The 135266-nt window shown below is 41.4% G+C and overlaps 3 protein-coding genes, 1 long non-coding RNA gene and 3 other non-coding genes across 14 annotated transcripts in view; 5 read left to right on the top strand and 2 right to left on the bottom strand.

Annotated features, from left to right (window-relative positions):
• Positions 1–17620: 17620 nt before the first annotated feature.
• Positions 17621–92238, top strand: itpr3 (inositol 1,4,5-trisphosphate receptor, type 3). Of its 2 annotated transcripts, XM_026154034.1 has the most exons (63): positions 17621–17844; positions 19866–20054; positions 20135–20474; positions 40161–40231; positions 46772–46893; positions 47173–47259; positions 50531–50689; positions 50857–50955; positions 51897–51980; positions 52505–52651; positions 52740–52835; positions 53099–53143; positions 53504–53646; positions 54374–54473; positions 54920–55080; positions 55166–55307; positions 55478–55642; positions 55912–56084; positions 56443–56562; positions 56851–56932; positions 57814–57929; positions 58058–58309; positions 62349–62493; positions 62585–62729; positions 63598–63812; positions 64069–64189; positions 65774–65800; positions 66775–66829; positions 66916–67081; positions 67519–67686; positions 69850–69924; positions 72183–72302; positions 72714–72836; positions 75492–75692; positions 75787–75902; positions 76843–76978; positions 77064–77189; positions 78596–78721; positions 78804–78924; positions 79032–79213; positions 79308–79456; positions 79538–79646; positions 80111–80204; positions 80978–81153; positions 81550–81706; positions 82757–82971; positions 83230–83430; positions 84068–84178; positions 84541–84636; positions 84730–84837; positions 84934–85017; positions 85096–85206; positions 85719–85911; positions 86045–86164; positions 86310–86479; positions 87018–87182; positions 87270–87459; positions 87533–87625; positions 89301–89419; positions 89700–89865; positions 89957–90117; positions 90200–90361; positions 91007–92238. In XM_026154034.1, the coding sequence occupies exons 3-63, from the start codon at positions 20383–20385 to the stop codon at positions 91121–91123; spliced, it is 8091 nt and encodes a 2696-aa protein (XP_026009819.1). In that variant the 5' UTR covers positions 17621–17844; positions 19866–20054; positions 20135–20382; the 3' UTR covers positions 91124–92238. The 2 variants fall into 2 exon arrangements, with proteins under 2 accessions (XP_026009819.1, XP_026009820.1); XM_026154035.1 differs by lacking the exon at positions 65774–65800.
• Positions 59834–59906, top strand: trnak-uuu (transfer RNA lysine (anticodon UUU)). Its single transcript has one exon. It is a non-coding gene; the product is annotated as a tRNA-Lys (tRNA).
• Positions 60593–60665, top strand: trnak-uuu (transfer RNA lysine (anticodon UUU)). Its single transcript has one exon. It is a non-coding gene; the product is annotated as a tRNA-Lys (tRNA).
• On the top strand, positions 61321–61393 carry trnak-uuu (transfer RNA lysine (anticodon UUU)). Its single transcript has one exon. It is a non-coding gene; the product is annotated as a tRNA-Lys (tRNA).
• On the bottom strand, positions 87399–106323 carry LOC113013272 (uncharacterized). The gene is made up of 3 exons (XR_003270808.1): positions 106261–106323; positions 106109–106135; positions 87399–87453 (listed from the first exon to the last, which is right to left on the bottom strand). It is a non-coding gene; the product is annotated as an uncharacterized LOC113013272 (long non-coding RNA).
• On the top strand, positions 101091–127020 carry LOC113013271 (myosin-7B-like). 2 transcript variants are annotated; one of them, XM_026154036.1, is made up of 46 exons: positions 101091–101119; positions 103125–103224; positions 105649–105752; positions 106025–106168; positions 106255–106411; positions 106670–106697; positions 108025–108118; positions 108225–108317; positions 108424–108487; positions 108691–108789; positions 109469–109572; positions 109650–109788; positions 110302–110420; positions 110523–110672; positions 110989–111159; positions 111252–111431; positions 112206–112338; positions 112450–112526; positions 112771–112858; positions 113279–113396; positions 113475–113598; positions 113679–113815; positions 114085–114255; positions 114356–114440; positions 114892–115134; positions 115223–115399; positions 116402–116547; positions 116675–116765; positions 116846–117003; positions 117356–117587; positions 117997–118123; positions 119234–119352; positions 119463–119659; positions 119823–120006; positions 120104–120269; positions 120495–120619; positions 120690–120805; positions 121515–121701; positions 121910–122119; positions 122207–122332; positions 122583–122673; positions 122948–123027; positions 124212–124316; positions 124409–124504; positions 125759–125902; positions 125985–127020. In XM_026154036.1, the coding sequence occupies exons 2-46, from the start codon at positions 103125–103127 to the stop codon at positions 125994–125996; spliced, it is 5811 nt and encodes a 1936-aa protein (XP_026009821.1). In that variant the 5' UTR covers positions 101091–101119; the 3' UTR covers positions 125997–127020. The 2 variants fall into 2 exon arrangements, with proteins under 2 accessions (XP_026009821.1, XP_026009823.1); XM_026154038.1 differs by lacking the exons at positions 101091–101119; positions 103125–103224; positions 105649–105752; ... (5 more) ...; positions 108424–108487; positions 108691–108789 and adding an exon at positions 109160–109225.
• Positions 127021–131969: 4949 nt separating this feature from the next.
• sulf2b (sulfatase 2b) overlaps positions 131970–135266 on the bottom strand; it is a 120323-nt gene continuing 117026 nt past the window's right edge. For 3 of the 6 annotated variants that reach the window (XM_026155034.1, XM_026155035.1, XM_026155037.1), the window contains 4 exons: positions 135020–135143; positions 133576–133612; positions 133361–133417; positions 131970–132287 (listed from right to left, as the gene is read on the bottom strand). In XM_026155034.1, coding sequence (XP_026010819.1) covers positions 132257–132287; positions 133361–133417; positions 133576–133612; positions 135020–135143 — 249 coding nt within the window. In that variant the 3' untranslated portion in view covers positions 131970–132256. The remainder of the gene's footprint in view (positions 132288–133360; positions 133418–133575; positions 133613–135019; positions 135144–135266) is intronic. The other 3 variants (XM_026155038.1, XM_026155039.1, XM_026155040.1) reach the window with 3 other exon arrangements.

Raw genomic sequence — 135266 nt, 5'->3', positions numbered from 1 at the left:
AGGGACAGCAGAAATCGATATTTTGTTACAAAAAAAGTTTTTGTGGACTGGAACATGCTCTGGCTTCAGAGCATGTTGATCATCTCCTTTTTCTGAGCAAGAATCCTGACATTCCTTCACTGTCCAAATGTGTTTAACTTTGTCATGTTCATTGCTGCCATACAAAGTTTACTTATTTTCATTTAAGACATGTTGTATTTTAATTAAGTTTAAAACTTTTTTATTTAATGTAAAATTATATTTTGTTTTAATTTACTTTCAAATTCTTCAGTTGCTGAAGGGGCTGCATAGTTTTCACAAATTTCATAGTTCAGAATAGCTATAATTGTACCAGATGGTAAGTTGGACAAGACTGTAATACAAACCGTTCAGTTTGTCAACAATAAAACTGACTGAGATGAGAGAAAGACTGAGTGTGAGACTTTGTTATTAGATAAAATGAATATTGATAAAGTTTACCTTTATGTACAGAATCTGAATATCGCAAAATATTTTTAAAAATTGCAATAATATCGTATCGTGCGTTAAGTATTGTGATAATATCGTATCGTGGGATGTATGGTGATTCCCACCTCTATTAAATACTGTGAACTTGATAAAGCAGCCAAAGAGACATAATACAGAGATCAGAACTCTAAGGAACACTTAGACAGTGTTGAGGTTTACTTCTTCTTGACCTCACCGATCCATTTGATATCCCAGCTGGAGAAGAAGGGTCAGATGAGGCTGGAGTATTTTTCATCAAAGCTTTATTACCAGTGCGCATTGGGAGATCCCACTATATGCAGCAAGCATCAAGTGGATCTGAAGAGCTTTCCTCATACACACACCTATATAAGTAAGTGGGGGAGGGCTGCCCTGCGTCACCCCTCTCAGTAGTTTTCCACTAATTCTATTGTTATTCTTATTCCTCATTTTATGACAGGTAGACCCCCACTGTCAATAAATTCCTCACACTATACAGTTACACACCAAAGTTTATAGCTAAACAAACTCATTTGGCAGTCAGAGATTGAGAGTTTTAAGGTCACATGAAATGCTTTGCGAATAAAAGTCCACAATTGTCCTTTAAACAAGGGGTAATCCTAACAAAACACATACTTACGAATCATTTCCTGTTCTTCTGATCTGCAGCCGCCCCCTATTATCGAAGGAAACCTGAGCACAGTGTATTCTAATCGTTGGTTTATTCTACTCACAACAGATAACAGAATGCACCATATATGAACCTCTTAAATGTGTCTTACAAGACAGTGAAACAGAGCATATAACAAGGATATGCATAAAGGGTGGCTGTAGCTCAGGTGGCAGAGCAGGTCAACCACTAATCAGAAGGTCGGTGGTTCGATCCCAGGCTGCCTCCTGGCTGCATGCCAAATATCCTTGGGAGAGAGATAATCCCATACAGCTTATGACAAAATTTGATCCGAAGTGATTGATGGCCCTAATCACGACCTTTTGACCTCCCGCCCCTCCCCCCCCGGAAGCGTGTAATGAGCGTGACGAATCGCATCCGGAGAAGGGGGGTGGAAACCCCCGCGTGTCGAATTGCATCCTGAGAAGGGGGGGGGGGAAACCTCCGGAAGCGCGTCATCTGTTGTTGGGAAAAAAAAGTTTTTAGAGGGAGGGGGAAACCTCCGGAAGCGCGCCATCTGTTGGAGGAGAATAAAAAAGCAGAGAGGTGGAGTCCGTCACAATTTCTAAGGCACAGACACAAGATGGATTTCCTTCTGCAGCCCAGCAGCGTTCCTGTGTCCGATGAGATCTGCTCTCCCAAAGAAGAAGGCTTTGAATATGACATATTCAAATACAGCATATTTACTATGGAAGGCCTCGATCCGGACCTTATGACCCTACCGGAAATACTCCGGAAGTGTCTAGTCATTTTCAGACCTGATGCGTCATGTTCCCTAAGCACAGCGGTGATGCAGCAGATGATTCTGTGATGTATAGAGAGACAGAGCGGATGTAATTTTACTTTCTTAAGCTGCACCGGCGTTTGTAATGGAAATAAAGAGTGACTTCCTGTAGAGATTTCAATAGTATTTTATTTTCCTATAATACAGACGCTGTAAAAAACCTTTAAGATGCACCATAGCTTGTGATGAAAAGAAGAACTTTCTATCCGCTTGTAACCTACAGGCTGCCTATGTGTAAAAAACGAATAAATATCCCTTAGTGAATACTACTTTTCCTTTTGAGAGACTGAAAAACAAACCATAATTGCAGCGACAGGCGATCTTGTTTCACACACACACACACACACACACACTGGCGTTACGTTTGGGCACCAGCCCTTTTATTAGTAGCAACACAAACTGCGGTTTTGTTGGCCTTCCAGCTCAGGATGCAGACACTCCTTTATATTGTAAGGCAGACCCTACAATAATAACACAGAGAAAAACCCAACAATCATGACCCCCTATGAGCAGCACTTTGGCGACAGTGGGAAGGAAAAACTCCCTTTTAACAGGAAGAAACCTCCAGCAGAACCAGGCTCAGGGAGGGGCGGGGCCATCTGCTGTGATTGGTTGGGGTGAGAGAAGGAAGACAGGATAAAGACATGCTGTGGAAGAGAGACAGAGATTAATAACAGATATGATTCAGTGCAGAGAGGTCTGTTAATACATAGTGAGTGTCCAAATTCATGGGCTGCATCCTCCTGAGGCCGCATTTGTCACAGCGACGCGCCGAAGGCTGTCCAAATTCGTAGACTCCTCCGAATGCAGCCGACAAATGCGTCCTCCTTTTCCCCGAATTTGAAGGATGGGTCGGGTGTGTCCTTCGTGGCCTACCATATCCCAGAATTCATAGCGCGGCCCAGCCAAACTCCAGTTTCCAACAATGGCGGCCGCTACTAAGTTTTAAAATTACTCATACTAATCTTTCTGGGTCACAAAATAGACTTTTAACATATTTTCAGGCGAGAATGTAGCTGTGTAAACATCAAATATCTGCTCGGTTTATCAAGATATCGCATATTTGCACAAGTGCTTCGACGTTTTCGGAGGCTTCTGCTACCCACCAGCTCGATAGCTAGCCGGGAGCTCGAGGGTTACTGATGCGGCCGAGAACGGCACAACTCCCGGCACATCATTTTCAGATCCCGCGGACTTTCGCTGCTCGGGTTAAACGTAATATATAAGTCCTTAGACAACCTAAAAATGTTATTGTTGGGCTTTTTTCAGTGTTTTGTTTGTTCGTGAGTAAATCGGTTTGGCTGAGATTAAAGTTATTAGATTAGATAAAATAAAACTTTATTAATCCCCCGGGTGGGTTCCTCCTTGGTTTTCACACAGCTGACTAAACGTCAAACAGAAAACTTATTAAACAGAAGTATGAGACAGTCGAGAATTTACGCCAGTGTCCCGTTATATTTTAGATAGCAAGAAGCAGACGGCCGAGTTTATTAAACTCCACCGAGACAGCGGTGACGCTAATCTGAAGGCTGGACCGTCCAATTTCACGGCCGTTTACTTCCGGCCTACCTGACCTTCTGAGGACCCGGCCCACGTAGACCGCGAAGGCCGGGTCCTCAGGAGGATGCAGCCCATGAATTTGGACACGACCATAGTGAGTGAGAAAGGTGACTGGAAAGGAAAAACGAGTCAATCAACCTGGCCACACCTGTTCCCACCACGCCTGCCCCTGTGAGCTCACTGTGTCATCCTCCTCTGCAGCAGGCCAGAGACCACAACTCTACCAAAAGTGGGAAAAGAAAATGTGTCATGTTTGCAGTTTTGTCTTGTTATACAATATTTGAAATTTAAAAAATTAATCACTATTTTTTGCTTGTTTTGTATTCCTTGAACACAACAGTGGCCTTCACATGAGATGAGAGTGCCGGCAGTGGAGGGGAGGAGACACATAGAGATATCACTGCAACCTCTTTAAAACATGGAGAGAGGCTGAAACCACTTCTCTGATGAGTCTAGTGAAGGAAAGAGATTTGTTGGGTCTTCGAATGTTGCTGCGTTGCAACAGCGTTTTTGCAGATGTGTTCTCCTTCCTGCCCAGAGCATCATTTTGAATCATGCCCAGGAATGACAGTGTGATCACAGGCCTACAAATGACCTGAGCATAACAGCCAAATTGTTCACAAGGATTTGGCTGAGATGCTGAAAACTGGAGTAATAGAAGAGTTTCACAGTGTTGACGAGCTCCTGGTCCGGGTAGGCATTGCTCGCTGTGTAACGTCACTGGATTCTCCGCTCCGATTGCATTGTACCAATTCATCACACTTACTTTCAGCTTGTTCAGAGCATCCGCCCCTTTTCTGTGCCTCATGGACCGGGTGCTGCATCCGCATGCTACTGCAACACAGCACCCATCATCCATAGTGACACCTGGGTGGAGCATGTGCACCAGCTGGCCATGGTCCTACAGTCTCTGAGGCGAGTGGAGCTTATTGTCAACTGGAAGAAGTGTGCGGTTAGCTGGAGGGGGAGGTACAGTATCTGGGGAACCACATGGGAGGCAGGCAGGTGCGCCCTCGGATGGAGAAAATGGCTGCTGTCACATCCTGCCCGTGTCCCAAGACCAGCCGGGACTGATTGTGTGATCATGTACTCACATGTCAGTAGAAAGCTGGGACCCAAGAGGAGAACTGCCACGGGAACAAGTCCACTGAAAGAACACTGTATATAAATGTCACCAACCCAACGGTGTCTACTCATTGGGTCCTTTGTGTCACATGCACAACATGGTGCTTGCAGGAGGATGACAAAATTACCAGGTGGAGCACTGTTGAGTGAACCCAGCTGGGTAATCTGAGCTGTGCATAAGCGCAAACAAGGACTCGATCCTTGATCTGAACGCACAGGAAAACAACCCTCTCATTCACCGGTGAAAACCCAATGTACTGGCAGATACAAGAATACCTAACCTGCCTGCCGCTCACCAAGGGCAACTCCAGACCCAGACAGACTTTTAATTCATTTGAAAGCCTGATGCTGAGCCTCGTCCACCCCAGCTGTGAAACTCAGAAACCAGTCTTACTTGTTATCATCTATCGTCCACCTGGGCCTTACACAGAGCTTCTGTCTGATTTCTCAGACTTTATATCTGATTTAGTTCTGAGCTCAGATAAAATAATTATTGTGGGTGATTTTAACATCCATGTAGATGCTAAAAATGACAGCCTCAACATGGCATTTAATCTGTTATTAGACTCAATTGGTTTCTCTCAAAATGTAAAAGAACCCACCCACCACTTTAATCACACTCTAGATCTTGTTTTAACATATGGCATAGAAACTGAACATTTAACAGTGTTTCCTGAAAACCCTCTCCTGTCTGATCATTTCCTGATAACATTTACTTTTACAATAATTGATTACACAGCGGTGGAGAGTAGACTTTATCACAGTAGATGTCTTTCTGAAAGCACTGTAACTAAGTTTAAGAATATAATCCACCCACTGTTATCATCTTCAGTGCCCTGTACCAACACAGAGCAGAGCAGCTATCTGAACGCTACCCCAACAGAGGTCGATTATCTTGTTAATAATTTCACCTCCTCACTACGTACGACTCTGGATACTGTAGCTCCTGTGAAAACTAAGGTCTCTAATCAGAAGTACCTGACTCCGTGGTATAATTCTCTAACACGTACCCTAAAGCAGATGACTCGTAAGTTGGAGGCGACTGTTGTTGTGATTTGGCGCTGTGTAAATAAAATTGAAAAAATCCATAATGAACAAATAAAATTCATTTTAAAAGTATTTTCTTTTACTAACATAATGTTGAAGTGAAGAAGCCTCTTGGATGAGAAGTGAAATGTCCTTATAAAACTTTCCAAGCTCGTTAGACAATAATCTTGAATGAATTGAATAAATATGGCTGCTATCGCTCCATCAGTTCATCCACCTTATGTTTTGTTTTTATCATTTTAAATTTAAATTAAACTCAGTGGATACACAAAATACTACATCTGGAAAATGTTTTTAAAAACTCACAAGTGCAGTTAAATGTTGTGTAAATGTATACAATCACATAACTGCTCAAAATTTGCAGAGCTGTTGGAATCTTTTGTAAAGCTGTCAAATCTATAGCTCTGGTTCTGAGCACCTGGTCCTCATAGTCATAATCTGACTGTGCCTGGCTGTCATGATGTGTTTGTCCCAAATGGAATCAAACAGCAGAGTCTGTCAGCTGTTATTACTGAAACATAGACTAATTGAATTCTTTCAGAGCTGGCTCCTTATGCTCTTATTCACTGGCAGAGTCTGTGGACTCCAAAGTCACTTTTAGTCTCTTGAACCCTGATTTCTTTTTAATAAATTATGTTAGAACTGTGTTGTCCATGGTGTATACAACATATTATGCTTGTTCGTGGAGTTGGTTTCATTATTTTGATGAGTATCCTGTTGTGTCACAGCCCATAGTCCTAAATGTTGAGTCCATTGTCACCTCATATTCCCTGACACATATGCATGTGGGGTGGCCTCAAACAGTTAAGTGGGACACAGCAAGAAACTGCACGTGGGCCATTACACAATCAGCTGCATCACCATCTGATAATCATGGGGACCAGCAAGGAAAAGATTCACTGTTTTCTTTGGAGCAGCGTCTTTAAAAGAGAGCTCAGAGATCAACAGTTGACAGAAGCTTTTGAGTTTAAAGCACTGAGGAGACAGTTTTCACATAATGGGCAAAAGAACTAACAGCAGGCTTTGAAAATCCTCAGATAAATAAAGATACAAATGATACTTAAGCCATTTTGTATCAAGCTGCAAGTATGGTTTTTAATTTTGCAGAGTTGGAAATTTTTAACATGGGTGTCTATAGGGACCGACCTCCCTCTGAAACCAGCTTCAAGCGGCACTTATGGATCTGCAGTTTTTGATACTTCCTCGCTGGCCTCATTTGCCATCTACAGAGGTTGTCACTTGGGGAGCATTTTCAAACGTTTTCCATCCACTCACAAATTGAAACGAGGCCCCAAACTTGTTCAGCCTTTAGTTTACAAAAGTTCAAACAGCAGAAAAGATACTTTTCTATGCAATTGTCACTTTTATCAGTTATTTTTCAGCTTCATTTGGGTAATACATTTCAATTGTGTTAGCAAACAAAAGAGCAGCTATAGCAAACATGCGAGTGTAAGACTAAGGATGTCCTATTGGGGTAACTCGGAAAGTTACATTCAGATTAAAAGGTTTTCACTGACATGCTTAATTTCTATTTTATGTCTGCTTATCTTTCTTTTAATTTAAAAATGTCTGAAAACTCTCACAGCCGTGGTATCTGCCGACTGTTCCTGGGAAACAGACTCTTTCTGTATCTTCATAGCTGTTCTTTGCTGAAAATAGTAACACTTTCCTTGTATCTATTAGTCTTCACATCAGCTGACTGTGTACCTGTATTGTCTGGCATCCTGAAGGTATTCACTCCACATCACCATTTTCACATGTTGTTGTGTTACAGCCTTATTCCAAAACATTAAATGAATTTTTCACCTCAAAATTCTGCAGAATACTAAATGAAGAAAAGTTTGCTTCACATTCTTACAAATGTATTAGTATTTGTACAGAATGTTACATGTGTTTACAGGCTTTGCTCAGTGGCACAATGATTAGCACTGTTGCCTCACAACAAGAAGGTCCTGAGTTCAGGTCCACTCCGTGGGTGGTCCTTCTTGTGTGGAGTTTGCATGTTCTCCCTGTGTTTGCGTGGGTTCTCTCCGGGTACTCCGGCTTCCTCCGGCTAACGATTTACAAAAGCCTTGATAGAAATATGGTTTTCTAAACCCCATGCCCCCCTTTAGATTCATCACTGTGATAGAAAGTGGAAGGCTACCTTCAGTTAGCTGCCTGATTTAAAAATCATGTCAAACTAAGTTAACAGCTCATCTGTAGATTTTAATATAAATTCAGTAACTTTACTACAAAGCATCCATCCTGAGCTCTTGTTCTGTGCTGTGTGTGTGTCATCAGGTTGGTTGGTTGTGGTCTAACTAGTAACAGAACTAATAACTCAGGGGAATATGAAGACAATACAACTAAAAATCAGTCAGTGGGGGTCACTTTGGCTGTGACAATGAGTTTTCTGTCCACTGCACTAAAATGGGGAAATCCCCCAGTTAGCCATAATGTTCGGGGTCTGTAAAGCACTTTATAAATGAGGACTGTGTGGAGGAGCCTGTATGAGTCAGGTGGTCCACCAGACTGACAAGCTGCAGCCAGAAACTGATTGTCCATGTCTGGCCGAGTGTACTCAGCAGTGCAATCAGCTGAAATTTGTCATTTTTTTCTGTTCATTTCATAACAGGATCCAGAGTCCACATTATTATCAACATTCACCCTGCAGAGGGAGAGCATCAGGACCAAGCCGGGTATCTTGGGTCTTGGTTTTGGAGAAATGTCCTCCCTTTCTTTCATCACAGCTGTCCCATGGCAGACGTTCTGTTGACTCACTGAGAGAGACTTCAGGTCAGAAACCCCAGAAAGACTGAAACTCATTGAAGGAGTCACAGTCTTTAGTAATAACTCCCTCAGTCCTGTAGAAACGTATATAATTATGTACACAGTTGGTTTTAGCACATTGGGCTTTGCTATTTTAATCTGGTTTCTTTTATTGTGTGGACAGCAGCTGCGTTAGTAACAAACTGAGATATTAGAAACTACAGGCAGTCAGTGAGTGAAGAATACTGTGAGAACATCTTCATTCCTCAATGATTCATCTTCAGTTAAAAGTTTGTTAATGAGGAGATATTGAGTGCAAGAATTTTTGTAATTTGGTGTTACTGTCCTTACGGTCGTCAGGAGAGACAGAAACATGCTGCTGTCTGCACATATTCAACAATCAGCTCTGCACAGGAGCTGAAGGAGAGCCCAAAATCACACTAATGTCTGCATTTTGATTTTGTTACATCCGAACACAATGATGGCAGAAGTGCTGCCACGTGTGTGGCCACACAGAGCACCAGTGTGTTTATTTGGTAGTTCAATGAAAGGCTTCAGTTAGTTGAAGTGAGAAAAAAGCGTGCTCACATTGGCAGCTTTGTCTTGTTAAACAATATTTGAAATTTTAAAAAACACACAAAATGCTACATTTTTGGAGATATTTGTGGGAGTTTTCTTGCTTGTTTTTTGTACCCCTTGAACACTAAAGTGGCCCTCCAATGAGATGACAGCGCCAGCAGTGGCCCACAGCTCATTCAAGTTTGAGACCCTGCCATCTGCCTGTTTCATCCTTTTTAGTCACACCAGCCCTCTGCATGTGCTCCTTAACTACATCCATGAACCTCCTCTGAGGTCTTTTCCCGCCTTCCTACCTGGCATCGCTGTCATTCTTTGTTCACTCCATCCACTCTGCGTTCTCTGCACATGTCCGAACCATTTCAACCATAACTCTCTAATATTGCCTCCAAATCACTCAACCTGAGCTAATGTTCTCATTTGTAGCCCACTCTGGTCACTCCGAGTGAAAATCTTCCAATCCACCACTTCCAGCTCTGCCTCCTACTTTTTTGTTGGTTAGTTGGTTGGTTGTTAGCGCCACCATCTACAATCCAGCATCTTGTAGACCTGCTAACCAGTCATAAATCACCCCTGACACTCAGTTCCACTCTGCCTGCACTCTCTTCTTCACCTCTCTTGGCCTCTGTCAGTTGTTTTGAATGGTTGACCCCAGGTCTGGTTTCACTAGCTGTACTTGCAGCTTTGCTGTTGCACCTCTCTCCCTCTCATTCACACACATTTATTCAGTCTTGTGCTTCTTAAGGACTTTTTCTTTGCCCCTGTCTCTGTGTGTCGCCCTCTTTCTGCGGTATGTATGTATCAAATAAAAGAAACATCCACCTGGGTTATTTTCCATGCCTCACCCCCTTTACTAACACTTTGAATAACAGAAGCTTTTGGCTCCGCCTTCGCTACAGTCGCAGAGGGCTTATAAACCAGGCTCAGGCTGAGCACAGCTTCACCCACGCAGCGGACACTAATTATTTTGCGGGCTCACTGAGGCTACACACAGGACCGAGTCATGGAAAAAGATGGAAGACCCAACTGGGACAGCCCCATGCAATTTGTGCTGGCCTGTGTATCATATGCAGTCGGACTGGGAAACGTGTGGCGGTTTCCATACCTCTGTCAATTACACGGCGGAGGTAAGTCCGTGTGACCCTCTTTCACTAAATCATGAGCAGCACTTTCTTGTGCCTTTAAGTAGAGGGAGGTTACCAGGTTTATGATCATGTTTGATGAGCACAGAGTGTATTTGATTTGAAATGACAAATCTCAATACACTCTGTCTTCAAAGATTCAGTGGAAAGCAGTGATGTTGTACATAACGGAATTTACTCACCTCAGCTGGTAAACGAGTTACTACAGCCATGTGTCATGTAAACGTCCCTTTATAATTTCTCAATACCATTAATTGAATTGTAAGTAACTTAATATTCTTTAATTGGTGTGAAGAGTTGTTGATTAAGATTTTATCAAAGGGGGCGGGGCGTTCCGTGGTAAATTTCCTATGGAATCCTTACCTGACTATGGTCAGCTGTCTCGATGCTGAAAACAATAATAAAAGTAGATGACGGTCATTAAGCGTTCGGAGCGAAAAGCAAATAATAATAATCAGAAGCGGTTTCGAAGTAGGCTTGTTTAAACAGACTCCGTTTAAGTGTGAGAGTGCGCAATTTAAAGACGAACTAAAATAAAGGCAGCGCAAGCATTCAGACATTTAAAGAAGAAAAAATGTTTTCGGCTCTTCCCTGGAAATGTTTCCAACATATGGCACTTTGTGCCGGGGTGTTTGTCCCGATGTTTCTCTCTGACTGCCAGAATCTGACTCTGTGCGTCACCCTTCATTTACTGTGTGGATGTGGAATTTTTCAGCGTCCTACTACGTACGACAGTACTGTGCTAGTGACCGACACCATAACACTTTTTGTCTTGACAACAAATCACCTTTGTGAGTGTAATTAGAAACTCAGCACACTGTGCGTTGCAGAAGGAACAACGTGAAAAGATGTTTCACACATACAAGGTTGACCATAGCCAAGCACAGATAGATGGTCTTCTGCCAAGTAGGGAGACTGGTGCCAGTTGGGTCAGGGGTTTGTTGGCACACTGTAATTCTCCAGACTGCTCAGAAGGGTACCACCATAAAAATGTTAGTTAGAAATGCTTGTCCTCAGCCACTTACGCAAAACACCTGAAGGTCACAAGAGTATCAGGTGAGGACACAGACAGGGGAAAAGAGTGGAAACCAAGTTTATAGCAAAATGCATTGATTTTATTTGGGGTCATTTTTGACCCCACCTGTGGAAGAGTGTAGGTAGGTATTGGTAGATTGTGCATCCAAGGGTTAATATGGCTCCTATCAGCTTAGAAAGTGTGCTTCTGGTTTACACTCATGGGATTCTTAAAATGCTATGGTTGCATATTTTTTATAATTATTAGTGTGAATGCTTGAAAAGCATTCACAGTATTGTTCTTCTAATCTTTAATTGTGTGGATGCTTTAAGCATCCACACTATTGAGTTCCTGTTTCTCTTTATTCTTTATTGTGTGGATGCTTTAAGCATCCACACTATTGAGTTCCTGTTTCTCTTTATTCTTTATTGTGTGGATGCTTTAAGCATCCACACTATTGAGTTCCTGTTTCTCTTTATTCTTTATTGTGTGGATGCTTTAAGCATCCACACTATTGAGTTCCTGTTTCTCTTTATTCTTTATTGTGTGGATGCTTTAAGCATCCACACTATTGAGTTCCTGTTTCTCTTTATTCTTTATTATTGTGTGGATGCTTTAAGCATCCACACTATTGAGTTCCTGTTTCTTTTTATTGTGTGGATGCTTTCAGCATCCACACTCTTGGAGTTTCCTCTTTATGGACTTCCCGTACACTTTTTGGGCACTTAACTACTTCCACAATTTTCAGCGATTTTCACCGTTCAATTTTAAACTATTCTGCTATTTCTGCTAATGATCGCTATGACTTTTGCTATTTTTTGCTATTATACTTTTTAAAATATTCCACTTTTTTCCTTTAATTTGTCCCATTGAAATGAATGGGAAACTTTCCAAAATTCTGCTAAATTTTGCTTGTTTTTGAAACTTAACTACTTCCTCATACTTTCACTAGAACAACCATTCAACTTTAAAATGTTCACAAATTATTGGGCTTATTCATGTATGATTCAGCTTTTTCAAATCTTTTACCATTTTACTTTTATGCCTCTTTAAAGTTTTGAGTTGCACAATTGTGATTTTTCACAAAATACATGCGTTTGTTATGGTTGCTATGCTCTTGGCTTCCAGTGTGTCACTGAAGGTTTTTGCAATTTTCACTTCATGTCCGAACAACTTCTTGCTACTTGCTCAATTTTCACTCAACTTCCACAAATTATACATCAAAACGTAGGTATTTTTGCTGGCTTTCAGAAAATGTCACTATCATTGTTGTGGGATTTATAGAATTTTGGCAAATCTCCTCAGACCAACACAAGGTCAGAAAACTCTCCATACAAAGTCAATGGAGAGTTTGTTCAAAATCATCGCTGGATTTCTGTAATGAGAGGCATATTCGAATCGTCATATCTCCTTAATGAAGCAAAGTTAAGACATGGGCTTGTCCCCGAATATCTTCAGACACCCCTGACGCTCACAATTCAAGAATTTCTTTCTTACCTATTACCGTTCTGAAATGAGTTGGACTTGTTTGAGGGTAGGAAATTCGTCCGTTGCTCAGATTTCTTCAGATTTCAAACTGTGGAAATGAACCACTTTTTTCTCTCCGTCATAACTTTTTGTTGGATTTCCCACAGAGACCTGAAAATTTCCATGATTGTTCACCAAAGCCTGCTGTCTCTTACGGGTGAAAGAATGATATCGATACTCCAAATAGATTTCAAGTCACAAAAGCGTTGTTTGAGGGCAAGTCAAGGCAGTTTTGCTTCGCTCTACTCAGTTATGGTGCATTAGAAGTCAAATATCTTTAATAATTCATATTTTAATGATGAATTGGTAAACACTGGAAGATTCCCCCATCTCTTCTGAACAAAACGGTGTAAGAATGACCGCTCTAGCCCCTACGGTTTGGAAATTATGGTCATTTGTTTGAGGGGAGTCCTCACTATGAGAAATAGGCTGCAATAATCCTGTGCCTCTCTGTGCTGCGTGTGTAAAAAGAGGCACATGTTTTGGCGGGGAAAAAGTACACAGGCTCTCTGATTGGTGGATTCAAATTCAGCAGCTCCCAGGCTGACCTAGAAACTTACTTCTCTCTCCCTGTGCATTTTTTTGCTGATTTTTTCATTTAACAAGTATATTTGAGGGACCCTCAGCATGTTCAGCATTTTTTCAGCTGTCCATTTTGCTTTTCCAATTTTTCTGTTTAACTTATTACTATTGTGCTAAATCATACTGTTTCTGCTATTTTATAAGATTTGTGCTTAATATAGTATTTCTGCTTTTTATAGGATTTGTGCTTAATATAGTATTTCTGCTTTTTATAGAATTTGTGCTTAATATAGTATTTCTGCTTTTTATAGAATTTGTGCTTAATATGGTATTTCTGCTTTTTATAGGATTTGTGCTTAATATAGTATTTCTGCTAAATTATAGTATTTCTGCTTTTTATAGTATTTGTGCTAAAACATAGTATTTCTACTAAATGTAGTATTTATGCTTAATCATAGTATTTCTATATATTTCTGCCAGGTCCCCAGGCAGCCAATCCTCTGTGAGGACTGAGAAATTCAAATTTTCAAATCAGGGCCTGCACGGCTTCCCAGCCAATCATATATGTGTCCTGAGGCATTCAAATTTGCATATTGGGGCCTTCATGGCTTCTAAGCCAGCCAATCATATCTGAGGGCTGAGGAATTCAAATCCACAAATCAGGACCTGCACAGCTTCCCAGCCAGCCAATCATGTATGTGGGCTCCAGGTATTCAAATTTGCATATTGGGGAATTCGTGGCTTCTAAGTCAACAAGTCATCCATGTCATATATCTCTAAAAATTCATATTTTAATGATAAATTGTCAACACTTGAAGATTCCCCCATCTCTTCTGAACAAAACGGTGTAAGAATGACCGCTCTAGCCCCTATGGTTAGGAAATTATGGTCATTTGTTTGAGGGGAATCCTCACTATGTGAAATAAACTGAAAGAAGCAGGTCTATGTCTCTGTGCTGCGTGTGTAAAACAGATGCACCTGTTTTGGCGGGAAAACGAAAACAGCCTCTCTGATTGGTGGATTCAAATTCAGCAGCTCCCAGGCTGACCTAGAAACTTAGTCCTCTCTCCCTGTGTGTGTGTGTGTGTGTGTGTGTGTGTGTGTGTGTGTGTGTGTGTGTGTGTGTGTGTGTTTAGTGGGAGAGAGAGGACCCTGCCCTTATTTGACAGCATGTCATTGTAGGATTTAAATTGAACATAGTTAGACTGGTTGACTGGATTAGAGCCTGTGTTTGTGTGTCCCTCTGTGCATTTGTGTTTCAATAAGTTATTACTATTCTGCTAAATCATAGTGTTTCTGGTACTTTTCGGTACTTGTGCTAAATACAGTATTTCTGCTAAATCATAGTATTTCTGGTACTTTTCGGTACTTGTGCTAAATACAGTATTTCTGCTTTTCATAGGATTTATGCCTAATATAGTATTTCTGCTAAATTATAGTATTTCTGCTTTTTATAGGATTTGTGCCTAACATAGTATTTCTGCTAAATTATAGTATTTCTGCTTTTTATACTATTTGTTCTAAATTATAGTATTTCTGCTTTTTATAGGATTTGTGCTTAATATAGTATTTCTGCTAAATTATAGTTTTTCTTCTTTTTATAGTATTTGTGCTAAAACATAGTATTTCTACTAAATGTAGTATTTATGCTTAATAATAGTATTTCTATATATTTCTGCCAGGTCCCCAGGCAGCCAATCCTCTGTGAGGACTGAGACATTCAAATTTTCAAATCAGGGCCTGCACAGTTTCCCAGCCAATCAAATAAGTGTCCTGAGGCATTCAAATTTGCATATTGGGGCCTTCGTGGCTTCTAAGCCAGCCAATCATATCTGAGGGCTGAGGAATTCAAATCCACAAATCAGGGCCTGCACGGCTTCCCAGCCAGCCAATCACATATGTGGTCTCAGGCATTCAAATTTGCATATTGGGGAATTCGTGGCTTCTAAGTCAACAAGTCATCCATGTCATATATCTCTAAAAATTCATATTTTAATATTAAATTGTCAACACTTGAAGATTCCCCCATCTCTTCTGAACAAAACGGTGTAAGAATGACCGTTCTAGCCCCTACGGTTAGGAAATTACGGTCATTTGTTTGAGGGGAGTCGTCACTATGAGAAATAGACTGCAAAAATCCTGTGTCTCTCTGTGCTGCTGCGTGTGTAAACAGATGCACCTGTTTTGGTGGGGAAAAGTGCACAGCCTCTCTGATTGGTGGATTCAAATTCACCAGCTCCCAGGCTGACCTAGAAACTTACTTCTCTCTCCCTGTGTGTGTGTGTGTGTGTGTGTGTGTGTGTGTGTGTGTGTGTGTGTGTGTGTGTGTGTGTGTGTGACAGAGAGAGAGAGAGAGAGAGAGAGAAAGGCTTTTAATGGGATGATCTCATTCTAAGATTTAAATTCAATATATTTAGACTGGTTGACTGAATTGGATCTTGTGTGTGGGTCTCTCTGTGCATGTGTGTTTCCTCATGTGTACATATTTGTGATTGTGTGGCTGTAATAATTTTTTTTGCAGATTTTTGTCATTTAACAAGTATATTTGAGGGACCCTCAGCATGTTCAGCATTTTTTCAGCTGTCCATTTTGCTTTTCCAATTTTTCTGTTTAACTTATTACTAATGTGCTAAATCATACTGTTTCTGCTATTTTATAAGATTTGTGCTTAATATACTATTTCTGCTTTTATAGGATTTGTGCTTAATATAGTATTTCTGCTAAATGTAGTATTTATGCTTAATCATACTATTTCTGCTTTTCATAGTATTTGTGCTTAATATAGTATTTCTGCTAAATTTAGTATTTCTGATTAATTATAGTTTTTCTACTAAATCATAGTACAGTATTTCTGCTTTTTATGGGATTTGTGCTAAAACAAAGTATTTCTACTAAATGTAGTATTTGTGCTTAATCATACTATTTCTGCTTTTTATAGGATTTGTGCTTAATATAGTATTTCTGCTAAATTATAGTATTTCTGCCAAATTATAATATTTGTGCTAAAACATAGTCTCAATTTAAAATTACAATATTCATAGTTCATCACAGTGTCTCTGGTAAATCACAATATTTCTGCTCTGTTGTACTATTTTTCTAAATCATAGTGTTTCTGTAATGTTTAAGTATTTTTGGCTAAATATATTCTTTCTGTTATCTTATACTATTTCTCCTAAATTCTTGTATTTTTGAGAAGTTATCATGTTTCTGGTAAGTTACAATATTTCTGCTAAATTCTGCTATGCTATTGTATTTCTGCCAAGTATTATGTTTCCTCTAAGATATTGCAGTTCTGCTAAGTTATTCCATTTTAGCAAACTTCTTTTGCTTCTGCAAAGTTTTTACAATTTCTGCAACTTTTCAGCTTTTTCAGCTACTTTTTGCATACAGCTTCAGCTTTAAGCATCCACACTGCATTTTCGCAGGAAATGCAAATTTTTCTAGTTAACTGTTAGCAGTTGTTGTCGTGGATGTACAGGCAAAAGCTGAAAACATGACGCCTCAGTTGATCCACTGATCCTCTGAAATGAGCCATTCGGGCTCCTGTCTCTTTAAGGCCGCCTGGCTAAAAAGTCCATTTTATTCTGACTGGCCGGCTTCCAGATGCCAGTAGAGGGGTGGGACACAGTGCTGCTCATGCCTCCTTGTTTGTGTTGTGCCTATAACACGTGGCTGTATAAAAACAAATATAAAAAGTTTTTGGTAGCAGAGTCTAAAGCTTTTTGTTCACATGGATTAAATATATAAATCTGTTGAGCAATAATGCATGAAAACAGCTCTCTTTGACCTAGTGGTCATTTGTGGTATTGCATCCCAATGACCAACCTGTCGGGATGCGAGTCAGTGTGTGTGTGTGTGTGTGTGTGTGTGTGTGTGTGTGTGTGTGTGTGTGTGTGTGTGTGTGTGTGTGTGTGTTGTAGTTCAGTATCCAGGTCTTTGGGTTTTAACACAAATACACAGGATTAAGTTGCAGATCTTAAATCATCACCTGTGTGACGTTTATCCAGGTCCAGTGAAGATAAACTGGAGGCAAAAGGTAAAAATGACCCTAACAGTCCACATAAAAAAAACACCAGTCAGTTCATTGCGATTAGATTTTCTTAAATTACAACCAGACATGAGGCATGCATTTTAATCCTGGATGCATTTTAAGGGCTAATATTAAAGTTTGTTTTTTAAAGCATTGTTCATTAGAGTTCTTCACTCATGTTTTCATGTGTTATTTACGCTTCCAGGTATGACACTGTGCACTTCTATATTACTCAACAGAATCATTGAAATCCCTGAAACTCAGATGTGGGCACCAGTTCAATGGTCTGGAACCAATATTTGTGCCGCCTCAGTGTAGCGTGTCACACCTTCCAGCCAATCAGGAACAAGACTGTGTTTCGCCCTGCTTGTTTCCTCTTTTCTTTACAGTGCTAGACTGAGTCAAGCCTACAGACAGCTGTCATTTGATATCACTTTGGTCTGTTTTCTTTATGTAAATACTTGAGGTGTTCCACAGAGCTTCATGAACCGTCGGGCGAATAAGACGTCTGTGATGTTTACTGGAGCATAGCTGAAGTGCATCAGACAGCTTACCTGCTCATTTAACAGTTAAAAGAAGAACTCCGCTCAGCAGGACTCCACAGACACACTCAGCCTGCACATCTGTGGGGTAAAAACACGGCTTCTGGGTGTTTCTGTCTTGTGACGGAAAATTGTGGTTTACAATAGCAAACCACAAACTTCTGCATTTCACATCTTTGAGAGAAACAAGTTGTCATGGTTTAAATTTCAGTCGCATAACAATGATGGTGAAATCAAGTTCTGTTTGACAAAAGAAAAAACATTTTAGTAATTTCGCAGATGCTGGAAAACTTCAGGATGATTGAAAGAAGTGTTCCAGGGATGATTTGAAAGGAATTTAAAAAGATCCCTGTAAATATTTAGAAGTCTATAAAACAGCAGTGGGCTCTAGAGAAACATGGCTGGTTAGAGTTAAGTGAGCAGGAAAATTTGGAGACTGAGGATTGAAAACTGCAATGTCTCTAATGTCCACTTGAGGAACTCTGAAACCCAGAAATAAGTTTGCACTTCATGCATGTTCTTGCTTGGATACCAGAAATTATACCTGCAGTTGACATTTTCGCATTTTCTTCTACAATATATGAAAAATCAGAAATTCATGGATTTTGTTGCTTTTACAAAGACTTTTTTCTAACAGGTGATTAAAATTGTCCAGAACATCGAGCATCATCATAACCCCACTTCCGGTTGCTGGTGATGACGTTTGTTTATTGCCAACATTTTTTTTTAAATATAGTAACTTCTTTTACACTTTAAAAAACATAAAACATAACTGAATTTGTAAAAATTATATTGTGGAACAAAATGTGAATCGTGCCATTTTTGTATCCTCAGATTCTTTCCTGTTGATGCTCAAGCCTGGGAAAAGCGGTTAATGCTAAACACATTGCTACTTTACATTATATGATTTATACAGCACCAAATCACAATAACAGTCCCCTAAAGGCGCTTTATAATGTAAGGTAAACCCTACGATAATACATACAGACAGTGGGAAGGAAAAACTCCCTTTTAACAGGAAGAAACCTCCGTCAGAACCAGGCTGTGTTAGAGACCCAGAGATGAATGATAACAAGTATGATTAAATGCAGAGAGATGTATAAGCACATAGTGAGTGAGAAAGGTGACTGAAGAAGAAACACCCAGTGCATCATGGGAATTCCCCAGCAGCCTATGCTTATTGCAGCATAACTAAGGGAGGATTCAGGGTCACCTGGTCCAGCCCTAACTATATGCTTTAGCAAAAAGGAAAGTTTGAAGCCTAATCTTAAAAGTAGAGATAGTGTCTGTCTCCAGTTTGAGATGATCTGAGCTTCGTGACACGGTGCTTTATCCTGCTGGAAGCAGCCATCAAGACCAACCTAGTCGTCAACAATGGTCATGTAGGCTGTGCTATTTAAATTAGGCTCATTTGTTGCTAAGAGACTAAAAGTGTAGGCCTTCTGTCAGTTCAGGCCCCTGTGAAGTGTAGCCTCAGTTTCCTGTTCTTAGCTGACAGGAGTGGCCGATGCTGTGGTCTTCTGTTGTAGCCCATCTGCGTGGAGATCTAATGCACTGTGCTCTTCTGCAAATTTTGTGTTCATAAAAGGCTGAACTGGTGTACCTAATGAAGTGGCGGGTGAATTCTAAATGTATTATAAAGCTTTACTTATTTGTTCAAATGTGAGCCTGTACTATACTAGATATGTTAGATAAGATTCTGAATTTTACTTGCATTTACAGTTTAAATATAAAATTAACATCTGAACTCTGTGCAGCCTTTTTACATGCAGCGGCTGCACCGAGTTACACAAGAGGTCCAGTTTATCTGTGTCTTTTTTCCTCGCTGTATTTATGATCAAATATTCTGACCGATTTTTGATTTGAACCGTTTCTGGCTACATGTCACTAAACTCGGGAGCGCACGGACACGTCCTGCAGGCTGCCAGTGCACGCGTCACACCGGCCTCCGAGCTCGCGTTGCGTTCACTACACCCGTGTGTGTGTGTGTGTGTGTGTGTGTGTGTGTGTGTGTGTGTGTGTGTGTGTGTGTGTGTGTGTGTGTATTTTTTATTTCTTGAAGCCGTCTGTCAGTCTTATCAACGCCTTAACTCACTTCCTGGTTTTTAGTACCCGAGTCTTCGGCGTGAGCGCGCGAGCGTGCACACCCCCACCACCACACACACACACACACTGAGAGGGAGGGACGGAGCAGGTCGCGTTGCGTGTCTGCGCCTCTGTGTGAACACTTTAACCTGCGGCAAGATCTCCACGCAGATGTTTCCTCCGGTGCTCCGCACGGCCTCTCAGCAGACTCAGGTACGGATCAGCGGTGGGCCCCCGTTGCGCTCCTGTTGTAAAAAGTTTGCGAGCTCCTTCAGAGTGTTTTTCTTCCACAGTTCGCTGTCATGCAGCAGCAGCCGCCGGTGAGTCCTTGAAGGCGGCAGGACTGAAGCGGGGTGAATGTAAAGAGGTTCCCCTGAACTCTCAGGACTCCAGCCGCTGCATGCGAGGAGGAAACTTTGACTTTCTTCGCTGCTTCTGAACTTCCACACACGGAGAGGAGAGGACAGGAGGGGGGAGAAAGTTCCTCTCTCTCGGCTCTACCTGCGGGTTCCTCTCGCTGTTGAAATAAATCAGCTGCAGAATGTCTGACTCTGCATCCAGCTTCCTCCACATCGGGGACATTGTATCCCTGTATGCCGAGGGCACGGTGAACGGCTTCATCAGCACGCTGGGGTGAGTGTACCGTCACTGTCATGTGCTCTGTGTGCACTTGTGCGCTGTGGAAATGACTGTGAACACCTCCGTTGTACTTCTGTGTGCACACATCCGTTAACAGCCTGAGCGAAGCCCCCAGCTTCATTAAAACCTGAAGATGAGGAGTTTAAACTGGGTTCTGTAGATCGACACGTGGCTTCAGGTGTCAGTGCTCAGCGCTGAGCCGACACAGTGTTGAATGATTAGTTGTTGACTATCCGTCCCTGTGAGGAAGAGACTGGGAAGCATTCTTCCATCAAACAACATCAGACTCCACTTTAATCTTGTTTTCTTAACTTTGTAAAATAAAACATAACAAACAAACACATGGAAGTAAAATAAAATTAAAGGGTTTATATTTACTGGCACAACAACCCAAAACAGGAAAAAGATAAATAACAATGGATTGCATTTATATGCGCTTTTTGAGACTCTTAAAGCGCTTTACAATTCCACTATTAATTCACACACTGGTGGAGGTAGCTACAGTTGTAGCCACAGCTGCCCTGGAGCAGGTTGACAGAAGCGAGGCTGCCATATCGCGCCATCGGGCAGTAGGTGAAGTGTCTTGCCCAAGGACACAACGACCGAGATTGTCCGAGCCGGGGCTCGAACCGGCAACCTTCCGATTACAAGACGAACACCCAACTCTTTGAGCCACGATCGAATATTGTTAAAATAATGAAGAAATATTCTTTCTTTCTTTTTCTTTTCTTTTGAGCGGATTTATGTGCACTAGTCTCATCTCAGTTCAGTCTGATAATATAACCGGAGCTGACAGCAGCATTAGCCTCCTTACAAGCTTTAAACCAAACAGAGAGGGTTGTATTGTGAGTGGAGCATTTCAGTGCTCACTCGCCTGACCATAATTTGGCACTTATGTTTTTTTAAAAAAAGGATGCAATACCAGACATGAAATAAGTCCAAACTAACTCTCCTGATAGCAACAGGTGCACTGCTGCTGATGCATGTAAAAACACAGAGCACCATGCAACACAATTCAATGGAATTAAATAATATAACTTGTTGGCCACTTGTCACCATAACCATTACAGCTTTTTAAGAGAGGACTGGACTGATATCTGATACACTGTTTCTTAGTTGTGTGTACCTGGCTTTTAGGATGTGTAGTTCAACCTTGTCTAATATAGTAATAACAGTTTACTGTTTGCAGTAAGGGCTGTTATATAGAAACGCTGACCTGGAAGACTGAGCATGTATCAAGACAACACTATGATGTCATTGTGTAAATATGCAGTCATTGCTAGTACATGTATGTTTCACAAAGTATTGTGTTTTTGATATTTGCCCTGTTGAAGTGAATTAGTTGTGGATTATTAAATAGTGTGATTAAACTGTGAGTATGCTGTCAGCGCCGGTTTCCTCTTCAGATCCACATCAATGCTTCTGACTATCATGAATTTAACCTCTTGTTTGTCTCTTCGCTGTAGTGGAACTATTTGTCATATTATGGTTAAAATATGACTGATATATATGATATACTGCCCACCACTGATTGTGAATAATATCCATAAAGAGACATTAAAAAAGCCTGAAACAGAGGAGTTATTATAGGTCTACGTGCATCAGGAGCAGCTGCTTTAATGCAGAAAGCCTGCAGTTAAAGAAAAAAGAGCAAAGACAATATTTGCATTTGCAAAGTTTCACAGGTGATGGAAAAATAGTCCGTGCAATGAACTGCTTTATCCAGAACTCCAGAGACGATAGATTGACTCTGAGGTGAAGAAGTGTACAGGCTCGTCAGTGTTTTGAAAGAAGGAAGGTGACATATGCGCATTTTTTGTTTTTGTGGAGAAGCTTCTGTGTGTGTGCTTTTCCCTGCAAACAAAGTGTGTTTTTGTGAAAACATACCAGACTTTGTCCTGTGCTGAGAGAACTTGTTGAACATATTTTTTAAATGAAGGCTTTGAAGCTTTTGGTTTTAGATTGATTTGGGCAGTGTGAGAATGAGTGACACCCACTGAAAGCAGGTGGTGCAGGTCAACAGTGGTGCATTGTGCACCCACTGAGTGTATGTTATGGATGGACATTGCTTTCAGGTCTGAATAGTGAAGCCAGTTTAGAAGTTTTTAGAAACTTTCTAATGGCCAGCATCAGTGGCCTTAATGTCTGCTTTGATGGAGGTTAATATGAAAGCAGCCCTCCTGCTCTGGGACTTGTGTAGCGTTAGCATCACCACTACAGCAGTAACAGTACACTTTATTATAAAGTGCCATAATCACATCACTGAATCTAAATGGATCAAACTGGACCCTTTTTCACCTTATTTCAGGGGGAAGGAAATCCCCACGGTCACTCAGTGATACCTTACATCTGTAAGGCGACACATGAACAAAACAGTCTGGATGAGAGACCCCGTTAAGATCCCTATCACCAGGGCACCGTGAGATCCCACCTACTCAAAAGTCAGATGGTTAATAATGTTCTTACAAGAGTAAATTTGTTACTGATGTTGCCGAACCTGTTTTAAAACTTTAACTCACATACTTGATCAAATTTGATGCAACAGTAATGCTGGCTCATTTAAGTCCTAATGATGCTCTAGAAATGCGTAAAAATTCAGCAGCCACCATTGGACCTGTGGGACACTCCAGCAGGACCACCTTCAGTATCTCTGCCTGACCTGACAAGTCTGTCTTTCTGTTGCTTTAGCAAGCAAGTTGATGACTAGACATTTGCTAGAAGTCATTATTCAGCTGCAAGAGTTAGTTGTCCTGGTGTGAGGCCCCTTGAGGGGCGGCGGTTTTAGGCTTTTGGACAGACTGAAATAAATAAATACATGCTATTATGAAGAAGAGATGCAGTTATAGTATTTTGCAGAAGTCTTGAGCAACCTACTATTTAGTAAGTTCATAATTCCATCAGTTTTGAAAAAGATCTCCAACACCACTGGTTGACACGTAGCCCCAAACCATAGCAGAGCCTACATTGTTTTACAGATGGTTGCGGATGGTGGTTGTACTTTCCTGTTGACGTCCTCCATACATATCGATGACAATTTGAAAAAATTCAAATTTAGATTCACGAGTCCTTAAAAGGTGTTGTTACCGATGTTCAGTTTAGTTGTTGTCACAGTAACTGGCATACCTCAGCCTTGGTTTGCTTCCTTAAGAATGGCTTCCTGACAGCCAACCTTCGCCCGAGACCACTTGAAGAGGCTTCGGCAAACAGTAGGTAGAACTGGATCAACTCTAGGGCCAGAAGCAAACACGCACCACTGTGTTTTTATTGTGTTGAGAACTACCCTAAGTATCAGGCTCGGTGACATCCCTACCCTCACCTCCTGTGTGATCAGCTATAGATAGATCTTCAGTCCTGCCACTTCTTTGGTCCTCCACCTGTCCACTTTCCAGCTAATAGCTCTGTGGGAATTTCCTCGTTGGTGCAAAAATACTATTTTAATCACTGTCAAACAGTTCTTCTCAGTTCTTGAATCTACAAAAACTTTTTTCACCGTACTGAAAATGAGTGAAATTAATCAGAAAAACAAATAAACCCCCAAATGACATTAACCATATATTTCAATAAGCGATTTCAACAATCAGTGCGTTCCTGTTATGAACCAAAATGTTTCTGCAGCATATCACAGAGTATTGACTGTGAAGTGTGTCAAGCATCTTGTCTTTGTCAAAAGGGTTTCAGAAATCAGCTAGAGTCCACTAAAGCCCTTTGTAGGTCGAAAGTCTTAATAAGTTACAGGGAGAATGGTCGTGCATGAAGGCTGCTTCAGAGTTAATGCACTCATTACACACCTACCAGCTTTTCTGCTTGTATGTTACATTTGTTATCGACGAGATCAGAAGAGGAGTGCAACCAGGAAAACATTACTTTATGTTTTAGTGGTTTCTGATTTTTACTAACTTTCTCTTACATGTGTTATTTCAATAAAATTCAAAAATTACAGAAGATTGAAGTAAAGAAACTAGAACAAGTGCAACATATCATCTTTTTCCTAATATTGTCCAGAGTCTTCTGGAATTGCTGATGTTTCACTATCTCCAGCACAACCTTTAACACAAACATGCTGCATAGGGTAGCGGCAGCGCTGTCTGATTGCTTGGCAGGAAAAGGAAGTGATACTCGGCATGTCCAAGAGAGATTTCCATTGCCAGTTTGTGCATTTGTCCCTGCTGTTGTTAATGTTCGCTTTATGAGGACTTTGTGTCTGGTCAAAACTTTCTTTAGGTTCAGATTTGTTTTTCAGGTTAAGATTAGAATCAGTATTCAGTAACAATAGGGAGGCTTTCATTTTTGCGTTATGGTCTTGAGAATGTGTTATGTCACAGAGTCCTCACAAAGATATATGTACCAGCGTTTGTGTGTGTTTCCTGTACCATGGTCTTACACGCACTCCTTTGAATTTGACTCAGTCTTGACCTTTACAGCTTTATTCATTGACTGCCACACTGATCTGAACAAATACAATAAAAACTATAGGTCAACCTTTAATAATTATGGTGACGTCACAGGCAAGAGTCATGTTTTGCCCACCCATTCGCAAGGGGAGCTAGACAAAATTAGGCAGATAGTTTGAACATTGTAAGGGGTCTACCTCTAATCTTCAGGGCTGAAAGGAAGCCAAGTAGGAAGTGCAACAGAAAAAACTTCACTTTCTTCAATGGCAGTTGAGGCAGGGTGTAAAAAAGAAAATCCCCATATAGTCCCAGATGAAAACGTCCAGCTTTACAGTGTTAAAAAGAACGTTTATAACCTGGTACAACATACTGTTTTGGTGTTATCTGTATTTATATCCCTCAACTGTACAGGATTTTTTTTAACTGACAGGTTTTTCAGCACAGGCAGTTGTAACTGCTTATTATCTGATGGCTTTGCCTTTCCAGGAGAGAGTCAGATAACATATTTGTGTTGCTGGTGCCTTTTGAAGCATTTGAAGTGTTCAGGTAGAGTTCTCTGGAAACAAACATGGCCTGCTGTGAAGTACAGTTTGTCTACAAATTCAGTTTAGGTGAGCAAAATTCTTAAATTTTATTAGTACTCTACAGTTTCAGTGTTAACATTATGGGCTGGCAGCAGTCTATTCTCTCATTCAAATATGGTCATTTCTGGCTTCAAATAGTCAACACAACAGCAGTCAACACTGAGACTTCAGAATGGGACTTCACCAACCAACACATATGGTCCATATAGTCTAAGCATGAACCCGGGGACTCTAGTAAACTCTGCACCTTTCCTTTCATACAAGTCCAAATTCACATTCTATCATTTTAATAGCTAGCAGGGGGGTGGCTGTAGCTCAGGGGGGTAGAGTATAGGGGTGCAACGATACACAACATTCACGGTTCGGTTCCATACTTTGGTGTCACAGTTCGATATTTTTTCGATGCAAAAAAAAATGTTCATGCCTTTATAATTTGTCATTTATTAAAATTATAAATATATATTTTAACTCAAAAGTACAGTTTTTAAATTTAATGTTGCTGAAACAACAATATAATAAAAATAAACAAATCTATCTGATCGAGAAATCACTCATGTTTGGAAAAGAGAGTTTGTTACAGAGAAATGTCTCTTTCCAAAGTAAAAGCTCTACTATACGCTTCTTCTGGGCTATATTCTCAGCAGCATATGAAACATATCAGGTCCCCATAAGGAGAATCATGTGCTAACGGCTGTCTAAATGACTCGGCTAAAGTTTGTAGCATGCGTGCTTGTTGTTTTTGTCTGCTTCCACTTGTCTTTGCACTAGGATGCTGTCGGCGTAAATGTGCAGTCATATTCGTTGTGTTCCCACTAGTGCTGTCAGCGTTAATCTCGTTAAAATGACTCTAATGCCATAACGCGGCAAATGCGGAGTAGTCGAGCGCAGATCCACTGAGCGCTCAACACAGACAGCATCGTCAGAAGAAAAGTTGATAAAATAAATTGAAAATGTTGTATTGTTCGATACATATGCGTACCGAACCAAAAGCACTGTATCGAATGGTTCAATACTGATACATGTATTGTTACACCCCTAGAAGAGGAGGTCATCTACTGATCAAAAGGTTAGTGGTTTGATCCCTGGCTCCTCCAGTCTGCATGCCAAGTATCCTTGGACAAGATACAAACCCTAAGTTGCTCTCCGATTCATCCAGTATGAATGTTAGCTAGGAAGCTAAAAGCTTAGAGGGAAGTGTTGGTGTGACTGGGTGAATGTGGCATGTTGTGTAGAGTGCTTTGCGTACTTCGGGAGAGTAGAAAGGCGCTATATAAGAATCAGTCCATTTACCAGAAGGCTTCATTAACTCGGATTTTAAAATGTCCACATCAGGAATTCCAGACATTTCATGCAAGTCACCATATTCAGACTTATACACAATGGAAAACATTTATGAAAAAATGCCTTCAACTATCTGTATTCAAGACCCCCAACATATTTAGTTTATTGCATTATAAAACAACCAAAGTCAACAAATGTTCAGATTTGTGCAGGTGGAAGATGAGAGTGTTGGGACTTTATTTTATCACCAATGAAGGTGACTCTAGTATAAATTCAAAAAGTTTGAATTTTACTGACACTCTAATTTTCCACAATAATGTGAAATTCCCTTTATTGCCCCTTATCCTAGTGTCCACTTATAGTACTGTAACAAAGAAATCTCCTGGGCCCAAATAAAGCATTTTTAGTATAGTCCCACACTATAAAATATACATCTGTAAAAATGTAACCACAACAATTATCCATATTTTCATTCTATGTAACCTTCATATCAAAACAGTATCAATGATGTCAAGTCCCCAAACGTCTGTGGTTTGGATAAGCATTACACACTAATGTCGACATGCTAACTGCTCAGTAGTTTGCCCATGCTAGCATCTGCACTTCCTCCACCCTTTAATCAAACAAAAGGAACCTGACCTACCTCAAAGTCTTGCAGTGAAAGAGAACAAAAACACGGTCAGAGTTGAACATTTATCCGTTTGATGGAGGGTTTAACCCACAGTTGTTTTCACATTTTATTGAACTATCACTTAAACAAGAACTCCTTTAAGATTAAAATCTCTCTCCGGGGAGACGTGGCCTGGAAAGCACAGAAGGAAAATGATAGAAATTGACCAGAACAAAACCAGACATGGGACAATAAAACAAAACAAAAAATACAAAAAATACAAAAAATAACCAAATAGAGAAATATGAGCATGTAATACAAAATCCCTTATTACAATAACAGTTGCACTTTACAGAACCCGTTTCTGAGCAATTTGTGGCAGCAGTTTTTTTCTCTACACCCCATTTGTTTCTGTATTTCTGATATCAACTTTATGTCACCAATCTGTTTTGTTCCAGTGTGTGGAACAACTTGAGTGGGCTTCAGTGAGCACCAACTTTATACCCATTCAGCATCTTTATGATAAAATAAAGGGCCACCTGGTTCCCATCCACTAAGGTGAATGTAGTCACCATGGTGCCAACCATTCATTACTGAGGTCCCATTATGAAGCTGTTGTCATATACATATACTAAGGGAATCAATCAAAAGCAGGATTATTTTCCCCATGAACCGAGATGGGGATGGTGCTGTTTTGTTTTCTGCAAGTATTTGCATGAAAATGACAACACACTCTTGAAGAGCACAAAGGCCTAATCTAATCTCCTTTCATGCCACTCATAAGCCAAATGTGGCACAGTTGTTGATTTCTTTGTTTTATATACCTTAAGGGCCACATTTTGATGTTTTGGCATGTGTGTGGCTTCTGTTCACTCTTTACTTTGAGACATTTGAATAGGGAGTTCCTGCCAGGTGAGACAGTGAGTGAAGTATGAGTGGATGAACCTACTGGTTTCCCTACAGTCAAATTCAGCTGGATCAACACAAACAGGATTCAAACAGAAGCACTGAGCTGCTGAGGTAGTAAAGTACAACTACTAACAACACACTGCAGACACATGCCATCTTCGCTTTCTCAGAGAGATTAGTTAGTTGTCTCCTTCCCAGAAAAAAGATCTACTAAATAAACATTGTGAGAGCAACGTGTCAGCCTGCGATCATGTGATGGTCACAGGGGAACGCTACGTAAATGTTGAAACATCTCCGGCTCTCCTCCCTGCACACTAATTCAAAGCAGGTGGTGAGTAATGAGAACAATGAGCTGAAACATCATGAAAAAACTAGAATTTTTCTGGTATGCAAAACAACAATGGAAATTACAGGGACACTCCCTACTACAAGAATAGTTGAAGGACATATGCAGAGATGCTTCAGGCGGTTTTTGAGTGTTTTAGACCATTTTTTGGTAAAATACCCGTTCTTACCTTTTACAGAAGCAAAAACTGCAGTTTCATCGTAGTTACATTTTAATTTCAGTTATGGGTTCCAGCAAAAATAAAAAAATGGAATAAAAGATGATTTTGAATTGAATCCCATTTTATTTACATATCGCCAAATCACAGCAACAGTCACCTTAAGGCCCTTTATATTGGAAGTTAAAGACCCTTCGAAAATAGAGAGAAAACCCAACAATCAGACAGCCTCTTTTGAGCAAGCATGTGCGGACAGTGGGAAGGAAAAACTTTCAGCATGACGCAGCCTGCAACTGTTGTGACCGTCCTGTTCAGTACCATTTAGTCCTCCTGTGAACTTCCATTGACTTTTTCACCACTGTTTTTGAATTTATCAGTGAGAGAATAACAATCATCTTCTCAATATAAGAAAAATAATCATGAGGACAAATCATCAAAATCCTGGAAGGAGAATGGATCAAGGCCTATTTAACACCACATACAGTTTACAAGAGACAATTTTATTTATATATGAATGTTTTGTATTTTAACTGTCATAAACAGGGTGTGAGAAGTGATACTAATAACAACTGTACTGCATTAAAACATTCACAACAGGTGGGATTTCCAATCTTTAAGTGATGACCTGATGAAACCTGCTTCCGGGTCCAAACTACTCTGAATTTATTAAGGCTGTTATGTTTTTAACGTGTTTTAATGCTTTGTATTCTGTTCTATTTAATCTGAACAAGCCCCTAAAAAGTCAGTGATCGCTGTCGGCCTCTCTCGATTTTTATCATCATTATTCATTTTAAATCTTAGTTTTTAAAACCTTACAATGTAACTACAGCCCAGCCCATGCAGCAGTATATTAATGACTAACCTCGTATTGCAGTTGTTCTTCTCACTGAAGTTTGGTCTGTTAACAGCATCCTGCCATGCAGTTACATTTGTTCCTAACCATCGGGAACCCTCATCAAGTGGAAAAAAGTTAGCGTTCATCCTCCAGCTTCACTGTGTTTATATTATCCTAACCATAGCTGTGTAGCTAGCCACCAAGCAGCACATCATTATATACCAGCTAGCCCAACTTCAGTAACCCTACAAACGCCTCTGCTGTTTAGTTTCCGGTCTTCATTTATGTGGTAAGTGATAGGAAATACGCTGCTCTCAAGGCGCTGCTACTGCGGCCCTGCTACCTTTCCGATGCAGAGCGGCCCAAGAAACTCGTCTCTCTAGGGGCTGGCTGATGGTGCCGCTCTCGAGCTCACAGAGTGCACGCTGACCTTGCTAGGAACGGATAACGGCGGATTCCTCTTCACTCACGTCTTCCTTCGACAGTTGCCGGTGCGAGCTGGCCTCACCAACTCCCCGCTGCCACGACCACTGGCGATAAGGAAAGGCTGCTCTTCATAGAGGATTCACGCTTGGGGAGACTTTTCTGTTTGGCTCCCAGAAGAGCCTCGGGAACTCTTGCGTCGTCTTTGCATACCTCCACAATGGTATATTATTTAATCTTAAAAAAAAAAAAAATTGGAGATTTCCCGCGTACCACCAGAGAGAGCCCAAGTATCACTAGTGGTACGCCTACCACACTTTGAGAAAGGCTGCCATAGACCACTTAGCATTCATCCACATGTTGACTGTTATATTGCTCTAATAAGTCCCATGATGGCTAGGTGACTTTCAGGGTGCTAATGACACCACAAATGATGCCACTTGCGATTCAGCACTTTGGACTACTCAGCAGTTTCACCTCCTGGTTGCCAGAGTAGAGCCGCTGCTCCTCCGCATTGAAAGGAGCCAGTTGAGCTGTTTCGGGCATTTGACAAGGATGCCTCCTGGGCGCCTCCTGGATGAGGTGTTCTGAGCATGTCCCATTGAGAAGAGGTCCCGGGCCAGAGTGATTATATCTCTCGACTGGCTTGGGAACGCCTTGGTGGAAATGTGAACATATGGAAAATAAACAGTTCACATAAACAAATTGAAAACCATGGGTCAGTGACCCATGAACCCTGACAATTACTGTGTTTTGTGTTCACTTGCTGCACTTTACTCTTCTGTCTGCAGCTGAGTTTACTAAAGTCACTTTGGAAAAGGATCTGGTCTCCAAGGAGATTTGAGTTGTCACTCAGCATCTTTGAAATCTGTGGCCTGCCAGTTCATTTGCTGTTTTCTGGGAGGGAAACATGGAAAACATCTGTGTTTATTCAAACACCTGGATCCATATTTAAATGTCTCTCCTCCTGCAGCAGAAGAAGGAGGGACAGAAAAACGAAACAAAAAACAACTATTGCCTTGGCATAAATACTGTTAAAACTACTGCATTTAAAATTTTCTCCATCTCAAAGAAGCAAAGTTAAAAAGGACTTTTATCTATCAATCAAACCATCTCCACGCCTGACTGGGTGCAGTCAAAGCAGAACCACCCAGAGCTCCATCCGGCCGCTGCCTCCAGTTGTGCTGGCGTTCCAAAGCCAGTCAAGGGGAAATCTCTGGGATGGAAGGAAGCCTGAAATGAATTCAGTTTTATGAAGTATTATGATAGTGAGCGGTATTTAGGTCAGTGAATTGTTTTCGTGGAGTTTTTGTTTTCTTTGTTTTCTTTGTTTTTTTGTTTTTTTTCATGTTTCATATTTTGATGGAGTTTGACATATGGGCTGGTGAAAACAGGCATATGGATGCTGTTTTTTTCTTTTATTTTGGTTAAAAAAAAGAGCTGAGCTTGAAAATAAAGCCCTCAATTTCTGTTCCTACTCTGACCTATGGCTGTGAGTGTGACTGATGAAATAAGATTGACACAAACAGGAGAAATGCAGTACTCAGCATTAGATTGGCAGAGGGCCTTGGTCATTAATAAGAGCTCAGAATAGAGATGCAGTTGTGGTGGTTCAAGCACCAGGATGTGTGCTGGGTGCCCTCTAGATGAGGTGTTTCAGACATATCCAACTGGGAAAAGGCCTCATGGCTCTTGCGAGATGGGGTCTAGGCCTCTCCGCTTAGACTGCTGCTCCTTTAAATAAATAGCTCTTATTTCAGTTTCAGATCAATGCACTTCATTAATCAACATCTCTGATCTACTGCTGTTGGGCGCACCTGCAGATTTCTGACTTTCTACCATCATTATATACAATTTATACCCATTTTATCCTATTTACACTGTAAGCAAATTAAAAGTGAATCTCTTAATAGCAGCAAGCTAACGAAATTGGAGGTTCAGGAATTGGATTTATTTAGATAGACTGTGTGAAGGCCTTTGTATGTCAGTCCTGAAATCGTTGTTTCTTAAAATGTGGTCACTTGTAGGGGTGCAGAGCATTTCAGTGGCTAAGTCAACACACCTGAGTTTGTGTGAATGGAGCAATCAAGAGCACAAACGTCCTGAAAGACATGCACACACCTGACAGGCAGACAAAGGGACTCACCGTTCCTCTTCCCTGCTGCTTTTCTTTCCCTCCCTCTTTTTCACCATTTCCCTTCCCCCAGTCATGTCTGTCCCGTATGTAACAACTGAAAATAAAATAAAATAAACAATAAAAACAAAGGTCAATCAAATGGACCAGTAAGGCAAGGCCGGGATGGTGCACTTGGTAAAGTACATCCGCTGGGCATCTTTTTCGGCCTTTAGACAACAATTATGATGACAAAACAACCAAACAGGACAGGCGGGCAAAAGAAAAAAACAGACAAAGGGACTGATTGGCTGTTTTTGTAGCTACGCTGGTATCACTGGGGGGGAAGAAAATCCCACCTCAAGAGTAGAAAGAAACATAAAGAGGATGTCTGGAAATCACAGCAAGTAGATGCGGCAGAAGGAAAAAAGGGAGAAAAGAAAACAAAAAGGGAGGCAAGGGAGGACTTTTTCAAAACTAGGGACAGTTTTTTTTTAAAGAAAGACAAGAAGAGAGGATTGGAAAATGCCAGCAGAAAGAGAGGTGGAAAGAAAAGACAAAGGAAAGGAAGGAAAAATGCAAAATGCAAAGGAAGAGGACAATGATAAAACAGAGGAAGGAAAGACAGAAGCAGGAAAACCGAATTTACTAAGAAAAACTAAGAAAAGTTTTTGTTTCTTTCTGCTTCACCTCTGGCTTTGTCAGGTAAGGGTGAATAAACTTTTGCTAGAGTGAACTAAACCTGATTTGTGTACCTACCCACTGGCATTCAGCCGAGTAAACAAATGAATGAACGAACATGACAGTAGCCTCTGCACACCATCCATCCTTCCTCAGTTTGATTGTTTGTTTGAAGTGAGCTTATAAAAGCAGCTTTGTGACTGATGAGCCACAAATACGTGGACGTTGGAGCTTTTCACAGCCATTTTGCGGACACCTGATTTGTCTACAGGTTGTGGTTTAGTTTGCACCACAATGCAAAATATTATTCAGATAATGATGGTCGCTATGAGAGAGCTTCAAAACAAGCTTCTTTTATACACTCAGTATAATAATGCACAACAATGATGAGTGTGTCATTTTATACAGTCATGATAAAGGTGAGATCACCTTTTCAAGATTTTCCTTCAGATCAAAGACAAGCAGATGGAGAATCAGTGAGTCAGTGTGTTACACGTGTAGACATGTTTCCATCACTGCAGGGGACATTTCCTGGAGACTTAACTTAAAATGAACCTTAAACCAGGTATTCATTCTTAAATGGAATGATTACATTAACGGGAATTGCTTTTAATCTCCACAAAGGAGTCAAGCCCCTACAATAGGATGTGTGACACACTGGTATCCTGCTGAAAGTAGTTAAAGTGCAAAAGTAATCCCGCTGTGCACAGCCTCAGTGCATGAATGTGTGTGTGTGTCTGTGTGTGTGTTTTGTAGTCACATAAATCTGTTTACACAGATTAAATGAAGCAATTTTCATAAAGTAAATTCAAAGATTTCATTGTTAAGAATTTATAATTGAAGGTGAAGATAATTATATTTTATAAGCTGAAATGAAGTTTTGGAAATACAAGTGTGTATTTGCATGTGCATGTGTGTGTGTCAGACTGCCAGAGGTCTTTGTACGTCTGTCTCCTGGTGTTTCCTAAGCAGCAATAATAACAGGGATTTACTCTAATGAGCACACGCAGAGTCATGCTCTGCATAGTCAGCTGTCAGCGGCAGATCCTTAAATAGTCATATTTAACACAAAAATCACCAAAAACAGAGAAGACAGACCCAACGGATGAAGCTGTATTTGGTTATGGAAAGTTAGAGCTCCATCACCTTACTTAGTGAGGTTTTGTAATCTGCTGAAACTTCAAGGAAGGTTGAAATATGTTGCAGAGGGTTTTTTGTTTTGGTACGTATGCAAGATGGATGTCACGACACCATGACATCCATCTTGGATTTGGTTGTGAGTACTGCTCTTACTGAAATTCACTGCCAGAGTAAATGAGTCAAAGTAATTTCATGTATTATAAAACTTAACGGTGGAGATATATTAGGGAGTAAGTCAATATTTTGTAACTGGGTCAGAGCAGCTACACACCTGCAGCCCTTGTGGGGTGTTCCCAGTCTGCAGTGGGAAGAAATAGTGTTGAATCAGTGACACGGTCACGGATGACCAAGGCTCACTGATGCACATGGGGAGCAAAGACAGGCCCGTGTGGGCCTATAGTAGCTCAAATACTCAAGAAGTTAATGTTGGTTCTGATAGAACGGTGTCTGAATACACAGTGCAGCACACTCTGTTGTGCAGGGGGCTGTATAGCTACAGACCAGTCGGGGTGCCCGTGCTGACTAGGGCTGCCACAAACGATTATTTTGATAGTCGACTAGTCACCGATTATTTTTGCGATTAGTCGACTAATCAGATCATGCATCCATTGGACGTACAGCGTACAGCTTATTGCACCAGCAGCATCTGCTCTTATATAACTATCATTAGCTTACAGCTTTAAGTGTTTAAGGTATGTGCTAACTAAAGACAAGATGATAGTTTATTAAATTTTAATGAAGTTTGCAGATTGTTTCAGTGGAGTTTAATAAACTCAGCCGTCTGCTCCTTGCTATCTAAAATATAACAGCACACCGGAGTAAATTCTCGCGCATCTCACACTTTTAACATTTATTCAGCTGTGTAAAAACTGTAACTCAATCTCAGCCAATCTCAATCTCAGTGGGTGTGGCGTTTTTCAGTGGGACAATGCGTACTGCAACAAAACAAACATGGTTCCAGAATGCTTTGAGGAAGAAAAATCTGCATTTCAGGTGTTGACTTGTCCTCCATATTCTACAGATTTCAGTCCAAATAAGCATCTGTGGAATGCGCTGGACAAACAAGTCCAGTCCATGGATGCCCCACCTCCCAACTTACAGGATTCAAAGGATCTGTTGCTAACATGTTGGTGACAGGTAACACAGCACACCTTAGGGATCTAGTGGAGTTGATGCCTCGATAAGTCAGGCCTGTTTTGGCAGCAAATACACACAGACACAGTGTTAAATGTCGCTAGACTAATGGGCAGCACGCGCTGACATTGTTGCCCTGCACTTTGGTCTTCGCATGTTAACATTGTGGTGCGCTTATGCTCATTATCTTGTTGCAATTTGAATCCCTCACCACAAAGATGCAAACCAGAGGGTGGAGCATGTCTCTGAAGAAATCAGTGCTGCCTTTTAATGGATAGGGTGAACTCCATTCACTGCAAGTTTCCAGCTCCATAGCTACAACTCCCAAGGCTTAAATACCCACCCCCCCTTACCCCCACCCCACTTCTCTTTCTGTTCTGCATGTCTTAGCCTATCCAAGTATTTCATCTTGTATTCTTTCTTTAGTCATGTATCTGTGATCTAGTTCTTTTTTGTCTCTCAGTGAGGAAACCTCTTGGTCCATTTTGAGGACCAACTGATCCACTTTTTCTTTGTGGGTTTGTGGACTTACTTCCTTAGGAACCTGTAATCTAATCATGGCTGTGACTCTGTGGAAGCCCCTTACTGGGACTAATTTTCTTTTAGTTCTTCCACTATCACAATGCTACTAATCATAGTGTTTAAAAAGTGCCTTAAACATCCTTTATCTTTAATGGCCACCAGTAGCTTTTATGGTTGCAGACGTAGTCCATAGACTGCGTTGCATTATATGGGGAAAACGGCTCCTTTCACCCCAGAAAACATTTGAACATGAAGTTTATTTAGTAAATTATGCTAATGCTTGGGTTCAAAAGGAGAACTAGCTAACTTGGCATAAGTTAATCACAAGATGTTAGCCACTGTGTGTGCCGTGTCCTCGCTTTCACTCAGATCAGCTGGTGAAAACTGGTATAATAACACCTCTTAATGTGCCTGCACTGACCAGTGAGTGTGTCACAGCGGTTAACTAAAGGAAGGCGCCGAACACTCCTAAATAAGAAAACAAAGATGAAATATATATCGTTGCTACATAAATAGTTGCTTCACAAGTCCATCTACACCTCACTGATAATAACCTTTACGAACAGTTCCAGTCTGGTTTCCGTCCTCTGCATAGCACCGAAACTGCTCTTATAAAAATAACAAACGATCTTCTTACGACAGCTGATTCTGGTCTCCTCTCCATCCTTTTCTCCTTGATCTGAGTGCAGCCTTTGACACCGTCTCTCACCCCATTCTTCTTAGCAGATTAGCTTCTATTGGCCTCTCTCATACTCCCTTAGCCTGGTCTAAATCATACCTGTCTGACCGCACTCAGTTTATTCAATTAAAATCCTTCACTTCTCAGCCTTCTCCTCTGTCTACTGGGGTGCCCCAGGGATCTGTCCTCGGGCCCCTGCTTTTCATCATTTACCTTCTTCCGCTCGGACACATTTTTCGTAAATATAACATTCAGTTCCACTGCTATGCCGATGACACCCAGCTTTACCTCTCTACCAAACCCGATTCTACTCTTCCTCCACTCTTCTGCTTGGCTGAACTCAATTCCTGGTTCTCCTCCAACTTCCTTAAACTCAACAGCAATAAATCAGAACTTGTCCTGGTTGGCACTAAACTATCACTATCCAGAATTAATGATTTTTTCTCTCACTATCAGTAATTCGTCTGTTCCTATCTCTCCCTCTGTGAAAAGCTTTGGGTGTCATTCTCAACAGTATCAATAATGTCACACGTGCAGCATATTTTCAACTCCGTAACATCAATCGCCTCCGCCTCTTCCTCACTCCTCATGCCACTGCCATTCTTGTCCATAATCTTGTTATCTCTCGAATTGATTACTGTAACTCACTATTATTTGGCCTTACACAAAAATCCATTAACAAGCTCCAACATGTCCAGAACTCTGCTGCCCGTATTATTACTAGGACTTCCTCTACCCACCACATCTCCCCAATCCTGAAGCAGCTTCACTGGCTCCCGGTTAAAGTTCTCATTCATTTTAAAATAATCCTTTATACATTAAGGCTATTCATTCTCTCTTTCCACCATATCTCTCTGATTTAGTACAGATGAACTTCCCATCCCGGTGCCTCACATCTTCATCTTCTCTTTCTCTCTGTTCCTTCCGCTCGTCTGATTACAGTGGGGGGCGGGGCTTTTAGTTGCTCTGCCTTGACTTTGGAATATCTTACCCCCTGACCTCAGAAACATTACTTCATTCCCTCTTTTTAAGTCCACCCTCAAAACTCACCTGTTTAAAATTGCTTATGTTTAAACCTCTGCATGCTCTTAACTTTTATCTGTTACTCTTATTATTGTGGATATATTTTTATTTTTTTTATTTGTTGTACAACGTCCTTGGGGGTGCTCTGAAAGGCGCTATTTTTAAATAAAATGTATTATTATTATTATTATATTCCAAAACTTAAATCGCTTCCACTGTGTGTTAGAAAGATTTTAAAAGTGAAGTGAATAAAATAGATAAAGGGACATCATTTCTACCATAACAAAACGTGGTAGAAGTTAATTTTTCTGGTGCACAAATAAATACCAGCTAGTTCAGATTGATAGTTGTTTCACACATACAAAAGGAATATTGATGATATGGCCTGTTTCTCTGGAACAAATGAATCCTCTAATACTTGTATAGAAATGTTCTCACACTGCACAAAAAACAGTGTGCAGGTAAAATTACCGTTGGAGCACCATTCTATGTTGTTCTTACCACTGTGCATACGCTAATCTAAACCAACATGCTTGCCCATTCTGCATCAGCATACTGTTTAAACATACAGAAAGTGCAACTGAAGAAACTGAAACAACAGCGTCAGAGAGGAGGAGAAAGCAGACTCCTTTTCATTTAGTATTTTTTTCTTTACCTGCAAGTTAATCTTTTGTTTTTATTTTTTGTATTTTAATTCTTACCGCTTTTTAGAAAATTGCAGTTAAGAATTAAAAATCACTCCTGTGTATTCCTACATATTCTAAATGTGAGGCATCTGTCCAAACGCTAAATCTTGGCACAAAGTGAGTGATGAAGCAGAATAATGATCTCAAGCACAGCAGCTGAAAATAAAAAGAATGAAGGTGTTGCAGTGGCCCAGTCAGATGTCCAGACCTCAACCTTAAGAGAGCTGTGTTTAAACAACTGCCCACAAACATCAAGAGATCTTTGTAAAGGAGAGCGGATTAAAGTTCTTCCACAACACTACGAGAGACTGTCAAACAGAAAAAGAGAACTTCTTGCTAAAGGTGCTGAGCGCTGAATCATCGTTCTTATTCACAAAACTGCACTGCTGAACTCCTATGAAACCTTTCTGTTTCACACCACTGTAGATACATATAAGAAGTGTGACTGTTAGCGTGGTCAGTCCCAGTATTGTTATTCTTCTGTTTGGTTCTAAATCATCTAAGCTGCCTATTATTTCTAGGTTAATGTCAGGAAACTAACAGAAAACAATGCAGGGCTATAAAGTGCTCTCAGATGTTTTGAGCTGAACATGCTGTCGATCAGTTTAATCTGTACCGATGGGGGCAGAGTCACCGCTCACAGCTTGTGTCTTGGCAGCACTGGTTGAAAACCTCCAACCCGTTTAATGAGAAAAGTTGTCTAAAAATAGATGCAGAGTTACCACAAACGTCTTCACGAGACTGCAGAGTGTTGCTTCCTGTCACCTCTTAAAATGACTGTGCTTCTGCTGTTCAACATATCAACAAGACATTTCTCACCCTACTTACAACTTTCCAAATTAGACCATCTGTGGGAGAAGAAGCTTTAATCAGTGACCTGTCACCAAACGCTACCGGCTGTTTTGTCAGATTTCACTGGAAATCAGTTTATCGGCATTGATCTCTGCGTAGCTTCACTGACAAGTGTTATATTTATTTCATTTATTTAGTTCCATTGTACTTCTAAGGTTTCGTTAACAGGATTGTATTGGAGTGTTTTTTTTTAACATTTTTAAGATACAAAGTAAATGCCACGTATAGTTAGTCAATTATTATAATTAATTTTAATTATTTTTTCCAAGTTTGTTTGTAATTAATTATTTAAATAAGATATAACTTAGAAAAGCATTACAACAAAAGTACTATTCTTCAACCCGACTGTCATTTCAGCTTGTTAGGTCATGTGTCTCTCTACAGTATCTACAATGTTGTCTCTACAACCTTCAAACTACAGAGCTGCATATTTCTGAAACCAAAAAAACCTACAGCCTCAGTCACACAGGTCAGCGACGCCCTCAGAAACCTCTGGTCACCAGGAAAGAAAAGGATGTGTATTCATTAACTGGAAAAAGTGCCAGAAACTGAAAGCAGGCGAGTGTTTGGGAGTGGGCACCTCCCATGGCAGGGGGGTACAGGTGATTGTGGCAAACTTCTAGTGACCAATCACAAGAAGGTTTTTGGTGCAGGACTGCATGCCTCTTTATGGCCAGCAACCTTCTGCCACCCCCGGTTAACCAGTTAGAGAATACAGTTTTTTCCCTACTGACTTGGGCAATTCACAGCAACAGACATCAAACTCACTTTCTTGGGGATTTTTTCCATAACAAGCAGCGGTCACCTGGCTGCTGCTGACTGGTCTCTAAGCCTGTCTAAGACCCTGACTTTTTGCCTTGTCATCAGGTTCCTGACATGAATTTTAAAGGGTGATTTTTCATCAGCAGAGCACCTGAGCGCCTAAAACATGAGATTTTAGTTCATGTTTTTTTCTTTTTGAGTCCCACTTAATGTCATGTCTTAATACGTGGTGATTTTTTTTATGTGGGATCTGGTGAAAACTCAGGTATTTAGTCTTACCTGGATGGTAAGAAAGGTTAATGTGCTTGTTTCAGACAAAGGATGAACTGAAGGGCCTCATCGAAGCCTGGTGTAAGATAAAGGATTTTTCTGAACTGTGAATCACACAAAACTACTTTAATTGCTTTACATGTATATAATTGCTGTATAACATAGAGCTAGAAATAAGCATAAGAAAAGTATGTAATGTTTACTTGTTGTGATGTTGTTGGGCTCTCCCTCTGGGTGACGCCACTGTTGACGGCATGTTTCCTGTTCTTTGTCTGTCTGCAGGTTGGTAGATGACCGATGTGTGGTTGAGCCAGCTGCTGGAGATTTGGACAACCCCCCAAAGAAATTCAGGGGTAAGAATGACTGTTGCTGTGTTGCTGTGTTTTGGATCAGTAATAGTATTCTGGTATTTATTTAATTTGGTATAAATGTCTGCTGCTCTATTTAAGTGATAAACAGATTCATGACGATGAATGAAACCTCCAGTGTGTTGTATGAAATATAAATGGAGTGTGTGTGATGTTAGTCCAGCTATGATCATCAGAGACCATTGGAGGAGAAGTTTTCCACCAGCTGCTCTCTGATGGTTTCTCTCTCTTATAAACTTACTTCACCATCTGCTCTCACTGAGCAGCTGAACCAGTTTATAAGTGGACCACAAACAGTGACTGACAGCAAAAGGTTAAAAAAGTAAAAATCCAGAACAGACAGCAGCTCCAGTGTCTGATGATCAAACTTATGAAATTGTTAAATTGCATTTAAACATCTCACACATTTCCTCAGCATTACTGGTGGCTGATAAGAGTCCACATGGAAAAACAAAACCATCTGATAGCAAAACAAAGAAGCCATAAGAGCAGTGTATAGACTTAACAGGTAGACTGATGGACTGAAGTTCACTGTGCTGACTGTTTAAACTAATTTTACAAATAAATAATCTCTCTCTTTATCATAAGTCTTTGCCCTCGTGAACTATGTTCCTTTTTTATTTAAAATTTGAAATCTTGGCATTAAGTAGGTCACACTGTTAGCAGCTCTGACACATAAAAACTATGTCAAAAATGTATGAGAAAGTTCATAAAAGCCAATACGGCACAAAGGAGTGTGGACGCACTGTTAAAGGTGCAGGAACACAACAATGGTGGGTAAATGCATTAATTTATTAAGAAATACATGCGTTATTTGAAGTAAGAACACAGTAATGATAATATATAATAATGAATATAATTTGAATTATTAGATCAAATAAATAAAGCCATGTTCTGAAATATAAAGGTTGAAGCTGTTTCTCCAAATGTTTTTAACGCAATTTTTATATCAACTAAAAAAATCAACGGCCGTCCAAAAGTCATCATTGTTCCTTCAATTACACCCTAATTAAATACTATATGATTTCTCTATGGTTGTTTCAAAGCTTAGTACTCTATGTTAAGCTGATTTTTACAACATTCATATCCTAGTAAAGTTACACAGAGCAATTACACACAGGCAAATTCTGTTTGCTGTACAAACACACAGTTGGAACAGCGTGAAAACATACAGGATCTGCTGGAGGAGAGTCAATATTTGCCCGTCTTTTGTGCTCTTGCATCACTTCGCTCCAACTGTATTAGTTTTACTGAATGCTGCTCTCTCCAGCATTCTTTTAATTGCTTATTTATCTTGTCTAATTAAACAAAGTCTGTCTGTCTTCTGTGCACTCATTCATCGTGCCCACATGATGAATCCTAACAGTCATGGCGATGCCTCACATTTTCATTGTGCACAAATGTCTGCTGCTTCCGCTTCCATAGCACACAAACAAGTGGCTTGAAGTCACTTATCACTCAATTCTTTTTGGCTTGTGTTTAAATAGCAGCATAATTGGTCGATTTCTGGAAGCCTGCCAAAAGGAAACACTCAGTGCAAAATAATATTTTTGTTACTGATTAACCTTTTCAATATTTTTATTAACCCTTACATATCATAAAACAAGACAAATGTCCATCAGATTTTATCTCAGTATTGTTACGTTCTGGTCCCGGCAAGTAAATAAACGTAACAAATAGTTTGCCCCACTCACTTCCCACCCACGCACAAACCCCAACAACGACACCTTTTTTAAGTTTTTAAGCAGCCATTTATTTTCATCAGCAGTGAGCAATGCCAAAACAATAAACAAAACTCCCTATAAAACAATCCCTAGTCTTCCCTACACCAAAATAAAAAGAAGCCAAAACAAAAGACAAGTCACTTACCTAACTATCTAACGAAAAACAGGAGAAAACTTGTTCAACAAAAGAAAACGGCTTCTCACGCCTACTAGGCTGCGACAGTGAAAGTTATACAGCAAAGGAACAAAAAAAGTGACCGCCACTGGTTAACTTATTTACAATTATTTACATGGCAAGGCTAGAGGTACACGTGAATACTCCAGCCTGCACTACAATGACACAACACACAACCCCGTGACCGAGTCAACGGGGTTCCAAACAGCACTCCCAGGTGACTGTCATCCGGACGTTAAGTACTGGAGGTGGTCCATCAATTATCCAGTCGGAAGGTGTGTAGAGACTCCACCCAGATACCTAGCAGCCACGCCCAGGTGTCCACCTCCTAGGAGAGAAAAAAGGGAAAATACCGCCACCATCCTCCGGTGGGAGGCACAACACCAACAAACACATCACTGGGTCATAACAGTTTCCCCCACCCAAAAAAAATCAAACATCCAACCCCACACAAAGATGTTTGATTTACGACCTAGAGAGGGCATCAGCCATAATATTCTCTAAGCTCTTATATATCGGATCTCAATGTTGAAATCCTGTAGGAGTAAGGACCAACGCATGAGGCGCTGGTTGCTGTTTTAGAAATGTTCTAGAAAAGAAACAGACTGGGTGGTCAATGCCATTTTCATCCTCCTGCACGAGCACTGCACCCGCCCCCAAAACACTGGCGTCCACCTCTGAATCCTTGGCCCCTCAGGAACCGCCCAGGGACACCAAAAGTCTCCTCTGCCCACGTCAGTCTGAGCCCATTATCAGATGAGATGTTGTCAAAGAAAAACTTTGCTTTGTCATAGAAGCACTTTGGACCAAAATGATCCTCCCCTGAACTCAGCTGCAACCCCTCCTTTTCCCTTCCCTCAGAATTCCCATCTTTTAGATTCAGCCCCTCCTGTAACTTCTTCTCAAGCGCCTCCTTAATGAATTGCGCGTTGGAGGAATCAAAATCAAAGTCTGTGTCAAATTTAAGGGTGGGAGATGGAGCATTAGCCACCATCAGCTGGCCTCTTCTGCGGTCCCTATGCCGTCGAGGTCCTTGTCTTTTTCTAGCAGGTGGCCTGGTTTCAGCATTTTGCTGCTGACTGTCCTGAAAAGTGAATCTACTTGGGTCTGATTGCATGGTGGCTTCAGCGACCCTTGTGGTTTGAATATTTGTTCTTCTCGTCCCCTTGGGCTGCCTCCTATTCTGCTGCTGCTGTTGCTGGGATCCACTCGCACCTCTCCTCTGCCTAAATATCTTTACACTGACGGTTTGAACAGCCTTTGATGTGGCACGATCGAAACCACTGTTATCTGTAAGTGGTATATCGACTACTTCTGGCGACGGAAAAACTGTGCCGCCAGCTAGATCGTTTCCCAAGATGATGTCAATACCTGCAACCGGTAACTGGGGTCGCACCCCAAGCTTAACCTCACCAGACAAAAACTGAGACGAAAGCTGCACCAAGTGTAAAGGAACCCGTATTACACACATCCTAACTCCCCAGGCTAACACATCCGCCCCACAACAGGATTGAGCTGAAAACGGTAAGACCCCCTCACGAATGAGCGACTGTTTCGCACCAGTGTCTCGCAAAATACTGACAGGAGTCCGCCGATCTTCTCCTATCAAGGAAACAAAGCCGTTTGACACAAACGGCTTAAACTCCTTATCTACTTTATCATTTTCGGGTGCCATCACCTCCCCCCAAGTAGGAGAGTTTGTCTGTAGAAGGTTTATTGGGGAAGGAGATGTACCCTCCCTGGTCATTTCTTTTCTCTTCAGAGCAGGGCAAACCGCAATAAGGTGTCCCTGCTCATGGCAAAAAAAACACACGCGGTTCTCAACGGATGAGGGGATGGCACGGCGGGTGCCCCTTGGAGACCATCGGGGCGGGTCACCGGAAGACGGAAAACTGTGAGCAGGAGCCGAAAACACCACTTTATGTGTCAACACAAACTCATCAGCCCGTATAGCAGCAGCGGCGAGAGTCGTAACCTTCTGTTCGTTTAAGTAGGTTACCACAGTGTCTGGTAGTTGATTTTTAAACTCTTCTAACGTCACCAACTCACGCAGGTCTTCCAAGGTTTTTACTTCTGTAGCATGACACCACTTATCAAACAGAGTTTTCTTTTCTCTGGCAAACTCCACATAGGTCTGGTTGGCGGATTTTTTCCCATCCCTAAATCTCTGCCTGTAAGCCTCTGGCACAAGCTCGTAAGCGCGCAGGACAGCAGCCTTCACCGTATCATAGTCAAAACTGTCCTCCAGAGAAAGAGCGGTGCATACCTCTTGAGCTTTCCCCACCAATCTACATTGGAGTAAAAGAGACCACACATCCTTTGGCCAGTGCAGCGCACCTGCGATACGTTCAAACACTGTGAAATACGAATCCACCTCAGTTTCCCGAAACGCCGGCACCATTTTGATGTGTTTACTCACATCAAAGCCACCACCTGGCATCGGGGCCGGTGGCTGCGGAGATGGCGACTGCGGGGATGATGACTCCGGGGAGGGTACCTGCGGGGATGGTGACTGCGGGGCTAACCGAGGCACAGGAGGACTGGCAGACACAGAGGCTCCCCTCTCTACCTCCAGAGCCCTGATCCTCAAGTGCATAGCGTCCACCTCCAACTGCTGTTTCTTTAGCTCCACCTCCTTAATGCGCAGCGTTAACCGCAGCTCCTCCACAGAAGGGCTAGGTGGAAAAGGGAGATTTTTCAGTGGGGCAGAAACACCAGCAACAGCCCCCAGCTCAACCCCCCCTGCAGGACCCGGCTCACCAAACAACCCCCTGTCCGTCAACTGGACACACAGGAGCTCCCTAAGCTCTTTCTTCTTCGCAGTCAACGGCACAGTCACATCAAAGAATTCAGCAACAAGCAAGAGGTCAGCCTTTTTACACCTGTCCAACTTCTCCGCAGACGGGCTCAGAGTGAAGTCCTCCAACTTAAACGCCATCCTAACACACACACACACACACCCCCCACACAAGAAAAAACCGCCAACCAAGAAAACAAGCCACAAAAAGAACCACCAAAGGGACGAGCCCCCAATATGTTACGTTCTGGTCCCGGCAAGTAAATAAACGTAACAAATAGTTTGCCCCACTCACTTCCCACCCACGCACAAACCCCAACAACGACACCTTTTTTAAGTATTTAAGCAGCCATTTATTTTCATCAGCAGTGAGCAATGCCAAAACAATAAACAAAACTCCCTATAAAACAATCCCTAGTCTTCCCTACACCAAAATAAAAAGAAGCCAAAACAAAAGACAAGTCACTTACCTAACTATCTAACGAAAAACAGGAGAAAACTTGTTCAACAAAAGAAAACGGCTTCTCACGCCTACTAGGCTGCGACAGTGAAAGTTATACAGCAAAGGAACAAAAAAAGTGACCGCCACTGGTTAACTTATTTACAATTATTTACATGGCAAGGCTAGAGGTACACGTGAATACTCCAGCCTGCACTACAATGACACAACACACAACTCCGTGACCGAGTCAACGGGGTTCCAAACAGCACTCCCAGGTGACTGTCATCCGGACGTTAAGTACTGGAGGTGGTCCATCAATTATCCAGTCGGAAGGTGTGTAGAGACTCCACCCAGATACCTAGCAGCCACGCCCAGGTGTCCACCTCCTAGGAGAGAAAAAAGGGAAAATACCGCCACCATCCTCCGGTGGGAGGCACAACACCAACAAACACATCACTGGGTCATAACAGTATGTTATTAAATCCTTTGGGATTTAATAATGATGATCTTCCAGGGTTTTATAATATACTGGGCCGATCGTGGCTCAAGAGTTGGGAGTTCGCCTTGTAATCGGAAGGTTGCCGGTTCGAGCCCCGGCTTGGACAGTCTCGGTCGTTGTGTCCTTGGGCAAGACACTTCACCCGTTGCCTACTGCTGGTGGTCAGAGGGCCCGGTGGCGCCAGTGTCCGGCAGCCTCGCCTCTGTCAGTGCACCCCAGGGTGGCTGTGGCTACAACGTAGCTGCCATCACCGATGACTGGATGTGTAAGGGTCCTTAGGGGCTAGTAAAGTGCTATACAAATACAGGCCATTTGCCATTTTACATCAAAGGAAGTCACTTATTACTCTGCTTAAATATGACCTAAAAAATAATAACAAAATGTTTCAAAAAAAAGTCATCAGCATAACACAGATTGAGACCAGCATCTTGGTGAAACTGGTAAATAGTAGTGACATATAGACAGTAAGAAGTGAAGCTCTCCCCTGGTGGGCAGGCAGTGCATGTGCAGGGGGCTGAGTTTGAGTTGACCCCAAACCCTTTCATTCTGAGCATATCTTGTATATATTAAAGACTCAAAGTCAATCTTCCTAAAAAAACATTTTGGGTCCTAAAATTAATCATTGGGAAATACCACATGTTGTTTTAGCTTTGTGGCCATTTTAAGCCCATAAACAGGCAGCACCCAGCATAAGGATTAGTTTACATTATTTTCAGTACTGATTCACAATCCATCAGATATTCCTGCTTAAATATGACATTACGTTTTTTTGTTATGTGTGTTGACTATACGGTGCATCTCTATATATAATTCCATCCCATTCTGCAGGGGGTCTTGTGATGTAATAACAAAGAAAGTGCCTTCTTCTTGTTCTTCTTCATCTTGCAGACTGCCTGTTTAAGGTTTGTCCTATGAGTCGGTACTCGGCTCAGAAGCAGTTCTGGAAAGCAAAACAAGCCAAACATGAGAAGGACAAGATTGGTGATGTGGTTCTGCTACAAAAACTACAGGTAACACACACATTTCAGCAGAAGCATGAGCGCATGGATGAAGCTAGGCTAGCTAACCTACGAGGACATCATTACTAAATCCCTTAGTTTTTGTGCGAAGCGAAACATATCTTAGATATTCTTGGGCACCATTGCACATCAGCAGAGAAATATGACTACAGACTTGCTGTTGGTGGTTTGTTATTTGTCAAATTATACATCAGCCTGAGAGAGGGCTCATTGGCAGACGTTTAATTAGATTGAGCTGTGTTTAATTGGATTGAGCTGTGTCTGTTGCAGCATGCATCAAATCTGGAGCAGAAGCAGAACGAGACAGAAAACAAGAAAGTCCATGGAGACGTGGTCAAATATGGAACTGTCATACAGGTAAACGAATTATTTCTCATTCAAATGAAGTGGAGCACAAAGATTTGTAGACTATTTATGTGATTATAGACCAAACACAGACAATTATGAACATTTAGTATGATTGATCGGTCACAGTCTTTCATGAATAAGCAGATATTCTCCAATACACTGCTTGTTCTCATTTTCATTGATTAATGGAGTCATCCAGTTCATTTATATGTATTTTGACTAAATGACTCCAGGAGGAAACCCTCCACAGAGAAATGCAAAACCACAAAACAAAGGTGGCAAAAAAAGGCCAGAAACATGTGCCCAAACACCAAAATGATTTAAAAAAGACAAGAGAGAAAACTGCCACATAAAAATATGTAATCAATAAAGAAGGAAATGGCACAGGGAAAGACTGTAGCAGGCCTTTCAAGGAAGGATGCAAGGAGCCCAGAATCATGTTGCCTCATGATTCGCTCATGACTGAAGGTAAACAACGTTTGCACTTGTTTCCTTTACCTGCGTCTGACTCATCGATTTCTTTTCACTGTTAATGTTTTTTCATTGCAACCAACCCAAAGACGAAACATATCAGACTGTCAGTCAACATCATGCGCCCTCTGGATGTATTTACTTTTCCCAGTAAGCTTCCTTCTATGAGCACATGCTGTGTCAGTGAAGTTCACACATTTCCTTTTTCACTTTTTGCATAAACTTTTCAGCTACAATTTGAGACAGGAATGTTCAATGACGAGGACTACCATAAAGATGTCGTTGTCTGACACGACCTGACAGCAGCTTGACTGATATGGGCACAAAAATGTAGAAACAACTGCAAGCTTTCTTTTTTGCACGTCAATCCTCTCATTTTATGCTCTTGTATTTAGATATGACTCAAAAAGCAGTCTTGATGTGTCAACTTGCCTCAGCTTTATGGAACTTTAGGTTGAAGTGCAGTGGAAATAACAAAAGCTGGAAAATGTTTTAGTTATTGTACGAGTTCTTGTAACTTGAAAGAAGCCCTAATGGCTCAATCAAAGAGAGCGAATCTTAGGTTTCCCTTCATTAGGTAGGCCCAACCATGATTTTAAAAAAATGGATTCACCAATGCTGAAAATTCCCTTTGCAACATGCATGATATAAATCCCTTGATCCAGAAGAATATCTGAACTTTTTATTTTTCTTATTTTGAGTGAGCACATGACAGAATGTCAGATAGATTTGCCCTTTTTGTCATAAAGACCGGTAACCAACCAGCCACATAAACTCTTTGTTGAAAGTAATAATGCTGCCATAAGGGCCCGTGCCCACTCGCAGTATTGTTAACAGGAAGCGTGCATGACCTCGTTTTCACGGCGCTCCTAAGAGCCCCCTGTTAGTAGGTCATACTGTTGTTTTCTTCAATTTCAGATGGTTGGTGAGAGAGAAGTGACATTTAACTGACACTGGAAAAATGGAAAAGTGAGATTTTAGCCAATGACTGAACACCATCATAAGATTGTTATAGCAAAAACTTTCAGTGGTAGCTTCTAAGTTAGCCAACAGTTTGCTTCCCTCCCAGAACATCTCTGATGGCCCAGTCATGAATTTAAATTTTATTTAACACATTGCTAAAAACTCTTTTGCTACTTTGTCTATCAGTTGGTCTGATTGAGTTAATGTGTTATGCTATTTTTTTTCCCGTTCGGTGTTTTTATCCCTTTTCAGTTTAGCTAAACGCACCACATCGGCTGAATATTGATACTAATAAAATAAAAGACATTTGCCAGTATCCATGCTTGAAATTCATTTTCACGCATATTTTGTAATAAAGGTTTTTTCATCCCTTGTAGGGAAAGAATTACAATAAAAATAAGCACATAACAAACAATTTAACAGATGGTGTGTCTGTAATGTAATGTTAATGTCCTTTGTGTGCAGCAGCTGCAGTTTAAAGAAATCTTAACACATTATCTATAACAATTTTTTTCCCACCACCCAGCAGAGGCCAAAATCCAACTTACTGCACATTTAAAAGTTCAAAAGAATCAAAGTTCCAGGTCAATGCAGATGTGTTTTTAAATCTCACTGTGGTGACGTTAGACAGCACTCACAGGCTACACGTCTGAACACGTCTGCATATAAGAACACGCCTGCAGAGTTGCATTGTCTGTCAGGACTTCCTGCTCTGAAGCCAACCAGTGTCTGCACTGTGACCGCTACTCTTTGCTAGCAGGGCGACATCAGTTGCCATGATAACCAGGTGATTCACACGCCTCCGCTCCCCTTTTTATAGCTGTAATCGACCCTGCTGGTGTTTGTATGATCATTTACACACAGACACACACACACACACACACACAGCAGCACTGCTTTAGTGAGTATGTACATGCTGTTATCTGTTAGTGTCAATATTAACCTCCTTTCAAGGTTGAAGACCTCTTGTCATTACTCTCTCCCTCGCTCTCTCTCTCTCTCACACACACACACACACACACACACACACACATTTCCCACAGAACAATCTGAATAAGATTCAGTCAGACGATACCACACCCAATGTGTGTGTGTGAACGTGTTTGTTTTTAAGGTGTAGAACGTATGACTGTGTCACTAACCTGAAGAGCAAAAGATTAGTGAAGATACTTTTTCACAGGTTTAAAAACATTCAGCCATGAAATGAAAAATTAAAAGTGTGTCTATTAAGTTTATTAACTAAACAACACAGAAGCAAAAATTCACTCCAATCATTTCTGTTGTTTATTTGTCTTCAGATCTGCAGTCTGTGACACCACGAGTGCAGTGAGTTTCTAGGTTGATGACTAACTCGGTGTTAGTGAACTACAAACAAACAAAACAAAAAATGTACAAAACTCTTTCTTAAACATAAAAGTAATTTTAGTTACACTGATCTAATCCTAATGAAGAAGTGAAGAAGTCAGTGTTTTCCTTCAAGTGTAATCAAATGTACAGTAGTGTCTCTTTTAAATACCAGAGCAGCAACAAAACTGTGAGGTTTTGTTGATTTGTGTTCACTTTTTCACAGTATGTTAAAAAAAAAAAAAGACAAAGTAAAGATCTTGTTTCCAGAACAGTTGCTGAGTCACAAACACCCCAGAAAGCTTTTAAAAACCTTTCAGGTGTAATCGAGAGCAAAATAAGAACAAAAACAAAAAAACAACATAGGCTCTGTTCTTCCCTAAAACAGCTGCTCACTATATTGGGGACTATTTTAGTGGCATTTGGTTATATAATGCCCTAGTGACATATTTTAAATGCTGTCTACGTGACATACGGTGCAATGATGTACATGTGTCTGCAGCTGCTCCACATGAAGAGTAATAAATACCTGACGGTGAACAAACGGCTGCCGGCTCTGCTGGAGAAGAACGCCATGCGAGTCACTCTGGACGGGACGGGAAACGAAGGCTCCTGGCACTTCATCCAGCCGTTTTGGAAGCTGCGTGCCAACGGAGACAATGTAAATGCACATTACGGCACACATCTGTGAAACACTGTTGCACATTACAGGAAAATCTGCGCTCATGGCAACAGCCTGACCTTTCGTTTTTAGTGCCACCATCAGAGCATCAAAATATATACAATAGATCCATAGTTGCAGATTATTCAGTCTGCTCTCTGCTGCAGGTGGTGGTGGGAGATAAAGTGATCCTGAACCCGGTGAACGCTGGTCAGCCGCTGCACGCTTCAAACTACGAACTGACCGACCATCCGGGATGCAAAGAGGTGAGAGAAAGTGATGATCAGAAAACTGAGAGAAATATTCAGCATTTCTCATTTCCCTGAAATTGGCGCCCTCTTGTTTTAGAGATGACATGCAGGTTATTCTCTCACATTCCGGATATTCACTATGTGTCATTTCCCATGATGACGGGAAAATACATGACTTGCACTTTACTCATTTTACGCACCACACACAAATAGTAAATGGACTGATTCTTATACAGCACTTTTCTAACTGAGACCTCAAAGCTCAGTTATCTTTAATTATTGCTCATTAAACATGGCGTCGCTGCTGGATGCTGTGATATAATTGTTACTGTGAGCAGAGTCTGCAGTTATTTATTTAAATGATAAGACTGAGGCTTCTGGAAAATTATTAACACGTTAAAGTTAATGATTTCTTAAAACAAACAGTTTAAAACCAATAAAAAGAAAGAAAAGCAGCGTGTTCTTTGGATATATAGAAATATTTTTCACGTGGGGAAACTGCTGACTGTTTAGTACCTCAAGTGGCCCGTGGGTTTCTGTTAGTCTAATGAATTTCACAGTAAAGTGACTCACAAATGACTACAAAGAAACAAAATGATAAGATCTGTTTTATCCTAAAATCTGGAAATTCCATAGTTACAGTTTGTAAAAATTATCACAATAAACCTGTAATGTAGCACAAATAGGTAGAATTTCATATAGCTAAATAAATATAATGCAACATGACAAAATAGATATTTTAATAATGTGAAAACAAATCTGAAAAGAGAATAAATGTGATTATATGAGGCAAGAAATAACACAAGTATTAGCCTAGAAAGAGATTCAAAGCACAAAACGTTAAAATAAACATAAAGAAACACAAATGTTTTGATTTGATCGTGTTTTATACAAATGCACACTGCCTCTACTGCGCTCCCCACACCCTAACGAGAGCATGTTTGCGCCCTCTGCAGGTGAACTCTGTGAACTGCAACACCAGCTGGAAGATCAACCTGTTCATGATGTTCAACGATCACAGAGAGGAAGTCCTCAAAGGAGTGAGTGAAGCAGCACTGCACACAGTATAAGTGCGCTAGAAATACAGACATTAGTTAGTGTTTTAAAAGGAAGTCGTGTTTAGTGCCACAGATAGATTTAAAATTTTCACATGCATATATTCAAATTAGACATTAAAACAACATCTGAACAATAACTTCAGTAATTTAAAGTCTTTTCCCTGTTTTTTACCGTTCCTTTGTGGAGGTCTTCACCTTCGCCTTTTCCTACTTTTAGTTTCATTGTTACTTTTTATTTATTTGTTGGAATATTTGCAGCTCCAGGCCGTCTCCTGGGATCTTTTTAAACTCTTTGCATAGTAAAGTTCTGTGACTGCATGTTTTATGCTGAAATTCACCCCAAGAGTCACAGTTACTGTCAGTAAGTCAAAGAGCCAGCAGGAGCGCTGTTTGTCACCAACATTGTTTCAGAGATAAACGATAAATGCCCGGAGAGGCTCAGGAGACTCGCAGACGAACCCAAATTGTCCTTCAGTCCTCCTTTAAGATCTTCCTGTCTCTGTCAGGGCGACGTGGTGCGCTTGTTTCACGCTGAGCAGGAAAAGTTTCTGACCTGCGATGAATACAAGAGCAAACTCCACGTTTTCCTCCGAACCACGCTGAGGCAGTCAGCAACATCAGCGACCAGCTCCAACGCCCTGTGGGAGGTTGAGGTACACAAACAAACACACACAAGTACACAAATTCTCTAAACTTCCACTTGTGTTAAACTTTTTCTTTATGTGCTGATTGGTTTGACAGGTTGTCCATCATGATCCATGCCGCGGAGGGGCGGGACATTGGAACAGTCTCTACCGTTTCAAACACCTGGCCACTGGAAACTACCTGGCTGCTGAGGTAACTATGAGATCAAGCTGATGGACTAAAGAAGCAGTCCATGAATGAAGTTTGACCGTTAAAGCAAATACCAAACACCACGCTATGGCTGTGGTTTTGCCACAACAGATGCAGTTTCATAGATGTAGATGCTAACTGATAATTATTTATCTATAAATAATATATAAGTAATGAATTGTTGGAAGGAAAGGAAAGAGCTGCTATCCAATAAATTCATTGTTGAAGACCTCTTATTTGTGTTGTTGTTGTTGTCGTTGTTGTAGGAGAACCCGGGTTATAAAGGAGAGAATGTGGAGCTGTCTTCCTCGGTGAGTCTCTTCCATGACACATAAGATATAAGGCATCGGTAAGTCACAGCGGGTGTCCAGGTTTTATTTTGAAAGGGCTATAACTACACTCTGCAGGAGACGGGACACTTTGTGTCTGACTTTTCTCTGATGACATTTACGTTCAGGTATTTAAGGCAAAGACATTTTCATTTCAAAATTTTCAGGAAAAATGATATATTGTTTCCAGGAAGTGCCTCAACACTTTTGCCTCATTTTGATGTGTTTTTCAAGTCCATCAAAGATCGATGCAGCCAGAAACAGCCTCTTCTGAATGAAGTCCACGCTGATCAGTAATCTAACCCCTTTACATCCTATACATGACCTCTGACCTTTCTGTAGATGGACGGTAGCCGTAGCAACAAGCGGTCCCACGGAGAGAGGATCAAGTACAAGCTGGTCGCGGTGCCTCATGGGAGCGACATCGCCTCGCTGTTCGAGCTCGACCCGACTACGCTGCAGAAAACCGACTCCTTCGTACCACGGTAGGAACACACGAGTCCTTTAACTTCCTGCAGATGTTTCACAGTAAAAGACTTTAGAGGACAGGGACATTATGGGAGCGAGGTCCACTTTTCCTTCAGATGGTAAGAAATTGAAGAGTGTACTGGTTGTGTGTCTGGCTTTGGGAAACCATTTTAATTATGTAGGTCATAACATTTTGAAATAGTTTGAAATCGTAATTGACTGAATGTCATTTTAATGAATCTGTTTTGCACTTCAACTAAATACACAATGACTGTTTGTCTGAAAAAGAGAATGATTTCACTGTACCTCACAGAAAAAAGGGAAAATTAAAAACAAGATTTAAGATTTATGTCCTCGTCTTTTCAACGTTTAAAAAACAAAACAAATCTTTTAAATCATCTGATAAAGTGTTTTTGTCGTTATATTGCTGTTATATGCTGCTGTTTCTTTATATCTTATTGTGTTCTCATTAACTTTTCCCTAAAAATATCCAATAACTGTTATATTTTTATGGGGAACTCTCATTTCAGATTATTTGTTTTTACAGGGAAACTATTAAAAATGAATTTTAAAAACATTTGTGAAACTGACCTACATATATTGAATAAATAATATATAAGACAATAGTTGACAATGATTCTTAAGCTGCATTTGTATGACAGACATTAGTTTTCTTTAACGAGGAGCCCACAGACTTCAGAACGAAGTTGAAGGGATTAAAACCGAGGGCTGTGTATGTTTTAGAAACTCATACGTGCGCCTGAGGCATCTTTGCACGAACACCTGGATCCAGAGCACCAACGTCCCCATCGATATCGATGAGGAGCGACCTATCAGGCTCATGGTGAGGTCTTAGTTTTGATCAGGTTTCCTGCTAAAAGGTGCTTAGCTGATTTAGTCTTCCATTTAATTTAATTTAAGGAACTACGATTACAAAAACATTTGTATGATGTAGTAACTCCAAATACTTGATTGTTTGGTGTTCTCAAATCTGACAAAGGAATATTTGGGACTTTTAAGATGGTGGCCAAACAAAACAAAAGAAGTTTGTTCAACCAGTTGGAACAGACATTTTCTCTTGTTTCCTGGTTAATAGTCTACATGATCAATTATTTTTAATCATTATTAAGCTAATAGCCATTGCCTCAAAACCAACAGTCAAGAATAATTAACCATTCATCCAAACCATCAATTTAAAAAATGCACAAAAACATGATTTTTTTTTACCAGAAATAAGATGAAGTTACTCTTTGAAGTGTCTGTTTAATATTAATTTAAGTTCTTTTGCAGTTGGGGACATGTCCCACAAAAGAGGACAAAGAAGCGTTCGCTATTGTTTCCGTTCCTGTGATGGAAATCAGAGATCTGGACTTTGCCAATGATGCCAGCGCCATGCTGAGCACTGTGGTGGACCAGTTCAGCCAGGGCTTCATCAGTCAGAACGACCGCAAGTAATGAGCCACGTTGAAAAGAAAGTTTACTTTCTTTGTTGGCACTCAGGAGGAGTTAATGCTTTCTGGTGTTTCTGTTGGTCAGGTATGCCATCAAGCTACTGGAAGATGTGGTTTTCTTTGTGGCTGATGTCATTAACAGCGGGCAGCCTGTCCTGGATGTAATGATGACCAAACCTAACCGAGAGAGACAAAAGCTCATGAGAGAACAGAACATCCTCAAACAGGTCTGATCCTAAAAATACTCACACACCTTTTCCAGTAAAATAGTACAAGGGCTGGCTTGGAACCTGTGCCAACTCTTGAACCAGTGTCCTCTGACTCCTTCTGAGTACAAACACCATGTCCTAAAGGACTTCCAGCTCTCTGAAAGTGTGTGCTTGTGTGTTTTGATCAGATCTTCGGCATCCTGAAGGCCCCCTTTAAGGACCGGCCAGGAGGGGAAGGTCCTCTGCTGTGCCTGGAGGAGCTGGCCGACCAGAAGAATGCTCCCTACCAGTACATGCTCAGACTCAGCTACAGAGTCCTCCGGCACTCTCAGGATGACTACCGCAAGAACCAGGTGAGGGGACGATGACATTCATACTAGTTTTTATTGTTTCAAATCTTTATAAGCTTTATAAAGTTGAGACTTTTACGAGTTTGGAGCTGTCCCGGTGTTTTCTTTGTTAAGCCAAAAGCTCTTATTTTCAATCATTTTGTGAAAGCAGAATGACAAACCAGCTACTAAATGCTAAAAATGACACAACTTTGATGCCTGATAAAGCTCTTAATGGTAGAACAGCTGAAGATAACAGTGATCACAGAGACTCAAAATTCACCCCTCTCCAGGAGTATATAGCGAAGCAGTTCGGTGTGATGCAGAGTCAGATTGGGTACGACATCCTGGCTGAGGACACCATCACTGCCCTGCTGCACAATAACCGCAAACTGCTGGAGAAACACATCACCAAGACCGAGGTGGAGACTTTTGTCAGTCTGGTCCGCAAGAACCGAGAACCCAGGTACGCACGGAGACAGTAACAAGTACATGCCAAGTGCAGATTAGACTCCAGGATTTTGAATCTTCAATCCAAAGACACAAACTGCGTGAAGCGATTAAAATTGCTAACACCAAGGCAGCAGTGGTTTCTGACTTTCTAATAAGGACGGTGGCAACATTTTCTATTGCTTATCTCCTGCAGAAGTCAAAATCCTCAAATTCCTGCAGTCTGCCTTTGATAAGGATGTTTGCATTTTTTGGGCAAATCCAAGCAGTGATATAGTCCAAAGTTATAGCTTTTACTTTTGAAAGTGGTAATAAAGTGCTATTCTGTTATATTCTGTTTTACTACTTGACTTGGTGTTTCCTGGACTTTGCAGGTTTTTGGACTACCTGTCAGACCTGTGTGTGTCCAACAACGTGGCCATCCCCGTCACACAGGAGCTCATCTGTAAATGTGTCCTGGACCCCAAAAACCAGGACATCCTCATTAAGACAGAGTGAGGCGGGAGGGAATAAAGATCGCTTTACCCATCTCACTTTACCTTACCCTGTGGGCACTGCAGTAAAACTTAGTTTACTTTGGGAGAATGAGCTTTTTCAGTTTGCACCCCACCAACAAACAAAGAGTAAAATTAAAGAGTGTGTGTAATTGGTCTTTACATATCTATCTATCTACATGTCTATATATACACACATATATCTATATCTAGAGAGAGAGAGAGAGAGAGAGAACTATAACTTTTAGTCTAATTGTTTACCGTGATCTACTTTACTACGTGTTCCAGGCGTCGTGTTCCAAAGGAGGCGCCCTCTGGTGGTGTTCAAGGAGACTACATGGCAATGGATGACTTTGGAGATGAGGATGAGGTATGTTTGTCTGTATATTTGTAAATCGTTACCATAGATATAAAAGACGGATGTAGTCTTGTTTGCGCCACCCATTTGTTAGTGAAGTCACAAGCTGAGTGTTTTCACTGCAACCATTTTGGTGTTTATATAGGACACACTCATTATGTGGTAAAGCTGCTTTATCATCCTTTATTAAATTAAAGGGGACCGTCATTTTCAAAGTCAATTTCATTTAGTAATTCAGTAAGAGCAGAAACTAGTGACAAATATAAAATCCAAAAGAAGAGAATAACACTAATTACTAAGGTCGTAGACCAAGTGAACATTTTTTCTTTAGACTTATGTATAGTGGGACGTGTTTTTGCAACTAGAACCATAGTCACTGCCTACTGGTTATGAGAAATAATGCAGGGCACTTCTGGAATGGCTTTATGTATCAGAAATGGAAACTTTGTCCATCTTTTGTGGTCATTACCACAATACATTGAACCAATTCAAAATCCTGTTTCCCAAGACACAGAAAACTTTGATTTTCAAAACTTCAGTAGGCTGTTGTGTATATCTAGAATACTGATTGGTTAAAAAAGTCCACACCAAAAGTTACAACAATTACAAAATTTATTTATTTTTTCCACATTGTGGACTGAATACAATATACTTACTGTCTGATAGCAAAACCACATGTGACTAGGTAGTAGTATTTCTAGAAAATAGTGTAACGGGCAAACATCTCATATCTAAACAAATCACTCACTTTCATGTCTCGGTGAAAGGTTCATTACATTTGAAGAAGACTAAACAATTAATGATGACCAAATTATTTTGGTCTTTGCTGCAGTCATGTTCTTACTTTTTAGATGGATGGTATTACGAAAATGTCTGTTCTACTCTTCCTGCAGGTGTGGCTGATGTGGACAGACAAAGCTAATGAGAAACAGGAGAAAAGCATCAGACAGCTGGCTCAGGAGGCAAGACAAGGAAATGCTCATGATGAGAACGTCCTCACTTACTATAGGTACAGCCAAACAAAAACAGCCATTCACTTCAAATCTCATAAAAATCCAACAGACTTTTGTAAAGTGATCCAAGAATACGATAAAAAGAAGCAAAGCTGATAGAGCCTGCCTCTGTGGACTTCCTTAGGTATCAGCTGAAGCTGTTTGCCCGTATGTGTTTGGACCGTCAGTATCTTGCAATAGATGAGATCTCCAAACAGCTGGATGTGGAGCTGATCTTCCTGTGCATGATGGATGAGACTCTTCCCTTTGACCTCCGGGCATCCTTCTGCCGCCTCATGCTCCATGCTCACGTAGACCGAGACCCTCAGGAACTGGTGACTCCTGTCAAATTCGCCCGGCTCTGGACTGAGATTCCAACCTCCATCACCATCAAAGAGTAAGACGATTTTAGTAAAGCAGTAATATGTTTCTGGAGAAGTTGTGATAGGGCTGTCTTGTGGCAGCTTTGTGCTTTGATTCACTCTGACTCAAAAAGAGGAAGGGAACAAAAATACAAAATGCTGTTAAGGAAATTATAGTTTTTATAACATGCGGTTTAAACATAAAGCAGCACCCCCCCCCACCCCCACCCGCACAAACATGTCCTCCAACCACACACACCCATATTTTGTTTTCAAACTCCATTGCAGTTTATTCACACCTCAAACAATTAAACGAATAAAAGTGAACTGCAACAAATTACTGGTAAATGACTAAAATAAACTACTAACTCTTTTACGCTACGTCCACACCTACACAGGTATTTTTAAAAACACAGCTGTTTCTATGCATTTGGGGCTTTTGTTCACACGTAAACGGCGTTTCAAATCACCGAAAACAGAGATTTTTTAAAACTCAGTTTTTGCGTTTACGTGTGGACGAGGAATACAGAGTTCGTCACGCAACGTCAAAGGTATGTGCCTTTTTTCACGTCACGCTGTGGCCACGTTATTGTTTACATGAGATGAATTTTTACAATGACAAAATACTGTTAATCTTACTATCCTCAGTTTTTACACTTACGCTTGCATACACACACGTAGTTACTGTCTCTCCATTTGGAAAGGCAGAGGCGTCAAGATGTACTTATTTTATGTGTAGTTAGAATTGAATAGAATTAGAATAGAATTCAACTTTATTGTCATTGCACATGCACAGGTACAGGGCAACGCAATGCAGTTTGCATCCATCCAGAAGTGCTTTAGTGATATAGATATATTACAATATATATTAGCAATAATATAGATATGTGAGTATATTACAGAAATGGGTCTATTATGTTATAATGTACACGGTATGAGGTATGTTGTTGTTTTTCCTGTTTAATAATATTCAACATTGCTATTACATTTTTCAAAAATGCCTCTCTATGCAAAATGGGTTTAAAAGCATTAACAACTGTGGCATACTGTTTGTCTGTGATTTGAACCAGGGGAACAAGTTACGTAGGGTCAGCCTGATACTATTTGTATTCCGCTGTAACTTTACTGTATGAATAGCTAACATCTCCAAAATGTCAGGAGTAGTTAGTTATTACAAGAAGTGTTTTAAAAATTAAAAATGTGGGATACTGTTTCTCCGTGATTTGGAGAGCCCAGAGCGTACTCCCTGCATAAGGAAAACTGATTCTATTGCAGAGACCTACCTTGGCACTTGTTCAGGTGAAGCCAAAGGAAACATACGTTTCACCATATTTTCTAGTCTTTGGCTTGGAAGGAGGTTTGTTTGGATACGTATTTGGCGATGCTTCATCTCCTACTTTGAAACCTTTGTGACCCTTTGTTTTCAGAAAGGTTGATAATGATTATGCTACTTCACTTTTGAAAGGTGTTGAATAGAGTAGTTGTGACGCCATTTGAAACGGACCTTTTTGAAGCCCTTGTGCTCAGGCTTTAGCGTCACCGTTGAAGAAACTGGCAGAGCCTGGATAGCTCAGTCGGTAGAGCATCAGACTTTTAATCTGAGGGTCCAGGGTTCAAGTCCCTGTTCAGGCGTTGTGTCTGTTTGCACCCCCAAGGAAGCACGCCTCTTAACATTTGGTTGAGAATTTGCGTAAACCATGGTCTTGGTCATCAGTTCCAGAGTTCCTACCTGACAATTTGTAGTTTATCCAAAAGCCAGCTTTCATTCCATTGCTGAGGTGACACACCACACAAGAGTAGGCTCCTTCACATTGCAGCGTATTGACATGCTAATGTCACAAGTTCCTTGCTTTCAAAAAAGGTGAAAACGATCCTCTTATTTATTATCTGAATGGCGTTTCGACAGTGTTCCAACACTGGCATGTAGTTTACACATAAATATGGTTTTTGGCCTGTAGACTGGGCCTAGACATGGCCGAGATAACTCAGTTGGAGGAGCTTCAGACATTTCATCGTGCATCTTCGTTTTGTAACTTGGAGAGCACAGCGTGGCCAGTGAGCTAGGTTGAAGACACAAGTCAGCTGGTTTACTACGTGGCACAAATGGTCAAATAGATTATGGAAATGATCCATGCTGACAGTAAGTAAGAGACAGTGACCCCAGGGTTGTGACCCTTTGTTTTCAGAAAGGTTGATAATGATTATGCTACTTCACTTTTGAAAGGTGTTGAATAGAGTAGTTGTGACGCCATTTGAAACGGACCTTTTTGAAGCCCTTGTGCTCAGGCTTTAGCGTCACCGTTGAGGAAACTGGCAGAGCCTGGATAGCTCAGTCGGTAGAGCATCAGACTTTTAATCTGAGGGTCCAGGGTTCAAGTCCCTGTTCAGGTGTTGTGTCTGTTTGCACCCCAAGGTAAGCACACTTCTTAACATTTGGTGGAGACTTTGTGTAAACCATGGTCTTGGTCATCAGTTCCAGAGTTCCTACCTGACAAACTGTAGTGTATCCAAAATCCAGCTTTCATTCCATTGCTGAGGTGACACACCACACAAGAGTAGGCTCCTTCACATTGCAGCGTATTGACATGCTAATGTCACAAATTCCTTGCTTTCAGAAAAGGTGAAAACAATCCTCTTATTTGTTATCTGAAGAAACAAGTCAGTCTTTACCACCAATTCAATGAAATACACCTAGGAGGGGACACTCTTTATAAGCGTCTTCTAAATGGTCTAGTGGGTTCATTGAACAACTCCAAAAGTCTTGACACTCATCTTTATCCCAGTACAGGTAATGTGTCCAGTAGTAATAGCTGGTTTACTACGTGGCACAAATGGTCAAATAGATTATGGAAATGATCCATGCTGACAGTGAGTGAGAGACAGTGACCCCAGGGTTGTGACCCTTTGTTTTCAGAAAGGTTGATAATGATTATGCTACTTCACTTTTGAAAGGTGTTGAGTAGAGTAGTTGTGACGCCATTTGAAACGGACCTTTTTGAAGCCCTTGTGCTCAGGCTTTAGCGTCACCGTTGAGGAAACTGGCAGAGCCTGGATAGCTCAGTCGGTAGAGCATCAGACTTTTAATCTGAGGGTCCAGGGTTCAAGTCCCTGTTCAGGCGTTGTGTCTGTTTGCACCCCAAGGAAGCACACTTCTTAACATTTGGTTGAGACTTTCCGTAAACCATGGTCTTGGTCATCAGTTCCAGAGTTCCTACCTGACAAATTGTAGTGTATCCAAAAGCCAGCTTTCATTCCATTGTTGAGGTGACACACCACACAAGAGTAGGCTCCTTCACATTGCAGCGTATTGACATGCTAATGTCACAAATTCCTTGCTTTCAGAAAAGGTGAAAACGATCCTCTTATTTATTATCTGAATGGCGTTTCGACAGTGTTCCAACACTGGCATGTAGTTTACACATAAATATGGTTTTTGGCCTGTAGACTGGGCCTAGACATGGCCGAGATAACTCAGTTGGAGGAGCTTCAGACATTTCATCGTGCATCTTCGTTTTGTAACTTGGAGAGCACAGCGTGGCCAGTGAGCTAGGTTGAAGACACAAGTCAGTCTTTACCACCATTTCAATGAAATACACCTAGGAGGGGACACTCTTTATAAGCGTCTTCTAAATGGTCTCGTGGGTTCATTGAAGAACTCCAAAAGTCTTGACAGTCATCTTTATCCCAGTACAGGTAATGTGTCCAGTAGTAATAGCTGGTTTACTACGTGGCACAAATTGTCAAAAAGATTGTGGAACGTCCTGACAGTAAGTGAGAGGGAATCCGCAGGTGCAACACAAAGAGGGATACCACATATGTGCCTCTTTCTTGGCTACACATATTTTAGACAGGATCATGAACCACTTATTTAAAGTTGAGTATTGTCATAAAGACTTTCCTGACACTTTTCCAACACTGTCATGAGATTGAATCTGCATAGGTCCTTCAATTCAATGTAATACTTTTCATCTTACGTTCCGGTAAGTATTCTTGGGCCTTGCTTTTTTCACAACAGATCTTTTTCCTCAAAACATTATTACAAAGATTGTGGTGTTTCTCTTTTTTCATCATTAGTTATGACTCTAACATGGACGACAGCAGGGACAACAAGAAGAACCGGTTTTCCAGTACTATGGCCTTCATGGAAGAGTATCTTAACAACGTCCTTAATGATGACATGCCATTCCATGACGAGGAGAAAAACAAGCTCACATATGAGGTCTGGTTCTACTCCCTAGTCTTACAACTTCACTAAAAAGTTCTACTACTACTGTCTGTTATTACTGCTTCCATTTCCCTTCTTCCTTCAGGTGGTGAGTTTGGCCAGACATTTGATCTACTTTGGCTTCTACAGTTTTTTTGAGTTGCTCAGACTCACAAGGACCCTGCTGGGCATCATTGACTGCAGACTCAATCCAGGACACGCTGGTCTCGTATTCAATGATGATGCATCAGGTGACTTAAAATACCATAACAAGCTAAGACATTCAATTGTTTAACAACAACTTGTTTAACAACATCAGGTTTCCTGCCAAGTTTAACTTTAGTTTTTATCTTCAATTACTTACTTATTTTTATTAGTTCTATTTAAAAGAACTAGGAGAATGTAACGGGCCCTGTTTCTTTGTATGCCTGTTTGAGCAGTTTAGATTCCACAATTTTAAGATCTCATCTTCAGATTTTGTGTGATAGTAGATACTAACAAGAGCCCAAACTCTAATTGTTGTGAAAATCAGTTCAAGGTCAAGTTCGCACCGATCTCTGAATGCGCTTGTTCTATTTAGTCCAATGAAAGTCCATTAAAAGTCAAATGGAACAAACAAAAACAAACATTTATCTTTGATACCTTGATAACTTATTCATCTATTATAATGTTAAAGCTCGCTAAAGCTCAATTGTTCCTTTCCTTATGAAGAAAATGTCTTTTCTTTTTATTTATGAATTTATGGGAATTGCAGTAAATCTTTTTTGCTCTCTCTCTCTCTCTCATCTGCATTTGTATATTCTGGTCATTTGATCTGTATTTCCAGTTTTTTTTAACCAAACATGGCTGATTTGTTTATCAAGTTCAGCTCATTCTCTGTTTCAAGCATTTTTTCATTTGTCTTTATTGTTTATTGATTCTTTTCAGTTATTTTCACCTTTCATTTTGTGCTGTTTTCTACTTGTTTATGTCTGGTTATATTGCTGGACCGTCCAGCAACAACATTCTTGGACTCGTTCCAAGAGGTCTTTTTGTGCCCATGTATAACTGTTATTGACTTTATTTCGAATATTGTCGGGTTAATTACACTGACATGCTTTTTTTCTTCTCTCTGTTAAGGCAAGAACGTGAAGCGCTCTATACACGGGATGGGTCAGATGATGTCGACCATGGTCCTCAACAGGAAACAGTCCATATTCGGAGGTGCAGTTTCCAGAGGGGCAGGAATGGGGCCAGCGCTTGTGCTTGAAGGACAAAGAGCCAGTAAAGATAGTCTCGACAACATGGACCTGACAGTGATGGATACTAAGCTGAAGATACTGGAGATATTACAGGTAATATACAATAATTTTAACACATTTTACACTCAGTGGCCACTTTTTTGTTTTTAGGTACAGCCATCCAATGCGGTACAATATTTAAAAGGAAATTTATTAGATATCGATTAGACAACATTGCCCAACCAGTGTTTAGCAAAAGGGCCTGCTCACAAAATGCCTTTAGTTTGTAAGAAAAGTTATAAGAATGACATTCAAACCCTATATGTAAAATTATGTTATTGTAATTGAATTCCACTTTTCTTTTCATCAGTTCATCCTGAATGTCCGTCTGGACTATCGCCTCTCCTTCCTCCTGTCTGTATTTAAGAAGGAGTTTGTGGACGTTTATCCCATGGCTGACGCTGACGCTACCACTAATATGGAGCATGCAGGTAGAAACACAGCTGGTGGAAATAAACTCATTCAATTCATTTTAACTCTAACATACATAAACTATATATAAAAAGTTGTCTTCTGCTTCTATATGCATGCATGTGCATACATGTGGGAAAAGACAAGAAAGGGGGTAAAGTGCACAGTTCTGCAGCACTATATACATTTGAACAGTATTAAAAAATATACAATGTACAAATATGCAAGTCAGGAATACAAATAGTGAAATATATTTACAGTGTAGTTTATTGCACATAAATTAGGTATTGCACAGTGATGATGTGTGTTCTGTTTATGGAGGGAAGTGCTTGGATTGGTGGGTGGACCTGTGTTTTCAGTGCATGTGTGAGTTCAGCGTGGTTATGGTTTTTGGGAATAAATTATTCTTGAGTTTGTCAGTCTTTGTGCTGATGGACCTGTAGCACTTCCCTGAGGGAAGAATTAGTTTCCAATATATATCTAAATACCTAAAAACACAATTCAAATAATCTGGGACCTGTTATGCTTTTCCTTATTTTCTGAAATCCATATACTGTTATAATGGTGGATTTTTTCATGGACAACTCTTCAAGTAATGAGGTCATTACTTGCACTACTGTTCACTGTGAGTCATAAGCTGCAGTTTTTCCTTTTTTCCTTCCTCAAAATATTTGTTTGCTTAATAGTAGTACAGCCAGGGCTGCACCAAGGCCAACTATAAGATAAATATAGATTTTTATTAGTTTTAAACTGTCATGAACTGTGTGTGGCAGGCAGGATTGGACCCAGACGCAGACTCTTAGACAGGACTTTAACACAAAATCCAGCTTTTTTGCTGAAACAAGTCAATAGAGAAAACTAAATTAGGATCAGAACACACAGCTTGGTACGAGGGAGACGCTGATATACACAGAAAGATAACGAGGAAAGTGAGAACACTCAGGGAACGCAGCTGACACAAATTAACATGACGCCACAGGGGAAGCAAAACAGGACACACCGAACATGGAAACACGAGACCTTCACAGTAAAACAGTAAATGGAGAAACACAAGACTGAGACGTGTTTGACAGAGGAGTCAAGGAAAGGCAGACGAGCGGGGGGGACAGAGAGGAGACACGAGGGGCTGGAGAAACACAGAGTGGAACACAAGGAAGGAAACAAGACGCGAGGGCTCACAACATATATACACACAGACGCACCGCGAGAGACACAGAGGGCAAAGACACAAGAGGGAATCTAATAATCGAGAATCTAAACACGGAATAAAAGAAACTCACAACTAAGACTATAAATGAACCTGAACATAAAACATAATCCAAAATATTACTAGAACACAAGAAACTCAAAATGCTGGGTCCAGGTAATGACATAAACTGTGAGGTTGTTCTGCTAGGATCCAGAAATAAAAATGTGTATATGAAAGAGGTATGACAGGTCCCATTAAAATATGATAAATCTAATAATTGAATATTTAACAAAACTTTAATGAGATGGGATAAATTTACACGGATTTTAGAAAAACTTTTGCGTGTTGTCTACCTGAATATCCACCCTGCAGTTTTTCTTAAGGTGCTTGTGTTACTTGTCTCCCTATGCCTCAGATGTGCCGGTTAACATGGACATGACAGGTAGTGCATAGATAAGCTCATATTAGAGGCAAAGAAGAACCTACAGAGAGCACATGCCACATTTCTTCACCAGTTGACATGTCATTTTATTATTATAACACAAATTACTGCGCAAAAGTCTTTAACCCTATTTCTTAATAGTTGGTGCACGACTTAGATTGGAATGTCTTGATGCATGCTCATCCAGGTAAGTAAATCCCAAAAGGTTTGTGTTCATCTGGACGTAGCGTTTTCAGTGGGTGAAACGTTTCGTTACTCATCCAGGTGATTTCCTTTAGTCTCAGCTGACTGCAGGTTTCCAACCTTATAAACAGTACATTTGCACATGACTGAAACTAGCACCACTGAAAGGACACTTTTCACGTAAATGGGAAAGCATCTCTGAATCGAGGAGGGGACTAAAGGGGACATCTTTCACCATCTTACAATGCTGTGATTGCAGCCATTCCCCAACTCTCTGGTACTCATGACCATCAATCAGTGGTCTTTGATCAATGGTCAAGACAATTTGCATATTAATGACTCACAGCCCATTGTTCATTCAGCGTCCAGATAAACAGAACTTAGATTGAAAGATTTCCACAATGTGAAGCAGTGTGGGATCATGAAAGAGAACAGAACAAGCTAACCAATCCAAAGAGGAGGTTTGGACTGTTCAAGAAAACTGGAAATTATTGCTAAAGAATAATTAAAGGACTTTGTGAGTTCAGGTTGTGTTGAAGAATAAATCTAGTCATATTAAATATTGACTTTCAAGCTTATTAGAATGATCCATACTGTTTGTATTTCTATCTATGCTTGCACATGTTGTCCATCTTCCTAGCAGAGCATCAAGAAATGAGGGTTGGCTCAAGACTTTTGCACAGTAATGGGTAACATTTAGAGTGAACCGTATGAGCAACTTGGTGTGAAACCATGAATAATTAATTTCAGTTCTGTTGTTTATTAACATCCGCCTTTTTGTCCCTACTCAGCCACCATCAACCTGCAGTTCATTGGAGAGCAGGCAGAGGCCATGTTTGGAGTTGGGTATGTATCGCTGGACATGCATTCATGCACAGGTTTTATTAATACAACATACACACATCTTAAGTACTTTGTGTGTTTGTGCGCAGAAAAGGGAACAGTATCCTGGAGGTGGACGATGAAGGTGGTCGCATGTTCCTGCGGGTGTTGATCCACCTCACAATGCATGACTACGCTCCTCTGGTGTCTGCAGCCCTGCAGCTGCTTTTCAGACACTTCAGCCAGCGACAGGAAATGTTACATACTTTTAAACAGGTGCACACAGACATGCAAAATCTACATAAATAAGCACACAACAAATCCAGTATCTCTTAAACAAAATGCTGACCCCTTAAAATGCTTTACTGTCATTCAGAAGGGAATGTAATAATAGTCATGAGAATCAGTGTACACAACACTAGATAAGACCAGCAATTCTTCATTAAACTCCTCATAATTACCTTCAAATGGTCTATTTTTTTGTATTCACTGAATTTTTCAAATCTTCCTGGAGATCTGTGGCCCTGAGGGGTGTAGTGCGAAGTAAGTTCAGTATATCCAGGCTTTCTTTGCGTTAGCTAGTTTAATAAAACCTCAAACATAACGGTGCTTTCTTTGCTAACCCAGGCTTTCTGCTACAGTCCTCTGTGGGAACTCAGAACATGAAAAATATTGCAGAATATTCATGTTAATCCTCCAAGTTGTGACTGCAGGTCCAGTTGCTGATCTCCGCTCAGGATGTGGAGAACTACAAGCTGATTAAGGCAGATCTGGATCGCCTCAGGACATTGGTGGAGAAATCTGAACTGTGGGTGGAGAAGAAAAGCTCGGGAGGAGGAGACGGGAAGAAGGACAAGAAAGACAAGAAGGAAAAAACAGAGGTAAGGACTAATGAGATAAGAATAAGATAAGGGCATCCTTGCAAAAGAGATTTTCTAATCTCTGTGGATTTTTCCCCCTGTTTAAATAAAACATTTTTAAATTGTATTGTGATACTACTGAGTGTGTGAAAGCTAAAGCTTTGAGAATGCAGGAGCCCACGATGAGAAATTATGAAGAAACTTTTCAAATCAAAGGTTTTAAATGTACGTAAGTTAGGTCTTATACAGATGTGTAATACAAAGCCTGCAGAGCTCAGCTGGTGAGAGTATTAGTCTTTGATTGTAGTATGCTGTGGACACAAACACAGACAGCTGCAGACTTGATGACCAAGCAGTCATTCATTGTTAACCAGCATCCTCAAGAGCAAAGCGACGTAGGACTTTCAAACTGAAAAATCTCAGATGAGTTTGAACATCAGGGTCAGAGGTCAAGTCTTCTGAAAATCTTGTGAATGTGATAAGCTGAGAACAAGGTGATGTAGGATAGTGCTGCCAGTATTTTTTAATTCAGTGGTCATAATTTTTAATTGACTATATGACCAATAAACCAATTATAATCAAATTCATGAAATAAGAAATTATGAGGTTTTATTTTAACAGAGTTAGTTTTAAAATACCAAGAGGTCGGTTTTTGTCTAAGTATTCATGCCGAGGAGCTAAGGCCATTTTTCTTCATAAATATTATCTTGTTATTGTGTCTTTGTCTTTAAAGTCTATAATACTGGCTCAAACCTTCCCATATCTAAATAATAACAGTACATATGTACTGAGCTGGCTGAGAGGGGAATCCCAGAGTAAGTCTGGGTTTAGAGGCTGTTTTAAAGGGGTTTTAAAGGCTAGCTGAAGTCAGTGTTACTTTGTTTTGTATGTTCTCTAAACTGCTTTTAAGATTTCAATTTTTTTCAGAACCAACAGGATCTTTGTGTCTCGGTGGCTGATTGACATCATAAGCTTTTGTCAATATAACAACTAACCAATTTATTAACCACTGACTAACTAACCAACTACCCCATTCAGTCACTATTTAATACAACACATTAACAACATGTTATTAAAAATCTAAATACTACTAATAAAACTAAAGTACTAAACAAAAACAAATAAAAATATCTTTTGAACTTTTGCATCTTGGTTTTTAAACTCACTTCCTGTTGGTGTTGGGCTTCCTGGTGTATCATGTGGATATAAGGTAGTGGGTTTATATGTGGCATGGCACTTTCACTGCATGGCATCTCTCCTTATTCTTTCTTTCTTGTTGTTTATACTTTGAAATGCAGAAACATTATTTCTCAAATGTTTTTCTAGAACTAGTGTCTTGTTGTCATACATCTTATACACCCACACTGCATGTTTAAAAAAAACCCAACCAGCTAGTCGTGCTTTGTTCAAATGTTAGCTTGATAATGAAAACAACCAATTGCATTAACATGAGAAGTTGTTTTTGTAATAAAAAATTTAATGTAAAGAAAGAGCTTCATCCAGCGAGGGAACTTCTAAACCTGCCAATTTGGGTGCTGTTCAAAAGTTCTAGGAGTTTAAAAATAGTTTAAAAACCAGTAACCTTACAGAAGAGATGGCAACGTTTTAAGAAATATTGGAATAAACAATAACCAGTTTGCAGTACGCAAACTGTTTGCTTTTGGCATCCGATACTGGTGCAAGCCTCCAGTACGCTACTTCCTAGAGAAACTAGATGTGCTGGTGTGTTTGCAGACATTACATCCGCCCACACACTTATTCTACCCTGCTACCCATGTCTGTTTAGTGATATATTTGCTCCTTAACCTCTGGTAACCCATCTAGGATTAGGATTAGGATTGGGGTTAGGTTAACATCCACGCCTTTCTTTTAATGCGATTTGTGGCTATTTGGAGCACCCAAATCAAAACGATTATAAGGGAAACGGCTGCAATATGAGACTTTATTTGGAATATAATATCTTCTAGTTTCTTGAAGTTTGCCTTTTTAGCATGTGGCTAAAACAAAACCTAACACTAACCAAGCTGGTTTGCTAGTGAGCTGGTAAATGTTGAAGTTAACAAGTGAATCTGAATATTGACTAGGATCAGAAATGTAGTGTAAAGTCCTCAGCGAGGACACAATGAGTGTGGTGCCATACTCGGAGAGAACTGCATATGCTGTCTGACCCTCTGCATCCTGCAGGGGGCATCACAAGAGGCAACACCCAAGAAGGAGAAAGTGAAGGAGGGTAACGAGAACTACCAGAAAGTCAAAGAGGTGAGAGCGCCCGTTCGATAATGTTTCTTCAACACGTGATCAGTTTTTCTTTTTGATTTGTCTCTGTCTGTTGGGTTTTCTGGAACGTTCTTCCAAAAAATCATCTATTAACTAATCAACAAGGGCACAGCTGTGATGTATCTCTGTTGAAAACGTCCTGCACGTGGTGATCTTATCTCTTATCTCTCCAGCAATGGTGGTTTTTCTCTGCTCAGGATAATTCCATCATTATTCTCTCCTACTAGTTTCTCTGGTGAACAACACCTGCAGAATGTCACAAATGGAAACGAAGATGAAAATTAAAGGATAGATTTAAGTCCTTATTTGGTATAAAATTATATTCCAAATTCAACCAATCAAAACCTTCCTTCTGCTCTGGTAAATTTTAGCTTCCAAATGTTCGGTTGTTGCCACTATGACTTCAAATTATCTTGTATTTCTTCAGTGTTTTGAAAGAAATTAGGTTTGGTACAATTTCTTATCACGACCTTTATCAATGAATCACACTCTTTCCACATTGGAACGTCATTAATAATCAATATTTATGTGATTCATTATTTGTTTTATGTCTACAAAATCACAAAATGCTAATCTGATGATTCACTTAATATTTTATTAATTAAATGAACTAAAGTAAACTGAAATAACATCAGTTGGCTTTTTTGTGAGTAAGACTCATTTGTAGATGTGCTTAGTTTCTACAAGTCAAAGTTTTTAAAAATTCACAAGGTTATAGATTTTAATATAGCTTAAACATGATCTACGCACCTGCGCCACCTGAAAGTAAAACACACACATTTTTGAAAACACAGTATATTTAAAGAAATAGTAATGGGCCCATAATTGAGTCTTGGGGAAAACTGGCAGTATTATCCAAGTATGTCTTTAAATTAAACGCTCGGGAAACAATGAATGAATAAACATGCGTTTTATTCACAAATAAGATTCATTTTAGCATTTTCAGAAATGAAAAAATGTCTTATCACTTAGAATATGTGTGAAAAAGCCCTGAGCCCAACACGGCACCTACTCTAGTTGTTCTAAAGATAATTCTACAGACATTGTTTAAAAGTAATGAATGTGTTACATTGTGTGTGTTACGTAATGTATTTTATGTTAACATTTTTAGTGTGTAAAGAAATATTTTTTTCCTAAATGTGGAATGGCTTTATGAAAGACTTTTTTACACAGTGCATACTTTCTTTGGGGGGAAAACTTTAATTGCTAAAAATGCAAATTAAACTCATTTCTTAGCATATACAGCCCATCAGAGATACTATCGTTAATTAAAACTAAGCTAAAATACACAGTGGGATACTTAGAGCTTAGAAAAAATGTACAAAAATATAATTGCAGGCTCTACAGTACCGTGCAACAGTCTTCAGCCAAACCTCATTATATTTTATTTTCATGGAGCCAGACTTGGAATTTTTTCAGTGCTTATTGTTTCAAAGGAGCTTGCAAAGAAAAGCGTCTGGACTTCTTTAAGTTGCTTGAAGACGTTTCACCTCTCATCCGAGAAGCTTCTTCAGTTCTAAGGTCAAATGGTGGAGAGTCCCAGATTTAACCCAGTGCTTATTGTTTAAGCTCAATGCTAACCTAAGAATCATTCAAGGATAAAAAAGACACCTAACTCAAGAGATAAACCTGTGTTGTGTCTCCACATAGCAGACAGCTTAGCAAAGAATCAATTGTAAAGTATAAACACAGTGCCAGTGCAGTAAAAGCATACCTGGATAGAAAAACACAATGGATTGACACCCCCACCCCCCTGGAGCCTGGACCTCAACATTATTGAAGCCGTGTGGGACGAAGAACGGAACAAAAAAAGCAGCCAACATCTGAAGAAGAGCTTCAGATGTCCTTCCAACAAGCCTAAGAATTATTCCTGAAGACTACTTTGTTGTTGTTGAAATGTTGAGAAGAATATTCAGGCTGTGTTGAAGAATGAAGGTGGTGATACCAAATACTGACTTTCAAGCTTGTTGTATACTGTATTTTCACATATATTTGCACATATTTCAATAAAACAGTGCACCTATTTCCCCTTTTACTAACAAAATATAAAAAATGAAGGGTGTCCTTGCACTCTGATATCTGTTTCACCCATGAAAATAACACTCATAAAAACAAACTGACATTGACACTAGAAAACTAAAATGAAATGAAGTATTTTAACCAATCAAAGTTAAACTGACCATCATCTGTCTAACTGCACATGACTCCACTGTTTGCCATCTTGCTCCTCCCCCCTGCAGATCCTGGAGAGGTTGAATAAGATGTGCAGCAGCGGAGTTTGGAAGAAGCAGCAGAGGCTGCTAAAAAACATGGGTGCTCATAAAGTGATGCTGGACCTGCTGCAGGTCTCCTACGACAAGGTAAGACAGGACACCCCAAATTAAAAGCACCTTGGCAGGCTTAATTAAGCAGGTCAGTTCAAATAGTGCTGCACTTGAAGCCATGCAGCCTTATTTTAAATGACATTGAAATCTCACAGTGGAGTTTTTCATCAATAACTTATTACAGATGTTCTTTCTTTTTCCAGTCTTCTTTTCATTTTGAACTGTGGAGTAGTTATAATAATGTAATACTTATCAAACAGGCTGAGATTTGTTATTTAGCAGCCATTCATATTTATTGTAGTTAACTTTTGCCCCTGGTGTTCGTGGATTTCTTTCGTTCGATTAAAATATATGTATATATTCAAATAGTCTGGCTGTAGCCAGATTTGAGAGGAGAGTTCAGCTCAACCAAGACTAACCATCGTGTTTGTCTCTGTGTGTGTGCAGAATGATGTGAAGATGCAGGAGATCATCAAGTATACTCACCTGTTCCTGCAGAAGTTCTGTATGGGGAACCAAGAGAATCAGGCTCTGTTACACAAAAACCTAAACTTGTTTCTCAACCCGGGGGTAAGCTGCTTTACAAATGTGCAAAAGTTATACAAAATGCTTATTTAGTTCATAAATCTGAGTGGACGTTCAGTACGCTTTAAGGGTGGTTTTTTTATGTGTGGTTACATGTTCAGACATCTTTGTGAGGACAGAAATTGTCATGCTACTACACCTGTGGGGACCAAGAGTCACTTATGGGGACAAAATGCCCGTCGCCAACGAGTTTGGAGGCATGTTTGAGACTCAAAATGTGGTTTTAGTGTGAGGGTTACAGCTAGGTTATGGTTAGGCATTATGTCAATGACATGTCCTCACTAAGATATGAAAACGAGTGTGTGTGTGTGTGTTTCTTTTTCTTTAGGAATATGTCAAGTGAGAAAACAGTCTTACAGTTTTTTCTGATTGCTTAAGCACATTTTTTGTAACTATTGGCTAATTTTGCAAAACTCTTCACACAAATAAGAAAACCTGTCACCCAATCATCAAAACATTGTAGTTCTCTTGCAAAAGCAAACACAGCTAGATTAACTCTCCACACCTTCGTAAAAATGGTGTTTCCGTATCAAACAGTACACACAAGCCATCATCTACTAAGCACACAATGCGCCAACTGCACACTGATGGTATGAATACAAAACACATCTGGCTTTTGCTTTCTCTGTGCACAAGGTAGGCTATGCCAGTTTGAGCTCATACTTCTGTCATAGATCCATAAGCATAGAGGGATCCAAACTTCAAGTACTGGTGTTTATTCAAACACATCAAAACAAACACAAGTGTTTATTTCCAAGTATAGGATTATTTGCAATCGCCATAATGACTATATGGGTTACTTGGTCTGCAGTGAACATGCTTCCTCTGCCCCAGCATCTGGTCATCTAGCAATTCTGTAAAGTAACAATTTCAGTATTTTTACATCAATGGTATTGGTGTGTTTCTCATTGGCATATGCCAGTGCTACAGATCTTTGTGCGAAGTGACTGTACTCACCGATTCTCATTTCAAGATGTCCTTATGGTGCTTGCTACAGTGTAGCGGCTCGAGTTAGGCTGGACCCGTTGGCCAGCTACCCTCAGGGTCATTCCACGGTTGATTACATGGTCCACTATTGTAGCTCTGATGTCATCAGCAATTCTATTTCTTACTCTTCCTACCCTTCCTCTCCCCCCTCCTCATCTTCCTCTCCCCCCTCCTCGTCTTCCTCTTGCTCCTCCTTGTCCTTGTCGTCCTCTTCATCCTACTTCTTCACCTCCACGTCCTCTTCCTCGGCCTCCTCTACTTCTCACTCTTTCTGCTGCCTCCATTGTACTCCGCACACACAGCTTACCTGTATTATAGTGCTTAGGCTGATTGCAAAGTGAACTAATTATCTAAAAAAGTTTTCACATGTGAAAGTGTGCCAGACAGTTGGCAAATTAGTGTTAATGATAGCCATACATGTGTATACTTTTGCTAGGAGTGTGTTGGAAATTTGGTAATTGAGTGTTGTGCAGTGAATTGTGCCTACAGTTGTGCAAAGTGTGTGTTACAAAATTGCAAACTGAGTGCAAAGCAGTTTTTGTGCTTTTAGTTTTGCAAACTCAGTGAGTGGTTTTGCTATAAGTCTGAATAGTTTTAGAGATTGTGCTACAGGAATCACAGTTAGGGTTTAGGCATTCAGAAAAAACTGTAATATCTTATCTCCTGTCCCACACTCATAAGTTGAAATTTCTGACACTCGAGTCCAATTAGCCAATTACTTCCCTGTTTATATACCCAGCCTACATTTAGAGACACTCGTTGCCAGATTCTCTTTAAATGCAGTGTAGTCAAACCTTTCAGTTTTAGTTTTCTATCACTTTTAATTATCTTTACCTTTAATTTCTGTCAGCTCTGTGAAGCTAAATAAGCCAAAATCAGAACTCTTTTGTATAGTTGGATTTTCTTCTACATAAAACACCTGATCAAGTTACTTCTGTTTAAACGGCTTTCATTTATTTTACTTTAGCTAATCAACTTTTACTCGTTTAAAGAAAATGTCGGTTGTCTCTGGGTTTTTTAAAGTGATTTGAGTGGCTGGTAGAGAGAAACCTCTCTGACAACTCTAATGCTCGGTGTACTGAAGAGGACTTGAATGAAAATTAATCAGCTAGAGAAAGAATATCAGCCTCTTCTACGTCATGCATTTTTAATGTCGCTTTGCTATTTAGGCTGACTGGGACCTGATGAATGTAAAAACAAAGAATTACCAGATTTTGTTTTTTTTACCTGATTTTTGTTTCTCAGAAAAATGAGAGCCACATACGAGGACACTCGTTTTAAATTTTGATAGTACAGTGGCAGTATGATGTCCTCATAAGTGGATATCAGGCCCTTGTAGAGCAAAATTTTATATTTTGGTCTAAATAACCCAAAATGTGATGTCCACATATGTGACGCCAGGTCCCAGGAGGTTTGTGATTAGAAACCATATTATAAACTATAAGCTGTTTTGTGGTTGGATGATGTCACAGGGACATAGTGACATAGTGAAAACAAATTCCCAACATTTTCCAACATTCAGGAGGCAGTTGGGGGGTTTTGTAATGAAAAAAAAAGTCAAAACTATTCTTATATAAATAAATATCAGTGTTGATGTGACTGACCTGAAGTGAAACCTTTTTGATTTCCAAACTTTTCCTTGTTCATGTCCAGCTCCTGGAGGCGGAGACAGTGCAGCACATCTTCAGTAATAACTACCAACTGTGCAGCGAGATCTCTGAGAGCGTGCTGCATCACTTCATCCACTGCCTGGCAACGCACGGCCGCCATGTCCAGTACCTCAACTTCCTCCACACCATCATCAAGGCCGAGGGCAAGTACGTCAAGAAGTGTCAGGACATGATCATGACCGAGGTGAGGATGAGACGCACCGCTTCGCTTCTACTAAAACATCCACCCGTGTTTTCATGCTGATGTATTCAACTTTTCCTTTCATCTCTTCTTGTAGTTAACAAACGCCGGTGAGGACGTGGTCGTCTTTTACAACGACAAGAACTCGTTTAAAGTCATGCTGGAGCTGATGGCAGAGAGCAGGGAGGGCGTCAGTGAGACCAGCCCACTCAGGTAACCAAGGCAGCGATGATGATGATGATGTTGAAATAATGAAAAAAAGCAGTTTTATTAATCCATCCATCGTCGTAAAACCTGATACTAACCATAACGCGGTCATTTAAAAAATGACAGGATTGTATTTTATTTGTTAAATGACTGAAAGCTTCGAGCTGGAGACAATAACAGGATAAAATGATCCTATAACAGGATATAAAAGGATCCAAACAGCATGTCGCTCTGCATGTTTAAGATTTTTTATGTCCTTCCTGATTCAATCAAAAAGGAATTTGTGTCTCCTCTGATCTTGAACCAGCTACTCAACATTGTATTAAATTTCTAAACATGTTTTCTTGAGAAGTTCTTGCAGTGATTGTGAACTTATAGTTATACAATTGTTCTAATGCACTATCTGACGTGATGGTGGCAGTGCTGTGTCACTGTTCTAATACCAAAACCCAGACACAATGATGCAGTGTGTCAGTATCGCTCTGGACGCGTGGCTGTATATTAAGCTACAGATGACGTCGAGGAGTTCATTTGTTTCATCAGTCAAATCGTTTAAAAGAAGAAGCAGAGCAGAAGTTTGTACCACCTTAACTCTGCTGCTATAAACACACAAGTCGTGGCTCTTCTGATGAGCCTTCAGCTGATGTGGCCACAGCTGCAAAACAGGAGACACGAGTCATGACTTGTTAAAATGGACTGAATGTTTATCAATCTTTAGTTTTTCCAGAATTGACAGATTTGGTTCTGGCAGATTTTGCCCTATAAGAAGTCACATCTGCTTTCAAGTATATATACGTGTGGGTGCATATATATTTTACTTGAGTCTAAATACTGTGTGGACAACAAAGTTTTTCAAGTTACCATCAAGTGCTTTTATTTCCCATCCCAAACATGCTGTCGTGTTTCCGTCTGAGACCTGAATGTGAAATAATTTCCCCCCCTGCAGGTATCACATCTCTCTGGTGGAGCTTCTGGCTGCTTGTGCAGAGGGGAAGAACGTGTACACGGAGATTAAATGCACCTCCCTGCTGCCCCTGGAGGATGTGGTCAGGGTGGTGACCCATGAGGACTGCATTACTGAGGTTCTCACCGCGTTTGTGTGGTTTAAGGTTTTTAAACTGCTTTGATTAAACCAGAAAGCTAACTCGACTTCCTGTGTGTCTCCAGGTGAAAATTGCCTATGTGAACTTTGTGAATCACTGCTATGTGGACACAGAGGTGGAGATGAAGGAAATCTACACATCCAACCACATCTGGAATCTGTTTGAGGACTTCACTGTGGACATGGCTCGGGTAGGAACAGCACCATAGTTTATCATCATAACTGGTAAACTATTGTAAATCTTTACCTCATTATTTAAAACTACACCCAGGTTTAACACAAGCCTCCAGCTTTGTAACATTATAGTTACAATAATGTGCAGAGTCTTTCTTTATATTTTGCTTCCACTGAGTTGGATTTGGGGGGGAAGTGGTCTTGAGCACTTGAGGCTTTTTTTGGACATTGGCAGATTTCTTTTCCTTTTTTTTGTTAAACCTCACCTAAAAGCCTCCTAATTCAACAGATGAACCAGTGCTGCCTTCACATAACAGACAATTTAATAAAGAACCAATTTGAAATTTAGTCTCTTTCGTCCAGTTCCTTTAGTTCAGGGGTGGGCATCTCCAGGCCTCGAGGGTTTAGATGTGTCCTTGATCCAACACAGCTGATTTAAATGGATAAATGACCTCCTCAACATGTGCTGAAGTTCTCCAGAGGCCTGGTAATGAACTAATCATTTGATTCAGGTGTGTTGGCCCAGGGTGAGATCTAAAACCTGCAGGACACCAGCCCTTGAGGCCTGGAGTTTGCCACCCCTGGTTTAGTTGGATAACAGAGTTTGGCATAAAACATTTTTACACCAACAAGGTGTTACGTTCCCCTAAAAAGGTCCAGGGGTGAGGGAAAGTAACAAAAGGTGTCCAGGTTGAAAAAGGAGACAGGGAGGCAAAATAGTTAAATTAACAGGTTTATTAATGCTTCCATTAATAACTTACCTACAAGAGACGGACAAGCTGCTGTCACCTTTTAAAGAAAGAAAACAATAAACTGAAAGTATGCCAAAAACGGTTAGTACCAAAACACACTCCTCTCCACACAGCAGGGGCAATCCACCTCCAAACACACACACACACACACACACGGCAGGACAACATACATTGTATGGAAAACCATACATTTCACACCTGAGCCTCAACTCTCGCGGCCCGGTACTGGTCCGAGGCCCGGGGGTTGGGGACCGCTGGGTTATATGATTGTTGGGTTTTTATCTGTATGTGTTACTGTAGGGTCTACCTTAAAATATAAAGCACCTTGAAGCGACTGTTGTTGTGATTTGGCGCTGTGTAAATAAAATTGAATTGACACACCCACACAAGGTCAATTTCAGGAGGAGGCCCTGCTAGGATGTAAGACAAGGTGATTCCCAAAGGGCTATTAGCTTAAAACTTGGCCTATACCAGCATTGTGTGGGGAGTATCCTTAAAAAATATCTGAGGAAATTGAAGAATAGGAGGTCAAAAAAGTGACAAGCCTAAAAAAACTATCTACAGCAGAACAACAGGTAAACAGTTTCTGAGAGTCATATCCATAAGAAAGTAGACAAAAAACAACCTGACGTGACATGGTGCTGATGTTCCGGGTTTTTCCCTCTCTGCAGGTCTGTAATAAACGAGAAAAGCGTCTTTCTGATCCCGTTCTGGAGAAATACATCATCGGCGTGGTTTTTGACACCATCAACGCCTTCTTCAGCTCCCCTTTCTCTGAAAACAGCACTTCTCTGCAGGTGAAGGAAATGCTTCACCTTGGTGATATAAAACTGTTTAGGTGTGGTTCCAGTTAGTTGATTGCTTCTCTGTCCCTGTCAGACTCATCACACCATCATGACTCAGCTGCTTCAGTCGTCTGTCAGGCTGCTGGACTGTCCCTGGTTGCAGCAGCAGCACAGAGGGCAGGTGGAGGCATGCATCAAGACGCTGGCTGTGACAGGTAACAAACCTGGCACCGCATTACGTCTCAGCCATGAATGATTCCCATGGTTTTCTCTCACATTCCCACTTAAAAAAGGGTGACTAAGTCTTGTGAATTTTGTCCAGCTAAGAGTCGCTCCATCTCTGTGCCTTTGGAACTGGAGGCTCAGATCAACACCATGCTGTCCACGTCAGCTTTGAACTCTTTGTCGCGCTCCAATCCAAACTACAAATCCTCCTCCCGCCTCACCCGCCCTAGCGCTCCTACCAACCCCTGGGACTACAAGAACATCATCGAGAAGCTGCAGGTGCACAAGGGCACACCGAAAAAAAGACTTTTCTTTATTTACATTAACTTGCAGTAAACTGTATTTAACCTTGTTCCCTCTGTATCTTCCGCAGGACATCATAAACACTCTGGAGGAGCGTCTGAAGCCACTGGTGAACGCTGAGCTTTCGGTGTTGGTGGATGTCCTCCATCAGCCGGAGCTGCTGTTCCCTGAAGGAACCGACATCCGACAGCGCTGTGAGTCCGGAGGATTCATTTCCAAGTAGGTCATCTGAGTGTAAAGCATGCTTGAGCACTGACACTAGAGGGATGAGGGGAATTATGATGTCCGTGTGCTGACCAGGTTGATCCAGCACACCAAGGCGCTGATGTCTTCAGAGGAGAAGCTGTGCATCAAAGTCCTAAAGACTCTGCAGGAGATGCTCATCAGGACTCTGGACTTTGATGAAAAGGTGAGTTAATAGTAGCTGGACTACCACAATCAGCCTGTTTAACTTAAATCAAAACCATTATAATCACGGTCGAACAACAAAGGCAGGTCCTTGAGAAATACAGTATATTTAAAGAAAACCACAGTGTTGTTGTGGTCATTCTTCTTTGGTGGTTTTGTAGCTTCCAGTGGTCCTTTTGCAGTTTTTCCATATTTATGCTTATTTCATTTGAGACAGTTTGTCTGGAATGGGACCACAACCCAAACACTCCCCTTTCGCTGAATCATCTTCACCTGTTCGTGTTTGCGTTCCCCACCCTCTCTCGTCTTTTCCCCATTCTTCAGCCTCTCTGCCAGGCCTTGTTGCTGCCACTGATCATGAATGAAGCCTTCCCCAAACTGAAATCTCTGGCTTATTTCTTGGTTTTGTTTCAGTTAAATGTAACAGGATGGAGACTGAATGGACTTTCTGTTGATTTGTTTCAGGGACTAGTGCTGCGGAAAGTTTTACTGCAAAACTACTTGTTTCCAAACAAGAAGACCAACCAGAAGAATGACTTAGCTGAACTTGGAGTTCCAGGTAAACTGCTTCATACAAACACTGTTCAGAGGAAATAATAAACACTGCTCAAATAAAATGCAGGAGACATTTGATCATAACAGTATAACATAGTCAGATAAGTTCAGGAATGTCATTGTGTTCAGTGAAGCACAAAACATCCGAAATCCGTTTCACCTGCTTTGTTAAATTCAATTGTAGACTGGACACGAACCCAAAAAGAGGATGACTTTGCAGGTGGTGGCTTCATTTCTCTGTCTTTATCCTTCCTTACTGATCTTTCTCTAGTGCTGCTTTTTGCTGGTGTCTTTGCTGCACAGGTAGTCCAGCTCCTTTGTGATGACGCATCCATATTTGACATTGATAGGTTTGTTGTCTCATGTATATCCTTGGAGGGTGGCAATAACCTCCATGTGCGGGCCAGCAGTATTCTGACTGCTGTTGGATACCAGGACGAAATCCTCAGACCCACCCATCATGTTTATGTTGCTGTAGCGGACCCTGGGTTAAAGGCTTTTGGTGTGTTTATATAGTTACTAAGAAGGAATTGAATTCCCCAGACTTGGATTTAATTTGTAACCTGTTGGAAGTTATGTGTCGGTGCGTTCAGTGTTGCTAATTAGAACCACTGAGCTCACTGATCCAAGTCTGGGGGGAGATTCCCCAGGACACCATTTATTTAACATGATTTACGTAACACAATAATAGCAATCTAATGTGTTTATGATGCTATAATCTATATTGTCTGTGCACAAGCTGCTATATTATGCTGTATTTTTCTTTCTGTGAGTTAGGCGGTGAACAGGAGCGGGACTGGGCGGCAGTGGCAGCAATCCAGTGTCGTCTGGATCGTGAAGGAGGAACGAAGCTGTTCACAGATCTGGTGATGAGCACCAAGAATGATAAGATCTTCCAGGAGAGCATCCAGCTGGCCATCTGTCTGCTGGAGGGAGGAAACACTGAGATACAGGTAGCAGACAGGAGAAGTTTCTTTGCTCATTCCGTTCTAAAAGCACAGGAAAAACCAAATAATACATCAAACGTGTAAAAACAATAGATCTGAGACAAGAATGGTCACTTTTTTTTGAATAGTGTAGATTAGTTTTCTCCAACATAGCTGATCCAGAGATCGCAGGATGTGGTACTGGCAATGGGACCGTTTTAATGAAAGAAGTTGGTTCTTGGTTAGACGTGGTTGTACGCTGGGTTTAGTTTTGACCATCTTTTATATATTGTTTTAAAACAAAGACTGCTTCAGAGCTGGTTTTGATTCATTTTAGGCATGGTTTTGGGCTGGGATGGTTTTCAAGCTTGTTTTTGGTCCCGTGTTAAACTGGTGTGTTGACTCTGTCCACTTCTGATGCAGAACTCCTTCTACAAACTGATGATGGGGGACAACAAGTCAGAGAAGTTCTTTAAAGTGTTTAATGACAGAATGAAAGAAGCTCAGGCCGACATTAAAGCAACGGTTTCTGTTAATGTTGGAGAGATGACGCACAAGGCCAACGAGAAGCTGGAGAACGGTGAGAGTCATCTGAAAATAGTTTAGGAGGACACATCTGTGCAATCCGATTATTCTATAGTTTCAATGTACGTCCATATTTAGGGTTCCTTAGATTTATTTGAGGATGATATGATCAAACCCCATTTTGTAACCAATAGTTTGGCATCACTCACTGGAACTTTGATCAGGTTTAGACATTTGATATAATGTTTTAAATGGTTAATTAACAAACAATTATGTATTATGTCTGTGAAGGTTCTCACTCATCCAGGTCATCGTAGTCTAAGGAGCTTGGGAAGAAAAGCGTCTGGACTTCTTTAAGTTGCTTGAAAACGTTTCACCTCTCATCCGAGAAGCTTCTTCAGTTCTAGTGTCAAATGGTGGAGAGTCCCAGATTTAAGCCTAGTGGGAGTGACCCACCAAGAGGATCAAAGGACCCCCTGATGATCCTCTACCTAATCACATGAGCCAAGGTGTGAAAGCGGGTGTGGGTCACAATCAGCCAGAGTTTCGGGTGAGCTCATTGTGAAACCTGGCCCCACCTTATCATGTGATTTCCTGAGGTCAGATGGCCCAGGATGTGAGTGGGCGTTAAGGCGTCTGGGGAGGATCTCAAAACTGGATTATAGATGGCAGAGAGTTGGTGTCGTAAGCCCCGCCTCTGTTCAAAGATGGTCGCTCACAGTGGACATAGATGCTTCTTTCACTCCTCTTTCAAACCATCTGTCCTCTCTGTCCAAAATGTTATCATTGGCATCCTCAAAAGAGTGACCTTTGACCTTAAGATGCAGATGGACTGCTGAGTCTTGTCCCGTGGAGGTGGCTCTTCTATATTGTGCCATGCGCTTGTGAAGTGGCTGTTTGGTCTCTCCACCGTTTGACCCTAAAACTGAAGAAGCTTCTCGGATGAGAGGTGCAACATCTTCAAGAAACTTAAAGAAGTCCAGACGCTTTTCTTTCCAAGCTCCTTAGACAGTTATGTATTATGCACCTTTGTGAAGGGAAAAATAAGACTCTGAAAAGGTTTGAGTTCCGAAAGATGTTTGTAATAATATTTTATGGTTTAAAGGTGGCTCCACCACAATGGGTGTACTTCCGGGTACAGGGGGTCATCCACTGTTGGTACCAGGGGCGCCCATTGCCCCAGGCACCTCCACCCTGCCAGCTCAACCTATTGAAGAACAGAAGGAGGTGGAGACAGAGATGGGACCAGCTGTTACCATCATGAAGCCGATCTTGAGGTTCCTACAGCTGCTTTGTGAGAACCACAACAACGACCTACAGGTCAGTTCCTGCTAACTACTGAACAGTGTTGAGCCTTTTTTACAGATTGTATAGCATTAAACATGTGACAAAAAGTTAATATCTACTACCTATATTTTAGAGACAAGTTGGATGTTTTTCTCTCCACTTTAGGCGGGTCTTTTAGCACCGTCTGTTAGAGGCCAGTACAGGAAGTAAAGCTGTTTGTCCCAGCATCTTCTTCATGTGAGCACACATACAGAAAATGTAAGGCTCAAGTTTGTGACCTTGTGTTTCCAGAACTTCCTGCGTTGTCAGAATAACAAAGCCAACTACAACCTTGTGTGTGAGACACTTCAGTTCCTGGACATCATGTGTGGTAGTACGACGGGTGGCCTGGGCCTGCTGGGCTTGTACATCAATGAATCAAATGTCCACCTCATCATTCAGTCCCTGGAAACACTTACAGAGTACTGCCAAGGACCCTGCCAAGAGAACCAGGTACATGAGAACAACAGGGTGGAAACAATGGTTTCTACTTTTCTTTGACCGTACAGGTTCCAAGGTGGTGCAGCGGTTAACGCTGCAGCATCACTGTAAGAAGGCTGTAGGTTCAAACCTGCAGCTGGAAGTTGAGTGTTCTCACTCTGCTTGTGTGGATTTCCTTCCTCCAACAGTCCACAGACATGCTTGTTAGGTTAACTGTCCCTCGTCAGTAGTGATGCATTTGCGGTAAAGCAGATGATTACATTATTAACATTCATGGGGTAACTGCTCACTAAGGAGTGGCCAGTGGTCTCCATTTCCTAGTCTGGGCAGATTGATATAGCTGCATGTGACACAAAGCCAGTGGTTGGTAATGCAAGACGATACTTACTACTAGAAATATGAGAAAGTCGCTTTGTTCAGTGCTATTGGTAATGTCTGCTACCAGACAAGAAAGGTACATCCATTGAAAAAGAAACTGGCACCAGCACCCTGAAAACGTGGGCTCAAAAGGCACCAAAGAACCACGAGTGCCAGCACAACAGATGAAGAGACCTGATGTTATCCTCTAGTTTTTAATTTTCCAGACGTTCTCAAGGTGTCCTTTGTTTACTGCACTGTCTTACACAGACATTTGTTTTCTGTGTTTCAGACATGTATCGTGACCCACGAGTCCAACGGCATCGACATCATAACGGCTCTGATCCTGAATGACATCAGTCCTCTATGTCGCTATCGGATGGAGATGGTGCTGCAGCTGAAGGTAAAATGGAGTCGCCTCTTTCATTTAGACGGCGTTCAGTGTAGCGACACCATAGTGGCAAAAGTGCAGAAATCTTTCTTATTTTCATATTTCTGTGCATTAAAAGAAGCACAGGAAATCTAACACTGCTTGAAATGTAATTATGTTTAAACATGTCATCTGGGGCGCAGTGTCGGAGGTGATCAAATGTAACCAAACACCATCATTTATCTCTCACTCTTTTAGGTTAATGTGTGGGTTTGTTTCCAGGTTTTTAAGTCAGCATTTCCACAAATATCATTCCTGTCTGTGTAAAGATAGAAGTCATTGTCTCTAGTACTTGACAAACGGTTCAGTCCATTTGTTTGACTGCTGCTCGACAGGACAATGCCTCCAAGCTGCTGTTGGCTCTTATGGAGAGTCGTCACGACAGCGAGAACGCAGAGAGGATTCTGCTGAACCTGCGGCCACGAGAGCTGGTCAGACCCTGAACCACATGTCCATAAAGCAGCTGTTAAAGATCTTATTGAAAAGCAAGAAAAATCTAAGTGTGTACATGTCCACTCTGCCAGGTGGAGGTGATAAAGAAGGCCTACAACCAGGAGAGCGAATGTGAAGATGTGGAGGTGGAAGTTTCTCCTCGGGAGGTGGGGCACAACATCTACATCCTGGCTCAGCAGGTGACTAAACTCAATTTCCTATTGGCTATCTGGAAGAGCTCATGATATTTTGTGGTTGGTTAGGGTCAAAATAAAGTTCTTGATGTGTTTTTGCAGCTGGCGAGACACAACAAAGTCCTTCACAACCTCCTAAAACCTCAAAAGAACAATAAAGAGGGAGAGGAGGGCATTTCCTCAATGGTAAACATCCATCCATCCATCCATGTCAAGTTGTAATCATCTAAAACTGACACCATGCTGCTGTTTGTGTGTCTGCAGCTGAACCTGAACAACCGACCTCTGTCCCAGATGTTGAAGTCCTCAGCTCCAGCTCCTGTGGTGGAGCAGGACCCGCTGGAGTACTACGAGCAGCTCACTTCACAGATAGAGGTATTACTACTATTAAAATAAAGATCTTTATCCTGAGCCATTGATCCTATAATACTTTGTGGTTTGGTTATCAAATAGCACAAAATGGCATTTGATCGTTTGGGTAAAACATAACTTTTTCAAATTGTTTATTTAACAAGCATCTCTGTTCCTCGGTTACACAACTCAGTCCTGGTCTGAGTCACAACAATCTAAGCAGAGATGCTCCCCCCTCGTTCCAGCCACCACCAGGAAGTAGAATTCATAGTTCAGTCACTGACCATATGCTTTATGGCAAGACAGCAGTAGGCCCGGGTTCGAGTCCGACCTGTGGCCCTTTGCTACATGTCTTCCTCTCTCTTTCCTGTCTGTCTACACCATCCATAACCCAAAAAGGGCAAAAGAAACCCCGTAAATTCTGAAAATGTGCTTTCTTTGAGTTTGTCAACTTCATCTCTACATTTTAGAGAGGATCGAGCTTTTATCATCTGTGTAGAAGACGTTGTCTAAACTACGTATCTGTCTGTGCCCAGATTGTTCGCGATGACCGCAGCATGGAGCAGATTGTGTTTCCCGTTCATCCCATCTGTGAGTTTCTGACAGAGGAGTCAAAGATCAGGGTGTTCAACACCACTGAGCTGGACGAGCAGGGATCCAAAGTCACACATTTCTTCGAGCAAACATCCTTCCTGCATGGAGAAATGGAGTGGCAGAAGAAGCTGAGGAGTGAGTACACACACTCAGTGTGATCTGTAAAGGCTTCATTCGTGTGAGCCAGGTGCTCACATCAATTCTACTTTTGCTCAACATATAAAAACCCAACAGCGTGTTCAGGCTCAACATGTATGTGTTTGTGCAGGTATGCCAGTGTTGTACTGGTTCTCCAGAAGGATGAGTCTGTGGGGAACAATCTCCTTTAAACTTGCCCTCTTCATCAACCTCATCATCGCTTTCTTCTACCCCTACGACTCCGGACAAGGTACTACTGCAAGTACTGATAGATCTGAAAATACGACTAAACACACGAACACTGTCATTTTATTTTTGTCATCATCTGTAGAAAGTGTGGAGGACTGGTCGAGGTGAGGATGTGGCACTTAAAACGATGCTCTTCTCCTCTGTAGGTGCAATCGACGACTCTCTGTTGTTGATGCTGTTCTGGGTCCTGACCGGTCTCTCCGTCCTGGGTTTGTTCTCTCAGCGTTCTCTCACGCCGTTCACCGTCGCTCTGATTCTCAGGTCCATCTACCACCTAGGCATTGGCAACACGCTAATAGTGCTGGGAACACTTAATGTGAGAAAACACCACATTACACATCTGCACCCTGGGTGCGATTAGCTTAGCATGGCTTGGTACCCGTTTTAAATATTTAAACTCTTGATTCACAGTTTACATTTCTAGGTTTTATTCAGAGTTGATGAAGATTTTTTCTTTTTTAAAATCAAAATGACGATTTCATGTTTTTTTAGTTAAGTTTGGTGATCAGTGAACTGGTCAGTTAAAAAATATAAACTGTGAAGACACTGAATACACTTATCAGATGTGACTGTGACTAAAAGGAAAATATTCTCCTGTTCTTTTTGAGCTCTAGATTTGAATTGTGGTTTTAGAGTAGAACATTCTAGATCAGAGGTGTCAAATATGTGGCCTGAGGGCCGGAATCAGGCCTTGTTTTATTATTAAAGGCCAGTCTGGGCAATGAGCTAGCAGAACTTTTCTGCTTTTCTTACAATTATTTCTTACAATTGGCCAGCGTCCTTTTACATCTCTTTGGTAACAACACCTCCAGCCTGATCATCCACTGTGCTGTCCATGTTTTGTCCATTTCCAGCTCATCAATAAAGTGGTGTTTGTGGTGAGTTTTGTGGGAAACAACGGCACATTTATTATGGGGTACAAAGCCATGGTGATGGATGTGGAGTTCCTCTATCACCTGGCATACGTCCTGACGTCCACACTGGGACTCTTCGTTCACGAGCTCTTCTACAGCATCCTGGTAAACAGCACACACAGTGACCTGTCAGGTGTTTGTGCTGTTTGTGGTAGGAAGGGAAATCTAAGTGTCTGTGTTCATTTCGGGCAGCTTTTTGACCTGATCTACAGGGAGGAGACCCTGTTAAATGTGATAAACAGCGTGACGCGTAACGGGCGCTCCATCCTGCTCACGGCACTGCTCGCTCTCATCCTTGTGTACCTCTTCTCCATTGTGGGCTTCCTCTTCCTGAAGGAGGACTTCATTATGGAGGTCGACCCGTTGGCACAGATTGCTGCAGGTAAATTCACAGCTGTTAAAATTAACCCTCATACCAAAACCTTAATCGGTACTAGTTACTGTCTCCTGTTCAGCTTCTCAAAATAGTGAAGCCTCTCAGGATTTCCTCAAGTCGTGCTCTGCAGACGGAGTCAGCTGCACTGCAGAGACCAACACTGAAGAGGAAGGTAAGAGACAGACACATCACTAGATGGTTACTGACAGTAGTCAGTTTTTGCAACATGTATTAGAAAACAACTCGTTCAGCTAACTAAAATAGATACAATTATCCAATTTCCACCACTTACTGGAGTCCAAGTATAGACAGGGAGCTAAATAACTATATAACAGTTTAAAATGGTGTTTATCCACAGATACAAATACAAAAATATGTTTTGGAGCTGTTAAACGGTAAATGGGCTGGTTCTTATATGGCGCTTATTTTACTCTACTGGAGCACTCAAAGTTTCGTAAAGCTGGTGAGGATGCAATACCAGCGTTAAGATGCATTAAGTCATCGTGTGGTTTGGATTTGAGGAGGATGTAGAACAAAATGGGGTAAATTGCGAAACATGCTGAAAAGTCATCCATGCAAAATTAAGACTGTTTTAAACTCTGCATGTGAACATCTCCCCTCGCCAAAGCTATCGGCGAGACAAACGGAGGAAAATGGTTAAGGTTACTTTAATTATAGCCTTAGGTAAATTTGCTTTACAGAAAAATGATAGCATGGGGTTAGTGGCACGTGCAAGTCTAATTCCATGTTAATGCTTATCGAATGTGAAGCATATTTGTAGCTGGTTCAGTGAAATTTGGTCGAAGTGTGATGAAACTTGCAGTTCTGGAATCTGTGAGATCTAGACACCGTGCCGTTTGTTTGGTTACATGAAGTCAAGTGAGTTCATGGCTTTGTCATTTGTGTTATTCATATTTCACGTTACTTTACTGCTCGTTTAATTGTTTGTTGTTTTGGCTGTTTGGTGGTTGTAGAAATGGTGTTTATGAGCTTTTAGATCAGATTCTGAGGTTTTCGTGGTGATATTTATATAAAAACCTTGACTTCAGGGAGGGTATCACGATATCCCAAAAAATATTGCAATATTAGATTTTCCTCATGTCGCCCAGCCCTAGTGGAAGCCACCATGAAACTGACAACAACCTGGCTAAACATCAATATCAGCTGCATATAAGCTAACATTGTGCTAGCTAATTTTAGCTGAGTGTTCAAAACTAAAAAAATGAAATGAAATAAAATAAAAATCACACTTTCCCACTCAAAACTCTTAGAAGATTATATTTTCACATCATACAAAAAGTTACTCAGAAAGTGTCAGAGACCAACAATGTTAGATCCACTTCAAGAGCAGCCAGCTAACAACAGCTAACAGGGGCAGATAGCGCTTAAATCTTCAACATATCCTCAATAACTCACGTAGTATCGCTGTCATTGGTCAGAAGTGAGCTTCACTCACTTACAGACTCGTATCACAAAGTTTTTAAAGGCTGGAGTAAATGTGGATGCTTCTTATGCGGTATTGACAGCTGAGGTAAACAGAGCACTGACAGCCTCTAAAAAGGAATCTCTGGGCTGGATACAGATCCACTCCAAACAGTAGTAGAAATATGCCAGGAAGGCAGTTATGGTTTAAATACTAAGTTTAATATTTTTGGTCTCTTTTGCTCCACTAAAACATGTTTGTGCTATAACAGCCACCATAGCTGGGATTATACACTTTGATTCGGAGCGGTAGAAAAACAGAACTAGTGGTGAAAGGTTTTACACACCATAACTTTACATTTATACCGACTTTGTATTTGATCATTGTTAAATGTCCTTGATGAGTCTTTGTGTGTGTGTTTCAGAGGTGCCGGACTCTGAGCGAGCATGCGACACTCTGTTGATGTGTATCGTTACTGTGCTGAACCACGGACTGAGGAATGGAGGGGGAGTGGGAGACGTCCTCCGCAAACCATCTAAGAATGTACGAGACAGTTTTTACCTGAATGCTGCTCTCCGATAACAAAATGCACAGCCTACATCTTTGGCTTTTATCTGACGTTTTCTTTATCATGTGGAAATATTCTGCCACAGAAGGGTGCAGTTTGGTTTTTAAATTAGCTGTTACTAAAAAAATGATCTTAAACTGCAGGACTATAAATGCTAGCTGCTCTGAAGATGAAGTTTTAAAATAGATAAAAGATCATCAGGTAAGAAGTTAGTGCAGAGTGAAGGCTAAATTCCTTTCCCGGGTCTGTGTTCAGGAGCCACTGTTTCCCGCTCGAGTTGTGTATGACCTGCTGTTCTACTTCATCGTCATCATCATCGTCCTCAACTTGATCTTCGGTGTCATCATCGACACGTTCGCAGACTTGAGGAGTGAGAAGCAGAAGAAGGAAGAAATTCTGAAAACAACATGTTTCATTTGCGGTTTGTAGACGTTCTTCACACTGTGACTAACAAACCAATCAGCTAACAGTAGATTTGTTGAAGAAGCTTGGTCTTCTTTGTTCTGCTGCAGGCCTCGAGAGAGACAAGTTTGACAATAAGACGGTGTCTTTCGAAGAGCACATCAAACTGGAGCACAATATCTGGAACTACCTCTACTTTATCGTTTTGGTGCGCGAGAAAAACAAGACGGACTACACAGGACCGGAGAGCTACGTGGCTCACATGATCAAGGTGGGAAACGTTAAAGAAAGAAAAGTGACATGGCTGCGATTTCAGGTTCACAAATAAACTGCTTCTTCTTCTGCTGCTTCAGAACAACAACCTGGACTGGTTTCCACGGATGCAGGCCATGTCACTGGTGGTAACAGACAGCGATGGCGAGCAGAACGAGATGAGGCAGTTACAGGACAAACTGGTATCAACCATGAAGGTGGTCACAACCCTGACCGCCCAGCTGACGGAGCTCAAAGAGCAGGTATTTGCACACAAAGGGACAGATGCACTGAAAATAACAAAGTTGACTTTGATTTGACAAATTTCAGCTCGCTTTAACTTTTTTAAGCTAATGAATCTGTTTATAATTACTTTCATCAGCCAAGGCTAACTGGTTACCAGTCGGGTCAGCTACACGAGTTTGGATGAAATAGTCAATCATATGCAATCATTACCAAACATGGGGTATGTTTTCCATCTTAAGTTATGTTACAGCTACCTCAGACAATCAAAAAGTCCCCGATAGGTCAAAATATTAGGGTTAACATGTGAAAAATATTCTGCCCCACGACATGCTGGAAGATCCTAACACTGCAGCCCAAATCAAGTAAATGCTGACTATACTTTTGTTCATTCATTAAAAGCAGAAATTCATCCAGAATCAGCAGCTGATCTTTCAACTGCTTTCACAGTTAGCAGGACAACATTTTTAATGCACCACATTGGTGGCACCATAACTGAGGAGCAAAGCTCTAATCACAGCAGCACACATAAACACACTGAATCACAGCTTGGGTGGCGTTTAGTGACTCTGTGTGTGTGTGTGTGTGTGTGTGTGTGTGTGTGTGTGTGTGTGTGTGTGTGTGTGTGTGTGTGTGTGTGTGTGTGTGTGTGCGCGCGCGCGCAGATGACGGAGCAGAGGAAGAGGAGGCAGAGGATGGGCTTTGTCGACGTCCAGGGCGGAGCGAGCGGTGCGGTGCCTCCCAGCGCCGCAGGAGGAAACCATCAGATCTACAAAACATAAAGACACTCGACACATTGGCACACAGATGGATTTGATGTTCACTACATGGTCATCTCTAGATCTGTAAGCCATCCAGCTGGACTGATGGACACAAAGACAGAAACACTAGAACAGCTGAAGCACATGCAGCTTTCACACAGTTTCATAGCGGCAAATATCCAACAGATTAACGTTCTGATTGTCAGCAGATTGCTGGTTGACAATAATAATCGGAATAGCTGATCTGACCCTCTTAAACCTACAGCTTCTTCCCTGCTCAGGTCACAGGACAAATTTAGCCCTATATTTTCCCATTCCAGGTGTTCTTCACGGCCCAGGTTAAAATAAAGCAGCTGTGGTTTTCTTTGTGCAGCAGAAGTTTGTGGATTCTTTCCACCTGGTCAATTTTAAATTAAGTGTATTTTATTAAGCTTACTTCTTGTGGAAACAGCACGTATTAAAGGTTTATGGCTTCAGGTGAAAAATACATGTGTAAAAGAAATTAGCCAGCACATGGCTATTTTATTTATGCAGTGCATTGCACAGCATGTCCAAAAATAATTCCTAAAGTAATTCCTTGTTTGCTAAACTAACACGAAGCTGTCTGAAAACAGCCCACAAGTAAGTTCAGAGAGAAAAACACAGCTAAACTGTTTTAAATCAGATCTGGAACCTTTCACAACCAGGGTGAGAAGAAAAGCCCTAACGTGAGTGTAAGACCCGGCAAAAACCCCATAATAGTATTATTATTATTAATCATATTCATCTCAATGAAAACATTAGGGATGGTTATCATTTTTCAACACATTAATTAAAAAAGTGTAATAATAAAAATGTATGTTTGGCGCGCTGATACTACCAGAGGTAGCTGTAATGCACTAAAATCATTGCCAGCAACAACCAAACAACAAAAGTAGAAGAAAAAGTGAGTGGCTAACCAATGTTTGACCAATAAAATGAAGCGAGATTAAAATGAGCCTCTGCTGCACAAACAGGGAAACACAAAGCCAAAGATGGACGCAGCTGTCAAAAGTCTTGTTCAGCTCTTATTCAAAGAAATATTGATATAATAACTGGCTAGCACGTGAGTCTAAGGAGCTTGGAGAGAAAAGTGTCTGGACTTCTTTATTTGTCTTGAAGACGTTTCACCTCTCATCCGAGAAGCGTCTTCAGTTCTGAGGTCAAATGGTGGAGAGTCCCAGATTTTTAAGCTCTTAGCTTTTGAGGTGAAACATGTAACTTCACGTAACTTAAAGAAGTCCAGACACTTTTCCCTCCAAGCTCCTTAGACTACGATGACCTGGATGACTGAGAACCTTCACAGATATAGCTAGCACAAGTCTGCCACAGTTATACAAGTCATTTCAGATCAGTGTGGGCTGGGTGACTGTCTTAAAAATAAAATATGAAACACAAGGCGATTACGCTCTGACACAAACATCTGGAGACAGAATAGTTCATTCCTGTTAGGCTTCAAGTCTTCCTGAAGGTCGCGGGTAACTTGTAAATTCTCAAGCCTCTGTAGATGACGACAAAAAAAGAAAAAAACATGTAGGCACGTGGACATCTGTGAACCTCTCGCTCGCCCGCTCATGAAAAACTTCCATTGATCAGACCCAAGTGTACCCACAGATGCACAAACTATAACACACAAATGTCCACATCACGTACCTGGTTTGAAGAAATGTTTGACTTTCCAGACGACTGTACTTAGAAATGTCTAATTTATCATCTAGCTGTTTAGTTTTTAATATTTCAGAAATCTGCTCATTAATGAGCACACAAGAAATAAGCTGTAGATGCCGGCATCCACACAGTAGGGGGCGCTGTAGGAAGCAGTTTGTGCATTTTGTGTCACATCTTTGGGTTTTTAAGATGCAGTCAGACAAAAATGGGAGCGTCATGGTGCAGCTGGAAAACCTCAGTTTCTTTTTTTTTTTTTTGCTTCTTTTTATCTAAACAGAAAATGAGTTCAATTTAAATTATTACTTAGACAGAATGTTTGATGGCTTTAGTGATAAAGAGAAAGAGCAAAAAGACCAAACTTCCTGTTTTGGGGTGAGCTCAAGCTTCTACCAAGTTTAATAAAAACTGCTAATGTGTGCAAATGTGTGTTTGTAAAACTAACCTTCAACTCACTTTAATAACTTTAAGAAAATGTAAATAGAAAGAAACATGCAGCTTGTGTTTGCCAATTTCATTTGTGCTTCTGTTTGTAAAGCGAGCTGAACACAGATGTGTGTTTTTGTTTCTTTAAATTGTACATCTGGGAAACTTGTAGGATTTAAGGTTTGTGTGAGATCAGACAGAAGCTATGGTTTGTTTTTCTTTAACGCTGTAACAGACGCTGGATGATGGATTTATGAGTAAAAATGTCATTTAGCTTTTTCATTGAGAAACAGACGAGTGAGAAGTATGAAGACGAAAATCCACGTTTTCTCACGTTTACATTGAATAAACTGTATTTAATGCAAACGATTCAGTTTTAGATTTAAAATGCAAATATTAAAGTTAAATGGTTTCACTTTAAGTTTGGGTCTCTGGGTCATAATTCTTATTACTCCAGCTGCTATTTTGAAAACTGTTTGGAGAACAAGAAGACAAATCTGAAAGGACTCACAGATAATCCTGAAGGGAAACGAAAACTCCGTCAGTTCTTTTCAACAGTCAGTTGAAAATGCACAAAACTAAAAAGATCTGACAATGTCAACGATAAAGAAAAAGAAAAAACATATTTCGACCCATCAGATGCAAAAGAATGACACCATCAGCATTCTGAAAAATATAATTTCATTAAATGTAAACTGTTAAAGACTGTGATTCAGAGAATTTTTTAATTCACATACAGGAAATAAAGGAAAACCTTTCACAGCACGGTGTGCAACAACCTGTGTGATGACGAGCGACTGAAGATGAACGCGGGAGAAAAAATGGGAAACTAATTTTAGCTTTTGTTTTTGTTAAGGCACGAGCTGTTTCAATTTTTGAGGCTCGTCTCTCAAACGGCCTGACTGTGTCCTAAACTGAATCACAGCCAGTTTTTCTTCAGAACTGGATTAACAGGAAGTGAACGGCAGCTCTCCACAAAGCCAAAACTCCACCATCAGCTTCCCTTTAGATGCAACATGTGACCCGTGGATCTGTAAACAGCACACACACAGTGAGGTTGTGTTTCTGTGCAGGCTATAAATAGTGTTTACTGTTCTCAGTTCATTCGGCTCTGTGTGTGAGAGAGTTGTGCATGTGCAGTGCTGTGCAATATCTGGCATTTAAATAATATTTATGGTTAGATACATTGTTTCTATAACAGGTAATCTCCTGGCCTGTAGTAGTGATGTGTGTCTTTCAGTGTGTGTGAGAGAGTGAAGGATTACTGAGCTTTGGTGTGGAGCCTCAGAGGAATGTTGACCACAGTTGCTGTGTGTGTGTGTGTGTGTGTGTGTGTGTGTGTGTGTGTGTGTGTGTGTGTGTGTGTGTGTGTGTGTGTGTGGCTTCCTTACAAATATGACAGTTTCAGTTTTAGTGAGTCTCTAGAAAATCTGTCTGTCATTGTGAAGTTCTCTAAGGTGATGTGAGATTGTTGTGTGTGCGCCTGTGACCTCAGGTCAAGGTCATTTCTGAACTGTCTCGGATACATTTGCGGTCTGGCTAATCTCATCTTTTGATTGGATCGATCCCCTCCAGCTGTTTGCTGTCAGGCTGCAGCAGCTGCTGGCTAATTAGGCTTCAAAGAATCACAGAAAACGAACCAGCAAAGCAGCTGAAATTATTTTACAGGAAACTAAGCAACAGACACATCAGCAGATTATCTCATTTTTACAACGCGGGGTGTAAAGGTGCCCCGGATTATATCGGTCGGTGCTCTGTTCTGTGATATTTTACTTAATGTGTCCCACAGTTACAAGTACATGACTGAATTAGGCTGTGTTACGCAGAGAGGTGTAGTGTGGAAAGCAGCAGACTGTTAGACACGTCCCTGATCCTCCTGATCCACAAACTGTAGAGTGACTTTTATAAACAGACATAACGGGAGGACCTGAGAGAAGCCTGCTTCACATGTGTACAACAAATCAGATCGCATAGAAACATGGCTTAAGTCGATCAAATCAAATGTGACCCAAGAATCCACAGAACAACAAAACTTTGAACATAAATCTAATATTTTTCCAACTTTTTCAGGCTGGATGATGAAAAATTATTTCAAGAATACAGCTTAGGATTGTGAGTCATGTACAACATGAGCATCAGCACACTGCTGCTGCGTTTTCATTCTAACCACTGCAGTTAATTTAGCTTTTAATTAAAAGGAGGTTTAATATATAGATCTCTGTCTGTGTTTGTGGGGTCATTTGGAGTGACAGCCAGGGATTGGGGGGACTAGCTCGGGGTTCCCATGGCGTCTCTGTGTTTCCAAACTAAAATAAGTTTATAGCATCCACCCATTGTTCTGGGATACACTGGGCTGTATGTGGGAGACGAGATGAGAGCGCTGTGGTTGGTCCGACAGCTGTTTAAGTCTGTGCTTACAGACTTTATAGTGTATTATGCAGGCATTACCACTATGCACAAATGCTATGTGCCAATGTGCATTTAAAAGTTAAACTACAATCGAAATGGTCCATAAATGTTTGCACAGTAAAACCATTTTCCTAATTTTGGTCCTGTACTCCATCATGACAGATTTAAAAAGGAAAACTGCATTGTTGCATTAACTGTTGAGTATTTCATTTATACCCAGGGGCCCAAATGTAAATGGACAAACTAACTTAATTAATGGATATCCTGTTAAAATGCAGCACTGTTTTCAGATACATGTGTTTCCTTTGTGTCTGCCTGTTGTTGTCTGCTGTTTGTGGCTCTTGCCTTTAGTTTCGTCTTCAACACTAAGACTGAGATCAAGTAATAGCTGTTAACTTTATCTGGGTTGCTTCAACTGCATGTTTTGGGCCACTGTCCATATAAACTGCAAAGCACCATCCAGGGAATCATCTGCTGCTTATGCATAGATACCTTAAAACTAGTGTTAGCTAATGCTATGACTTTGTTCAACCCTTTTCATTAAAGTCGAGAGTCTGAACTTCAGCGGGTTCTGGATCGTTTCACTTCAAATCAGTTTGCAGTGCATTAAATTGTCTGTGAATAGTTAGGGCAGTGGAAAGGCCAGAGCAGAGATGCATGCCAGCCACTCGCTCTGTGTATTTACCAGACTATCACCTGTGCTATTTGCACCTTGGCACAATGCGTCGCTCTGGCTTTTTACGAGGAGAGCTGGCAGGTTAAAGACCAGTCGCGTGTTTTGGAAACGTCTCCAGTCATTTTCCAGCGTAAATGATGAAGAAACAATAACCCACACCAGTCTATGAAACAGCTTTTGAGTCAATTTTGAAAAAGAGACTGTTATTACAGGAATGTAAGTCCTAAACCTTTATCCAGATTGAGATGTTTTCTTGTTGTTTTCTTTGGCCTCAAATAGGCCTGGTGGTGATGGCGCTCTTGACATGAATAACGTCAAATAGAAGCTAAAGTTTAACCCAAAATAAAATTGCATTACTTTTCCACTATGTGCAATATGATCCTCACCCTTAGATCATATTTTTAAAGTTATTTCTGAGTCCATCAGTTCAGCAGGGAGCAAAAAAACAAAACAGAATTTTTAAAGAAGGCATTTCAGAGTCAGTGGTTCAGTGTGTGTGTGTGTGAGCGCAGCATTTGCAGGGATTTATTGCGGCTGTGTGAGTCAGTAAATAGGCTTCACACAAACTTGTCCTGGTTTAGAGCGTATTAACTGGAGAGAGAAAGAGAGAGCATGGAGATGGATGAAAAAACGTAAAACTGAAAAGGTGGTTGGGACGGGAGTGGAAGGATGGTTTAGGTAAAAAGAGAACGGACACAACAGAGAGAAAAAGTCATGAATTCGGCAGGCGTCTTAGTCATTTCCAAGAAAAAGTCAAAGCACTCTGGAAAATGAACTATTAATTATTCCCTCTCTCCTCTGTCAGACAGCTGAGGGATGGAGGGATGAAGACGAGAGAGACAGCTGGTAGGAACGGTTGAATGGGTGGATGGGTGCAGGGCTTACATAGATATGTGTGGCGTTATCAGTAAGTTTGTGCGTAAACCTTTATTTATAAAAGGGTCACAAAGGGCTCAGCCAACAGGACGGCAACAAGACAGGAAACCTGACAGGATCACAGTGAACCAAACACCATAAGACGGACTTCTCTCTGCGCTGAAGTCAACTCGGAACATTTTGTTTGATATGATACACAAAAATCAATACGACACAAAGATAAATATCAGTATTTCTACTCTTTCTGACAGCTCACTTGCTAACATGGCCATCGCTGTTGTCCATCTGTCTATCCATAGATCGATCGTCAATCCATTCATCCCTCATGTAACTATCCACCTACACCAAACTGCTAAAAGTATTCAAACCACTAAACCACTAAATTGAGCTGTTTCAGTCACTTCCATGGCCGTAGGTGTCAAGCACCTAGGCATGCAGACCACTTCTACAAACATTTGTCGGTCACTCTCAGGAGCTCAGGAAGCATGGTACAGTGATAGGACGTCACAAGTCCAGTCAGGAAATGTCCTTGCGGGGATGGGCGTCCAGGTACACACCGGCTCACTCCTTGGCGGCCGCTTATCGGGGCCTGGAGCCTGGGGCTCGCTCGGGCCACTTCGGAGGTGGGGTGCCCCCGGCCTCTCGGCCTGGGGCTCGGTCACTCAGGCACGGCTGGCTGCCGGTGGAGCTCACGGGCGCGTCACTGCAACTCCCCCTGGCTTCTGCTCCGCGGCTGCTGAGTGAGCCCTCATCTGGGACTCTCCTCAGCTCTTTCTGGGACAGTGGCGCAGCTGCCCCTCTGTTGGTCTTCCTTGGTCTCTTGTGTTCTGGGGGCCTCTGGATGTCTGGAGTTTTGATCTCCTCCACACCTGCTTCATGCCCTGGAGGACGGGGCTGTGGCCCCCCCACACCCTCTAGCAGATCATTACATGAAGGAACCTTTTAAAAAACAAAAAACAAGCGCGTCCATGCTCACAGGTGTACACACGGGTGATCACACCCACAAACTACACCCTTTTTGGCTCCTACCTCAAAGCACACTGTGTTCTGTTGATCTTATGTGCTGCACAATAATGTTTAACATTTAGTATTTACTGTCATATTCCCATATATCATTGTGATGTTGTTTATTCTATTACTCTTGTTCTCTTCTGCTTGTTTTCTTTTTTCTTTCTCAGCAGGTGATCCAGGTGATTGATATATGCATTTTTTTTCTTTTTCTGCTCATTCTGTTGGTTTTTGTCTTTTGCCCTTCTCCCCCGTCCCTCTTCTCAGCTGTTTCTCTTTCCCTCTTTCTTTCTCCCCTTCTTTCCCCCAGTCAAGTCTGTCCCGTATTCAGCAAGTGAAAATAAAATAAACAATAAAAGGTGAATCAAATGGACCATTACGGCAAGGCTGGGATGGTCAATTTGGTAAAGTAAATCCGTTGGGCATCTTTCTTTGCCTTTAGACAATAAAAGAGCCAAATGGGACAGGCAAAAAAAAAAAAAAAAAGGAAATGTCCTTGCTACTAAATATTACACGGTGAACTGGTGTCATAAAAAGGTTGAAGCGATTTAGGAAAGACAGCAATTCAGCCACAAAGTGGTAGACACATAAAATCACAGAGAACATAGTGTGCAGAGGTCCAAAATCATGTGGCTTTCAGATTAGCTCAAAACCAGTAAACAGAGAACTTCATGAAATGGGTTTCCATAGTCCAGCAGCTGCATCCAAGCCTTACATCACCAAAGCATGGGCAGTGGTGTACGGCACGCTGCCACTGGACTAGAGAGGAGTGGGGACGTGTTCTCTGGAGAGACAGTTTGCACTTCTCTGTCTGACAATCCGATGGATGAGTCTGGGTTTGGTGGTTGCAGAGGCAACGGTACTTATCTGACTGCATTGTGCCAAGTGTAAAGTCTCAGGTGGGGTTCAGGAGTTGGGCTCAGGGCCTTAGTTTCAGTGAAAGGAACTCGTATAACTTCAGCATACCAAGACATTTTGGACAACTTCATGCTTCAGACTTTCTGGGAACAGTTTGGGGATGGGCTCTTCCTGTTCCAACACGACTGCGCACCAGTGCACAAAGAAAGGTTCATAAAGATATGGATGAGGGAGTTTGATGTGGAAGAACTTGACTGGCCTGCACAGAGTTGTGACCTCAACCCAACAGAAGATATTTGGGATGAATTAGAACAGAGACTGCAGCCAACCTTAGAGTCTGACGTCACATGCTTTTCTTAAAGAATGGTCCAAAATTCCCATAAACACTCCTAAACCTTGAGGAAAGCCTTCCTAGAAGAGCTGACGCTACTAGAGCTGCAAAATGTGGGCCGACGTCATATTAAATCTATCTGCCACAGTACTGCTGGGCTCAAAGCTGGAGCCATGGACAGTAGCTCTGTAGCCTGCAGATTCTTTTGGTAATCTTTATAATGTGACTGCCCCAACTTACACCACCTAATGCTATGTAATTTTCAGTTCCCCTGCCTGTTGATATGTGAGCTGGTCCTCAAAAACCAGCCGAACAGTGGAGCGAGCTGAGTTTTCATGAGATTAAAGAGGCAGCAGAAGGCTGGTTGTTCTCAGTGTAAAAATAGCACGATATCAAAGCTGAAAGCCTCGAGTTTAATCCCCACTGCAGATCTATTATTTCAACTCTGCACAGAGAAATCTAATGTCAAAATCCACTGCGGTCCAAATCCTGCCTGGACTCGCTCAGTGTGTCAGGTTATCAGTCAGTGAGACATGATGTGCATCATTGCCTTTTTTATTACTGTCAGTAACTGATGGAGGAAAACAGAGGATGATGGGAGCTTACAAGCAGCTTCTAAGGCTGGTGTTTGCTTGAAAAGACAATCACAGTTTATTAGAGTGAATCTTTTCTATTATTAACAGATAAAGAAGCCAAAACTCAGAAGACCAATGCCATTATTTTCTAATTAAAGTAGTGGTAGGTAGTTCATGGGTTTCCAGTTAGCATAGCATTAGCTGAATGTGGTTACACAGTATTTTATGTGGGGAAGCAATTATAAACATTCAAAAAAGAAAAGCAGTCGTACAAAGTGAACTGCTCATTTGTTTCCATTTCAGAAACAAAAATGATTTAAATTTTAACTGCATACAGATAAATGAATTTATAGCTGCTCAATCTGCTGATATAAGTTAGCATAGCTCACATCTACATAACTAATTATTCAGACTTTATTCAATTACATCTTTGCTTTCAATGTTTATGTGAATGAATATTCTATGAATAGAAGCAGATACTGAAAACTAATTACTGAAGACACGAATGACTTTCACCCATCAAAAGTCCTAGCACTGTGCTGTCATTAAAGCCAGTAAATATAAGAATTTTTGTTTACAGGTGGTCTATGAGAAAAAAAAGTTGAAGAATAAACAGGAAATTTCTGTGAATTAATATTTTTTTTAAAAGTCTGAGGCTCCAGCATTTATTTACCTTTAGAGATTTTAGAGCCTGAGGAGCAATGCTGACAGGTTTCTCTGATTTACCACATCAGCAGTTCATTGACAGCTTGGCTTAAGTTTGATGCCACGGGGTTAAATAAAGAATAATTGGGGTTTAATACCCAGAGATAGCCTGGATGGAATACATGTCAGAAAGATGGAACAAAACACAGATGGGCAGAAGCACAGAGGGGAAAGTCAGCAGTGGACAGTCAGTCTCCATAGATAGACCGGGATGCAGTGGGAGAAAACCGGGATGAGGAGGGAGCAGATGGGGCTTTGGTTCTGCTTTAGTTTGGTATTCTATCCTGACCACAGCAGGCCTTTTATGACCGTCCAGCAGACCAGTCTGCCCAGTCAGCTGCAGGGGAGGGGGTCACATGCTGCAGTGACTTTCACAGTGAGGTTATAAAGCAAAGTGATGCTCTTTGAGTTGCGCTATTGTGTTTTTCTGCACATCCTCAAAGATCTTCAAAACAGAGCCACCCAGCACAGTAAGTACACTGCCCCCATTTTAATCATCAGATTTCTGTGATGTATGCTTTGATATTTGACATGACTGTAATAGATCCTAAGATGAATTTTACTTGTACACAGCAATTTGGATAACTGAGTTTTTAATACAAAAAGTGCAAAAATGTAAAGGATTCAAATTTCCCAGCAACCTCAGCATCTGAAGGTGTTACCCAGTGTGTAACTGTATGAGTCCAGTATGAGCAACACTGTGTGACACTCATCTAGTGAACTTGGGAAAAGTTTAGTGCAAGTTTGCTACTGAACTGAGGACAAGATGCACGGCTAATGGCTAACACCATTATTGTCTGCTCCTTGGTAACAGCTGTAGGATTGTGACGCAGTGATGAAGTTAGATGTACCTGTTTACTAATGTCCTACAAAAAAAATTGTTTTATATTTTTTACTTTGTTTCATTTTGCCAAAATTGCACGTTATTTCCTGTTGCATCGGCTGCAGTCAGATTGTGAGATGGTCATCCTAAATTTCAGAAACAGAATTGTGTCCCTGCTGATTCACTAATGTCATTTTGTATTAGCTGATTTCTGGTCCATTTGACAACAGATGCGTTTCTAATTTAATCAATTGAATTTAAAAGACCCGGAGAGTTGGTTTCAAATCTGCTTCATTTTTAATGAAATAAGGTGAAAATTTAGCTTCATGAGCTTCAACAACTACAGAGTCTTTTACTGGTGCTCAAAAGTATGTGAATGTTCTTACTGAACCTCGTTAAACTAGAAAAGAAGAGAAGCCTCAAAATATAAACAAGTACTAATGAAACATTATTATTTTGCACTTATTTTATAAGAAGCAGACTGAGAAACAGGTTTCTGTGTATTTATCAACAGTGCAATACTTTACTCACCATATTTGAACTGTGGACTTTATGTGGACTCAGCTTGGACTCAGGTGAATGGATTTAGGTTTATTAGGTCAAATGTGGCCAAGCAGAAGATTTCTGCCCACTAATATAATAGTCTTCTTTTAACTCTGTCCTGATGTTGAAAAGGAAAAGCCAAGTGGACTTGTTCCGCATTTTTCTAGAGTATTTGAGCACTCAGAGTTTCTTATGAAAAGCCTCATTCATTCAAGCACTTTGTTCTATGCAGAATCACTTTTACACTAAGACATTTCAAACCCAAGATTCAGTATCAAGGACTCTTCAACGAGTAGAGGAGGCAGGGATAGAACCACTGACCTTCTCATTTATAGACAACCTACCTTTTGAACCACAGATGCTACATAGACGCTTCACCTCATCTTGTGAGTCTTTGTTAAGGCACTCAGACTCACACAAAGGGAGATAACTGAAGGGTTATATTTACTAGAAGAATTTGCAAAGGGATCCTCTTGAGCTGATGTGGCAGCTGTTAGCTCTCTTGGAAAGCCTGAGTAATGCAGCGAGGTAGGCCAGAACTACTGTGAATGACTGCCATGCCAATTTGTTGACATCACAGTTTAGTTCAGTCCATGCCTGGGATTTACTCGCAGCTAAATAAAGATTTATAGTGCAGCCGATGGGATGAATGATCGTGGCTTATAATGACGGGAAAGATAAATGTGCGCATGTTCTATTTTTTTCTCACTGTAAATAATTTCAAGAAACAGACGCAGCCTCTACATGAGAAATCTACTGATGACGTTTGCATTAAACAATGACGGTGCACGTCCTCTCAAGTGTGACTGGTGGAAAATGAGCATCTGAACTTTGTATCAGAACATATCTGCAGCCAACGTAACAGAACGGGAAGAAGTTGGTGCAGAAGTTGGATCAGTGTCGCCCTACCTTAGCCAGAAGAAAGCCAGCACTGTTATTTATTAGCATGGTGATAAATGCTGCTGTCTGAGAATGCTTTAAAAGTTTGCTCATGAGCCTTCAGAACATTTAAAGCAGAAAGTACCACATCTTTTCCACATTGTTTGGGAAATAACAGCCCTCCGAGGATCTTTAATGAATGCTCATATCTGTGATGTTTGTGTGTTCAGATGTCTCGGTTCCTGGACATGGCGGAGTTTGGAGAAGCGGCTCACTACCTCCGCCTCACCAACTTGGAACAGCTGGCTGCCAAGGCCCAAGCTTTTGACGGTCTCTGTTTCCTTTTTATATTTCTCTGCACCAGAGGTGGAAAATACGGACAATCTGTACTTAAGTATAAGAAAAGATACTAGTGTAAAAAAACTACTCCAGTAAAAGTCAAAGTAGTGATTCAACTTCAAGTACTGCTGCTCTGAGGTTTAGTTGCCCCAGCTGAGTTCCATCCTCTACACTGAGACTATACAGTTTATGTTGTTTTTATACTAGAAGGTATGAAGGTGGAATTCAGTGACTGAATCTCAGCATCATCACCCAACTTCCAATCAATCTGTGCTACACCACAGCTGTGCACCAATCACACACTGTTCTTTAAAACCGGTACTCCTAACCTGAGCACTCCTCACCTTTGTAAAAAGACAAACAAACACAGGCCCACTTTAACACCAGACTATGACACACAGTATGCAGCAACCCTGGTCATTAATACACAAACAGTACTGTCTTTCATGCACTACTGTTTAGGCTCACATCGCTTTGATGTCTGAAGTAAGGAGCCAGTTTTGAAAATGTAAACAGTAGAAAGTACAGATATACATGTTCAAATGTAGGGAGTAAAAGTAAAAGGTTTTCAGGAAAATAAATACTCAAGTTAAGTACAGATACCTGAAAATTAGGAAATAACAAAGTAACAAAGTATTTGTACCAGAGGTGGGACCAAGTCATTGTTTTGCAAGTCTCAAGTAAGTCTCAAGTCTTTATCCTCAAGTCTCAAGTCAAGTCTCAAGTAATGTCAGGCAAGTCAGAGTCGAGTCTCAAGTCACTGGTGTAAAAGTCCGAGTCAAGTCACAAGTCTGAAACTTTGAATTTCAAGTCCTTTCGAGTCTTTAAAAAAAACAAACGAAAAAATAATGTTGCAGTTATGCTAAATGTAAATATTAGACCATGTAATTTTAAAATCTGTGTTTTTCTCAACACATGACAAAATAGTGAACTTAGAAAATATACACAAATTGTGGAATTGCACCTCTTTAAAATGCAGCTCAATTAAACCTAGCTCCAAGAATAATTTTCACCGACAGTTCTGAGATACGCTGCATGTTATTCTTGGATGCGGTTGTAGGACCGGCTTTAAAATCGCATGACAAAAATATCATACACATTAAAAAAACTGTATCACCAACGTAGCCTGGACAACATTTGCTAGTTAGATGAAGTCAGCTATCTCATCGTAGCATATTTATATGCATATTTATAATCATACGGTTCTTGGAGTGAGTGCATACACTCATGAAGTTTAGTAACTTCAGGTCACTGCAACAAGCCCAGGTACAGTTTACCGACGGATGGGTGCAGGACCTTGAAATGCACCGTGTAGAACGAAAGACCATCGTACGTATCATAAGTTTACCAGTCTCACAAATCGTCTTCATAAATACACATTCCTTAACCGTTTATTAATAGGACCTTTGAGCTCAACGGTAATTAATTAGTAGTGGAAATAATTTCTGGTACCCATCACAGAAATGTAGCAGTGACAATAATATTGTATGCTGTAATCGTACTGGACAATTAGTGATACAAAAAACCTGTTTTATCCTGTGAATAAAAGTATATATTTTTGTCAATGTACCATAATAACAGAAGCGAAACGCAATATTGTGTCAGGACAATTCACTATTTATGCACAATAAATACAGGAGCATAGCGCGACAATTTCTGTTCAGCGCCAGACTTGCTTGTAACCTATATCACCAATTATGTTATGAAAATGACGCATTAACTACAACAGCAGACTGACCTTCGTGTAAATGCTTGGAGCAGACTAACCTGTGAGCTGGAGTGTTCTGGGACGTTATATTTGGTCTTTGAATGGCTGCAATCCAGTCGCCTCTTTGTTACTTCGGAAACATGAACAATTTCTCTTCAACGACGTAATCCGATAACAACCGATCTCTTTACCCGTCGGCTTCCCGTGGCTGTCATGCGACCGGCTATTGCAGTTAATAATACAACAGCTTCTTGACATTTTTGTGTTTCTTTTTATCGCTGTATAACTGATTTTAATTGAAAGCCTGCGTGCGCTAGTACCGCTTGCCACGAGTTCCCAGAATCCTTTGCGGTTCTACCCGTGAATGACGTCACATTTTCAATCTCTATATAATATGCATGCTAAATTTTATATTTGGGGTAAAATATCAAGTCTTTTCAAGTAAACCGGTTCAAGTCCAATTCAAGTCCCAAGTCATTGGTGTAAAAGTCCAAGTCAAGTCACAAGTCTTACAACATTTTTTCAAGTCAAGTCTAAAGTCATAAAATTAATGACTCGAGTCTGACTCGAGTCCAAGTCATGTGACTCGAGTCCACACCTCTGATTTGTACTTCCAACCTCTGCTCTGTACATAGGTCTAGATGCTGTATGTATATATATATGCTACTGCATACTAAATAAAATGCTATGTAATCCATTTCTCTTAGGCACGAAGCGCATTTGGATGCCCGATGAAACTGAAGCATACACTGAAGTGGAGATCAGAGAGCTGAATGGAGACAAGACTACTGTGGAGACCAAAGACGGACGGGTTAGTCAGCCAGCTAATTCTAATTACTCGATATGCTGTTTATTCATTACTGTTATTTAGTCATTTAATATGTTGAGTAGAAACACACAAGCCCCAGTTATCCCCCACAATAAAACTACATCTCCTTTTGATCTTTTGTTTCCATGCACCGTTTTGCTGTCCTGAGTTAAAATGTGTGGAATGTTGTTTTTCTTATTTCACAATCAAAAAACAAACAGTTAAATTTCACTTTGAGGGGTTTAACTAAAGCTTCATGTGTGTTTGTGTTTCAGTTTCTAATAGTAAAAGAAGACGACCTCCAGCCAATGAACCCTCCTAAGTTCGACATGATAGAGGACATGGCCATGTTGACACACCTGAACGAAGCATCTGTCCTCTTCAACCTGAGGAGGAGATACAGCATGTGGATGATCTATGTTAGCATCTACTCTAATGTGCAACCATCAAAAACACGTTTCCATCTTCCTCACTGTGTGTTTCTAACTGTGTGTCTCTGCGTCAGACCTACTCTGGTCTGTTCTGTGTCACAGTCAATCCATACAAATGGCTGCCGGTCTACACTCCTGAGGTGGTGACAGCCTACAAAGGGAGGCGCCGTGCAGATATGCCGCCCCACATCTACGCCATCGCTGACAACGCTTACACTGACCTGCTGCAGAGTGAGTCACCTTTAGCCTCATCAGCCATGCTGTCAGCTTTCTCATTGCAGTCGTTACCTGGCAACCAGCCAGTTGACAATGTCTTCTATGCTGCACCTTTTATTCCAATTAAACATTAGAGGTATAGTCTGTGTTTGTGGTGTCAATGTAAGGACCACTTTAGGTGAATGCGTGAATAAATCTTTTGCTTAGTGGATAAACTTTGAGCTCATTTGCCTCTTCTGAATATTTATTCACTTGGTTTTATTTCCCTCACAGATCGTGAGAACCAGTCAATGCTCATCACGTAAGTCAGAAGCACAGCTGGTCTAACATTACGGTCGGTAATATGACATCATAATAAAAATACAAATGGAAATAGGAATTATATGAGAAAAGCAAACCATGTCCTGTATATAAACTTGCAGTTTATTTCATTTAAACCACAGACTACATATAAAAAGATGGAAGTAGCTTCTAGGTCAGAGCATAAAGCTGTTAACCAGGAACATTCTTTCTACTGGCCAGCAGGGGGAGACTCCTCTAGTTTCAAAGTCGTGTACAAGTCTATGGGTGAATGCCTCTGCCACGCCCTTGATTATTTAGTAAATATTTCATGATGGTCACAATCAAGAGTTTATGGTCTTATTGAAAAAAATGTATTGTAGAAATCCAAATTTTAAAATAAGATGGTGCAGAGATGACGAAAAGTTGCTAATGAGTATCCAAAATACTCCAAAACTACACTTCTGTTCACAGAGACACCCATAGTAGACAAGTCAAAGGGTAGAGGCCACACAGATTTGGACCACCTCTCCCTGGGGGTTGAGATATGGCTAAAGGGCCCCAGACCCAAACAGAGAAACACTGACAGAAAACTCAAATCGACTTTGATGAGGAAGGATCTTCCCTATGAAAGGAGTACGTGCTGCAGTTAAAGGTGGATTGGTCTCAACCTCGGGAAGCCAACCATTAACATCACTAGGTCGAGACTGGAATGGTATCCAAAAGGAAAGAGGAAGAGAGAAAGCTGGAGGAACACATGGCTGAGGGATACTGAGGCACCTTGGTTCTTCTTTAGGAGCAGAAAAGTATAAACCACATACCAGGATTGGATTCTGAATTACTTCCAGTTCTTGGTAGCTGAGTGATCGTTAAACATCACAGCTCTCATCTGACTAGCATGATTTAACTGTACTCCACATGGGTATCATGGCATAGGGATGGCAATAGGTCTTCCAGTTGTTTCAAACAAGGTTCCAGTCTTGGTTGTGGAAGTGTTACATCCCTAGTCACTACTGTAGGAGAGCACAGGGCCGTGGTTTCTTCTGTAGACCCATCCATCGCTCATTACATCCAGTTAGTTAGCTCAACGGAAATAGCAAAAACACTCAGCTGAAGGTTTCAAAGCCTGTGCGTGACTGCACAATGTCATGATTTAAACCGAGAACAGAGAGTGATGTTCTCACTTAATATGTGCCTCAGTGTATTCGTTCTGTCTTTCGCCTCAGAGTTGTAGTTTATACATGTCATGATGAAGTAGCACCAATATGTTATTGCTCTCATTCACTGATAAAGGCATATTTTAAATTGTTTAAATGAAAATTGACTTTGTTTTTACACCATCCTTTCAGAGGTGAGTCAGGTGCCGGGAAAACAGTCAACACTAAGAGGGTGATACAGTACTTTGCCATCGTCGCTGCTCTAGGAGAAAATGTGAAAAAAGGAGTAAGACGCCTCAACAGTTTCCCTTTTCCTTAACTGTTCCAGTCCATAGTGAAAAAAAATACCCATACTGGGAATATGTCTTTGCAATGTTTCTCTTTGTATTCAGGGATCTTTAGAGGATCAGATTATTGAAGCTAATCCAGCTATGGAAGCATTTGGGAATGCCAAAACCATCCGCAATGACAACTCCTCCCGCTTTGTGAGTTCATCCTCAAGGCTGGAGTGGAGAACACAGCTTTGTGTCTCATGTGGATTTCTGTGTAGACGTGTTGTAAAGACCGTGGGTTTGTATTTGTGTGCTTCAGGGCAAGTTCATCCGAATTCACTTTGGCCCAACAGGGAAACTGGCGTCTGCTGACATCGACATCTGTAAGTGTTCTCAAAAAGTTATTCCACGTTTGAATTTGTTAGTTAAACTGCACTAGCCGAACATGTTAGCCTTTCTACTCAGCATTTTTCAAATGACATTTTACTAACATCTCAGCGTCAGACACTGAACGGTTGTGAGGTGTTGTGGGTGTCTCGCGATGCTTTGGCTGATGAGTGACGTAGTTTGTGTTTATTTTCCTCAGACCTTTTAGAAAAGTCAAGAGTTGTTTTCCAGCAACCAGGAGAGAGAAGCTACCACATCTATTACCAGATCCTGTCCAATCATAAGCCAGAATTACAAGGTAAAAAACAAACAAAAAAACTACCCAGTGCTGCAACCTGTCCAATGAAAGACACCAGCTATATAAATGACACTCCGTTTAATAGAACTGCATTATTAACAGAAACAGAAATAAAACCAAGAACATGCAGAACAACAAAAACAATGCATGTCTTTAAAATCTAATTTATCAACCCAGCAATCTGGGGAGGCTTTGGTGCAGGTTTATGCGCCCCCGACAAATATGACTGACCTAAAACAATGAGGCAGCTACTACAGTTTGCTGTCTTTGCCTGTTGTAACAGTTGCTGTTGTAATGCAGTGTATGACCACATGGCGGCGCCTCCTGTCTCATGACTGGTGTGTCACCCCCTTTTTGTTCTTCTTCGCACTCCTCCTGTAATGGATGCTCCCGTGTGCACGCGGACTAGTGTGCTCTTCAGTAATGTGTGGTAGAGGTAGCACTTTTATTTTTGATATTGTAAATAAATGAGTACTTTTTGGAAAGTCAGAAGCTGTTGCTCATTCGCTACCCAGCTGCATCTCCACCGCACGTTACACTGTTTACCAAATAACTGAACAATAACATTATGAAATGTAACCACAGAAAATATGAAACATGCCATTTACAGTGTGAGGAGCGTGGGAAGAAAGAGAGGGTTAACTGTGATAACTAATGATAAAATAATTTCATGATGCAGACATGCTGCTGGTGACCACCAACCCCTACGACTACCACTTCTGCTCTCAGGGTGTGACCACGGTGGAGGGCATCAGTGACGGAGAGGAACTGAGGCTCACCGACGTAAGAGGAACACAGCGTCTCAAAGAAAACTCTCTCTGATGATGTGTGTAAACTGTACTCTGTATGTTTGTGTGCAGCGTGCCATGGACACGCTGGGCTTCACTCCAGAGGAGAAGTATGGCTGCTACAAAATTGTTGGAGCCATCATGCACTTCGGTAACATGAAGTTCAAGAAGAAACAGAGAGAAGAGCAGGCCGAAGCGGACGGCACAGAGAGTATGACCCACTAAACACCATCACAAAGACACAACAGTTAGTTTGTATAATGGATGCAGGTGATGCTGCCTGGACAGAGCTTTCTGTTGTCTCGCAGTGTGTTATCAAAATGATTTTGGTAGAATATGATGGAAAGATAACGAAGCAACAATATAGAGTTTTAGCCTTTTTAAACAAAAATTACTTTTTCAATTTCAATTTCTTGGTTAAGGTACAGAAAGTACCAATGCAATACTAATTGTAGGCGAAAGGTCATGAGCTGGGATTAACTGCAGACCTCGCCCAAATCTCACAATACACAACCTCAGAGGATGTATTATGAACTTGTGGTTGAGCTGCGACAGCCATCAGTTACATATGGTCCATTGTAGTTGATCTTTATAACTATCTGGCATTGAAGTGAACAAGTCCTCACCTTTTTTTTAAAATCTTTTTGTATAACTGTGAAAAACATGTCTAGTCTGTGCTGGTAGAGACCTCAGATAATTACCTGCATGTGGTTTGTGTGTTAAGGTGCAGATAAGGCAGCTTACCTGATGGGCATCAGCTCTGCTGACCTGCTGAAAGGCCTGTTGAATCCTCGAGTGAAAGTGGGAAATGAGTTTATTGTTAAAGGACAGACTGTAGAACAGGTGATCAAAGTTTTCTGTCTTACTACATAAACTTAACTGTAAATTTCCAAACATGTTTATCTGTGGTTCCAGGAAAACTAACAGGTCGTGTTTTGTGTCTAGGTGAACTATGCAGTGGCCGCCCTGGCAAAAGCCACCTATGACCGCATGTTTAAGTGGCTGGTGGGTCGTATCAACTCGTCCTTATACACTTCTTTGCCTCGTCAGTACTTCATCGGTGTCCTGGACATCGCCGGCTTTGAGATCTTTGAGGTACAAAGGAAATACAAAGAGACACTTTCAGCACCTTCAAATCCAGCCAAGGTCCAGGTCTTTCCAGTGACACCAAATATATGTTTTGAAGATAAATGCTACTGTAAAAATAGTGCGCAACCATTGGAATAAAAATCGTGAAATCATAGCAAGGATATCCTAGATGTCAGCTCAAACCTAGCACAGGAAACACTAGCAGACAGCTTTTCAGAGAAAAGGTTTTTCTTCTTTGGTGTCACTCGTGGTTCGGTCATTTTGCAGAATTGAACATCTTTTGATCAGTAACTCCAAAAACATGGTTCATTTCTGTTTGCAGTTCAATAGCTTTGAGCAACTGTGCATCAACTACACCAATGAGAAGCTGCAGCAGTTCTTTAACCACCACATGTTCATCCTGGAGCAGGAAGAGTACAAGGCTGAAGGCATCGAGTGGACCTTCATAGACTTTGGTTTGGACTTACAGGCCTGCATAGACCTCATAGAGAAGGTATGTTTGCGTGTTACATGGGTTGTATTGGATGATTCCAATATGAAGCCTATGTGAATATGAAATGAATTAATTAGAGCTCCTTTGTCCAGCCAATGGGTATTCTGTCCATCATGGAGGAGGAATGTATGTTCCCCAAGGCCACGGACCACAGCTTTAAAACCAAACTTTACGACAACCATCTTGGGAAGTCACCCAACTTCCAGCGGCCGCGTCTAGACAAGAAGCGCAAATATGAGACGCACTTTGAGTTGGTTCACTATGCTGGAGTGGTGGGTATCCTTTCATAAAGTCACTTTTTCTGTTGTTGGTCATTTGAAGTCTACTTGAAGGTGAAGTTCTCCAGTTTTATCAGGACAATTTAACTTTGGTCTTAGCTCAGATAAGCTACAGAGCTACAGCGGGGTGATGGAGACGTTGTTCTGGCCTTTTCAGGTGAAGCCATAAAGCTTTTGATTTTACTCTTGAGCTTGGGTTGAAACTCTGGACATGTAGAATGTTGCTGGGAACGTCGGGATGGGAATTGGTCGGGTGTGACTTTGAATAAGGAACACAAAAAATCCTAAAGATTTAAACATGGAAAAAAAATTGTGTTATATTCTCAGCATTGTTTTTAAAAGCTCGAGTTGACAAAAAAAATCTTATGATGTTTTATTTTGGTATAAATGCACATCCAGTTATTTATTATATAGGATCATGCTTATGCTTTAAGTCATATGAGAGCCCAGTGGCTAGAAGAGCTCAGCAGCAAAGTGGCCACAGAACATCAGTGAAGTTCGGTTACTTGTATTGACACAAGGAAACTAACTGATAGCAATGTGAACTGGATGGCTCTACAGTTAAAACAACTGTCAGTGAGATTAAAGGACACTGTTGACTGACAGGTGGGAAAAACATCTGGTACATCTACAAGCTAACATCTGGACATTTTCTTTGACCTGAGAGTGTCTGTCATGCAAATACGCTTTGATTGCAACGCCTCTCTCTCAAGTTAGATCTGGCCGAGGTTGATGTCACAGAGCTCAACTGACTGGTGTGTGTTGTAGGTGCCGTACAACATCACAGGCTGGCTGGACAAGAACAGAGATCCTCTGAATGAGACGGTGGTGGCCCTCTTCCAGAAATCCTCCAACAAACTGATGGCTGGACTTTTTGAGAACTACATCAGCTCTGATATGCGTAAAAACACCAGCCTCACTAAATATTTAATGGAAAACCGTTCAACTACAACAAGGAATTGAACTATATGAGTGTGTTTGGGTTGAGTCTTGCTTTTTTGTGTTATTTTAGCTATTGATCCGAAGGCTGAAACCAAACAGAGGAGGAAGAAAGCAGCTTCTTTCCAAACTGTGTCACAGTTGCACAAGGTGGGTGTGACTGGCAGCTTCCCCTGAGACACCATTACAGTACACCGGGGGGGGGGGCAATTCATTTTCCCAAGGTGCCACAGGAGAAACTGGGACTGTTACTGGAGGGCATAACCAGTAAGCTTAATTTGATCTCTTTATAAGTCTGAGAGGGCCTCCACAGCAGTCTCAGTTTGTCATGTGACCCTTTAGCCCCTGCTGTACACTATGACAGAGGTTTCAACTAATTGTGTGTTTATTCCAGGAAAATCTTAATAAGCTGATGGCTAACCTTCGCAGCACTCAACCTCACTTTGTGCGCTGCATAATCCCCAATGAGAGCAAGATTCCAGGTAAAACCACGAACCCTGGTATCTACTGACAGCTGGTGTCTGTGAGTCGTCCTCACCCAGAAAAATAAACTTGCTAAATGAATGACCTGTATGTGGTGGGGTAAAAGGTGTTTTTCACCTTGGCACCACTAAAGGTGTTTTTATTGTCTCGTGCCAGAAATATTACCAAAGATATTGTTACTACTTTACAAGTCTCAACAGACATATTATGTCTACGTGCATTTGTTGATGCACTTTCAGTTTGGTTTTAGCGTAACGCTCGATTTTGTAAAGAAACCATCTGAAGTAATGACTTTTACTTAATTACACTGAAAGGGAAATTCTAGTTCCTTCCCATGCCCCAAATAAAAATATTGTTGGACTGCACAGTTAAAGTATTCTCCAAGTTATTTTTTGAGATGCCTTCCTTTGTTTTTCCAGGTGTGATGGATCCCTTCCTGGTCCTCCATCAGCTCAGGTGTAACGGGGTCCTCGAGGGGATCAGGATTTGCAGGAAGGGCTTTCCAAACCGCATCCTGTACGCTGAGTTCAGACAGCGGTGAGTTGCATATCTAACACATATTTATTTACTTCATCTGCTGTTGCTCTTCAGTAATGGACTTTTTTTTCTTCTCAGTTATCGCATCTTGAACCCTTTTGCGATTCCAGAGGACTCATTTGTGGACAACAGGAAGGCTGTGGAGAAACTGCTGGGCTCTCTTGACATAGACCACAGCCAGTACAAGTTTGGACACACAAAGGTACAACAAATTCAAGTTTACCCTGCCTTTGACACCTATGTTGTTGGAGTTCAGCTGATGGTCCCGTTGCTTCGTCTCAGGTGTTCTTTAAGGCGGGTCTGTTGGGTCAGTTGGAGGACATGCGGGACAACCGTCTGTCTCAGATCCTCACCACCGTTCAGGCCATATGCAGAGGGAAGCTCATGAGGATGGAGCGACAGAAACTGATGCTGCAAAGGTCAGTGTCACATCTATCAGGGGAATGAATGATAACAAATCAGTAAAAAGGAGACTAAAAACTTTTTAAGTGCTGATGCCAGAAAAGTTGATCAGAAGTAAGAAGGAAGTTGTATTCGTAAGAAAGAAAAGCAACCTGACAGAGTTTAATGAATATATGACCATGCCAAGATGTTTAAACTTTGCTTAGTGCAGCATGTTGCTGTTGTTTTGACTCTCATCACCTGTTTTTTGGGGCTGATGTGATTTTTTTATTGTTCTTCCTCTCAGGGACGCAGCGATGGTGATCCAGTTTGCCATCAGGGCATTCTTCTCAGTGAGGACTTGGCCGTGGATGATATTATTCTTTAAGCTCCGTCCGCTGCTCAGGAGTGCCCAGGTCGAGAAGGAACTGGCCGCTCTGAACGAAGAGTTCAAGAAACTAAAAGAGGCCTACGGCAGGTCCGTTAATCCGCCGGCGCTTGAATCGGGGCTACAGCTGAGCTGCACGCAGACAGACGTCTGATGTCCTGCCATGTTTCTGTTTGTTTTTTTTCATCAGGTCGGAGGTGAAGCGGAAGGAGGCGGAGGAGCGGCAGGTGGCTTTGGTTCAGGAGAAAAATGACCTGGCTCTTCAGCTTCAAGCAGTAAGACATAAAGAAATTTAAACGAGTGGTGCCAGCTCACCACAGCAGGATCCTTACAGCAGGGCTTCACAGAGTAATAGAAAACACAGAACTGAGTCAATGAGGGCAGAAACCTGGTGGGCATTAAAAGGTTAACATAGGTTTCTACATTAGATCGTGTTTTGTCCTGTTTATTGTTCGTGGTCTCTATAAATCTCTTCTTTATCGTCTGCCCACTGGTAGTAGACCCAGCGTAGTTCTGCTGGAGATTTCTTTAGTCACTTTTAATCGTGCGTTCTCGCCCTCTGAGGTCATAGTGATATATTTCCTGCTTTTGCGTAGTCCATTATGCAAGAATTTTATGCACTTGTTCATAATTTTTAATATACCCTGTCCATATTACAGCTGTTAGCTTCTGATATGCAGACTGGCCTCGTATATTTAAATAACTTTTTGTATCCAAACAATCCAGGAGCAGGACAACCTGATGGATGCTGAGGACCGCTGCAACCAGCTGATTCAGTCTAAAATCTCTCTGGAGTCAAAGCTGAAGGAGATGCAGGAGCGCCTGGAGGATGAGGAGGAGGTGAGCTCCACGCTGACGTCCAAGAAGCGTCAGCTGGAGGACGAGGTGTTATCGCTGAAGAGAGACGTGGATGACCTGGAGATGACCCTGGCTAAAGTGGAGAAAGAGAGACATGGGGTTGAGAACAAGGTTTGTTCCCCAAAAGAGACCATATCAGTGCTGCTTTCCATCACTTCCCTCACTCACAGAATAATGTTTGTTTTTTCTCTCCATGCAGGTGAAGAACCTATCACAGGAGATGTCTGTTCTAGATGAATCCATAGCATCTCTGAGCAGAGAGAAGGCTGCCCTGCTGGAAGCTCACCAGCAGGCATTGAATGACCTCCAGGCGCAGGAGGACAAAGTCAACATGCTGGCCAAGGCCAAAGCTCGACTGGAGCAGCAAGTGGACAGTGTAAGGAGAGATATTCCTGGATGTCTGACAGTAGGCTGCAATATAAACTGTTATTTATGGCACTCGAGTGGAAGGATGAGCAGCTTGAGACGACTGGTTGAACCTGTGCTGAATAAATAAAATTGAATTACCTGAAGTTTATTCAGGTAACTTTTTCATTTGTTTTTAAGTTTTAGTGTTGAGAAAAATCTTCATATGAAAACTCAGATAAAGCGTCTTGAAGGGATGGTTCACACTGAACATCCTCTGACCTGTGGGGCTTTTTATCATCCACACTCCACGCTGTGCAGTTTGCTGTTTATGGGATATCAGCTTTGAAACACACTGCCATCCCTCTATCCCCGTACACGTCTCACGTTACCTTCTCCAACATGGGTAGCTGTAACCGATCACCGATAACCACTGCCACGCTCACCTGTCTCTGAAATGGACAATTCCCCTGTGTTTGTGTTGTTTGCACCTTTCGTAGCACTTGAATGGAATGAACTGAAAAATAATCAGTGTTGCTGTGGAGTCCTTGTATCCATGCTTCAGCTTTTCTGAGTAAAATTCTAGTATTTTGCTTTTCTGTTATTTAATTAGCAGAAATGTGTCTGTTTGTTTCAAACCTGCTAGCATTAGCTGGTCATTAGCATCTCACCCCAACCTTAACAAAATCCAAACGAGTGGATAAAACTTTCACTCATACAGCATCACGATAGAGTAAACATGTTTACTTCTGCTGTGAAGCTGGACATTTCAGCACAGGAGTGTGTTAGAGCTTTGACTTATTTCTGAAGCCAGCTTCAAGTGGACGCCACAGGTCTGGGCTTTTGGCAGATTTTGCCCCTTTACACTGATTTCTTTTTCAACCCTGCAGGTTGTTAATTCTCTGTCCCTAAACAATCACTGAAATACCCAAAAGAATTTCTACAACCAACTTTTGAAAGCTTGTTTAGCACTGGTCCAGAAAAGACCTGTAATGTTCCCTGCTGTTATTACTGGTTTCTAACTCATGTGCAGGTTGAGACTTCGCTGGAGCTGGAGAAGAAGGTGCGGACCGATCTGGAACGAACCAAACGGAAATTAGAGGGGGATCTGAAGCTGTCCATGGACTCAGTGAGGGACCTGGAAAACCAGAAGGAAGAGCAGGAAGAGAGACTGAGAAAGTAGGAGAAATGTCTAGAGTTTTGGAATATAAATGTTTAGCTGAAAGGGCTCATTTTAACTGAAAAAAGGTACTTTATTACTGTCAATCCCTACAAAATGCTTTTCTCTCTTCACCCTTCTCTAAAGGAAAGACTTTGAGTTGGTGCAGCTTCAGTCAAAACTGGAGGATGAGCAGAGTCTGGCTGCTCAGCTTCATAAGAAGATCAAAGAGCTTCAGGTTGGTGCAGAGAGGATCTTATTCAGCTTCCTCTTCTTCACTGCTGCTGCTGTAGTTTGTTTTGTACTTGCCCTCCTCAGACTCGTATCGAGGAGCTGGAGGAGGCCCTGGAGGCGGAGCGGGCATGGCGTTCCAAGGCGGAACGACAGAGGAACGACATTGCCAGAGAACTGGAGGAGCTGGGAGAGAAGCTGGAGGAGGCAGGAGGAGCCTCAGCGGCTCAGATCGCCCTCAACAGGTTAAAATGGGCTTTGGTGATTTCTAACTTCCATCAAAGGGATCCATTAGGGGTCAGTTAGTCAGAGCCACAGTAGCTACGTTAGAGGTGACCCTTACTTTCGGTCATATACAAAGCGCTCAAATGATGGCTGTTTTAAAATAACATGGTCATTGTATGCACAGGTATTTCCTGTGAGGCGTTGAGACTAATATGGTGATCTCAAGAACACAGCTCTAGCTGTATGTCAGAGAAACCCCTTAAAGATTACATGCAGATGTAGATTCCTACCTTTAGAGTTCGACAGTGGATGGATTAGTATCTCAATACTGAGATTTGCCCAGATTATCACAAATACTGCTTTGTTGAGCAGGAAGCGAGAGGCAGATTTCCTGAAGTTGCGGCGGGAGCTGGAGGAGGCGGGGCTTCACCACGAAGCAACAGCAGCCACCCTGAGGAAGAAGCACTCGGACATGGTGACGGAGCTCAGCGAGCAGATAGATGCTCTGCAGAGAGTCAAACAGAAGCTGGAGAAGGAGAAGGTGGAGTTCCGGCTGGAGGCTGATGACCTGGCTGCCAGCGTGGAGCAGCTCTCCAGGTCAAAGGTAGGAACAGACCTCCCGCTTAAGGGGCCACTCCACCAGGTTCATCAGTGTCAGTCTACTCGTCATGTTGAGTCCTGCTGGCCCTGTTTATGCTGCCATGGATGCAGTAACAGAGCTGGGTACAGTGCTGCCTCTCATCCTTGATCTTAATCTGCCCAGAGGCCATTTCCAATGCTCTGACAGCTTTGTCCTCCTTTAAGCAGCGTTATTGCAAAAGAACTGATGATGGGACACAAAACAAGGTGGTTCGTGCTCTTGACCTGTTTACACTTTAAACCTGTGAGGAGGTGAAACATGTTAATGCAGTGCAGTGCGACCAGATTTGGTCACATTGTAACCACCGCACGTTGATCGTGTTTCTTAGACCACATTAACTGTGACTTCTCTGTTGATTGATCTTTGTGTGCAGGCTGCTGTGGAGAAGATGTGCAGGGTTTATGAGGACCAGCTGAATGAAAGCAGGAGCAGAGCAGACGAGCTGCAGAGACAGCTGTCTGAAGTCAACGCTCAGAAAGCACGAGCAGTCACAGAAACCAGTACAGCACACTGACACACCCGACACTGATTCTACAGATCTGAACACCTGATTTTAGGCTGCATGAATTTTCTTTCTCCTACATCTTGCAGCACTCTGTGTGGATGTCCTCACCTTCCTGTCTGTTGTGTTAGGATTATTAGGACAAATGCTTAAAGCGTACTCTATAGAAAAAAGCATTTAAAATGATTTCTTTAGTGATCAACATAATAATATTAAACATTAATTGACAGCGAAAGGTGATGGAGAATTATTGAGATGGCATAAATTCCTCTCCCTCTCAGCTTAAGCTTTGCTAACAGGACAAGTAGAAGGTCATAAAATGTTAATATAAGCTTATTAAAGCTAGTGATGATGTCCATCACTACAATCATGGCTGAAATAGGAACCACTGGTAGAAGATTTTGCAACTTTTAAAAACTGAACTTCTTTAGTTTCCCAACATCGATGCATTGGTTTCTACACCTTCATCAAAAATTTCCTGTTAGATTTTCCCCATTTTTCCATTTAAAAAAAGAATTTCAGGCTCAACTGATGAAACACCTTAAAAGTAAAAACTTTCTGTATTTACTTTAGATTACAAACATGCAGCCCTTGTTAGGATCTAAATGACAGGAAGTGCCTGTCAGTCACCTACAATGCAGCTTTGAGATTCCTTCCCAGGCACATTAGTCTTCACTCACATCTGGCGTCAGGTGATCTCAATAGGTCACATGACAGGGTGAGGCAAGGTCTCACAATGGTTTTACCTGAAACCTCTGCTGATAATGACCCACGACTTTTTTTGATGTGGTAATTGACTTCATGGAGTCATCACGCCGTCCCGCACTAACAGTAGTAAATAGTGACCTATCGCACTGGTGGATAATTTGAGTATCTGAGGGTTGTTCTTGATAGTGTTCTGTCCTCTGAGTCATAAAAAGGTCCAACATCATTTTATGTTTGATCTGAAACGATGAAAGTTTTTGAATCTGTGCTTATGTTTTGTCCACGATTCTTAGTAAACACGCCAACAAAAAAATACAATTTGTAAAAATGGTAAATGAATATCTGATGTCTAAGATGCAGCAAGCTTATCGTACTCATGTACGTTTGGCTGTCGCCTTTTCAGCCGAGTACAGACGTCGTCTGGAGGAGCGAGACGCTACGATCGCTCAGCTCCACCGCTTGAAGGTGGGCGCTTGCCAGAATGTTGAGGATATGAAGAAACAGCTGGAGGAGGAGAGCAAAGTAATACTTAACTCTTACACTTGTAACACATCAGGTCACTTCAGTGCTCTTATTAATACCTTTTTGAAGGTATTTTATTGGAACAAATGTATCCTGTGTCTGTGTTTCAGGCTCGCGTGGCGCTGGCTCATGCGGTGCAGGCATCCCGACACGACTGCAGCCTTCTCAGAGAACAGCTGGAGGAGGAGCAGGAAGCTAAGGCGGAACTGCAGAGGGCGCTGTCTACAGCCAACAGTCAGGTGGTTCAGTGGAAAGCAAAGTATGAGACTGATGCTGTGCTGAGGATAGAGGAGCTGGAGGAAGCAAAGTAAGACAACACTGCTGTAGCTGCACGTCACTCTGAGGTGCCATACTAACACATTATAGGAGAATGCAAAGACCACAGTTTAAATTCTTTATCCAGTTTCCTTCAAAGCAGCTACTGACTTTAGACTGGTAACGTTTAATAAATTGAATTGTTGTATTTGCAGGAAGAAACTGGTCGTGAGACTGCAGACTCTCGAAGAAGTTGCAGAGGCGTCTCAGGCCAAGTGCTCCTCACTGGAGAAAACCAAACAGCGTCTGCAGATAGAGATGGAAGACCTGATGGTCCAACTGGAGCGCTCCAACGCTGCAGCTCTGGCTCTGGACAAGAGGCAACGCAACTTTGACATGGTCAGACATATGGCACGATTCCCCATGTGGAGATTTACACTTTAATGCCCATAAGTAGGTGTGCTCAGAAACAAATGTGTGCACTGGTTTGATGCAGGTGCTCAGTGACTGGAAGCTGAAGTTTGACGAGTGTCAGATGGAGCTGGAGGCCTCACAGAAAGAGTCTCGCAGTCTGAGCACTGAGCTCTTCAAACTGAAGAACTGCTATGAAGAAGCTCTGGACCAGCTGGAGACGATTAAACGAGAAAACAGGAACCTGCAGGGTACTGCAGTCCCTCCCCTGTCCTCTTAACTTACTACAATCACACTGGTATCTTCATTTCAGGGACCTGGTCTTACAAGCTCAATATCATGGAGAATATCATGATGTGAAGAGAAGTTGTAGTCCAGCGAACAAACTACTTCAATTTTTTAATCCTTTTTTAATATTGTGGGAGTTAAGGGATTAAATTCCAGTGTATCAAAGTGTTTTCTTTATATATCTCTAGAGGAGATTGTGGATCTGACAGATCAGATCAGTCAGGAAGGGAAGACGATCCATGAGCTGGAGAGGATGAAGAAGATCCTCGATGTGGAGAAGAGCGACATTAGAGCTGCCCTGGAGGAAGCAGAGGTAATTAGCTGCTGTAATCAATTATCTATAAAGTCTTTATTGCCTGAACTGTTACCTTTCCATTGATCAGGGAACCTTGGAACATGAGGAAAGCAAGATCTTGAAATATCAGATGGAGCTGGAGCAGATAAGGGCAGAGATGGACCGAAAGATTGCAGAGAAAGAGGAGGAGATCGACAGCCTCAGGTAATATATATATTAATAACAGACTGAAAGGGGCTTAATATATGGAATAGAATAGAATAGAATTAAATTTAATAGGCTTTTATTGTCATTGGAAAATGCTTGAAAGTGGTGCAAAGGAAAAACTGCTGTGTGGAAGAAGCTGTTAGTGAGTCTGGAGGTAGGCGTGGGGCCAGATTGACCTGAGGCGCTGACCACAGGGCAGTGGGTCAGACAGGTGGTGAGCGGGGTGCGAGGGGTCACCTGTGATGGTCCTGGTTTTCCTGAGACAGGAGGATCTGGCGAGGCAGAGGGAAGCCAATGATTTTTTTGGGCTGTACCCTCTGCACAGCCTTCCTGTTGTCAGTTGTGGTCCCTGCATACCAAACACCAGGCAGGAGGAGAGCACGCTCTCCACTGAGGGGCGGCAGAAGGCCAGCAGTGCTTCTGGTCCAGGTTATTCTTCCTACTGTTAGCTACTGTTAGCTGGCGAGCTACATAGAAGGCTCTGCACTGAATGGACGGCCTGTAAGTGCAGCGAGCAGTGACTGTCTATATTTCTGTTAAAGCCTCGTCCTAAGGCACATAAGTACGGAGTCCACAGCAGCTCTTTCCCTGTGTAGGGTCTGCCTCAACCAGTCATACCAGGAAAAAAAAGGTTCATAACCAGAGAAAGAACTGACAACTGCAACCTTAGTGTTGATGGAGAGGTAACTCCAATGCTGTCCACCAGGGGGAGCCAGCAGCGTTCCCTGGAGACTATGCAGGCCAATTTGGAGGCAGAAATTCGTCATCGTAGCGAGGCGGTTCGTTTGAGGAAGAAGATGGAGTCTGACCTGAACGAGATGGAGATTCAGCTGGGAAACGCCAACAGGCAACAAGCAGAGAGCCAGAGGATCATGAGACACCTGCAGATACAGGTACCCTCACCTGTTCACATCAGAATGATGAGTAAAAACAGTGTCCAGGGATGTGCTATTTACTGACCGCACTGTGCTTCATTATCACATCAATCATGGACTGAAAAATGCAGCAGAAGTGAAAACTTCAACCAAAACAAAGCTCCGCCCCCTAGTGGCAAATGATATAACATGTAAACCAACCTTTCTGTGCTGAACTCTATCGCAGGTTAAAGAGCAGCAGGTGGAGCTAGAAGAAAAAGTCCAGCTGACCAATCAGCTCAGAGAGCAAATCGCCCTCCTGGAGCGGAGGTGTTCGCTGATGTCAGCGGAGGAGGAGGAGCTGCGGGGGGTCCTGGAACAGACTGACCGCACCCGCAAGATGGCCGAACATGAGCTGGTGGAGGTGTCAGAGAGAGTTAACCTGCTCGCTGCACAGGTTAATTAATTACGGCACATCAAATACAATCATGTTGAAATATGAGCATTTCATCATGACAGACGGTTTGATGACTTCCTGTTTTAGAACACGGGCCTCATGAACCAGAAGAAGAAGCTGGAGGCTGACCTGTCTGTGCTGACCGGAGAGGTGGACGAGGCGATGCAGGAGAGTCACAATGCTGAGGAGAAGGCCAAAAAGGCCATCAGTGATGTTAGTCCTGACCCATGACCTTTGATCCCTGATCAAAACCATTGCTGCTGTTAAATTGTAGTTTTCATCACATGTTAACCGAGTTTGATGCTGGAAAACTTTATTAATCTTTAAATTTAATAACTCAGACGTTTTAGCATTTCTTAATCATTTATTTACCCCATAAAGCTGCGATTCATGCATCCATCACACACTCTGTCAGCCTCTAATACTTATTACCAGAATCCTGTTAATGTTTGTGCTTCACCAGGCGGCCATGATGGCGGAGGAGCTGAAGAAGGAGCAGGACAGCAGCACTATGCTGGAGAGAATGAAGAAGAATATGGAGTCTACTGTAAAAGGTACAATAACACTACTGACAAAAATAAATGCATGTATCGACTGTGATGTCACCTGTTGTCATGGTAGGTTAATAGAAACAATAGAAATTAGCTCGCCAAAACAAAAGCACAGACTTCTTGTCTGTTTGCTTTCTGGCACATTTGTTATCTGGGTTATCTGAACACGCACAGTATACTGTATATTCGTATTTCCTCACTTGTAGATGATAACTTGTTCACATAGTTCACCTGCAGATGTCACCGTGTTTTTCCAGCATCTATGTTCTTCTGACAGAACTGCAGGTGAAACTGGATGAAACGGAGCAGATGGCTCTGAGGGGAGGAAAGAAACAACTCCACAAACTGGAGACAACAGTGAGTGAAAACTCAGTCACAGAGTTGTTTCTCACTGTCAGTTAAATCAAGTTTCACTGCAACACCTGGTAGTTTAACAAGGACACTTTCTACTTTTCCTTGTTTCTGTCATACAGATACTCTTCTATACAGCGGTGGATGTGTTACATGCATTACATAAATAAAACCCCAAAACGTCTGAGTAACTTCTTAGGTCAGTTTCCAAAAAAGCGCATTTACAGAAAAAAAGTGCCTCTGCCAAGAGTCTTTAAAACATCTTTATTTGAGGTTTATCAAAAAAGTAATTGCCAAAGAATATTTGTGCTGGGAACAATTTTCCTCTACTGGCATCTGCTGCATAACAATGTAGGCACGCAGCATGCATAAACTTGCTAAAACCTTCTGCTGGAGGTGTCTTCCTGTTAAAAGGAAGTTTTTCCTTCCCACTGTTGCCAGGTGCTGGCTCACAGGAGGGTTGTTTGACTGTTGAGGTTTAAGCCTACAGTATAAAACACTTTCATGTGGCTGTTGTTGTAAACTGGCACTGTATGAACTAAAGTATTGTTGTGTTTTGGGGGAGCGGCCAGTTATCTCCCATCATGCCTTGGGACACGTGCTGCTGTTAAGATGTTCTTGTTTTATTGCTTACGGTTACATGACGTTTAACTGTCCTGTTTATACAGCGGTACAAAGTCACTGACAGTTACTGTTTTACCAGGAGTGAGGTCGGTTATGTTGTTGTTGACGCTCGGGAGCGCGGTGCAGCACGTGTTTAATTAAAAACTCTCCTGACCTGTTTGGGGAGGAACAGCAAGCTCAGTCTCTGAGGGAGGATTTGTTGCTAAGATTCCTCTGCTTGCCCCAATATCATTAAAAATGAAAACTGAAAAAGTAAATGACTCAAAAAAATCCAAAACTGAACGCACTATTAAACGCACTAAAAAATGCACTTGATAATAAAAAGACATTAAGTTATAAAATGCAACATCATTTGATACTTTGTTTTTCAATTTTCCTTTTTTAAATCAATTCCTCTTATTGGTCATTTTTACATTTGATTTTACCTTTTGTCATAGATTAATTGATGCATGCATATTTTTTACTGAGTCATTGAATTATTTATTCATGCTTGGTTTTGGCAGTTTTGCTCCTCTATATCAGTAACAGGTAACCAGCAGGAAGTAAATCAGCTGCTGTGTGTGCAGGTGAGGGCGCTGCAGACGGAGCTGACTTTGGAGCAGAAGAAGAGCGAGGAGTATCAGAAGGGGGTTCGACGCTACGAGAGGAAAGTGAAGGAGCTGACGTACCAGGTGTGAGGTCCTCACTGCATCCAGCTGCTGCTGTCATACAGATGTTGGTCCCGTCTTCTGTGTTTTCATTGGATCTTTGTGCTTTCGTGCAGTCAGAGGAGGACAAAAAGACTCTGCTCAGGATGCAGGAGCTGATTGAAAGGCTGCAAGCCAAAGTGAAGAGCTACAAGAGACAAGCTGAGAACGCTGTGAGTGTTCAGTAATGCTCTCGTCAATACAATGCAAATCAGCATCAAAATGATTAAAAAACATCTGTTTTATTTCTATAAAGTCAATATCGCTCCACGGAGGGACTCACGTCTGAGCTTTTAATGTGAAACATGTGCAAGTATGTAAACATAAACATACACTGAACAAAAATATAAACGCAACACCTTTGTTACTGCTCCCATTCCCCATGGGATGGACGTAGAGACCTAAAATTCATTCCAGATACACAATATAACCATCCCTCCCAAACAGTGGTCACAAATCAGTCCAAATGTGTGGTAGTGGGCACATCTGCTATATTGAGATAATCCATCCCACCTCACAGGTGTGCCACATCAGGATGCAGATCTGACATCATGAGTAGTGCACAGGTGTACCTCAGACTGCCCACAACAAAAGGCCACCCTGGAATGTGCAGTTTTGTCTCACAGCAAAATGCCACAGATGCCACAAGCAATGAGGGAGCGTGCAATTGGCATGCTGACAGCAGGAATGTCAACCAGATCTGTCGCCCGTGCATTGAATGTTCATTTCTCAACCATAAGCCGTCTCCACAGGCCTTTCAGAGAAATGGTGGTCACACCAGATACTGACCGGTTCTGGGTCCCCAGACCCCCAATAGCGCAAAAAACTTTTAGGTCTTTTAGGTTTTAGGTCTCTACGTCCATCCCATGGGGAATGGGAGCAGTAACAAAGGTGTTGCGTTTATATTTTTGTTGAGTGTACATAAAATATACAAATGACTAGCAGGACGTTTCCTGCATAGACAACACAGAAGGAAAATTTAGATCATAATCAGCATGTTCAGATTTTCAAGATTACCCTTAAAAAAACATGATCCTGGGAGATTTTCTTTAAACAAAAACAGCATTTATTATTTCATTTTTTGTTTGCTTGTTTTTAGAACAATTAGTGTGCTTACCTGTGTAGTCAACCCACGCCAGCCTTCATGAAAGTACAGTCATTTCCTGAGCACCACAGATATTTGGGACTTTTAGTAAATGCACAGTTTGCATTTACTAATTGATATTCTGACATGCAAACACTGACATCAACAGAGAGCAACCCAGAAAAGCCCCGCCCCTCAGTGGTCACGGCAGATGGCCGCCCGTCCTTGAGCCTGGTTCTGCTGGAGGTCTCTTCCTCTTAAAAGGGACTTTTTTCTTTTTAGAGCTGCTCTAATCCATATAAAATAACATCTATTTAAAAGGGATCGTCTTTTTGTCCACCAGGAGGAGCAGGTGAGCTGCAGTACTGTACGTTTCCGCAAAGTCCAACACGACCTGGACGAAGCCGAGGAGAGAGCAGATATCGCCGAGACGACCGTCAACAAGCTGAGGATTCGAACTCGCGAACAGACCAGCAAGGTCGCCATGGTGAGTTACGCTTGGACGAAGTAGAGGTTAACACTGTTTCACTTCCATCAGTGTTCCTAATGAGCCGTTCGTGTCTCTGCAGATCACTGAATGAAGCTCTGCAGCATCTCCATCACTGATTAACTGACGTGTTGTTTGTTACCTGCTGTGTGTTTTTATCCAGTGTGTTTGTACATCTGCGTCTACTGTACGACAATGCGTTTTTTCAATGAAAAGTATTATAACCTGGTTTGAAAGGGAAGTGTTGAGGGCTGCGAGAACATACGAGCGGTCAGCCGTGTGTAAGCCCAGAGGGGAAGCATCAGTTCTCACCCCCTTAAATTTGTTTTGAACAGTTTTATGCTTGTTTGTTTTCAGAGGGGTTCAGCATGCTTAACCAAATTAAAGAGAAGACTATAAAGATCTTTTTAAAATAGCAGTTTAATCCCCCTTCCACAGTCAGCGATCCTGGAAAAATAATGTAACCAAAAAAAAGAAAGAAAGAAGGCCAAAAAATAGTTGTTTTACTTCTCGTATGTGTCAGTACTTCATGAGAATGAGCTGTTTGACACCGGCAGAGAAGATTTGGCAAGTTTTTCATGGTTGCAACACACACGTGGAACCATTTAACAAACAGGAAATAAACCGGCTTTCAACTGGGACAGGATGTATTGCAAAGAAGCGTCGTTACAATAAAAAAATAATAAAACTATAAATGAATAAAAAATGTTTTTGCTAAATCAATTTAGCAGTGTTTTATGTCAGTACTGAATCAGATGATTTTGTGGTTTTTGTGCATAAAAAGTTTGGTTTGTAAATGTTTTGTGGTGTCAGACTGTAACTTCCCAATTAAAGAAAGAAAAAACAGCGTTTAGAGACCAGCTGTTTAACTGAAGGGGGGAAAAAACATACTCGAGGTGGTGGAGACCAAAACCGGAGCTAAAAGAGCTTTCTGATTGCTGGATGGAACATCAGTGCTGGATTTTTCTCTGCCCACCGGTGATGGCCAAAAGCATGTTAATGGGAAGGAGTTCAAACGAAAGAAATGTGCCTATATTCAGACTGTAAGTATGTTGATGTGTGGCTTTATAATTATTTGTTTTACTGTGTAGTGACCAATAAAAGCCTGATGCTGTTGACTGCTGCTTTTGGTCCACTCCTCTATATGTTGTTCTTTCAGGTTTCTGCACAGCTCCCGTAAAATACCGTCACAGCCTTTCAGTCCGGTTCATGTCTGAACTTTGGGCCGTTGCAGCAACATTTTGTTGTAGATCTGCTGCAGTGCTTGGGATCTTTAGCCGTGTCTCAATTCAGGGCCTGCATCCTTCGGAGGACCCAGCCTTCGCGGTCTACGTGGGCCGGGTCCTCCGAAGACCGAGAAGGGCAGAAGTGCGAGGCTGTGAAATGGGACGGTCTCGCCTTCAGATTCGCGTCAAAATATAACAAGACATTGGAGTAAATTCTCGATCATCTCACACTTCAGTTTAATCAGTTTTCTGTTTATTCAGCTGTGTGAAAACTATGTTCAATCTCAGCCAAATATTTAGAAGTTATCTAAGTCACTTATATATCATGTTCAGTTCAGTAGCCAAATTCTGGGATAGGTTGCAGACAAAAACACTTTGGACAGAAAAGGCACAGTTTGGCATTCAACACTTTATTCACAAACTAAAACCAATCACTGTATCCACAGGTCAGTGGGTGACTGTACAGGTGTGTTAGATCAGTATTAACTGGCTGCACATGGCAGCTTTACATCATGCCTCACCACGAACCCTCCATTGGTTCATTCGTCCCCTGCATCCTCCAATCAAAGTGCTCTGCAGTTTGTCCTTCAGTGTGTGTGTGCGTGCGTGTGGATAAAGTGAAGGTGTGTATGTGCGCGTCCGTCCAGGCTCAGCTGGACCACATCGGTCCGGTTCTCGTGTGCGTCTTCAGAAGACACGCCTACACATTTACAAATACATTCAAACACAACCAGAAGGTTTTTCCTAGATATCTGTTAGACAGCAAATAGCACCGCAGAGCAAAATACACTTTGGGGTTAAAGAAAGAAAGAAAAAACGTCTACAGACAGCAGAGTGACAGCTGCATTCACACAGGAAGGAAGAAAATCACCTCCAGAACTCATCATCATGGCAACTCTGATATGACATTAACGTGATGTAATGTGTTGATTTTTTTCTAAAAGCCCAGATTAGCCAATGAACAGTGGTCTCACTGTGGTGTTGTGATATCATGTTAGGTCACTGTGTGCTCTCCCTCTTGACCCTTGAGCTGTTCGGTACTCCATATACAGTAAATCCAAACTTTTTAAAAAATGATATTACACAGACTGTTATAACGTATGACTGCTAACTTCAGGGAATAATAGGTCACGAATAATTTGGATCACCGAGTTCACCGACATCTGTTCTGCTAATTTCCAGCTCCACATTTTCAGCCCTGGACTCTCTGGAGCAGCTTTTCCTGAGTCCAAGTTCAAAATAATCCTTCTTTATGTCAAACAGGGCCGTGGTGCTCGGTTCACTGCCTGTTTTAGCTCCTACAATCCAGATTTCTGCTGTTTCTGCTGCAGGTGGGTGAGGCTGTGCCTGCGATGACAATGTTAGGGATATTTCCTCTCTATGACATCACACAGACCCAAGCACTGAAAAAATGGGCTGAAACTGACTGTTGAGAGTCTGAAGCCCAGCGCTCGCGGTGATTATTTGTACACACTGACCTTTGTGTTTTGAACTTTGGCCATGTTTAATATGAACATCCAATACTGGATAGCTGATATGTTACAGAAAATACTGAAACGCAGAACAGGTCCACTGCAGTAATAAAACGAACAGCTGAACAGCATTCTGGGAAATATAAGAAACACAAGCGGGACCAGATGCAAGTAAGAAAACTATCTGACAGAGCCAGAGTATCTGAGGGGACACCTGGGCTTAGCCTGAAATCACTTCCTGTCCAGCTGTACTGACGGTGATCTTCTCTCAACACTCAGCGTTAATATTCAGACGTGGAAACTCAAAAATACATGATTTCAATGTTTTGACTTCCTGTGTGAATCCAGTCGTGCTTTTCTACAGTTACAATTTACATTTTATATGTTCCGTTGTTGATCTAGATGAAAAAAAAATACTTTAAAACTCAGCTGAGCGGACGAAACAACTGAACCAAAAGGAAGGTGTGTAGGTACAACGTGATTGGACGATGAAGCGTTAAAAAAACCAAAACACCGAACCAGATCTCCGTGAACTCTCCTTTGTTTCCAGACCTGATGACGTCATCACCGTGCCCTCGCTTCATTCATTCGCTTGTTCTCTTTGACTCTGACATGTTCTTCACTTCGGGGCTGCTGCATTGCATCATGGGAACTGTAGTCAGTCACCAGGTTAGTACAACTGTAGCTCTGTCATCAATAAAGCTGTCGGTCACTACGGTAACCGACACCCAAGTTAGCGAAGGGGAAAAAAGCAACATCACATTTGCATCAGCAGTGATGTCAGAGTGGTCGGCGTGAAAGTTTGTGGCGTCCGCTTCAGTCTCCGTTTAGTAACAACAGGAAAAGGGAGAGCAGGTCCTTTAAAGTCCTCAGAGATGGTTAGAAAGACTAAATATGAACATGGAGAACAAATGAGGCCACTGGGAGGTCACCTGAGGAGGAGGAGGAGGAGGAGGAAGAGGTGGTTTCATTTCTATACTTCTGTAAAAATGGCGAGCCTCTTCACTGCGAGGTTCAACACGAATACATTTTCATCATGATCAGAATATCAGAGATTAAAATACTTTCTTATACTAAATTATGACAAAAACGTTTCAATAGAAAAATAACTTCTCATTTTTATATTTGACATTTTTTCTTGCTATCATGAGATTCCGTTTTTACAAGTAATAATGTAAACATGAGACATATATGGCAGGTTTCTTACTGCAGTGACAAAGTGTCCATTTGTGTTGAAAATAGTTTGATGACCTACATTTATAAGATCGTTATTAGAAGATGGAATCAAAGGTTGGCCAACGACGACCAAGGTCACTACAGACTAAAATGTGTCTGCAACACAAGTTCTCTAACTCTAACAGGACTTTCTGAGAGATTTGTGCTTTCGTCTTCTTTATCAGCCTGTTAATTAGCTGTAATTAGCAGGCATGCATGTCTGAGTGATGCCCCCGTGCAGTTCATTGATGAAGGTTTCTGACCACCAAAACACTGAGCCTTTAAAACCATCTTTCACGTTTAGTTTAAAACAATGATAATAATAAAATAACTGTTTGAAGGCTATTATTCCCAAACAGATGATTTAACAGCCCATGAAACCATGAAAAGCAACATCGTAAAAACCAATTCGTACTTGGATGTACTCTGTGTTTTCTCCTTACGATGAGATGATTTATTGTTTTAGAAGGAAAAAACTGATAAATACGTCAAAATAACATGAAAATGAAATGTTTTATTTTATAATTCTCTCTCACCCCAACCGGTGCAGCAGATGGCCCCGCCCCTCCCTGAGCCTGGTTCTGCTGGAGGTTTCTTCCTGTTAAAAGGGAGTTTTTCCTTCCCACTGTCGCCAAAGTGCTGCTCATAGGGGGTCATATGATTGTTGGGTTTGTCTCTGTATGTATTATTGTAGGTCTACCTCACAATATAAAGCGCCTTGAGGCGACTGTTGCTGTGATTTGGCGCTGTGTAAATAGAACTGAACTGAATTGAATAACACAAACCCAGCTGTCAGCATGTTAACAATGTTTCTTGTAAAACTTCACATAATCAGAGTGAAACTATGATTATATGTGTTACTATTTTTTTTTTAAATTTCAACAAGCTTTAAAATCATACTTTTACCTTTTGAATGTTTTATTTCATATCATGAAAACAGCCTAAAGTTCTTTTATACTGGTTTACACTTATTTATGGTTTCTTTTGTCATCATTAGATTTCTTCCACTGAGTTTTGAAGATGAATCAAGTGATAACAATATTTTTCTAAGAATGTGAAAATATGTCAAAACTTCTACTACCTTTAAAAAGCTGATCAATAATGACGGACTCAGGATATTGTGTCACAACAAAGTTTCACTACTTTTTAATCTCATCAGACTTTATTCTCCTGTTATTGTGATATACCAATTTTCCCCCCTAAGGAAATGTGTCAGACAATAATGTAAATTTCAAAATACTTCACATTTCCAAGAGCTTTTAGTATTCATGTCATTGTTTCTTATAAAACTCAGATATGATAAAAATGTCAGAAACAATGTGTCTCATGTAAAAAGTTTTTTACTGCAGCTGGAACATTTCCCCCCAAAGCTTCAAAAATATGTTAAAATATTTGTTCTTGTTTTAAAGAGATGTGAATTTGTTTTACTTATTTATTCATTATTGTGGAAACAAAATTCTGGTTATACTGTGACAGTTTTCATCTGCTTTCAGTATTTATGATATTTATGATTTAGGTTATTATATTATATTTTGTAAAAAACTGTAAAGCCATAAAAAATACAAATGTTCGTCCTCATAGTGGGTTCACATGTTTCCTCTTTTTAATTTATTCCATCTTTGTGGAACAAGCAAAGTTTCCTGTATCAAGGACAAACATTTCCTTATGAACATTTTCTTGTTATTAATACCAATTTACCATTTTCAACATAGTGTAATAGCAAGAAAATGTATCAAAAATAAAGTTAAGAGGTTGGTACACAACATTTATTTCATCACGGCAGAAGCTGTTTGTGTTGTTCTCTCACTGGAGACAAAAATGGGAAAATAACATCTATCTGAATTTTTCCATCTTTAACAGAGTCGCTGAAAAAAACGGAGAAAAGAAACTTTTTTATAAACAGACGCTCCAGCGTTGCTGTCTGAAAAAAACTGATTAAAATCAAAGAGTGCTTAATGAACACCTGAAGCAACATGATTTCTGTCAGAGACGAGATGAAAACAGGAGTCGATAAGAAGAGATAGAATTTCAGCAGATTGATGTTCGGTGGTGTGAAACAGCAAAACGTTTTTCCTCAAACAAGCCTGCTTTTATTTTACAATCACGGTTTCCTCGTCTACCTCTCTGTCTCCTCCTCATCCCCATCCTCCTCCTCATCCCCATCCTCCTCCTTCTTCTTGCTCCTCCACATGGTGCTCCCCTCCTTGTCAAGGGAGGAAGAGGAGGAAGCGGGAGCACCCAGTGGAAGGGTGCGTCGACTATTTTGTCCCAGTGTCTCCCTGAGCGGCAGGGTGGGAGGTCCTGGTGATGTCACATAGACTAAAGAAGCTGATTGGCTGACAGGTGAGGCGGAGCCGTGGTGGTCAATTGGTGATGATGTCTTGACGACCACGCCCTCCACCTTCGAGCTGATGTGGGTGGAGTTCAACCAATATAAAGGTTTAGCCCTTCCATCCATCCCAGATCGGACCCCTGTTTGGACACACACACACACACACACACACACACACACACACACACACACTCAGACTTGAACCACAGTTGTGTGTCTGCACTGAGAGTGTGAGTTACAGTAGTTACAGCAGAGAGGCCATGCAGGCAGCAGCACAGGAGGCGGCTCAGACACAAACGCGCTTTATTAAGGTTGTTTGCCAAACAGCACAAGTCAGTAAATGAATTACACTCTCTACTTTTAGGTTTCTGCACCTTCAGGCTTTCACTTTTGATAAAACCAGAACATCTAACACATCATATGAGTTATTTCCTGCTGCTGGTAACAATTACACTCCTCAGTACTCATGTGGACGCAAACAGACATCAGTTAGCATTTCCACCGGCAGTGTTTTATTTTGAAATTCAGGTCATATTTACACTTCCTTTGGATAGAAAAACCTATTAGCATCAGTAAAGGTTGATCCATCACTCTCAGGTCTGTTTTTAGTATAACAGCTGGAAGTTATTTTGAGACCTGAAGGAGACATATGACCTTCGACCCTTCGAAGTCATCCTGTCAGCCACTTGCAGACCTCTTTCAGCAAGGCTGAAGTCCTGCAGTGACACTAAGTGCAAACATGAACTTTTGTTTCAAACTGGCTTAAATTTATTGTGAAAGATCATTGTTGTTAGCGAGAGCTGGGCTCTGGTTGAAGCTCACTCCAGTGTGAGGTTATAGCTCAGTGTGATATTTGAGCCTGTCAAAGTGGAGCTGGAAATGTCCTCCAGTGTCTGAGGAACAACATTCAGATGAAATGAGCCAAACTGTGGTGCGTGCCCACATTTCTCCACACCAGGACAGCGGTCATGTGCTTCTACTCGCCACATTTGCCTCACTGTGTACTTCAAGTGCAGGTGGACAGGCCGAGACTTCAGCTGAGCTGAGAACCGTCCAGAGGTGCACGAGGAGACCAGCTTGTTTAACTCAACTAAGGCTTTTACTGTATTTATTTATTTTTATTCACATCTCTACTGTATGTTACAGACACACAGTTAAAGGCAGTAAGCAGCATGCAGGTCAGATGAAGAGGAAAATGAGGAGGAAGACTCACAGGGTTCGAGACGATGAAGGTTTCTTGACTCTCTGCCACTTCCTCCTCTCAAACAGCCTGATGCAACAAACACACACCATGTTACACACACACACGCACACACTCTCTCTCTGCTTCACCACCAGCAGCCCTCAGCTCCATCAGGAAATCATGCAGCATTCAGAGCAGAAAAACATTATATACGAGCGTGTGTGTGTGTGTGTGTGTGTGTGTACCTGTAGTCATGAAAGCTGCCATGTGCCCGGCCTCCTGCTGAAAAGACAGTTTGATTGGTTGATGAGCAAAGGCAAGGCCACTTGTGATGAGGTATTTTGTTGTCCCTGATCATCAAGTACAGCAGCATCATGTGATCACTCAACTTGACAAGGATCATCTGAATGCACACACACACTGCAGTGTAGTGGTAAGACCACACACCTTTGGAGTGGGAGTTGCAAGTTCGATTCCTACCCAGTATCCAGTAAGGGTCCTAAAACTAAGCCCTGGAATGGCGAGGCTGCGTCTGCAGCCTGTGTGCAGCTCGGACACAAAGCATTTCTCTGTATGATTGTGTATGTGACGAATAATGTTGTTTGTTGTTGACTTGTCACAATGAGAAGCTGGAATTAAGTTAAGCGTTAAGTTGCTGCTGATGCTCACCTTTTTCAGTAATGGAGTGCCACAGGGCTCTAACTTTGGCCCATTGCTATTGACTATAAATGCATCTTTCCATCTCTTCTGATACAATTTTAAAAGCTTCATCCTTTTCAGGGAGCCTATCCCAGGAGTCATGGGATAGGGATAGACTTGTCTAACATAGAGACAGACAACCATTTACACCTATGGGCAATTACCAAGTAACCTAATCCCACTAACTCCGAATTTCAGTGTGTAAGCAACTGTACATTGACAATAAAAGTTCAAATTCTAAGTCTAATTGAATGTCTTTGAACTTTTGGAGTAAGCCAGAGTGCCTGGAGAGAACATGCAAACTCCACATAGAAAGACCAAAGCCTGATGCTGGAATCGAACTCAGGACCTTCTTACTGTGAGGCAACAGTTCGAACCACCGTGCTTTTTAAAAATTTTAAAACCTGTATCTTTATTTTAAATTTCAGAATGTTCACATCTCGCTGGAACCCTGAACAGCTTAAAACCTTTGAGGCAGTGTTGCAGCCACTGGCTCTTAATTTGAATCCAGGCTAATTTTGTGGGAAGCACAGACACGCCGCCATGAATACTGGCTGAACAGGTCTGACGTACTCTGCACCTTTTTAAAAAGAACAAAGAACCCTGAAGCTGCTTTCTCTCGCAGAAAACTTCATTGCTGAGAAGATTTCTTATGTTCTCAAAGCTGCCTTAGCAACAACATCTCTATCCCCACGACAGTGAACCAGCATTAAAGTGAATTCAGCCATCAGTATAGCAGAGCACAGGCTCTGAGGCTGCTGAGGGAACAAATGCTGTTCAGTCACATCTGCAGGTGGAAATATGCAAATGCATAAAGCTGCTGTCTGAATTGCAGAAGTACAGCAGCTCCAACTGAGCGTTGGAGTTAAAGTTGACAGTCTTCATATTTTTGAGGAAGAATAGTGAAACAGTTCCAGAGTAATAAAAACTGTGCTGTTTAGCAGCAGCTATATGAATGACGTTTGTCCAAGGTGTGTGTGTTTGTCTTACCTGGTTCCACTGAGCGCGTGCGAGGATTACACTGTTTGTGTCCCTTGCACCCTCTGAGCTCCATCAGCTGCACGTGGAGCTGATTGAGAACCGTCCGATCTAAAGAGCTGACAGCATTTATCAGCTGGAAGCAGAAATGAGGAGACAAAGAGAGAGGCGGTAGTTTGTGTGGTTTGTGTTCAGGTAAATTAGATGAGGTGTATCAGCCCAACAGCCGTGGGGCCTCAGGAACTCCACATTTCTGCTG

The sequence above is a fragment of the Astatotilapia calliptera genome, chromosome 20 (genome assembly GCF_900246225.1).
Source record: "Astatotilapia calliptera chromosome 20, fAstCal1.2, whole genome shotgun sequence".
In the NCBI taxonomy this organism is placed as follows: Eukaryota; Metazoa; Chordata; class Actinopteri; order Cichliformes; family Cichlidae; genus Astatotilapia; species Astatotilapia calliptera.
The sequence above is the reverse complement of the archived record's forward strand: the minus strand, read 5'-3'. Positions and strand labels throughout refer to the sequence as shown.

Bases quoted from the DNA above. Each gene is read 5' to 3' on its own strand.
- itpr3 (XM_026154034.1), top strand. From the start codon at position 20,383: ATGTCTGACTCTGCATCCAGCTTCCTCCACATCGGGGACATTGTATCC. The intron at 52,836-53,098 runs GTAACTATGAGA...TCGTTGTTGTAG, and splicing joins GAAACTACCTGGCTGCTGAG to GAGAACCCGGGTTATAAAGG. The intron at 72,303-72,713 runs GTAAGACAGGAC...GTGTGTGTGCAG, and splicing joins TGCAGGTCTCCTACGACAAG to AATGATGTGAAGATGCAGGA.
- LOC113013271 (XM_026154036.1), top strand. From the start codon at position 103,125: ATGTCTCGGTTCCTGGACATGGCGGAGTTTGGAGAAGCGGCTCACTAC. The intron at 116,548-116,674 runs GTAGGAGAAATG...CCTTCTCTAAAG, and splicing joins CAGGAAGAGAGACTGAGAAA to GAAAGACTTTGAGTTGGTGC. The intron at 122,120-122,206 runs GTTAATTAATTA...TTCCTGTTTTAG, and splicing joins TTAACCTGCTCGCTGCACAG to AACACGGGCCTCATGAACCA.